The sequence below is a fragment of the Pelodiscus sinensis genome, chromosome 17, assembly GCF_052426305.1.
Source record: "Pelodiscus sinensis isolate ZL-2025 chromosome 17, ASM5242630v1, whole genome shotgun sequence".
NCBI lineage: Eukaryota > Metazoa > Chordata > Testudines > Trionychidae > Pelodiscus > Pelodiscus sinensis.
Genome location: NC_143068.1, coordinates 34,518,110 through 34,656,135, shown reverse-complemented (window position 1 = coordinate 34,656,135; position 138,026 = coordinate 34,518,110). Strand labels below are relative to the sequence as shown.

The 138,026-nt window shown below is 52.8% G+C and overlaps 1 protein-coding gene and 2 long non-coding RNA genes across 8 annotated transcripts; 1 reads left to right on the top strand and 2 right to left on the bottom strand.

Annotated features, from left to right (window-relative positions):
• Positions 1 to 21,519: 21,519 nt before the first annotated feature.
• NOL4L (nucleolar protein 4 like) lies at positions 21,520 to 135,355 on the top strand. 6 transcript variants are annotated; one of them, XM_014570850.3, is made up of 11 exons: positions 21,520 to 22,098; positions 46,790 to 46,945; positions 50,607 to 50,718; positions 61,273 to 61,382; positions 98,600 to 98,741; positions 114,563 to 114,831; positions 118,212 to 118,397; positions 118,489 to 118,680; positions 118,984 to 119,106; positions 119,742 to 119,943; positions 130,473 to 135,355. In XM_014570850.3, exons 1-11 carry the CDS (start codon positions 21,793 to 21,795, stop codon positions 130,670 to 130,672), a joined length of 1,998 nt encoding a protein of 665 aa, XP_014426336.2. In that variant the 5' UTR covers positions 21,520 to 21,792; the 3' UTR covers positions 130,673 to 135,355. The 6 variants fall into 6 exon arrangements, with proteins under 6 accessions (XP_014426336.2, XP_075756942.1, XP_075756946.1 ...); XM_075900827.2 differs by lacking the exons at positions 21,520 to 22,098; positions 46,790 to 46,945; positions 50,607 to 50,718; positions 61,273 to 61,382 and adding an exon at positions 88,539 to 88,696; XM_075900831.2 differs by lacking the exons at positions 21,520 to 22,098; positions 46,790 to 46,945; positions 50,607 to 50,718; positions 61,273 to 61,382 and adding an exon at positions 90,996 to 91,530.
• On the bottom strand, positions 76,645 to 81,972 carry LOC142818812 (uncharacterized). Its single transcript, XR_012896458.2, has 2 exons — positions 78,940 to 81,972; positions 76,645 to 76,826 (listed from the first exon to the last, which is right to left on the bottom strand). It is a non-coding gene; the product is annotated as an uncharacterized LOC142818812 (long non-coding RNA).
• Positions 110,047 to 115,621, bottom strand: LOC142818811 (uncharacterized). The gene is made up of 3 exons (XR_012896456.2): positions 115,496 to 115,621; positions 113,072 to 113,299; positions 110,047 to 110,662 (listed from the first exon to the last, which is right to left on the bottom strand). It is a non-coding gene; the product is annotated as an uncharacterized LOC142818811 (long non-coding RNA).
• Positions 135,356 to 138,026: the final 2,671 nt, after the last annotated feature.

The window sequence follows — 138,026 nt, the reverse complement described above, 5'->3', positions numbered from 1 at the left end:
GCAGCAGCGACGCTGAGCACAAGCAAGAAGGCCACCCCCCCCCACCACCACCACCACCACCTCGCCACGCAGCAAGGAAGGGCTGTGCAGGTTACAGCAAGTCGCCCGGGCCGGGTGTGCTGTTTGCTCCGTTCCTGGTTAGGACGTGGCTTTGTTGCTGGTTAGGACGTGGCTCCGTTCCTGGTTAGGACGTGGCTTTGCCCTGTCTGAGCTGGCCTGGCTTCTGGAGCAGGCTAGTGTGGAAGCCCTGGGATTCCCTGCAGGAGGTGCCGCGGTGCCGGCAAGGCCTCAGTCTTCGCTACACTGGGCTCCATGCGGCGTTAAGGATCCATAGTTGGAAGATAGCCCGGCCCTGCCCTCCGGTGTCCAAACCGCAAGAAATCAGGCCTGTGTTTACACTGAGGCTATGTCTATACTGTACCCGTTTTGTGCAAGAAATATGCAAATGAGGCTAAGCATGGAATATCGCCGAGCCTCATTTGCATAATTAATGAGCACCTGCTTTTTGCGGAAGAGGCTTTTGCACAGAAAGGAGCCATCTACACGGCTCCATTTTGTGCAAAAAACCCCTCTTGTGCAAGAGCCGTTCTTCCGCATGTAAGACTCTTGTGCAGAAAGCAGGCGCTCATTAATTATGCAAGCGAGGCGCAGCGATAGTCCACGCTTAGCCTCATTTGCATATTTCTTGCGCCAAACGGGTGCAGTATAGACCTAGTGCACATGGTTCCTGGGCGTGATCCCCAGCCCAGTGTGGATGGGGAGTGCGAAATGAGCTCGTTATTACACACGCGTGTTTCTCTTGGCCAGAGATGGGTCTTTGGCAGACTCCTGACGTTCCCTGGTCGGCGCTTTCCCATCGCAGGCCCCGGTGTAGGAGGACAGGCAGTTTGCACCCCCCGGATTCCACCCTGGGCGGTTGCTGCATCAGAACTGTCCTTGGTTTGGAGTTGGTGGCTCCTTAGGGACAGGCTAGGAAACGCGCCGCGGGTCACGGCCTCCTCGGGTTGCTGGTGAATGAAAGTCTTAGCAGGTGGCTGATAAGGGCCCGGTACAAAATGGATTTGCTCATCTCAGAAAAGCTCCTGCGAGACACGTGTCCTCCGTGCACCTGGCAGGCTCAGCAGAGAGGCTGGGCAGGGGAGCCCAGCATGGCTCTAGAATACATCCCTGTTTCGTAAAAGGGATGTAAATTCGATGTATCGCAATTGCTAATGAAGCGGGGATTTAAATCTCCCCCGCTTCATTAGCATAAACATGGCTGCCGCTTTTTTTCCACACGGAGCTTTGTTGGGAAAAAGCGCCAGTCTAGACGCTGCTCTTGTGGAAAATAAAACCTTTTCTGAACGATCCCTTATTTCATAGAGGGATAAGGGATCTTTCGGAAAAGGCTTTATTTTCCACAAGAGCAGCATCTAGACTGGCGCTTTTTTCCGACAAAGCTCCGGGCGGAAAAAAAGCGGCAGACATTTTTATGCTAATGAAGCGGGGGAGATTTAAATCCCCGCTTCATTAGCAATTGCGATACGTCGAATTTACATCTCTTTTATGAAAAGGGGATGTAGTCTAGACGCAGCCATGTGTCTGGAAAACACCCACCGCTCTGGCCCCCACTCTGAGGGACGGCTGCCCGGGTTCCCCAGGGCAGAAGGCATGGACGGGTCAGTGCGGCCGACGCAGGGCGGTGTGAATCATGCCTGCAGTCCCGGTGTCGGAGGAGTGTGTCACGGCCGGCTTGCTGCCACGGCTCCCTGCGGCGTGCTGGAGCCGTGACTTACAGATCGTCCCTCAGCCTGGTGGAGCGGCCGTGGCGAGCAGCGTGTGGTGCCGCACAGCAGGACTTTGGCTCTAGCGTCACACCCCTTGTCGGGCCAAAGTTTTCCCTGAAAACATGGCAGTTCACCATGGGCGGCAGGTGAACCTTGGGCGGCAGGAGGCGATACTCCGGCCCTGCCCCTGCCGCCCAGGGCCCCATAGGAGTCAAGCACCTCCTCTGTTGTAGGGGCAGGCCAACCCTGGCCCAGCCTTCCTTCCGCCCAGCCCAGGAGCATGGGGAAGGGCAGGCAGTGGGCATCTCCAGTCTGCCCCGGCCCCAGCTGGAGCACGGGGGAGGGAGAGCAGACAGTGTGTATCTCCAGCCCACCCTGACCTTGGAGCATGAAGTGGGGAGGACCAGGCAGCATGCAGCCCCTGACTTCCCCAGTTCCAGCCAGAGCACAGGGCGGGAGAACAGGCGGCACACGGTGCCACCTCCCAGTCCCTGGAGAGCGCTCGTCAGGCCTCCTGCCTCAGTGGGGCTGGGTCCCAGGCAGCCTGCAGGGAAGCCGCTCTGAAGGGGGTGGCAAGTGGGGGCAGGGCCGGGCTGACCGTGTGGAAAGGCCATTGCCTCCCCCTGCCTCTGAGACCCACCCGCCGCCCACGCGTGTCTGTGGCTGCGCCAAGGGGCTGCCTCCCGCTCGGTCGTGTGCTCTGCCACGGGGCAGGTGCGACAGCCCGTTAGCACCAGAGAACACCAGCGCCCCGGGCTCGGCCCTGGCAGCCGCGCACCCCAAATGGACTTGGGGCTGCCGGGCCCCTCGCAGGGACCATGGCACTACAGCTCTTGTGCCCAGGGGGAAAGGGAGAGGAACCCAAGAGATGGGCAAAGCCCCTTCCTGGGCTAAAGCCAGAGGCTGTGTCTACACTGGCATGAATTTCCGGAAATGCTTAAAACGGAATACTATTCCGTTTTCAGTTTTTCCGGAAAAGGAGCATCTACATTGGCAGGCTGCTTTTCTGGAAAAGCGTCTGTGGCCAATGTAGACGCGCTTTTCCAGAAAAGAGCCCCGATCGTCGTTTTCGTGATCGGGGCTTTTTTCCGGAAAAGACTACTGGGCTGTCTACACTGGCCCTTTTCCAGAACAGTGTTCCGGAATAAGGACTTATGCCCGAGCGGGAGCAGAATAGTTTTTCCGGAATAGCGGCTGATTTTGTACAGTTCAATGTCGTTGCTTTTCCGGAAATTCAAGGGCCAGTGTAGACAGCTCGCAGCTTATTCCGGAAAAGCGGCTGATTTTCCGGAATAAGTGGCCCAGTGTAGACACAGCCAGAGGGTTTCTGCCCTCTCCGTGCTGGCTGGGGCGCCGAGGCCTCCTGCCTCAGGCTGCTTTCACCCCTCTTTGGAGCGGGACAGGGCCGAGCCCAACCAGGCCCAGGTCCACCCTCAGGAAAATGCTTCCCTCAAAGGATTTCCCAGCGCAGGCCAGGCCTGGCAGCCCCAGAGAAAGGGGGAAGTAGCTGGGGGCTGAGGGCACAGGGGAGCAGGGACCGAAATGGAGACGGACGTTTGAGGGAAATAGGGCATGGCCAGCCACGTGGTGCGTGAGCGTTTTCCCAGCGGCCCCAGCTCCTGGCGGGAGGCATGAGCGTCTCCGCTCACTTCTCCGGCCTTTGTGGCTGTGGAGGAAAGCGGGACGCTGTGGCCCCGCGGGCTCAAACCCAGGAGGCAAAGACAGAGCCTGGCTGAATTGTTTGTGTGATCTCGTTCTCTTCAAGACAGCCTGGGGACGTTAGGGGGCCGGACTCACGATTTTAGAGCCCTCGTGGCCTCACACCCTCAACCCCGTCTCCTGAGCCAGCCTTCCTCCTCCCCAGCCCCACAACCCATGGACCCTGCCCTGGGCTTCCCTGGACCAACACACCACCGCTCCCTCCTGTGCTGAGCCCTTTCCTCCCCCCAACCCCACCCCCCTTCTGAGGGGCTGGTCTCCCTTCCCCTCTCCCTGTCCAGCCTCTCTCCTCTTTCAGGCCCCGTTTGGCTCAGCCTCTCCCCCCCTCACATGCCCTCCGCCTCCAGCTACTTCCCCCTTCTTCGGTGGCCGCAGGGCCTGGCAAGGGGGCCTCCTAGAAGGGGCCGGAGGTGAGAAGAGGCAGCAAACACAGCCGCTCAGTCCCTGCCCTCAGCATGCGGGAAACACTAGGCCTGGTCTCCTGCCAGCTGGGTCGTGCTGGCTGGGAGCCCCGTTGGCCCCCTGGGCCATGATGGGGGAACCGAGGAGGCAGGCTGTAAACCCAGGCTGTCACTGTGGGCCGGTGGAGTGTGGGGCCAGGCTATGGGGGAGCTGCTTTGGACAGTGGCTCCTTCTTTCAGCCAGCACCCAGCTGCGTGCACTGCAGCAGCTGGCAGGGAGGGGGTGGGCAGGCCGGAGGATCAGCTGCATGTCGGGGTCTGGGATCAGCTGTGCTCAGTGTGTGGGGCTGGCCCCTCCTGCTCCCCGGTCCCAGTGGACAGTGGCAGGACCTAGGTCCCCATGCAGGGAAAGCTCGGCAGGGCGGGCAGGATCCGCTCCGCGCTGTGCATTGGCTCTGAGCACACGTTTATGGCTCACCTCTCCCTGTCGGCCTTGGGGAATCACCAGTTCCCTGGTCCCAGGCTCCCAAGATCTACCCTCATGGGCTGTCCCCGCTCAGACCAGCCCTTCACCCACCCCTGCTTTCAGGCTCCCATTGTCCTAGGAGAGAAGAGCCGAGCTCCGGCGGCAGCATGCATGGCCCTGTCTAACCTCCTGTGCATAAAATCCACGCTGTGGCTTTCCCGGGGAGGAGAGGGCGTAATTCCCGAGCTGCAAGATGTGGGCAGAGGGGACTGGCGGAGAACCGCCAGGCAGGCACGAGAGAGATGCTGGCGTGTACTATCCGGCCAAACCCTCCCAGCATATTGCAGCCATAGCAACCGCGCTGGGCTGTCCCAGCCGGAGTCTGCAGTGCAAGAGAGGGACGCAGGGAAAGAAAGAGCCGCGCGCCGCACTGGGCAGGCTCCTCAGGGCCTGGCACAAATAAACAGCAACTGGAAGCCATGGGAGCCAATCCCCCGGCTCCCTTTGTAATGCTTCCTGACACAGATTCCGCTCCACGGCTGACTTTGCAAGTTTCCCCTGCCTCTCCCCTCCTGCCACAGCATCTCTGCATGTCACCACGCTATCCCCAAGAGGCGGAGCAGGCTGCAAATTCTCCCCACCACCCACGTCTGCAGGTTTGTACGGCCGGCCAAACCCTTCGCCCCCCACGGGCTACTGGCGGGAGTGGAAAGGAGCAGGGGCCGGCCCACACGGCTACCACAGAAAGCCAAGCTCTAAGAGACCACTCAGCCTGTTCAATCCCGGGGAGCCCAGGGGGATTCTACTCCCCCCGCACAAGCCACAGCTGTGGCCGTGCGTGCAGTGGGCCCTCTGGAAATGCCAGGCTGAGCCTCCCTTTCCCTCGTAGTTTACCCTGTCCCAGCGGTGGAGGCCTCATCCTGAAAGGGAAGCAGAAGCGTTAACTTCCCCTCGATTGTCTGGGCCGGGGGCGGGCAGAAAATCCGCCCCTCTCCCGGGGATAGGCCCTTGTTTTGCATCTTTCATGCAAATGACACCCAAGCCCTTGGCTGAGGTAAATGGCAGAGGGGAGAGAAAGTCAGCGCTGGCGACAGGCAACGGCCCTACCAGATGGCAGGCGTTGCAGACAAAGCTCTCGTGCCCACGGGGGCAAGGCTGGGGGAGCGGATTGTAAACTTGCACGTTTCCCTCCTGGGCCGTGTCAACGCCCTTGGAGCGGAATTCTAGCCTGTGCTGCTGCAGCGCCCTTGTCCTAGGCGCTGTCGCCTCACTGCAGTCTGTAGCCCTGCCGCGGGTGGGACCCTCGGGGGAGGCGAAAGGGACGCTGCTCCGGAGCAGGGAGTAAGGGTGGGACTAGCCGAGGATTTGCGAGGGGCCCGATTCCCTGGTCTGCCCTAGACTCACTGTGTGATCAGAGCAGCTCTCTGCCTCAGTGCCCCATCTGTGCAGTGGGGATCCCAGTGCTGCCCTGCCCGCAGGGGTATTATCAGGGTAAATACACTGGCAGGTCTCGGATCCTACAGGGGCCGCACCAGTGCCTCAGACAGGCAGGCCTGATACAGCGGTAGATGGGCAGGGCCTGCCCTGCTTTTTGCTGATCTGCAGGGAGCGAGAAAAGGCTGCAGCACAGTTCCCATTCCTAGCCCCGGCCCTGCTAGAAACTCCTGGGTTTGGCCGCTGACATGAACTGCCTCCTGGTAAATATCAGGCCTAGCTGGAGCTGCTCCCTTACCCGACAGGCGTCACCTGGCCTGGATCTGACTCCTCCCGTCCACGGTGCATGGCTGGCAACAGACTTCGCTGGACCCTGGCTAATGTGGGCATCTGCCTGCTTTCCGCCCCCTCCCGTGGGCGGCCCTGAGCCCCTGCATTTCACCCGTGGCTTTGTAGCGACTCCTTTGGTCCCTTTCCGGTTACCGTCGCCGAGACCGCGGCTGTCCTTAGTGAGCGTTGTGTTCAACAGGAACGCAGGAGCCGCCAGGCACGAGTTTGTCTCCAGGAGTGGTCAGTACCGGCTGCTTCAGAGGAAGATGCGACGGGCTCTGCTCAGGGCGCTGTGGTTTTTTAAGCTCTTTTGATTTAGGCTCTTTGACGATCTCAAAGTTTTGACTCAGCTGCTCGGCCTCGGCTGCCCCCTTGGGCTTGGGCCCTACCATAGCTGTGGCAGAGGTTGCCAAAAACAAGTCTCCCCAAGAACGTACTGTTGGGGCAACGCCCTAGATGCAAAACCTGCCACCTGCATTTTCTTCTCTCCCTCCCCGGAGACCCTCTCCACAGACCCACCAGGCTCCACAGACCCCCACCCCAGCAGAAGAGATGCAGACGCCTGAGTTTCCAGTGGCTGATTCAGCTCAAACCAGAGTCCAAAGGGCAGACCATTGTTATCCCTTAAAGGAGCCTCCATCCTGTGCCCTTTTCAGAGGCAGTCCCTCGAACACAGCCTGGCCCGACCCCGGTGGCACAGGCAGGAGGCCTGCAATCTGGATTCTGTTCCTGGCTCCACTGCAGACTCGCTCTGCGACCCTGAGGCAAGTCACTTATTTCCAAAGGAAAGTCTGGCGTCTCGCACCATATTTGGGCATCTCCATATCAATGGCCTGGTTTCGAGAGATGCTGAGCACCTGCAGTTCCTGCTGCAGCCAGCTCGGAGAGAGCGGACGCTGGGCCGGTTGGAGGCCGACTGTCTTTCCTGGAGGCCCCTGGCTCAAGGACGGAGCCTCCTGGAGTTCTGCGCACTGGCCCCCGGGGAAGGCCACGGCTGCACACGCCACTGGGGTGAAAACGTTCTCCCAGCTTTCACCTGCACTCCACACACCGGCTTGTCCACCAGGTCCCTGTGTGTCACAACGGCCAAGCGTGCACTGCCACCCGTCTTTGTCCTGTGCTCCTTGGGCAGTGGCCACTGGAAGGGAAGCATTTGGTTCTGCCCTCGCCAATCCAAAAAGGGCTCTCCAGGCACGGGGCCCAACCCTACAAGCCCTAATCCCAAGAGTGGCCCTCTTGCACCCGAGTCGGTCAGTTGCAGTCAGTAAGGCCTGCTGGGCTTGGCTCTTAGTGAGTCGTATATGAGATGCTGTGGATGGATGACCACGCAAATTGAACCTCTCCCGTCCAGCACGCTCTGGTCCGGCAGCATCCGTGGTCTGGCGTGATTTGAGTGAGCTGGATGTCTACTTATCATGGGTGTGGCCACGTTTTCCACAGTCCCATAAAGTTTGTTGTAGCCCCCAGTCCTGGCTTGGTGTTCTGTGCTGTTACTTAGCTCTGATTTACCCCTAAATGTCTTCTAAGAGAGCCCCGCAAGTCGTGGCAGTGTTGGTCATGCTGCTGAAGAACATTGACCTCCCATGGTCCGGCAATTCTCTGGTTCGGCACCGGGCAGGTCCTGAGGGTGCTGGACTAGAGAGGTGCAACCTCTAGTCAAGGAGAACACTTGGATTTTCTCCATACCATTCACTTATTTAAAGAGGCAGCATGACCCGTGGAGTGACTGAGCCAAGTTGTCCCACAACTGCTGCCATTTTTGGGCAGTGACTCAACCTCTCTGTTTCCCGACCCGTCAAATAGGGTGCAGAGAAGAGCCATGGGTGTACGCTTGCAGCTGGAAATCACTCTGTTCCGTGGGCTACGTTCTTACTTATTGCTCTGTTCCAGAGAGCGTGGAGCCGCTTGTGCCCTGTAACCTATCTAAGCGTTTTGGGAGGTAATACTTGTTTTTGGCTGAGGGCCTTTCGCTGAGAAGCTCTGTTTACTGCCTACTGGCTGGGCAAGGTCTGTGCTCATTGTGATTCCAGCTCAGTTCTCTGACTCACCAACCTACCACGTGTGGATAAACAACAGAATTGTACAATGGGTGCATTGACGTGAAGTAGTGAAACCAATGGTGCAACACGCGCACGTAAGAGGGGGAACTCCTGCACCATTCTTTACACTAGTGCACCGCAGATGACTGTGGAAATGGGCCAATAGGGAGCCAAGCTGCAAAGGTGGGGTCTAGGTCTGGATTTCAAACATCCCAGGGACTTGGATCAAGAGTCTTAGTTTAACTTCCACAGAAAAAGAGGGCAGGTGCAAATTCTAGATCAGGAGGTGGGTTTGGTGTGACTCTGCTTGCACAGAAAGAGCTGCTGGGCAGAATAATTGCCCGAAGCACTGGAGATGTGCCCAAGAGGCAATTCCCACAAACCCAGGGTGGCTCAGTCTGCTGAGAGAGGAACACGGTTGCCCCACGCTGGCTAACACATTGGCGGTTGCTCCATGGTGTTTCTACCATGCCTACTTCCCTGTGTCTCAGCAAGCATGAGCTGGCAGAGGTTTGGCATGGACTTTGCTCACGCCCAGAGGCCCAGCAAAGTGCCTCTCACGGGGTCACAACAACCTGCCTTGTGCTGGAAGGACTCCTCGTGCAGGAAATGTATCTGCCTCACCCCTGCCTGGCTGCTACCTTCTAATGGAGCAGCATCTGTGGCCCAGTCAAGCAAAGCACGTAAGCACCTGCTTAACTTTGAGCACACGAGATGAGGCAACTACTGCTGTGCTTCAGGTTCAGCACAGGCTTACGTGTGTCAGGCAGTGTCCCCGGTATGCTGGATGCTTGTGTAGCCACTCAGGGGAGAGTCACATGCCGCCCAGCCAATTAGCAGAGCCCCCACAGCTAGGTTTTTTTCCCCTACTGATGGTGCACATCCGCACATGCTATGGAGCACATAAAATTATTCTGCACATGGAGGGAAAAGATTAGTGGGAACATTGGTCACCGGATCAGGCCAGAGAGCCCTTCACTTGGCAGGGTAGAGCCCGATGCTTGGTAGGAAGCGGTTGCAGGATTAGGCACAGTTCAGATTGGTTATCTCACTAAGTTACTATTAATGGAAATGGGAGGATGTTTCCCCTTTTAGCTCCAGACCGGGGTGCGCCCCAGCGTCTTAGCACCGTGCAGAGCCCCCACCAGCCCACTCAGAGGCTGGAGTCCTCTCTGCCATCTTCTTGTTCCTAGTCCAGGTTATTTCCCAGGAACCCTGCAGCCTCAGCTTCGTTAATCATGCAAATGAAAGGTGTTGCAGACCTGCCATCCTTAGCCAGGACCACGGTGCCAAAAGTTCCATTCTGAGCCGTTTGTCCATCCGCCGCTCGTTTGGGCGCGAGTGGGTCCGGGCATGGCATCCGGCAGGGTGGGTGTTTGCAATAATTATCCAGTCATCCCCTTCAAGTATACTGCAACCATAGCAACAGACAGATGTTCTGTCCCAGCCAGAGCCCGGCAGTGAGCTGGGGAGAGAAGCACAAAAATTAACCTCTTCAGGCCCAAGCCTTTGCGGAATCCATTTTACTCCGGGGCTGGAGAGGACTTTGCCGTATCCTCCCATCTCCTGAGAAAACAGATACCACCAAAAAAGCAGCCAGCCGGCCAGCCAAACCTCCCCACGTTCGCCCACGCGTGATACGTCCTCAGAAGTTGGCGTGGAGGAAGCTCATATCCTGTGGTAACCTCTGGTTACCAGGCGACTAAAGGCTTGAACCTGAGAGCCACGTGAGGTCCCTCGGCTCCCGTGAAAGTCGGCGGGAACGACAGATGCTCAGCATCTCCCAGGGGGACGATTGGCCCCTCGCAGGATCAGGTGTTCGCAGTGTAATTCTAGAGGGTCTGTAGGAAACAAGAGGTGTCCATTTGGGGCTGCACAGTAATAGCACCTGAAGGGTCGGATTCACTAACCACAGTGTGGCCACGAATGCTCTCTTGCAGGGCAGGCCCCACTCGGAGGAGACGAGTTTGGGCTAACCAGAAAGAGGGAAAAGGCCACATGAGTCACCGCCGAGCTATGGTTGTAATGCAGGGGTTGTGCCTGGGTAGTGGGGTGAGGCGTCCGGCTCGGGCAACGTGACACCCGTCGAGCCAGGAGCGGTGGCAGTGAGAGAGCATTTGCTGGGAAGTGGTGTGAGGCTGGTGGCAGCAAGTACCTGAGGAGGGACGAACCAAGAGGCGTCCATTTGGGGGGGGGCCTGTTAATAACATGCGACGGTTTCCAGGCTCGGCAGCGATATGGTCACTACCTACCGAGTGGTCCCACGCGAGGTATTTTATTGTGCTGCCAAACAGGGTGGGGAACTCACCTGAAGTGCCAAAGTGTCTGAGAGACGGGGGCGGGTTCACCTGGATGAAAACGACATTGCACGGCTCGGCACGGGTTTCCAGCCTGCCCTGGCCTGATGCGAGGCCCACCCGCAAATGCCTTTCTGCCCTCCATGGCAATGAAAAGGACACCCACTGTACACTGAGCTTCCACTGAAGGCCCCTTCGAAATAGCCCCCCTTCTTTCGAAATACTCAGTGGAGCATCCACACGACCACGCCCGCTAGCTGGAAGTAACGGGCTGCTTATTTTGAAATCTGCACTCCTGCTCTCCTCGGGGAATAACGCTTATTTTGCAATAGTTTTTTCAGGAGTTACTGCGAATTAATTTCCTCGTGTAGACGTGCCCTTAGTCTTGTAACTTTCCAAACAATGAGAGGTCCCGTGGCACCTGAGAGACCAACAAAAATACATCGACAGCATCATCAGCTTTCGTGGGCAAAACCCACGTCCCCCGACGAGCTGGGGAGCAATAACAGAGACAATTCCGGGTACCTGTTTTTCCTCGATGGTTTTGCCCACGAAGGCTCATGAGACCCTCGGTCTATCTGCTAGTCTCAGTCGGGGGCCGCACGCACGAGAGAAGCAAAAAAACAAACCGAAACAAGAAACCCAAACAAAAACACCGTCCTCACTGACGTGGTCCCCGACTGAGGAGAGAGACTCTCCCCACATTCCCCTCGCACACCGGCGCCGTGGGGCTCGGCCTAGTGATGTGCTGCAACCTCGCGAGGATGGGGGGGGCGCTGGAGCACCAGTGCAGGCTCCCCACTGCTGGGCGGAAGTCCTGAGTGTCAGGGACTGGATCCCAACCCAGGGGCTACATGGGGCCCCAGGGCCTTAGGTTCCCCACCCCTGTTCTAAGGTGCCTCAGGACTACCCACTGGGGGTAGGCAGCCCCCTGTGACCACATGGCCCACGAGTGCTAGGCCAGCCCTCTTAGCCCTCTATGCTCCCCCTACACATTGCATTCAGCAGCAGAGTTTAAACCTGCAGACCTAAGGGCCAGCTGGGGTAGATCAGCAAAGCTCCACTGACTGAGGGCCTGGCCCTTAGGGCGTCTGATCGCTCTCTGCCACGCCAAGCAAAGCTGGGGGCTCTGCAGAGACAGGAGTGCCTCGCATCACGGGGCAGCCATCCCTCTGGACACACCAGGAGCCCCGGCAGGGCTCCAGAGAGAGGCCTGCCCCGATGCCTGCAGCATCAAAGCCTGCTGCAGCGCCGGGCCACGGCGGGGATTTCAAAAGAGGAAGATGGGAAGGAGGCAGGCAAACAGCTGTAACTCCAGGGATTCGAAGCAAAGCGTGTGCCTAGGCCGGGTCAGTGAGACAACCTGCCATCCTGCAAAGCGCAAAAGCAAGAGGACTTGGCAAGAGGGTTTCACTTCCCAAATCGCAGAACTATTTTTGACCCATATTACTTCCTCCTTTTTCACACTGCCATTCAGACTATGAAAGAAATCTACCAAGAGGGCATTCTGAGTGGGGAGATGACAGCTCTTACCCCATCAACAGCCTGTCCCGGGGAGCTCCCAGACGTTGATCCTAAGACTTGTCGGCTTTAAAGAGAAAAGGGGTGAATTTGCTGATCCTGAAAATGGGGGATGGGAGCCACAAGGGCAGTCAGGTCTGATCACAGAATCCGAGAACACTCGAGCTGGAAGGGACCTTGAGAAGCATTGAGGCCAGGCCCCTGCCTTCACGGCAGGACCACGCACAGGAACGGCCCGAGGCCAGGTGCAGCAGCTGGCCGTCGATAACATCATCAGGTGCCCGGGCCAGCGGCGCCCTAGGCAACTGCCTCGTTTGCCTAGGCTCATGGGCCGCCCCAGACCAGCAGGTGCGTGTCTGACCTGCTCTTCAAGATCTCCAGTGATGGGGATTCCACAATGCTGATGTGGACAGGTGCAAGGGATGTTACATTTAGATTAATTGGCTAATCGAATAGTCGGTGCAATTTGCATCAACTGTTTGATTGGTCGATAAGGGCGCCTCTGCCTTTGAAGTGTAGCAATAGTCCAAGGGCTGGTGCTACGCTTGAAAGGCGAAAGCGCTGCGGGGAGCACGGGGCCAGCGGGAGACTCAAGCAGCCCCCTGCTGGACCTGTGCTCCCTGTGGCGTTTCAAAGCGGCAGTGCTGCGTGGAGCCCAGGGTCAGTGGGGGACTCCCAGCTGGCCCCGGGCTCCATACGGCGCTGCTGTTTTGAAGCACCCCCTTTTCTCCCCCCCCGATAAAGGCAGAGTGGGGCGGGGGGGGGGAATTAGTTGTTCACATCCCTAGAAGGTGCTGTCAGGCTCCTCCAGGCAGCTTTGGAAACGTACCTCAGGCCTGACCTATGTCTTGGCTGTTCCGCTTCCAGGTTCCCCACCTCACACACTGCATGAGATTTCAGTCTAGACCAGAGCACCTCAGCTATTCCAGTCCCGAGCACCCTCACAGCTCTTCCCAGACACCTCAAACCACCATTCAAGCTCAAGTCCAGGGCCAAACAGGAGGCAGATCTAGGAATTGTATGAGCAGCTACTTCTGCCATGCGAGCTCCATTTTTCCCTGCAGTACCTCTGCCCACTGTAGTCCCAGGCCTTTTCTGAGGTGAGCCAGCCCAAGTTGGGTTTTGGCGTTGTGATGCGGATAGAAATCCAGTAGAGCCAAGAATAAGACCATCCTCTTGATCCTTCCCCCCAAACTATCTGGACTCATTAGCTGACCTGGGTTTGCATTAGATTTGGGGGACACCCAGGAGTAGTTTTGCTTTTGTAAAAGCCTCGTTGCTTCAACTCACAGCCTGCCAAAATTGGGATGGTCTGACACTGATTTCCTATTTTATCCGAACCCAGCAAAGTTCAGAGCATCCAGGAAGTAGTTCCAGTTTGGGTCCAACCCTGACTATCAACCCAGACATGGAGAAATAAAAACAAAATAATCCCCCGCCACTTTGAGCCCTAGATTTTATTGTGTAAGTCAACTGTTGTCCAGCTGAGATCCAGGAAACACTTGCTGGCGGCCAGTGGAGACTGGACTTCTAGATGATGCTGGTTGTCCCCAAAGCCAGGTGTTTGAAAACAGCTGCAAATACATTAAGTCCTGTCCTCATCTCACCTTTCCGTGTCAGCGTTCGTTGTAGTTGCCACGAGGATGTTACAGGCGCTTGTGTGGGACGGGACGTGTCCACAGGACGATCGTGCCATTAAGATGCAGTCCCTGCTGAGACGTGTTTTCGAGACCAGGACTATTTATTGGCGGAGCATTTCACAAAATACCTTCTCGCTCAAATCAGAAATAGTCACTTTTCTGTCTGAGCAGCAGGGTTCATGGAGCAGCCCCTGACAATCAGCCAGGGGCATGCAGACGGTGGCCACAGCCTGTTTTCCTCAGTGAACTGTCTGCATTCCCCTTTTAGCACAGGAAAGGTTATAGTTGTGCAGGCGTTAGTTCAGAATTGTAACTCATCTCACTGCTTGGAACATTCCCATTCCGTAGGGCCTGACCCAGTTGGGAGCCGAGGGATCGCTATTTCCTCTGAAGTCATTGTCCTGCACTGAGCATGCTGATTCCCTGCATCAACCCTGACGAGGATTAGCAGCTAATCATGGGCAGCAGGTGAAGGCCCAGCTGGGGAAGGCAAACCCCAGCCCCGCCCCTTCTGCCTGAGGCCCCGCCCCTTCTGCCTGAGGCCCCTCCCCTGGAGTCAAGCCCCACCCACCCTCAGCCTGATCCGTCCTAGCCGTCTGAAGAGCTGGGGATGCCATGCTGCAGCCCCGGCACCAGGCTGCCACCCTGCAGCCCCAACCTTCCCCGGCGGCCAGGCATGTTGGCAGTTTTGGGGCAAAACGTTGGCCTGGCCCTGTTGTCATGCTCAGTGGGCCTGGCGAGGCCAGCATGTGGTGTCCGCCATGAGCAAATACCAGAGATGCCGAAGAGAGGTCCAAAAACATCCCAGAGTGGGTGACTGTGGAATGCAATATCCATAAGGAAAATGTCTTGCAAGCCGGAGACAGGAAGCGTTAGGATTGGAGAGCGGGTAAGGCCGGAAGGGAACTCCAGATCAGGTGTATGTAGCACAGGCTGCCACGCCCAACAGCAGAATTAGAACAACGTATAACAGCCCAGCAGCTACTAAACGATTGTGTGCCACAGGCAGAGAACAGGCAGGATCAGCGTGCACCGTGTGAGGCCTAGGCATGGCAGGGAATCAGTGAAGTGAGATTTCCAGGTGATCCTAGCAAGAGACTTGTGCCCCATGCTGCAGAAGGGAAACAGATCCCATCTCGGGGGGAGGGGGAATTCTGTCTCTACCCATGACGCAGGCCCTGAAGCGGGACAGTTTATAGCCCTCTGAGGGTTTTTTAAGTCACGAGAATGCTAAAGCTATTTCTTACCCAAGGTTTGAATCCTATTAAGCTCTTGGTGTCAGTGTTATATCTTGTGGCATTGAATTCTGCAGGTTAACTCCATTGATGGTGCAAAACAATTTTTTTTTGTTTTTGCTTTTATCGGTTTTGCGGCCTTTCAGTTTCCAGAGTGGCACCCAGTTCTTGCATTTTTAAAAGAGGGAAGTTGCTTGATTTACCTTTTCTCTCCCATTGATTGTTTTGTAAACATCTCTCTGGCCCTCTTGTCCCCATCCCCTCTCTAAACTGTTCCACTCTTCATATTTTCATCTCCTATCTCTGATTTTCCTCTGTTTCTGCACCACCCTCTTGATAGAGGCTGACCAGAACTAATCACAGTATCCCAGATGACTTTGTACCATGGATTTGTAGAATACTATTATAAAAAGAGCTGATGTCCAATCTACTTTTTTTTGCTAGACCTTACTAAGAATAATGATTACTGATGGAATGTAAATAATCATGGATCTAGTTTGATAGACTATAGCATCTATATAAATGCAGGCAGCCATGTAAAGAGGTAAAAGATGCCAAAGATCAGTATCGCCATTCCAGCGCTCACAGTTTAAGGCGCAAACTCTTATCCCTGTTCTTAACGTGAAGCATTTGAGGGGTCCCAAAGACAGGAATTATTATGGACTCATCCTAATGACATTACTCACATGCTTAAAGTTAAACCCATGTATGAGTGTGTTCTGATTGCGGCCTGGGATATTGATCTGCATACTGGTCCTGTACGGAAATGGCCTTCAGAAATCTTGGTCTTCCTTTTGTTTAACGTGCTCACGCCTCTGTTTTATCAGAACAATTCAGCCCCAAACTCTCGGGGGAAAGATCCTTTGTATCGTTTCCTGGGTAAAGCCCCAAACCCACTCACTAGAAACAATAGACAGATCAGATCATCATTCGGAAGAGCAGGCAAAAGCAGCTAGTTGGAACTATTAACAAATCAAACCAGATGGAAGAAAGGAGGAAAATAGGGTCAAATGGAAACGCAAACAGGACACGATTCTCAAAATCTGTACGATTGAGAAAACAAGCCCAGGAGCTCCACGTATCGGATCCATGGACATTCACGTGTCAATAGTGCAGTTTTCCAGGCAAGATCCACTCTTTCAGGGTCCATCTTCATCAGGAAGAAGACCATTAAGTTATTTCTTTTCCATCAACTGCTGTCATGGTGTTCCCAGTGCAAAGACTGGGCCGTCTTGCTACATTCCAGGCCTCTCGCCCACCCAAACAAACTGCTGACTGGGAATGGTTTCTAAAGGAGCCTGTGACGTATTGACTAGCAAATCGAACATGTCACTCCCCTCCCTGAAATAATTCATTTGCCAGATTCTGGTATCGTCACCCCGTCAGATTTAAGCTCCTTGCCTTTAAGGCTCTAAATAATCTCAGCCCCCACCCCCATCTCTGCTCTTGATCCTTACACCCTGCTAAGATCATCTATGCATTTAGGCCCCAACCCTGCAAAGACGCATGCAGAGAGATACCTTTGTCCAGGCGACTAGTGTTACGCGGGAATACTCATGGGAGTCGTTACTCGTGGGTGTCAGTGGTTGCTGGACAGAGTCCTTAGAGCTCAACCCTCCAAAGATGTATGCACCACACGTTACTTATTATAACATTACTGAGCTCAATGGAAACTCTCATGAACATGAAGTTACTTGTGAGTGTAAATCCTACAAAGCTTTACGCCGGGGAGTAAATTTACACATGTGGCTACTACTAAATTTACACATGGCTTATTTCCGTGGGCTTACTCACTCAGTCAGTTCTCGTATAACTTTACAGGAATGAGGCCTTCAGCTGTGAATTCCTGGATGGGTGAGGACATAAGAACAGCCAGGCTGGGTCAGACCAAAGGGCCAGCTAGCCCAGTGTCCTGTCTTCTGGCATTCAGGGCCGGCCCACAACATTTTGGCACCTGAGGCGGGGAGTTCAAATGACACCCCCCCATGCCACCTTTTCTCCTGCCTGCCTGTTATGTTTCTTGTGTCCTCCTTCCTCCAGCACAGCACTCAACCATCTCTGTGCATCTAGAGCAGAGAGAATACATCTGCACCAGCAACAGACACAATTTTCTGCAGGTGGCTATTTCTACACTCTGGGTCCTAGTGGCACCCCCCCCCCCCCCCCCACAGTCTGGCACCTGAGGTGGCTGCTTCAGTTCACCTCATGGTAAGGCCAGCCCTGCTGGTATTGGCTAGTGCCAGTGTTTCAGAGGGAATGAACAGAAGAGGGAATCATCAAGCAATCCATCTCGTCACCCATTCCGAGCTTCTGGCAAACACCCCCACCCACCCTGGCTAATATTGATGGACCGATCCTCTATGAATGTATCTAGTGCTTCTTTGAACCTGTTATAGTCTTGGCCTTCACAACATCCTCTGGCAAGGAGTTCCACAGGGCGTGCTCTTTGTGTTGTCTCTGCAGCATCGTGCACACCACTAATGCCGTATGAAAGAACAAACGATAAAACAGAAGTAATAATTACTAGTGCAAATCATATTAATAACAGAATATCATGATTAGTACAATATAATAACGTGTATGTACAGTGTCCCTCAACCCTCTCCTTACTTCACACCTCTATTCAAGTGGCCTGCTACACCTGACCCAGTGCCCCACTTCCGGCCTACTCACTGACCTTTCTTCTTTCAAATCCCCTCTTGACGCCCCCTTCCATGTATGCCTATGCTGTAAGAAGGGTGTCCATTAATAATAAATATTAATAATAATAATGCTTATTAGCCTACTTCCTGGTGATGGAGCCCACGTTTGATGCTTGCTCATGAACTAGCCATCATAAATTACAAATTAGTTCAGTGGATTGGAAAATGACCCGATTCTATGGCCACGTTCGCTCTTCAGAACACTCTGGAGTGGGTGAGCGGGGTGGGAGAAGACTTCTGTGCACTCACGTTCTCCAAAGGGAATTCAGACAAGAGCTTGTAATTCATGGGACTAAAAGGCGTTTTTCCTTGGCAATAGTCCTGCTCCTAAGGCAGAAAACTACGTCATTTATCTCAATCAAAGGGTCTGATCATTGCGAAGAGAACAACACCCCCCTCCTGTATCATTACAATGCAAACACGCCCATTGAATTGTATTAGCAAAAGTAAAGTTTCTCCTTTCTCCCCATCTGACGAAACACCTTCTGCTAAACAGCAGGACTCTGGTGCTCCATTACCTCCTCTACCATCCTGTCCAGTAGTGACCACCCTCCCTGCTCCCATGGCCAATTTATGAAAAGGGTTTTGTTTTTCTTTCTTATCTTTCTCTTTCATGCCTGCCACTCCTTGGCATGGAGCTCAGCTGGTCTGCATTATGGCCTGGTGCATTTGATGTGGGATGCAAGACCTTCTTTGCAGGGAAGTTGGTTGTTGAGTCATGATTTTGCACATACTTTTTTCCATGATGTCTTCCTTCCACTTCCACCAACCCAGCCTGCCCTTGCCACTTTGTTACGGTACTTCTGTGGTTTGTCTGGTTTATTGGTAGTGACCAATCACAATCTTACAGTGTATTGAGGAATTCCCTTCCAGGCTTCCTATCTTGGGCATCTTTGGAAGAACAATAGATAAGGCTTTGCTCTATATATCCATTCCAGATTTTATGCTGAGCCTAGTGGGACAGGGCGAGTCCATGCTGCACAGAGGCCCATACAGTAAGATCAACAGTGTTTGGAATTAGGTATTTCACGACTGACTCTGGTTGCTTTGATTTAAGAAGCGCCCATTAAGCACAGACATAGTTAGCACCTGTAATTACTTTTTGCCTTTTTATTCCATCACACCACATTTGGAATGGACCCACTAGCATCCCCCCGTTCCTACCCATATTTGAGCTTTACCCAAACTCTTCTTTCATCCCGTTTCTACTCCCCTCTTCCTCCATATCTGTCCAACTCCTGATCCCTTCACCTCCAGCTTGATAGAGGTATATAAAATCATGAATGGTGTGGAGAGGGTGAATAAAGAAAAGTTATTCATTAGTTCCCATAATATAAGGACTAGAGGACACCAAATGAAATTAATGGGTAGCAGGTTTAAAACTAATCAGTGAAAGTTCTTCACACAGCGCGTAGTCAACCTGTGGAACTCCTTGCCAGAGGAGGCTGTGAAGACTAAAACTATAACAGAGTTTAAAGAAAATCTAGATAAATTCATGGAGGTTAGGTCCATAAAAGGCTATTAGCCAGGGGGTAGGAATGGTGTCCCTGGCTTCTGTTTGTCAGAAGCTGGAGACAGATGGCACGAGACAAATTGCTTGATCATTGTCTACGGTCCACCCCCTCTGGTGCTGGTGCTGGCCACTGTCGGCAGACAGGCTACTGGCCTAGATGGACCTTTGATCTGACCCAGTACGGCCGTTCTTATGTTGTTATGTTCTTAGCTCAATTTCTGTGTGCCCCAAATGGTTCTCTGGTACTCTACATTCATTTCCCAACTTCCCCACAAGTTCCCACCCCCTCTCTTTGATAACATAATGACTAAGTGAGTGTGCACAGCCAGCCTTTGTGGCCTAGAATTAGAACAATTCAGATGTGTCTGAGAGGTCCAACGAACAGCACCGTCTTTTAGCTCAAGGGATGGAGGCCTGCACTCCTGGAGGAGAGGGGTCTGAATTCTGGGCTCTTTGTGACTCAAAAGTTGCTCCTGCCCCTAATGTGCCCCATACGGGCAACCGTGGCTGCAGATTGTCGTGATACCGTAACGGAGGGACGGGAGAGTCTCTGCGGTCTGTGCTGTGCTTTAGGTGGCTATTTCTACGTCAGAGGTGCCATGGCTCCCTCTCTCCCCAGAATCTATGAAGTTTGCAAACAGCAGGTGGTCGGGCAGGGACAGCCAAATCTGCCAAGGCTCACAGCTGGTTTTCAGCAAAAGCTCCACGAGAGGCCTGTTGAAGATCAGGCAGAAGGAGAAGACTAAAGATCCAAACTTGAATTAATAGTTTGATTCTGTCCTCCATTAGGTCAGGTCTACTTTATAGCAAGTCACCTGTCTTATTAATTACCCAGGCAGTGTTAGCTGTAGGGGCAGGCAATGAGGGATGTAAATGGTTAACTTTAATGGGTGAGGCCTAACTGGTGGGGGCTGGGGCAGCTCTTTGCTGGCTGTGGGCTTCTCCAGTCCAGCAAGCCCCACTCGTCCCCCCTTTAACCAGTTAACCAATTAAATGGGATTTTACACCCCTACAGACAACCGAGGTGACCCCCCCTGGGGGGTTGGGGTTGGGGGGCACCGGGCTCTCAGATGGATACATCCTAGGAGTGTATACGGAGTACAATCGAGCCCTCAAATCATGCATCAACGCTGTGAGACGGGCGACAAGGCAATACAAGTAAGGTACTAAAAAGCTTAACGAATAGGGGGAGGCAGAAGATGTTCCTTGCCTGGAGTGCATTTAGTATAAGGCCTGTTCTGGTTCAATGTATCAAAAAATTGTGGGCAGTCTATTATACTGATAAATAGTAATAAAATATAATCCCCGTCTTCCTTCCAAGTCAAAGGCTTTTTCAGATCTTGAGACTGCTATACTCACCCTCGTTTTACCAATAGAAACTGAGGGAGACAGATTAAGTGACTTTCCCATGGTCACTCATTCTGTCGGTGGCAGAGCTATGATCAGCCAGTAAATCTCACTCTGCCCTGTGGCTTACCCACAAGACTGTTTTTCTCCCCTAGAGCTACAGGGCATGAGGTTGCAGGCTAGGTTTCCGATAGACCTTTGTTTCTTGACCCCTCTGGTTGGCACTGGAAACAGAAATCAGGCCGAATATGGTGCTAATCTTGATTATACTGTCAATTTCATCCATCAATTGATCACAGTATTGAGGAATGGCCCAAAAAGGGCTAATTCCAACCCGGCCATTCCAGTCCCACTTTGCTCTAGGGGTCTATGGTAACTGGGTAGATTGAAGAAGGTTCTTGAATGTGTGTGTGTGTGTGGGGGGCATTTCCTGGAGGGGTGGGTGAAAAGCCAGGGTCTGCAGGGCTAGCTCAGGTCTGTTTAAGGGTCCATGCCCTGGGACGATTTGGAGCAGGACCAGGCAGAGATTAGGGCCTGGATTTTGTCTGAGTCTCTTGGGACAGTTTGGCAGCCCTGGGCTACTGGAAGCGGTTCCCCGTGGTTTCTAGGGGGCCAGGGCCCCGAAGGTTGGGGGAAGCTCCCCCCTGTTTTGAACGATTATCTTACAGGATTGGGGACCCTGCTACTCCCAGGGTCGGCGCCGGCCTGTGGGCGCCGCGTCCCAGCCGGAGAAGCTGGACAGGTGCCTGCTCCGCCCCCCCTCCCCCCCACTGGCACCCCGTCCCGCAGAGACCTCGCTCCGCCCGGGCCCAGCCCGGGCCAGGGACACGTGCGCCGCTGCGAAAGAGGAAGCTGCTCTGCGCCGAAGGTCCCCGGGCCCGCTCCCCGACTTCCCCGGGCGCCCCCTTCCCCCACGTGCCGCCGCGCCCGGCCCCCCGTGGGCCGCCCGGCCCGGCCCCCGCACGCCCCGGCCCCGGGAGGGGGAGGCGGCCCCCGGGGCCCCGGGAGGCGGCCGCGCCGCGGCTCTAACAGGTGGGATCCCGCGGAGAGGAGGAGGCGGCCGGAGGGGGGCGGAGGAGGCAGGGACGGGCGGGGGGAGGGAGGGGGACGAGCCGGAGCCGCCTGTGATCCTGTGACAGGAGCGGCGGCTGCTGCTGGCGCCGCCGGTGCCTCCCTCCGCCCGGCTCGCTGGGTCGCTGTCCGGCTGCCGCGCTCCCCCCCCGCGCCCGCCCCGCCGCGGCCCCTCCCGGGGACTCGCCCCCGCAGCCCGTCCCGGCTCCCGCTCCGCCGGCCGGGCAGGGCAGGGCGCAGCGCCGCGGCCGGCCGGGCTCGCTGCCGTCTCCAGCCCGGGACAGGGGCTCGGGCGCTGCCTGCGGGCCGGGATGCCGAAGCCCCCGCTGCTGCTGCGGGGGAGCCGCCCCGGGGACAGCGAGCTGGGGCGGCAGTTCCGGGACTGGTGCCTCCGCACCTACGGGGACTCGGCCAAAACCAAGACGGTGACCCGGAGCAAGTACCAGCGCATCGCCGAGGTGCTGCAGGGGGGAGTCGGCTCGGGCAGCGGCTCCGGCGGGGGGGAGAAAGGCAAGTTCCAGTTCTGGGTCCGGTCCAAGGGCTTCCGGCTGGGCAGCGGCACCCGGGAGGCGGCGAAGATGGGTCAAGTGGTGTATGTGCCGGTGAAAACGGGAACGGTTAGTGCGCGCCGGGCCCCGGGGGCTCGGTCTGTCTGTCTTGTGTCTGTGTGTCCTCCCCTCCCGCAGCCTGCCCCCCCCCCCCGGGATGGGGCCCAGAGCAGAGACCCGCTGCGGGGCAGCCCCCCCCCCCAGCATCCCAGCCCCCCCCCCCCCAGCCTGCCATCCCGGCCCCTGTCCCATCAGCACTAGCTGGCATATCCCAGACACCCAGCAGGGTGCAAAGGAGCGCGCATGCCCCATGGGGGGCGAGACACCCGCCCCGTGCGCCCCATTAGAAAATAGCCGCCCCACGCCCCTGTCTGGACAGCCCCCTCCCCCCCCCAGCTGCGCTGCTGAGTTGCAGACAGACCCCTCTGCAGGGTGGGGGGCGTGGGGCAGGGCTTCCCGCAGGACCCCGCTCCCTGCGGAGCAAGGGCTGCCCGCCCCTCCCAGCCGCTGGGCAGGGGCTGCATGGGGGGCGGCGGGGCGGGAACAGCTGAAGCAGCCCCCTCCCCACCCCTGTCCGATCACGTCCAACCTGAGCTGCCCATCCGCTACCCACCCATGCGTGGCTTTGGCTAGGGAGGGGTACGCGTTAGGCGCGGGCCAGCCAGCCCCGGCTGGGCAGGGCCAGCCTGTCTCCCAGCCGCTGGTCTGGCCACGGGGGGAGGATGCAGATTAGGTTAGCCATCCAGGCCGGGGGAGGAAACCCCCTCACACGCACCCTCCCCTCCCCCTTCCTGCCCCATCCGGTCCAGCCGGTACCTCCCAGCTGCTAAGCAGCGATGAGGGGCGGTAGCTCCCTCTTTTGGAGGAGGGGGAGGAGAGCCCTTCCCCCCACCCCAGGTCACTGCACCTGCCCCCTCCCCTCCCCGCGGTGGGCGCAGACTAGCAGAGCCCCCGGGGCGGGTGTCAGTCCCTGGCGAGCGCACACGAGGGCCGGCCCCCAGACTCTGCGGCTCCCGTGCAGCCCACGCGGCGTGGAGGGGGGCGGCTCGGGAGCCCCCTTGCGCCCCCTCCCACTCGGATCCTTGCACCTCCTCCCACCCAGTCCCTCCGCAGGTCCTGCCCGGTCACGCCCGCCCTGCATTTCCCACCCGCCCCGCCAGCGCAGGCCGCTTTGCAGCCAAGGGCAGAGCGTGTGTGCGGTGGGGAGGGAGGAGGCGGGCACCACCCCCCCTCCCCCGGCCAGGCCGAGTGCCCCCGCCCCCGCTGACCCGGGCCAGGCTGGAGCCCAGCCCGCCCCTCCCTCTGCGCAGGCTGCTGTCCCGCGGCGCCTGTCGCTGGTGACCCGGCCCCGCTGGGGGAGGGGGGCAGCGCCTGGAGCGGGGCCGTGCCCACCCCGCCTGCCCGCGGGCTGCAGTCCCGGGAAACTCCCCTGCGGGAGCCTCATTGTTCCTGCCCTGCTGGGGCGACGGCGCAGGGCAGAGCCCAGCTGGAGGTTGCATCCCCTCCCCCCGCCTCCCAGCAGGCTGCTGTCCCGGGCAAACGCCAGCCCCGCCGGAGCCATTGTTCCCTGTCCTGCCCGGCCGGGGGGCGCGCCAGCCGCCGCCTGCCCGCGCCCCGGCTGCAGGCACCGTGGCGCTTCCAGCTGGTGGGAGCAGGAGGTGACCCCCCCCCTCGCCGGGGCCCCTCCCGCTCCGGCGGGGAGGGGGCGGGGGACCCAGCGTGGGGCTGCCTCGCTCCCTCCCTCCCCGTCCTTTGCACCATCTGCCCCAGCGCGGAGGCGCCTGGCAGCCCACGGGGGCGTGCGTCCCGCGGCCCCTGCGCGCAGCTTGGAGACGCGGCTGCGGCTGCCGGGCCCGCCCGCGGGGAGCCTCCGGCCCCGCTCCGTGGGCAGAGCAGGGCTCCGGGTGCTGTGGGCTGGGCATGCCCCCCCCTCCTCCGCTGCTGCTGCTGCCGCTGCCGCCGCTGCTGCTGTGAGGGTGCAGTGTTTGCTATGCACACGCTCCCAGGCTCCGGCATGGAGAGGACAGGCGGAGGCTGCCATGGAGGGCAGCCCATCTGTGGCCAAGGCTGCTAAACGCGCTATTTACCTCCCATCTGGCCTGCCTCGCTCCGGGGGGAGGGGGAAGGGTCAGTATTTCGCTTCCCCTCCTCCTCCGACCCCCGCCTCTAGCCCCGCCACAGCAAATGTTTCCTGACATTTTGGGAGGCAGCCCCCCCCCCCCCTCTTTCCTCAAAGCCACCCAACCCTGCTCTGGCTGAGTGCGCGAGAAACGCCCCCTCCCAGACACAGCACATTGCGAGCTCCCCAAGAGCCTCTCAAGCCACTGGCCTGATCTTTCCAGTGCTGCAGAGTCATGGGACCCCAGAGAGGCCAGGCCAGACTCCCTAGACTCTGCTGTTAATTAGCGAGTCCTCCCCTCCTTTTGTGGTGCACAGCCAGGTCCTTACACCTGATGGCTCAGAGAGACCAGTGCAAGCCCCCGGCTCCCCTAAAGCCTCATGTCCCGATGAGCGCTCAACAGGGAGACTGTCTAGATCCCCAACTTCTCTATTCCAGTCCCTACAGGCTACAAATACTAGACACACCTAGACTGCCATACATCAACAAACAAAACACAGGCACGCCCGCAGGAGACTGCTGAATTTTCAATGGGACCATGTAACACATTTGCCAGAGACTAATCCTGTAAGAAGTGAAAACTGAGGGCATTGGATGGAGACACTAGCTTCATTGCTGCTCCCCCTTGAATCTTAGGGTGTCAAATCTGTAGAATTTGTTGTTTGCCTCCTCTCCCCCCTTTTTGGGGGCTCAGTTAACTAAGAGCAACCATTATGTTGCAAATCCAGTGAAAGATTTTGAGCTGATTCATTTGCTATTTTTTGTTTTGTTTGGAATATCCGAACAATTTAAAAATAACTTGACAGGGTTTTTCTTTAGTTGGTGAAAATTCAGTGGTTCTGCATCTTTCCGTCCTCTTCGCTAGTTTTGTATAGATGGGGGCATTTCATTATTCACGTATGTGCAGTCAAATAATTTATGAAGCCGATACTAGCACTCTGCTCCACAATAAAGTGCATGTTCTGGTTTATCTTCATTTTGGTGCACTTTCCAAACACTTCTGGATTGGTGTTTCAACTGAGTTCCCTTCGTCAGGCTACTCATCTATCTGACACCTCTAGTCTTCCTTCTCCAAGTGCATCTGTCAAAGTCTTAATGTGCTCATGACTATCCTGGGACTTGGGACCCAGGGAAGGAGTAAGCATAGTCAAAATGCAACTGGGGGGGGGGGCAGTTGGTGGGGGAGGAGGTTCTGCATGCTGCTCTCCAGTATCTGCAGATTGTCACAGGAAATATGTAGCACGGTGAGTGAAAAGTTGAGAAGAGCAAAAGAATGTGTGGAGGCCACTGGTGGGGTTAAGGCCTCTCCTAATGATGGAGTCAGGGCCACTCTCAAGGGGTGGGGGGTTATTAGTGTTCCTTTTGACCTTGTTTATTCCTAATTGACATAAGTGTTTTCTGTGCATTTGTGGCTAAAACACGGTGAACATGTGGTTCTTTTCTCTCTTGAGTAACTTTCCCTCCTTCATGCCTTTTATCAGAGCAGGCCTAATCAGATTTGGGTGGTTTGAAAAATAAGACTGTACAGTGAGAAGTGGGCATCTGCCTTAGGTGATGGTCACAGCAGATGGTGGTCTTTTTAGTGATAAATGGGTTGGGAATAGAGACAGCAGCGAGGTCTGGCACAGGGAGTTTGGATTTCCCTTTCCCAGATGAGTGTCCGGAAGATTCAGGTCATTTAACACACACAGCAAAAACCAAAGAAATGAGGTCCTAGCCAGGGTAGGAAATTTGGTACCTTGCGGGCAGTCTAGAAGGCAACCTGCAGGCCACATGTGCTCCATCGGGGTTCTGCGTGTGGCCCAGGAAATATTGTTTCCTGTTGCCCACGCCCAAGGTTGCTAGATTCCACTGGATTCCATCTGCATAGTTTTTCCCTACTGGCGTTACTAAAGTGGCACGCACTTTAAAGCAAGGGCACGTGAAGTGAAGTGAATGCTGATTGCACACAACACTGGCTGCGAGAGCCAGGCGCTCCCTCTGCATCCAATCAAAGCGCTGCTACGGTTCAGTCGGCACCCCCGCACATTCTAGGTACGCCAGCGCAGTGAGCAAAACTACCCTGTCCTATCTCGGGAGACCATCTTGTGGCCCAGCGAGAGGGGCTGCTTCTCACTGCTCAACTACTATGAATTGTAATAGGCTGATGTGTTACTGGTCTGTTAGTACTCATGTATCAGTGCTTGAACCCCAGTATCCATTATCCAGCTGGTCTTGCACATCTCTGGTCTTGTCTCAAAACCACGAGAGTTCTGTTCATGACGAGAAGTTAAATGTGGCTTTCGTTATAGTCTCATGTTTCTCGTGCCCTAAGTACTCAGCGTCCTTTGGACAGGGTTTTCCTATAGATGTATGTTGAGATGGAGATATCGTGTAAGGAAAAATACGACATTTCTAGTGACAGCTGGAAGTGTTGATTTGTTTTCATGTAGCACCAGGTGCTAGGGGGAAGGTTAGACCCAGCCTTTGGTTTGGGTATTAGCTGCAGGAGTGGATATACACACGCTGTAAATCAATGCTATTCTTCACCCTGTGTGGTGTGCGCTTGTCACAGCTACGGAACACTGGCCAACCTAGCAGGATATATTCATTCTGGCAGCCTCTGATATGGGTTACAAAGTGAGTCAAATCAGACCACCAGAGCAGACACGGGATTGCTTCATAGTAGACTGGCCCTTTGGGTGTTGCACTGGGCCCTGGAAGGTTCAGGCTCTGTGGTAGCTGCTTTTGCTTCTCTTCACTTCCTCTTACCCCTGCAGAGTTTGCTATAAGGTCCCAGAGTCCATCCCAGACAGTAATAAAAGGCTAAGGGCATTTATGATGGCGGGGTTTTCTCGGCTGCACGCAGAGCCCACCTAGATATTACAAGGCAGGCTCCCCAGAAAGTAGAGGTGTTTTGAAATCATGTCAGAATGACACATTCAGAGATCCCTCAAGAGTGATATTAAACTAAAAGGGAAGCATAATAAATGGAGGAGAAAGACCAAGAGGATGATGGCCTTTCCTCAGCAGGAGAGTAGGCACTTTGGACTCGCTATAAGCAGGCCATTACAATATATGCCTAAAAACATCTTAGTTGCTGCATGAACACTAAAACCCAGCAGATCTCATGTTGGTATAGCATAGTAGGAACAAGCTAGGTTAGGGAAGCCAGACAGATAGAAGGGAAGCAGACCTAGTGGTTAATAAAGGCCACTTTTTCCCTGGTACAAGTATTCCCTAATGTGGTCATTTGGTGCACTCCTAAAACCACCCTGGCATAACCTCTGAGAACTTTACTCTACAGAAGTTTTCACTGTTGTAACTAATGGCTTCTTGTGATCGTCATTTGGTCTGGATTAAAAAACAACAAAGATAACAGAAAATGAAAGATTCAGGAGGTACGAATGGCTGCTAAGTCATGAGCTGAGAAATGGCCTACTATTTAACACAAACTTACTTGCCACACACCCAGTCTATACCCTCTATGAAAAGCTTGATAGCGAGGATCATAGAAGACTAGAACTGGAAAGGACCTCGAAAGGTCATCAAGTCCAGTCCCCTGCCCTCACAGCAAGACCTAGTGTAACTCGCACACCTAGTAGGTGTGGGTCCCTGTACTGTAGAGTGACATAGACCTGTTAGAGCAAGAGATAAGAATGAGTGAGCTCTACAGCCTGATCTGTGAGCCAGCTGGATTTCTAGCTCAAGCTATAGCAGTGCCTACACTGAGCTCTAGAGGTTTCAGATTCAAATCTGCCTATGGGTAGTTATACAGGCACCATCTAGATCTGTGGTGTCCAACTAGTTCTGATACTACTGTGATAACAAACCAGCTACGGATCTAGGTAATCCCTGATAGATGTTTAATCTGCTCTTAAATACCTCCAGAGATGGAGATTCCACAACCTCGCTGGGGAATTTATTCCAGTGTTGAACCACCCAGACAATTAGGAAGTTTTTCCTCATGTCCAACCTAAGGAAAAACAGACCTAAAGATGCACTGTGGGACTGACTCTTCCCATATAATTGATGAGCAGCTTCACATTTAGAAGTGCATTTGATAATCTGGCACGATACTGACAAAATGCATGAGCCTATCACCAGTGTTGTCTTCACGTCGTCATTGTCAAGTCCAAGTCGAGTCTCGAGTCCCTAAAGTCACTTTCGAGTCAAGTCCCAAGTCGAGTCTCAAGTCTTAATTTAAAAAATGTCAAGTCACTTTTGTACAAGCCATCAATATCGGCATTTTCGGACAATTTTTTCACCCAGTCGATTTAACAAAATTAGCAAGTCTCAAGTCTCAAGTAATGAACCCGAGTCGAGTCTCAAGTTGAGTCACCTAGGAGACTTAAGTCGGACTCGAGTTCAAGTCGTGGGACTCGAGTCAACAACTCTGCCTATAACCCAGGTCCAGTGTGATCCCTATATGCCATCCAGAGCCAACTCCCTGTGTCTGCTCAGAATCATTTGCAATTTTTACCCTGAGCAGTTTTCAGGAATAAGGGTCACATTAATGAAGGGCTTATTCATGGTAAACAACAACAGTCTCTGATATTTTTGCTGGCTGAATTTACACAGCCTTGGCGTTCTGTGTGTCTAAAGAGAATTGGTGGCCTTGGAGAATGGAGTTCTCTCCCCACAAAAGAGAGCTAGTGACTGTCCCAACTGGATCTCAGTCCTGACCTGCCATGGCTCATTCAGTCCTTGGCATCTCTGCCAAGATTTCCAACAAGTTACCTGCTGGTAGCAGTTGTGTTGGCTAACTTTACGATATGCATATGGTCCAGTTCCAAAACAGCCACCGGGTGGTAACAGTTTTTGATCACTGCCACCACCTTGGGCTGCAGTTGTTCTTGCAGCCTACAAGTGAAAAGTTTTGTAGCTCACTAAGTCATGCAGTCCTCCCAGGTCTGGCTGCCTGAACAAATAAAAAAAAAAATACAGACCCTTCTCTAAATTTTGCATGCTACACAATTACATTGATTTCACTGGTGTTGCCCAGCGTACGACAGGCAGGATCTTGGACAAGGAGCTCCCTTCCAAAACTAGTCAAGCCATCTGATTCCATCACTTGCAATTAATGCAAAAAAAATGGCTCTCTTCCCTTGATTGGCAATTGATTTCAAGAAGAAGAAAAAAAGCAGCCACACGCAAAACTTTTGTAAAGGCCCGTTACAATAAAATTAAAACGAGAGAAAGAAAGTCCCACTCCAATCAGAAACACCATTGTTGAAATGGTGCTAGTTACAGGCAGTGTTCACCCAGGGAGAAAGAGGCACTGAGCATGCTGGAAGCAAGAGAACCTGTATATTATAAGCATAATTCAGGTCTGTCTCTCCTCTCAATCTTTCCAGACTCCTGACCCAAAGGAGCTTTCCTATATTTTAAGCAGGAAGGTGATCCAATCAGTGGTAAAGGATGGCAACAAAGCCCAGCAGAGGCCACTAAAACTTGTTTCGTGGGGCGCCCTTTCAGGGTCTGTTTGCCCAAACCATTATCAGCACGAGGCTCTCACGGAAAGAAATGAAATTGTTTTGGCTGTTACACTAGAGCAGACCGGGGCAGTGTGTAAATTTGCTTTGTGGACAAACAAATGTCTGGGAAGGTACAAAGATGGATGGAGGGATATTAATGGAGGTTCCGTGTATCCACCTGTGTTGACTTTTTAGCCTCACAGAAACTTGTCTGTGCGGCTGTGACAGAAAAATGTATATTTATTTCGCTTCGCCTTTGGATCCTTGCTCTAGCACGACTTAGCAGTTGCCTTCCCCTGCTCTCATATGAGCTGTGCCCCTCCCTGAGAACTGCATTGAGGATGGGCCAAAGCCACCATGAGTTTCAGTGTCCTGTCAGTCTAATTAGCTGATTGTCGCTATGGGTGGTACAGAGGGGACCTGTTGGCCAGAATCAGCTTCTTTATGGGAACACTGCTGACTTCCACTCTGAGCGGGGTTGCCAACAAAACAGTAGCAATTTATTTGAAAAGAAAATAGCTGCAGTGTGTGTGTGTGTGCGTGTGTGTCGGGAGAAGGGTCGCTAGCTTTAGGGAGGTGGGAGGTACCTTTACTGTGTAGCAGGGTGCACCCGTCCGTCACTCAGAGTTAAAAGGCGGGGGGTTAGGTTTTGCCACCATGGTGCAAGGAGCGAGGATTCAGGACTAGATGCAGTATAATTTGTTTCTTTCACTGGCTGTGCAGTGTTGGCTTGGCAGCCGGGGAGGGACAAGGATCTCTGCCCACACACTAGAAATAGCATGGATAGACGTGGGGCTAGCTTCCTCCAGCCTGGCTTCTTACAGCCCGTAATCCTGACCTGGAGGGACCACTGCGGAGGGGGGAGAGGGCAGTTCAGTGTCCATGGCCCATTCTGTCCTGGGCTCTCTGGAGAGACGGCTCGATGCAGTGGAGTTTTACGGTGTGGCTTTGTGTCCAGTGAAGTGGACAGAGACACGTCAAACCCACGTTTCCCAAGCCACTCTAAAACAAAGCCAAGCCCTAGTCTTGTGGGTGACTAAAGTCTCAGAGGGGGGGCCGTGTTAGTCTGTGACTGGAAAACCGTAAAAAACAACGCATGGTCCTGCAGCACCTTACAGACTAACACACAAACAAGGTAGATGGTGTCATGAGCTTTTGTGTGGTGCCCATGATCCCACCTACATGTGTTGTTAGTCTCTAAGGTGCTACGGGACCATTCGTTGTTTTTCACGGTTTTTCACTAGGGACTAACTACCAGTCTGGCCTGGGATGGATTTGAGTGAGTGACCTAGAAACAAAAGGATCCGTGTCTTAATACCAGCCTCCATCCCCACTCCTAGAATCACCCAGTCACCTGTCTTGCCTGGATCTCCAAAGCCCCCTGGGTTTTGGGGCTGCAGGTATCACCCCTTTGATCCCGGGCTCCAGTAGGCTGCAGAGCAGCGCTGTTTTGAATCTTGCAGCATTAGGAATAAGAAGGCCGCTTTGCTGCAGGGCGATGTGTGTTTCTGCATCCCCCGCCCCTTTCCTTACCAGCGCTTTAAGATTCTTTATTCCCATCATCGGTTTTGATGCCTGTGGAGTGGTTCCCCTAACTGGAACCATGTGATTTTTTTCATGCGAGCTGACTAGCTGTGGAGAGAGGCTGCCTGGCTTTTTCTCACCTGCACAGTGTGTTTTGATCCAGCAAAAGCCCTTGAGCTGGTGACAAAGGTCTGAATGTGGGCTGGAAAGTACAGTCCTGTCTCTTAGCAACTGGTTCCTACCTCGGAGCTCTCGGAGCTTGTGTGGGACAGAGAGCATCAGTCATGCTTGTGCTGTACCAGGAAAGCGCTGAGCAGGGGGTGGTGGAGCAGGCCTGCCTCAGCCACAGCCAGCACAGTTACAGGAGCCCAGGCATTGCTAATGCAAGCCCTTGTCTGCAAGCCCTAATCACAGCTCCAGTTTAATTGCTTTCCTCCTGCCCCGTCTCTTCAAGGTAAACAGATAGCCTACTGGTTGGCCGTGGGAGGCTGCATGCCAGCTACCTGGAGAGAGACTATTCTGCATTATTGATGCCTTTTTGGTCTTATTGGGGGAGGGACGCAGCCAGTATATTTCTAGAAAAATAAGACACAACTGGGTCCTTCCCTGAACTTCCCTGCTCCTTCCTTGGGAATCCCCCGTCCCTTCCTTGGTTCTCAAAGACATCCGTGTTGGCCATTCTCTGTTCTGCTATTCCACCCTCCTGCCTCCTCCCCCAAAGCAGAGGTGATTCCTCTGGAGCAAGTATTTCTGAGTCTTTTGCATCTCAAACCCCGTTTCTTAAACATTTTCATTAATCCCTTGCTTCATCCTAATTAACCTGCCAATTGGCCCCTCTGGAGTCTTCACTTCTCCTGCAAAGCTTCTGTTTGTACAAAGTATAACCTGTCAGCTGCCAATTTATTTTCCACGGGGACGGCAGATTATTGTAATTGTCTGTCTTCTCTGCCCCCTTTGGATTGCCTGCTCCCTTCATACTCTTCCTTCTGCTCTCGATAACCATCATGTTTCAAAGAAAAACCACACAACAAGCTACAGGAAAGTCAGGTTTATGGCTGCCATATTGCCCCTGTGCCTACCCTATTGTGTTTCGTTCTTGCTCTGAATATGGTCCCACAGCAATGGACTATTTCAGATCTGGGGGAAGGAGTCTTTATAGACAGATTACCAGGTTGTAGCAGTCAGCATTGTATAGCATGCTAGAGCTCTGTTTTCCCACATTCTTAGCCTATCATGGAGAGACTCCCAGATTCCAAGGCCAGAAGAGACCATTGTGAGTATCTGCTCTAAGGCCCTATATAGCACAGGCCAGACAATTCCCCCAAAATAATTCCTAGGGCAGAGCATTTAGAAAAACCTCTAGTCTCGACAGACACGTTTCCAGTGGTAAAAAATCCACCAGGGCCCTTGGTAAATTGTTCCAGTGGTCCATGACTGTCACTGTTAAAAATGTTCACCGTCTTTCCAGTCTGAATTTGTTTAGCTTCAGCTTCCAGCCACTGGATCGCCTTATAACTTTGTTCTCCATATAGGTACTTATTGGCTTTAATAAATCACCCCTTACATTTCTCTATGTTAAGCTAAATAGACTCCAAAAGCTCAATTTATCACTGCGTGGCATGTTTTCTAATCCTTTAGTCATCCTTGGGGCTCTTCTCTGAACCCTCTCCAGTTTATCAACATCCTTCCTGGATGTTGGGCGCCACAACCGGTAATATAGGAGTGGTCGAACGAGTGCTAAATACAGAGCTGAGATTCTTCCCTGTTTAGGCATTCTAGGGTTGCGTTCGCATCACACTTAAAGCTCATGTTCATCTGATTATCCACCACCACCTTCAAATCTTTTCAGTGTAACTACTTTCCGGGATAGAGTCCTCCCATCCTGTAACTATGGCCTGCATTCTTTGTTCCCAGATCTGTATATTTACATTTAGACATATTAACATGCATATTATTTGGTTGTGACCAGTTTGCCAGGCAATCAAGACTGCTCTGAATCAGTGTTTCTCAACCTTTTTTTATAAAGTACCCCATAAAAAAAAAAATAAGTATCCCCAGTACCTACACTTTTCAGACACACACATTTTTTTTCGACCGTTGCAACACATTTGTTTAAACAACTTAATCGTAGCTGGGCAGGCGATTGACATTTTTGGGTATAAAAAGTACAAAAATAATAAAGCGCTGTCAAACTTAAAACAAAAATTCAGTTTTCTCCAGATTTCAGTTGTGTGGACGTACCTCCCAGACTTCCCGTACCACGGGTTGAGACTCTGAATCAATGATCTTCCTCTTCAATATTTATAACTCCTCCTATTTTGTGGATCATCTGCAAACTATCTGAGGATTTTATGTTCTCTTCCAGGTCACTGATAAAAACATTAAAAAGCTTAGGGCTACAAACCAATCCCTGTAGGACCCCACTGGTCACACACTATCCAGTGATAATTTTCCATTTACAATTGCATTTTGAGGCCTATCAATCAGCGTGTTTTTAATCCATTTAATGCATGCCACATTAATTTTATCTCATTCTAGTTTTTTAATCAAAATATATGGTACCAAGTCAAAAGCTAAGTGTATTGTGGCTACACTATTACTTTTATCTACCAACTTGTAATCTTATAAAAAAAAGATCACGGTAATTTGATAGGATCTATTTTTCATAAACCCATGTTCATTTGCATTAATTATATTACCCTCCTTTAACTTGAAACACAAACTTGCCCATGTTGACTAGGAATCTGTTCCTGGAGCGTGCCATCAACTTCTGCAGAATCTAAGTTTTTGTTCACACACAATATGACTTTTAAAGTCCATCGCTTATGTTCACAAAGCCTTCCAAAGGTGAATCTAGCAGAACAATACATGTTTTCTGTGTCATCAGAGAGAGAATGCACCCCCCAACCCCTGGGGAAGGGCAACCCAAGTCTAACACCCTTTCCCTCACAGACATCACCATCACCCCATCGGGGAACTGGGTGTGGGGCCAGCAGAGATTAATTTAGTGGGGGACTGATGATTTCAGGCCTAAACAGCTGTGGGTTGCTTGGTCAGCAAGCAGATAACAAGGCTGATGAGAAGGTTTAATCCTTATGCTAGGAGGTGTTGGCTAACATTTTCATAATCTGCTTAATGCAGGTTGATGAAGTCTGCATTTTCCTACATCCTGCCATTCCCAGGGAGACTCCAGGAATGACCCATGTAGGTTACATTGCCTGGGAACTATGGGCTGAGTTAAGGGTGTTGTGTAGTCTTAGTTCCAAGTTTCTTGACTTTGGTCAGTTTGTATTAGTTTTAGCATTGGGGTAACTTACTTTACACAGAGTTTTGCTTGTCGTTGTCCCTGGACTGTTGAACGGCTGTAGCAGTGTTACCTCTGCTCTGTAGTTTCACTTTGACATCACAGTGCTACTACAGATGTTGTGCATATACACAGTGCCCCTTAGCATCAGCTCTTCTCCCTGAATGCAACAGAACTAGGCCTGTGGAAGCAGCTTAGAACTGTCCAAAGCCCAGCCTGAAATTTGATTACCTCCTAAATAGTCCGTTCTACTGTCTTATGGTCCCTCTCCTAACTGGGGACACCAGCTCTGGTGCAGGAGAGGTAGCTCCTCAGTTGATTCAGTTCCCAAATATATAAAAGCATGGTGATTTTGTGAATGTGCCTCGCTTAGCTCTCCTGCAGTGCAAAAATCCTCCATCTCTGGAGCCTACACATACACTAAGCCTGGGGCTGTAGTGGTTTCTGCCCACCACCTCCAGGTAGCAGCAGAACAGAGCTAAAGGGCAGCCCAGTCCCTCTGCTCAGGGACATGCAAAGCCACAGCTATCTACTCCAGCCTCAAAAGTCTGTTGCACCCCGCCCCCAGGCTACTTCCTATCCTGTCTCACCTGCTTGCTCAGCGGCCTGTCAGCCAAGAAGCCTAGCACAGATCTCAGCCCTGAGCCCTGTAAAACGTTCCCCACATTCCTCTCCTGAAATCGCTCTCGCCAGCTTAGAGAAAAGGACAATTTCCTGTTTCCCTCTTCCCAGAAGGCCTTGCTTTCAGCCTGTAGACTGCAGCTCACACTCAGGATCTGGGAGGAAGATAGGCTAAGGTCTGAATTATTCTGAAAGGCCTTGTGACAGTTTAAAAACAGTGGCCATCTCCCAGTAGCTGGGATTTCACCTTGGCACCCCCACAGAAGGAATATATTTCTGCAACTTTACAGTCCAAAAACTGTAGCCATCTCTGCCTCACAAGTATCTACCTTGGGGAACCTAGAAACTCTTGCAAGCTAATCCTGCAGCTCTGACACTCACTGTGTGGCTTTGGGAAAGCTGTCTGTTCTCTCTGCCTCAGTTTCCCCAGGTATACTAATCCTTGCCTGTCTCATTGGGCTGTAATGAAGATTCATTGGTTAACACGGTTGATCTGTTCTCACTGAAGTCAATGAGAATCCAGCTATAACTTCAGGATTGCATAGGAGTTTGAAAATATTATGTGATATACAAGGGCTTATTAGATGTAGTTGGAGAAGGGGAGAAAATTGATGAAAATTTTAGCAACAGGTTTTTTTTATGTTTTCCAGCCAACTCTAGAGATGATCAGAAAATATTCGTAGAAAAAGACTTTCAGGGAAAAACAGAGGAAAAGAGCAAAAATGTCATGAACAATTTTTATTACATTAGTATATGGCTGGTGCCATATGAACTTTCTCTGTCTCTCTTCTTAATGTTGGTCTGTATTACAGCACACACCTTATCCAATGCACTGTAGACTGGAAGAAAGACTGAAGTTCTAGGGCACTATTTCTTCTTTTTCATAGCATCAGTAGAGGGAGCCTGCTTGATTTAACATATTCCCTGCAAAAGTTGCTTTTATCCTACCGCTAAATACCACAAGAAGGGAACTTCCTAGAGCCCTGTAGAAGTCTAAATACAGAAGTCAATCAAGGACCAGCTGCCCATAAATGCACAAGTACCAAGAACACTATCTTGGTCAAAAGTTTCCAGAGTTCATATTGAAAATGGTCTCCCTTTCATTATGAGAGCGGGGTGTGAAGAATGAATCGTTGTCGCACATAATAGATTTTGGGGACCTGAGTTTGAAGTTGGTTGGAGCAGTTTGCATTCAGGCGGGCTCTGCTGAGTGAATTCTTATGTCCTGGTTTGACAGGACTGGATTCTGCACTGTTGGTTGCAGTTCTCTCTCTGGCTGATAGCTTGAGGTGTAAATGTTTTTCACTAAATTCCCAATTCCAGTTGCCGATAGGCAGGTTTTCCCTAAACAACAAGGATTGGAAAATAAAATAAAACGTGTATTAAAAAAAAACAACCCAACTAAGAGAGAAGCAAAACTTCCTGAGATGACATCATGCATGCTTCATAACTCCAAGAGGTGTTTGACAGACTCTCTTGACCTGAGCCTGACAAAGTCACCGGGAGTTTGCAGTAAGGAGTGACAGGCAGTTGTCTAACAGAGAATAGGGATGTTAAATATCAGTTAATTAAATAGTCGATTAACCTCATGAATTCTTATCGGTTACTTGACGGTTCTATAGTTCCCAGGCAGTCCCTTTTTGGAGGGGGTGGGGCCTGAGTTCCCAGACCCAGCACGAGCTAGAACCGAGCTGGGCTGCCTACCCTCCTGGCTCCTAATACACTTTAAATGCAGAGCCTAAATGCAGAGCCGCAGCGGGGGTAGGTCCAGGACCCAGGGCAAGCTGGGACTGAGCCGTGCTGCTGGCCAGCCTGCTAAAAAATTTACTGGCAAAGGGGGGGGGGGGGAATGCGTGTAGTCTATAGCATTAACCTATAAGCCTTTGCTTATCAGTTCATCGGTTAATTGACTATATTATTCCATCCCTAGTAGAGACAGACGCACCCCCGAGTGTGGGATGCGGGGAGAAAGGTGTATGGAAACAGCACTTATCACTGTGGGCTCAGGATTCAACTCAGCAAACGCAATTTCAGGTCAATTCAATAGCACTTAATTGGAAAGTTATACAAGTGTAACAAAAAGGCAGGTCAGAGACCTGACACATGGCACAGGCAGTACCGCACCCCACTACGAGACATTAGGAACTCAAGCAGCGAGAGACACAGAAATGGTCCCCTCCCAATATGGGGCTTAAGGGAGGTGCTTGGAGTGAGAGGGGCAGAGACGGGCCCTTTTGCAGTGTGTGGGGAAGGAACAGAGACAGGAGAGGTGGGAACTAAAGAATATCAGTAGAGGGTCTGCTGTATGGACAGAAAATAGAGCTCTGCCACTATCAGGCAGCGCTTCATTGGCAGGAAGTGGCTTTTTATTGACAGGAAGTTGAATTCAGCTGGTATCAGCCCTCAGTCTGAAGGCCAGGAGAGCATTTATCTTTAGTCAAACAGAGCAGACAGGGATACACTAAGCCCGCCCAGCACCCAGCTAAGCCTCTTGTACATTAGGACTAGCATTGTTCCACCCCAAAAGTTGCTACTTTTCTGTGGGAAAAAAAAGCTGGTTCCTTAGGAAGAGCTGGCTGTTCCATTGTAATAGGCAGGGATTCTTTCTCCTGGCCTATGCGGGTTCACAGCTTCAGGCCTCAGGGCTGCTTCTGTGCCCACACCAGAGGGGAGCCGAGGATCCTCAGGCTATTGACTTGGGACTTGAGAGTACCTGGTATCTTGCAGGACAGTCCTTTGCAAGTCCTTTGCTTGCAACTCAGATTAACCGGAGTCGGAGGTGGATGCTCTTGCTGATGGATAGTTAGTGCTATACAACGCAAAGCCCACCCCTCATAATTTGGTCTCTTTCAGAGATGCTCTGAGCCTGGATTCATTCAGCATGGGAAGGGAGTGTCTGGTTACTTCTCTGGAGAGGGTGGTGACTGGCACTGGGTCAGGGTAGAGGTCACTGGCATGGCAGCATGGAGGAGATCAGATGGCAGCTGGCTGCATTAGACACATCACACAGAGAAAAGACACTAATCTTTCTTTTTCAACACCGCCCCTTCCTCTAAAGCTTATGCTGCACCTCTCTCTGATGACAGTGATCCCCATCACACAGTACCTCACTGATGGACCATTAAGGGTTGCAGAGCAATGTTCTCTCAAGTCTTTTCCATCCATGTGCAGATTTTTTCCATTCATATGTGGAATAAATTTTATGTGCACCAAGGCATGTGCAAATGTGCACCACCAGTAGAAACAAAACCTAGCTGTAGGTGGCATTTGAATCTCTCCTGAACAGCTGCCCGAGCACACAGCCCTCCAGTGACAACCCAAACCATGGTGTGGGAATAGGGATATTAGAAGGCGACATGTAGCAGTCTGCTAAATGAAAAGACAGGATGTAATGAGCTATATAGACAGAGACACTGTAATGGGTGGGAGAGAGTTCTGGACAAGAGGATAAGGGTTTACAGCCATAATGAGAAGTAGAGCTGAGGTTTAATGGTCAACAAGAGACAGCGGATATCTGTAGGACAGAGGACAAGTCAGAGCTGAGTGAGGCAGATGAGAGAGAGGACAGGAAGCAAGCAGGCCGATGTAAGATGGAGGGGGGTGTTTGGAGCTGTAATAAAGGAGGGACGATAGAGGGATTGGTAACAAACAGAAGTCACATCCCTTGCAAGGAGTGGGTGGGTGGCTTATGCATGATGGCTTGTGTGTCTAGGGAGGGAGGAAAGGACAGGTGAGATAAATTTCTGGTTGCAGCTGGTGCACATGGGACGGGAGGGATTTTGAATGTGCAATAGGAGCCGGACGTGAGGCAGGGCAAACAGCCCTGCAGCATCCTCTCGTTCTCATCCCCACCCAGTGTGGCTGCCCCGGTCGAGGGGATCCCTCCCTGTCCCATGAAAAGGACCCCTGTGTCTTTAACACCCTCCTCCCTACCCCCTCGCCGCCAGCCCCTAGTCTCTGAGCCTTTCCCCCTGCACTGACAGCTGGTATCTAATTACTGTGTGAGAATGAAAAGTCAGGCTGTCCCAGCTCGAGGGAGCGCGGATTAACGTCTCCTGCAGAATACACTTCCTCTGCCGGGTTACCATGGTTACCCTCATTACCTGCCTGACGAAGAGGCGCGCGTGGTTCCAGCAGGGCTTTTAAACTCGGGCCTGGGGAGGCCGGTGGGTGGGAGGCCAGGCCGGGGTGGGGAGGGAGGGTCCTTTCCTCGCGGCGCAGCCTTAGTGCGGAGAGGAGTTGGGGTCAGGCCCTGCCGCACGCAGCCAACCGAGCAGATGTCACCGAGGCAGCCTCTGTATTCTGTCAACAGTCATTAACACTCGCCAGGGAAGGCGCCCAGCCTGAGCTGGGCGGTGCAGGCACCAGGCCCTGGCAGCCGGCCACTCTGGCTGCCTGCAGAGGGAGGGCGGGGAGCATGGTGCGGTTATTAAAGAGGAACAAGGGCCCGGGTGGGATGGAGCCTGACTCAGAGGCTCTGCCGTTAGGATGCAGGCCCCGAAGGCAGCGCCACGCGGGGGCGCAGGGTCGTGGCCCGCAGGGGTTTAGCGCCGTGTCCCTCGCCAGTGCCGGCAGATTCCCCCTTCCCCCTCCTCGGTCGCGGCACCAGGCGGGCGGCAGAGTTGGCTGTAGTTCACATGGCGCGCAGAGAAAATCCCTGCCCAGAGGGGCATGGACAGGGGTCCTGCGCCAGGGAGGGGGGGAGGCAGAGAAGCGGGGGGACTCCTGAGTAGAGGAGGGAGCGTGGGCCTCATGAGATGGGGAGAAGGAGAGGAGCACAGGTCCTGTGAGAGAGCAGAGGGGGCACTAGCTCCAGAGGGGGGTTAGCGGGAGAAAGGGGCAGGGCGCAAGACAGGGAAGAGAGGGCGTGGGTGCAAGTCGTGAAGGGAACAGGGAGGAAGAGTACACAGGCCCTGCAAGGGGTACAGACATGGGCCCTGCGAGTGAAGAGAGCGGCAGAGGAGGGACAGGCCTCAGGAGGTGGCTGAGGACAAAGGCACGGCCCTGTGAGGGGGAAAGGGAGCGTAGGTTCTGAGAGAGGGGGCACCGAAAGGGTTGCCAGCTGCTGAGGTTTTCCGAGGCGCGTCCCTTATTTGAGGTAGAAATCTGTAAGGGTGCTCAGGGCACGCTGCCAGCTGCCCAGTCTTATGGGCTCAGGATCGTCCTGAAGGTCCAGTTTTTTGCTATCAGTGGGGGCGATACCCCTAGGCACTGGTCCCAGGAGTGGGAGACGGAGGGAGAAAGGGCGCAGCCCTCAGGAAGGACCGGAGAGGGCTCAGGTGCAAAGGCGCAGGCCTGTGAAGAGCAAGAAGGGGTCTGGGGAAAGGGTTGAGAAAGAGAAGCGCGCAGCCCTGTGACAGGCAGCCTAGGCTAGAGAGGGGCCGCGGGAGTGGCCTTTTTTCATCTCCCTGCGCCGTAAGATTGTCGTAACCAAGACGGGATGGGGCAGTTTTGCCAGCTGCGTTTGTGTACCTAGAATTTTGGGGCTGGGCCGACTGAACCGTGGCAGCGTTTTGATTGGAGGCACAGGGAGCGCATGGCTCTTGCAGTCAGTGTTGTGTGCAATCAGCACACCCCTCCCTTCCCGGGGCCTGGCTTTACCTGCGTGCCACTTCAGGAACGCCAGTAGGAAGAAACCGACCCCGATGGAAACCAGGGGAATCAGGAAACCCCGTGTGTGCAATGTCTCAGAAGCCACACACAGAACCCCTACGGGCTGCAGGTTGCCCACCACGGCTGTCAGGGGCAGTGCTATAAAATAGGAAAAAGGGATGCTGGTCCTATAAGAGGAGAGAGAGGGAGGAAGAGCATGGGCCTCAGGAAGGGAGAGGGCAGGCTTGGGGCCAAAGGCGTGGGCTCTGTGTAGAGGACAGGGAGAAAAAGCGCACACTGGTCTGGAAAGGTGGCAGATGGACCATGGGCCATCAAAGGGGGGAAAGAAAGTGCAGGTGCAAAGACACAGGCCTTGTATGGAGAGTGAGTGAGAAGTGAGCACAGGTCCCAAGAGGAGGTAACAAGGGAATGGGGCCCCACAAATGAGAAGAATAGACCTGGTTGTATGGTGATTATGCTACGGAGAGAGGACGCAGGCCCCGTGGGGAGAGAGGACAGGGATGCGAGGTCATAGACCCTGTGTGAGGGAAGATAAGTGTTGCCAGCTTTCCGGAGTTTATTGCGAGTTTTGCAATATTTGGTATTTTCTCAAATGTCACAGGATCACCTCACTCCTGGCTTAAAACTTGTGAATTCCCCCTGGTTCAAAATGACTGCCACGTCCTGTTACTTTCAAGGGGTGGGGTTGCCAACCCTCCAGGACTGACTTGTATCCAGGAATTAAAAATTCATCTTTAATTAAATATTATGTCATGCAAAGAAACCCAGGAATACGTCCAGCCCAAACTGGCAACCCTCTCAAGGGGGCTGAAGCCAAACTGCCCTCACAGCTCCCACCTACCCCTGCGCTCAATGAGATTTGAAGCCAGACTGCCTTTAGGGGTAAGATGGCTGCTGTGCTCGCATGAGGGGGCTGGAGCAGAAACTGAGGCAACAGAAGACTGTAGGGAGCAGGAATGCGCTGAAGAGGTGCAGGGGGAGGCTCAGGAAGGTGTGGAGGGATACAAAGGGCAGGGCAGACTCAGGAGAGAGCAGGGGGAGACGGTGGCAGTATAAGAAGGTGGGGAGCAGGAGGAGGCCACGGATGTCTGCATGAGGCAGGCTGAGGGGAATGTGGGAGGTGGAGGAGGAAGACTGATGGGGCAGGGTGCCGTGCAAGACAGAGGAGACTGAAGGTTTGCAGGGAAACCTGTGAGTAGGAGAGGAAGGGGAACAAAGGAATGTGGGGAACAGGAGGGAGGAGGAGGAGACTTGGGAATAGGGAGATCAGGGAGGTGCAGGAGGATCGTGAGGCCTGTAGAATAAGGGGTGGCAGAGTGAAAGTGTGAGAAGTGGGATGCTGTAGGTGACGGAGGGAAAATCAGGAGCAGGTGAATGTAGAAGGGGGATGGGACCAGGAGACTTTTGTGGGCAGAGGAGAGTGGATGATGTAGAGAGATCGGACAGCAATGACAGAGAAGGAAATGGCAGTTCCCCATCTTTTGGGGTTAGGAGTTGGCAAGTGGTCCCCCCAAGCAACTAGCAACGAAGTCAGCCTTTCTCAATGTGCACCGCAGGCTGAATTTTGTCCCTGAAGTGGACACAGACACTTGGAGGGTGAATGACTTCCCCCTGAAAGCTCGAAACAAAACAGAACAAAAAGCTAACCAGAAGGCAAATTTAATTATTTTTTGGGGGAAATAAAAAGCCTTGTGATTTTTCAGTCAGTCTCATAATATGGGGGAGAGGGTTGGCACATGGTTTTGAACACCTGTGGTGAGCCATACTGGGGGCGGAGGGAAGGGGGGCGGGTGCGGGCCTCATGATGGGTAGTTTATTGTGGTGTTTGTCAGGCTCACGCTTCCCCTTGAACTTGGAAGTCAAAATATGAGTTGGTTCTAACTCTCCGTAAATTCTACAGGGATAGGCCCAATCCATCTATCTTCCATTTAGTATCCAGTGTTTTTGATACAAACAGTGTCCCATCGGGCCTCACAGAGTTAAATACGCACAGCGGCACGCAGGAAAGGGAGAGGAGCCTAGAAGTAGGGTGGAGAGTCAGCGGGGCTGACAGTGGGAAGGGATGGAGAGGAAGGCCGGTCCTGGCTGAGTGGATAGGTATAACTGGACTCTGAGTTCTGCTAGTCCATGGAGCATTTTAAAAGGCAGGAGGTCAGCTTTGAACTGGACCGTGGCATGCATGCATAGCCCCTGGTGGCACAAGGATGAGGGTTAGGATAGTTGTTTAGGGGTGGGTGTGGATGGATGTGAAGCTCATTACAGCCCCCCTTCGAACAGATTGTTTTTCGGGAAGGAGAGGTCTCCTCCTGTCAGGTCTGTTTGTGGTTTTCACACTGAGCATTTCTCCTTTGTCCCGCTGCTGTAATTATCTTCATTTGAACTTTGCATTGGGGATTGGTGGTCTGCACACCACCTCCGAAGGCCCATTCCTCAGGGAAGGAGGCACCTCTGCCCTGGATTAAAATGAAAGCCCAGAAATAAAGGACCAGAGACTGTAGGCTCTATTCCTCAAAAGCACTGTCTCAGACATGGCTTTCTTTCCTCCAAACTATTAGTGATACCATCCATACTCCTATCCCCTTTCTAAATACCCTCTGTTATGGCTACCTCTGCGTAGACCTCAGAGGGTTCCCATGGGAAGATGAGATTTATGAACTCACTTTGCCATTATGTCTGTGTGTACCTATCTATCTAGAGAGAGCATATTATACGTATAATCCATACACTGAAATCTGCACAAGAGGCCATCTTCAATGGGCAATGCCCTGTCTTACAAGACAGCATTCCCCATATAAGGACAATAAGGAAGAGTTTTAAAGTCTATTAGGAAGAAAATGATACTGGTCTATTACTAGATGGAAAGGGTAGTATTGTCAGTGACAATACAGTTAAGGCAGAAGTTTTCAATTCTGTATTTGGAGAAAAACAAATGATGTAGCTTTATAGAATACCATTCTTTCCATCCCACTAGTATCTCGGGAGGATGTCAAGAGAGTAACTGAAGTGAAGACCTTTTAAAATCAGCAGTCCCTAAACTTGCATCCAAGAGTTTTAAAAGAACTGGCCGAGGAGCCCACTGGACCATTAATGTTGATTTTCAATAAATCTTGAAACCCTGGGAAGTGCCAGAAGACATAAGAAAGATGATGTTGTGCCAATATTTACAAAGGATAAATAGGATGACCTGGGGAATTTTAGGCCTGTCAGCCTGCCATTGATCCTGAGCAAGATAAAGGAGAGGCTGATACAAGACTCGATTAATTATCTTACTGCCCTTTCATTTTTTATTAAGGTCAATCAACATGGGCTTATGGAAAAATAGATCCTGTCAAACTATCTTGATTTTTTTTACAAGATTAAAAGTTTGTTAATTATTTTAATCAGGGAATAGTATGGATCTGATATACTTCTCTTGAACTTTTGTTTAAGGCATTTGACTTGGTACCATGTGGCAATTTGATGAAAAAACTAGCATGATATAAAATTGCAGTGGCACACATTAAATAGATTAAAAGCCAGCTAACTTATAGGTCTCAGAATCAATTGTAAATGGTGAATTGTCACCTCATAGGTATGTTTCTAGAAGGGTCCCATAGAGGCTGGTTCTTGGCCCTATGTTGTTTACCATTTTTATCAACAATCTAGAAGAAAACATAAAGTCATCAACACTGATAAAGTTTGTAGTTGACCCAAAAATTGGGAGGTGGCAAATAATGCAGAGGATAGATGCTGATACTGAAATCCAGATGGCTAGGTAAGCTGAACGCAAGCAAACCATATGCATTTTAATATGGCTAAATGTAAATGTATACATCTAGGCACAAAGAATGATGGCCATGCTTCCAGGATGGGGGCTTTCTCCTGGGAAGCAGTGACTCTGAAAAAGATGTGCGGGTTACAGTGGATAATCAGTTGAACATGAGTTCACCACTGCGCGCTGTGGCCAAAAAGGATAATGTGAGTCTTGGCTGCGTAAACAGGGGAAACTGCAGTAGGAGTAGAGCTATTTTACCTCTTTATTTGGCACTGGTATGACCACTGCTGGGATACTGTGACCAGTTTTGTTCATAGAATCATAGAGCTGACAGAGACCTCAGGAGTCATCAAGTCTAGACCCTTGCCCAAGGCAGGACCAACCCAACTAAATCAACCCAGCCAGGGCTTTGTCAAGCCGAGACTTAAAAACCTCTAGGGATGGAGATTCTACCCCCTCCCTAGGGAACCCATTCCAGTGCTTCCCCACCCTCCTAGGGAAATAGTTTTTCCTAATCTCCAATTTAGACCTCCCCACTGTAACTCTCCCATTGTTGTCTATAACTCAAGAAGTGTTGGAGAGGGTTTAGAGAAGAGCGACACAAAAGATTATTAAATTATTAAAAAATCTGCCTTTATAGTGATAGAGTCAAGGAGCTCAATCTATTTAGGTTCCCAAAGTTAAGGTTAAGGGGTAACTTATTACGGCCTATGAATACCTACACGGGGAACAAATATTTAATAATGGGCTCTTCCCGTTAGCAGAGAATGTTATAACATGGCTGGACAATGAAGCTAGACAAATTCAGACTGAAAACGGGGTATGAAATTTTAACAGAGTAATTAACCATTGGGACAACTTGCCAAGAGTTGAGAAGATTCTCCATCACTGACAATTTTTAAATGAAGATTGGATGCTTTTCTAAAAGATCTACTCTAGGAATTGTTTTGAGAGGGTGTTAGGGCCTGGGTTTGACAGAGGTCAGACTAGAGCAGGGCAGTCTGACTTTTTTTCAAGGTCCAAATATTGTGGTCAAACTGTAGTCAAGGTCCAGACTCCAGAGAAATAATAATGTTGAAAAAAAATGACAATTATCAGTACATAAAAAGATTTTCAGGGTCTGTTCAAAAGCGTTTGGCGGTCTGGATTGAGCCTGTGACCCGCCTATTGACTGCCCCTGAACTAAATGATCACAGTGGTTCCCTCAGGACCTGGAATCTGCAAATCCATGTTCAACACAGCTTTTTATCAGGCTGTCTCCATTGAACTGGAGATTTTTGAAAGTCCCTCAAGTGGTTGCTTAAGAACAGGGTTCATTTTTTTGGAATATAGTAAATGTGCACGCAAGACTCGATACAAAAATAGATGTGCAACAGGATGCATAATTTGCATGTGTAATTACTGTGATTGCACATGCAAATTTGGTATCTAGATGATGAGTGATGGGTGACATCCCCCCACATCCCTCCGACCCCCCCAACCTCCCGCACACCCCTAGAATAACTACTTTTACACTGGAAAAGGAATAGTCCTATAGCAGGGTTACAGACCACAGGGCTACCCCTCTAATAGTTTTACACTAGACTAGCTGTCCCGATCAGCTCCTCCCAATACGCCTGGCTCTGGTTCTGTCTGATAGTGACATTAGCCTCTTGTGTGTTCTGAAGGAGGCCTCCTCTTTTCCTGGCCCACCTTGCCAGCATAAGTTGGCACTGTTCTTGCCAGTCAGATAACAAGTACAGCACTCACCGCATTTCCCACCCACACCGGTCTCTCACCCATGCCGTGTGGCAGGATCACAGCCTCATTCTCCAGCAGCGATGGGGCTTCTAGCACTCTGCTGCTGTGTGGGAGAGTGATCTTGCAAAGGTCAGGGCAGGCTAGGAGGGTGATTGAGTTTTGTTCTTCAGGGACCTCATCCTGGCATCCCAGGGAAAGCGAGCCCTGCTAATTGGTCTGAGTCGGTGGGGGCTGCGTCTTGCCCAAGCCCCCAGCAGGGTTGCTAGAGGGAGCAAGGCCAAAGAGTTCCTTCAGCCTATTCCCAGCCTCGTGAGATTGCTCTAAATTATGAAAATGGACATTTTCAATTGGTTAAAATTCCACTCCAGACCCTTCCCTTGTTTTTGTTCTTGGCCCATTTTCACTGGCAGCTTCGGCAGCACAATAGCAGCCGCCGCCATTGCCCTGGCTCTGAGAGGAACCTCCCCGGGGCACTGTTTAATTTATCCCCCCCCAGCCGGTGTGCTCAAGGCAGCTCAGGGTTGGAACATTGTGCCTGTCCCCCCCTCCAGCCGCATTCGCCCGAGGCCCATCTCATCACCCCTGTCACCCATCACTGATACTAACTCAACTTGCCTGCGCTCTTGTAGGGGGCAGATGGACTGTCGGAGCCTGAGGGCATCTCTCTGAAACGCGTGGCTGTGGTGGAAGATTTCTTTGACATCATCTACTCGATGCATGTGGAGAACTCGGCAGAGCCAGGCAAAGCACCCAAACATGCCGGGCAGAAGAAAACCTATCGAGCGGTGAGACCTCCTCCTGTGTTGCCCTGACAGCCGGGGGAGCGCAGAGCCAAAGGGGAAAGGCCCCCTGCACGAGAAGGAGGAATGGGTCTGAGGTGGGGGAGAGCGCGCCCAAGTGAGAGGGCTGGCAGTGGGTGCCTGTGGTGGGGTGTGAAAGAACGGGATAAAGACACAGCCGCGGTGGCGAGGGGGCAGGAAAGGTGGGTGAGGGTAGGGGGGCAAGTGTGCAGCAGCTGGGAGGGGGACAGCTGAAAAGGAGCACACAAACACAACTCTACACATGCTCAGTGAAAAAAACCTCGGACGGCTTCGACCCTTTCCTCATCCTGAAGCGTTACTCAGGCGAGAGGGGATGTTTACCCACCCATTGTATCCCCTGCCCTACGCCATCTGCCTCTCTTCCCCCCTGCGCGGCGGAGAAACGCACGATTTCCGATCCGCGGCGGAAGGAAAGCACGCAGCCAGAGCCGCGATTGGGAGCCTGCTGTTCTCCTCCCAGCTCTGACTCGCTGGGTGGCCACGGGGCCATCACCCTGAGCGTGGTGCATTTCCACAGGCCCGTCTAGGCATCCTGCAGCCAGGGGCTGAGACCCGGAATGGATTTGTCCAGAAGAGTGTTCAGTGACGGTTACTATTTCTCCTGTCTCTCCATAGTCTTTCAGCGCAAGCGTTGGTGTCCCGTTCCTTTAGACGGGGCGCTGAATTTTACTCTCCATGTTCCTGCTGCTGTATTGAATCCTGACAGCCCGAGCACCTGCCCTCTTGGCAAACCCCCCCCTTACTAGAACTAGCCCTACAACTCATGCTCGAGACTCTCCTGAGCCGGACATGCTGCCCCGGTCCCTGCAATGCGCCCGGCTGCTGCTTGGGCTCATGCAGGTCTCGGCATGCTCCTTGAGTCCCCACAGGGATGCAGGCTGCTGAGTAGGCGCCTGTCCCTGCTCCAGACTGCAGACTCCACAGGGCTCTGCACACCGCTGGCATGCCTGCCGTGGAGCCCAGACCCCTGCAGGCACCAGCGTGCCGCCGGAGCCCCTGCGGGGGAGCGGAGAGCCCTGTGCACATCTCCTGGTCCCACTGCGTGTGTCCCTGCAGCGTGACTGCGGACAGCCATTCTCTCTAGCTGGAGGCAGACGACCTCTCCGTCACTAAGGAGGGCGACTCCACCAGCATGATCGCAATTCAGAAACTTTCCACTCATTTCCACCCTCCCCTGGTTCCTTCAATTCAGTTCTCTGGAGTACTAATCTGTGCACTGCACAGCCTCAGGGGACCAGACTGGATCCGTCTGTTTTCCCAGGCCTGCTAACAGCCCTCAGATAGCTCCAGGCCCCACCCCTCCCATTCCCTCCTGAGTTGAGATCATCACATTAACAGTGCGTATCCCCTCCTGGCCTGGCAGGACTTGACGGTCTGTCCTCCCTCGTGCCCCCTCACGCTGCCCTAGAATTCATTGGCTGGCAGGTTTGGAGTGTGACATCCTTTGCATTAAATACAGCTTCAGCTCCTGGTGGCTTGAGGCACACAGGGGTTCTGTCCGGATGGGCAACTCTAGAAGATTCAGTGTGTCCCCTGCTATTTCTCCCTCTCTCCACCATCCCTAATCAGAGAGTCACTGGAGAGTTTGCCCTTGTCCGTGACCTCCAGAGAGAGGCAATCAGAAAGGGAATTTGGATGGGAGATAACTCATCAAGGGAGCTGTCTGCTCTGCAGAGCATCAAATCAGCTGAGAAATAACAATGGTATCACTAAAATTAGCTGAAATTTGCAGCCGACACCGTGGGGCAGCTGGAGCGAATGAGATGTGGGAACTGGCCATAGTCCTACGGCTATGGCTACGGGGCAGTTCATAGTACAGTCGAGGTTCTCATGTTCACCAGCAGAATCCTTCACATGCCTGGTTTTTCAGTCCTTTTGCGGAGTGTTCCTGATGGCCGAATGTGGACAGACGTCTCACCGACACCTTGAAAAGCAAAGACGCCTTTGGAGCAAGATAGGCCTTTGTCTAGAGAGGCTGAGGGAAAATCCCATGCCATCCAGATTCTGCCTCCCCCATCTGAAGCCTGGGGCAAGATCCCTCTTTGAACTTTCCACCCAACTATTGGCATGCATGTAAAACTGGGGTTATGCTGCCACTTAGTGGAGATAAATGTCCCTTCCCCGTGACAACACTCGCCTCAGAAATCCATTTTAACCATTGCCAGCCAAAAGCTTGCCCCATTGCTCCAGAAAAGACCTCTTTTTCAACGTGTTCACATGGCAACCTTCTCACCTTACTTACGGGATAGACCATAATTGGATTTTTAAGTGGTTGGAAGTGCTGTTGGAGCCATGTTGGTCCCAGAATACAAGAGACAAAGAAGGGGAGGAAATATATTTTATTGGGCCAGTTTCTGTGGGTGAAAGAGACAGGCTTTCGAGCTTACACGGAGCTCTTCCGTTTGGACCTTGTCTCTCGTACCCACAGAAATTGGTCCAGAAAAAGATTTCACCTCACCCATCTTATCTTTCTGGATTTTCCATAGCAAAACAAAATGGAAGGGGTGCTTCTATTGGTTAGCGCATGAGCGTAGAAGCCAGGACTTCCTGGGTTCTCTTCCTGACTCTGCTACTCCCTTGCTAGGCCATCTCACTTCGACTAAACAGGGAAGGTCATTAACCTTTGGAACAGCCTCTCCAAGGAGGTGGTGAATTCTCAATCTCCTGCTACCTTCACATCAAAATTGAATGCCTTTCTGGAAGAGATGCTGTAGTCAAACAGAAGTTAATGGGCTTGATACAAGGGTAACTTGGTGAAACTCTTTGGTCTGTGTGTGATTCAGAACAGCCATGGCTCTGGCCTTAAAATTTAGCAAAATTTCAAACATATTGTCTTGATTTTCAGAGATGCAGAGCCACCTTCTGCATCCCAATCAGAATAGTGAGTGCCCACCAACACAATCAGGCTGCATGTTTGGATGCCTCAATATGCATCTAGGAACTAAACTTTTAAGCACCAATGTTTGCAAAAATTGGCCTTAGCTTTTCTTATTTGTAAAAGAGGGGTAACTCTTACCTTCCTCATAAAGGTGTTGAGAAAATTAATTCATTAATATTTGTAAAAGTGCTTTCCATTCCCTGGATAAAATGGGTCATAGAAATACAACGTGTTATTAATAAAAACTGATTTTCAGCGTGGAAAAGACAGAACTTCTCTCTAAAAGAGTAACGGAGTCTTCCAGTTACCGGTGTACTGGTAATGAACAGTGCAAACAGAACAAGAACCACAGAGACCTCACTCTCTCCCTGAGTTTTTAAGAACATACAGCTACACTGTTCTCAGCCTTTCCTGCGAGGAGCGATTGCAGGAGATGGCGTAGGAGCAGTATGGGAAGTCCAGAGGTCTGATCTTGTCATCTGGGGCCACGATTTGCCTTGTTCTGTGACATGCGGAGCACCCTCTGAGAGGTGCTGTGCTCTGCCAGCTACCATGAGGCTGATCAGGACACGGTGTGCGCTTCACAGGGGCGGGGCCGAAAGGAGTATCTCACCCAGAACAAATACCGTTCTTTCCTATGCCGAGCAAGGCGAAGTGGGACAAACCTGTGCTCACGGGTGTCGGTGGTTCTGCGGGTTAAACAGTCTCTCTTCTCTCGGATACACAGACCTCTCCTTGTTTCCCCAGATTGCAGAGACCTATGCTTTCCTTCCAAGAGAAGCTGTGACCAGGTTCCTGATGAGCTGCACGGAGTGCCAGAAGAGGATGCATTTTAACTCCAATGGCCTGGAGCCCAAAGGTAAACGCAAATGGGTTCTGCCAGCATAGATGACTCTATGCCAGCGGTTCTCAAAGCTTGATCCCCGTCACCCCATGGGGGGAAAGGAGGGCAAAGCCAAAACCTGACCCCCAAGGAATAAGGCGTCAGCCTCCCGAGCCTGGGATTGTGGTTCTAGCTCCACCCCACGTCCCTAGAGCAGGTGGGCAGCCAGGGCTGGAGATGGCATCTGCTGAAGGCAGGGAGTCTAAGGCATCGGCTGACGCCTTGTCACTCAGAGGTGAAGGCCTCAAGTGTTGGTTTCAGCGCCGGGCCTCAGCCACTCTAACGCCAGCCCTGGCGACCCCATTGAAAAGGGGTCCCGGCCCATGGTTTGAGAACGGCTGCTCTAGGCATTTCATGTTGAAATGCAGCCATTGAACGGCTCTTGGGATGCTGCGCATTTAGCAATGGTGTTTCTTTGCCAAATGGATTTAATTACCTATATGAATATATTAATATATTAAAACTGAGCTAACGGTGCAAAAATAACCCCCTGTTCGCGTTTTCTGCTCCTTGGTGTTGCTGTTTGCCTTTTCTCAAATGGGACAAGCACAACAGACTAGTCGGTTCCATGTCGCTTCTGGTCAGTGTCCCTTTCCGATTCTCTGGCATTAGCCCCATGCCCATGTCTGGGTCAGAACGACTGCAGATATTTCTGTTGGTGTGAGATTTTTGCAAAGGTAAAACTTCTATTTCTGAGCAAGTTTGAGCTTAAATTTCCTCCCTACACTCTTCATGCTGTAACGAAAGCTATGGACTAAGTTTGAATAGCTGAAGTTTCCGATAATAAAGTACGTAGTAGACCTGCAGGCTGTGAACCTATCCTGGATAATGGAGAGTTTGGATCATTACAATTATGCTCCATCACTAAGTACACCAAAGTATCTCCACGACTCCGGTGTTTAGTTTCATTATCCTTACTTTGTAAACCTATCTGCAGTAACCGCCCCTACACCTTCACATACACCCCTGCCCGCCTTACACCTTCACATACACCCCTGCCCGTGCAGGAGTGGAGAAGAGTGGCTGCTCTGCAGGGGGAGGGGGAGGGGAGCTGCACTCAAGGGGGGTGGGGGCAGGAGCAGGGATCGGGCCCACCCTGGCACTCACCAGCAGCCGGAAGTCCAACGACCCAGCCTCAACCTGCTCCGCTCCCTTGATTCCCAGCTCCGTTGCTTGAGGGCGGGGCTTAGAGGAAGGCATGGAATTGCCCCCACATCCACCAGCAGCAGGGGGAAGTGCAGGGATGTAGCTGGGATCTGTCGGAGTGGGCTGGGGCCGGTCACTCTACATCCCACAGCTGCCGGAGAGAGAGGGATGGGACCTGCCCCCTGTGACTGGCTCCAGGCCTCCTGTTAATCCCCCAGGCTGCTTTGTTCAGGGGAGGAAGCTCAGAGGAAGGGGGTGGAATGGGGGCAGGGAGTGGGTGGAGCATGGGCAGGAAGAGGCGGGGCAAAGCAGGCATGGGGGACTCTCTCGAGAGATCTTAGAGTCATTGGGTGTGTCTAGATTACACCTCTCTGTCGTCAGTGAGATGTAGATTAGGCATGTCGAAATTGCTAATGAAGCAGGGATTTAAATATCCCGTGCTTCGCTAGCATAAACATGGACGCCACTTTTTTTTCGAAACACAGCTTTTTTGAAAAAAAACGGCAGTCTAGATGCAGATCTGTCGAAAATAAACCCTTTTTCAACAGCTCCCGTAAACCTCATTTTTTGAGGAATACAGGATCTGTCGAAAAAGGGTTTATTTTTGACAGATCCGCGTCCAGACTGCCGTTTTTTTTCCCGAAAAGTCTCTGTTTCGAAAAAAAGCGGTGGCCATGTTTATACTAATGAAGTGCAGGATATTTAAATCCCTGCTTCATTAGCAATTTCGATGTGCCTAATCTACAGCTCTCTGTCGACAAAGAGGTGTAGTCTAGACATAGCTATTGTGGATAGTTCTCTGAAAACATCCACTCAGTGTGCAGCGGCAGTCAAAAAAGCAAACAGAATGTTGGGAAACATTAAAAAAGGGATGGAGAATAAAACAGAGAACCTCTTATTGCCTCTATATAAAACCATGGGACGCTCCCATCTTGAATACTGCGTACAGATGTGGTTGTCTCATCTCAGAAAAGATATATTAGCACTGGAAAAGGTTCAGAAAAGGGCAACAAAAATGATGAGGGGTTTGGAACGGGTCCCATATGAAGAGAGATTAAAAAGACTGGGAATGTTCAGCTTAGAAAAGAGGAGACTAAGGGGGGGTATGATAGAGGTCTATAAAATCATGACTGGTGTGGAGAAAGTGACTAAGGAAAAGTTATTTACTTTTTCCCATAACATAAGAACTAGGAGTCACTCAATGAAATGAATAGGTAGCAGGTTTTAAACAAACAAAAGGAAGTTTTTCTTCACATAGCTCACGGTTGGTCTGTGGAACTCCTCGCCAGTGGAGGTTGTGAAGACCAGGACTTTAACAGGGTTCAAAAAATAACGGGATAAATTCATGGAGGTTCGGTCCATCAATGGTGATTAGCCAGGATGGGTAGGGATGTTGTTCCTAGCCTCTTTCAGAGGCTAGGAATGGATGACGGGAGCGGAATTGCTTGATGATTCCCTGTTCTGTTCAGTCCCTCTGGGGCACCTGGCACTGGCCGCTGTGGGCAGACAGGACACTCGGCTGGACGGTCCTTTGGTCTGACCCAGCCTGGCCGTTCTTCTGTGTCATATTTATTCACAGCTAGTTATTGAAAACCATTATGGTAAGTATATTTCCTTGAAATTGTCCCAGATAAGTATAAGACTTTTATTAGCCTCTGCTTCATTTCTGCAGCATATGCGTATGTTGCTGATTAAGTCTCAGGTCTGGATGCACAAAAGTGCTTGGGTGCCTAGAAAAATCACAGAACGTGCCGCCAATCACAAAGCCAGAGTTAGGCACCTAGGCTGCTTTTCCAGTGAGGGTTTGGACTGCCATTCAGGCTGCAGGCAGCCTAAGCTAGACAAGGAGAGATTCTACCTCTTAGGGGGGACTAAGCACCACCCCACCCTGGGAGATTCAGGGAGGGACTTATCTCTGCTAGCAAGTGAAGCCCTCTTTGGAGTTGGGGCTTTTGCTGGAGGTCAGGGTTTGGAGGGGAGACGGCGCTCCCCCGTCACTTTTAGCCCAGTGATGGGCCATTCACTTAAGATGTGGGAGATCCCAGTTCAAGTTTCCTCTCCGTCCAATAGGAAGCAGGGATTAGAGTGCTCTGATCATTTGGCTCTAGAGTCGTCTGATAAGGGTCCTCGAGACCCAATTCATAGCACTTGGATAACAGCTGACACCAGCCTACCTGTCTGTCCCACCACTGAGATGGACCATGACCCTGTTCTCCCAGGCCCTTAATTGAACAGGACGTGGCTGTTTCAGAGCCTGTCTTCTCCCTAATCTCCTGAAGCAGCTGTGCTTCCCAGAGACCATGGAGCAGCACAGACAGGCTGGGATTCCGGCCACACGGTACTGGGTGCTAAACATCCTCAGTGGCTGAATCCCGGCTCTGGAACTTGTGGTCAGAAGAGACTAGACTGAGCCAAAGCCTGACCGTCTTGATCAAAGTGTAACAGAGACCTTTTCAATAAAGGCTTCCCTCCAAATCAATGCTCTTAACACATAAACGCAGCAGACAAAAAATCTTTCACGCCGCTCCTTAGCTGGGCGGGGGGAGGGAGAAGGAAAGAGATGAATGCCTTTCTGTTCCATGCTCTTCTCTTGAATTGTGTGCAGCGCACAGGGCCTGCCTAGAAACCTACAAAAATGGGTGGATTAGATTAGCGCTTAGCAAGAACACTGGCTAATTCCACTATTTATTTATGTGGGAATGTATTGCAGTGGATCGCACTGGCATTGGATGGAAGATTACACATCCACATATCAAATGGAACTCACAACAGGGTGCAAAACTCTGAACCCTCCTATCCAATCGCCACCTGCATCATTTGTCAGACAAATCTCACCTCGCTGCATTCCCGATCAGAAAAATCCCTACGTCCACGGATCTTGCGCTGAACTCTGCCGGGCACCAACTTGTCTTGCTCCTACCAAACTCGGAACAGCATTGGGCCTCATCATAATCTCAGAAATGCTGGTGTAAATAAGTCAATCCACTGGAGCTACGGAGAGTGGGAGTTAGGATCAGGCCAGTTCCAGTCTAAACAATTCTTCCTGCTTTAGGGCATGGGGGGAGTTATATAAAACACTGTCATAATATTTTAATGAGGAGAAATACACTAATGGCGTAAACCACTCCCGCAGCCCTCTGGTAAGATGCAGCATGCTGGGCTACACAATGTGGATTCCTATGGGGCTTCTTAAAATAAGGTTTCCCTCATCTTTTATTACTCCATACTTTGGCTTGGGAAAACAATCTTTGTTTCAGATTCTTATCTGAGTCACAATCAAGTAAATGTAAATGAAGTTCATGGGATTATTCCAGATTTACCCCAGTGTAACTGATGGGTGAATCTGACGGTCAGAGTTCATCTCTTCCTGCTGCTTATTCACCATTTGATGACATCACCCCCCATGTGTGGGACTGCTTTAATGATTTCTGCACCCAGTTGTGATGTGGAAGATGGAAGCCAGGCTGGAAGTAAGGAACAAGCTAGGAGAAACAGTGGTTGCCAGCTGGCTCTACAGAGACAGGGAGCCTCAGGGGAGGCCACTGTTGGCCCTCAAACAGGGATCCTTGAAGGTCAGCTGATGTCAACTTGATCCTCTTTAACCCCTGAATAGCAGGGGTCTTTGGAAAGAAGGTGCTGTTAGTCCCTTCTCCCGCTCAGATCACAGCGGTTCTTGGGTAAAAGCCACTGCAGACGCACCCTCGTCCTTCTCGATTCATGCCACTGAGATAGTCCAAGGGCACAGAGTGATGTTCCCAAACTGCCAGCCCGCTGGGTCAGACAGAAGAAGTCTTCAAGGTCCAGCTGCTTTCAGGCTGCTTCCTCTCGCCAGCTGCAAAGGCTTCTGGAGGGCAGAGTGTTTGTCATTAGCAGCTCGCTTCCTCTGCGTACATTAGGTTAGCAGAACAGTTAGGGAAGAGAGAGCCCCAGAATACCAAAAAACCTTTTGTGTGTGCAGCCCTTGGGGGAACTCCAGAAACCAGCCCCCTGAGAACGAAGAACAGATGAATCCTAGACTGCAGCTGACCTGCTACACTCACTCCTTATTAACGAAGGGTTATATTCTTGCATTTGGATCCAAGTATCAGGAGTTCGGCTAGTTTTGAGTCCAGTGAAAGAAAGGCAGAAAGACAGACCCTCCATATTTGTAGGTGACTTTTTACAGAAAGTTAGAAGCTGTGTTGTGTTTTAATAGAGACATGGTAGGAGAAGACCAAAGCAAAGCAATGTACTAGAAAAAAACTCACCAGTAGTAGAAGTAGTGCTATGGAGAGTAGGATCATTAGACACTAGACCATGGGTTCCCAAACTGGGGAGCATGCCCCCCTGGGGGGGCGTGAAGAAATTCCTAGGGGAGCGTGAGGCGACCCAGCCCCTCTCTCCACCTAAGTTTTGCTGCTATTTTTTTTTTCGGCCCTGGTCAGTTTCTTCTCTTTTTTTTTTTCTCAACAAGTTTTGTTGCTATTGGGGGGTGGGGCATGCGGGTTTCTCAAAAATCAAAAAGGGGGTGTGGTGCCGAAAAGTTTGGGAACCATTGCACTAGAGGGTGAAAAGACACGCTAGGCTACTTCGTCCATCCCCCTTCCAATGCAGGAATGCTTTGTCCAGACTAGTTTTACACACCCCAGAGTGATGCAGTTTGCACCACATCTCTTAGGGACACTGTGCCGGAGTCTAACAGCCTTTCTGCCTCCCCCCGCTAGCCTCCGGTGTCTGATAGTCAGCATTTCATTCTGTTGTTCTTACTGGAACCCTAGTTACACCGGGATTGTGCCCAAGCACAGGGAATCCACACTCGGGGCGCTACACAGCCCCTCTCCTCCTGCATCTCCACGAGTCGGAGTGGAAGACAGGCGCGGGTCTGTCCAGATCCACTAACCCCTGATCGCTGCAGAGCAGGAATGCCAGGGCAGCAAAGGCTACTCGCTTGGGGGCTCAGCAGCGGCTGTGAAGACCCCTGGAGGGGGAGGTTGTTCTCTTGTCACCTCACACAGGTGGTGAGTTGCACCACAGGGGACAACACTGCTTTTGCCACGGGGTGTGCGTCTCACTGTTGGTTGGCGCTCCCTTCTGGAGATTAGTGTACCCGGTTCAGTGCCCTGTTCCTGTCTCCCACCCTTGCAACTCTCCTCTCGCTGGCCGAGTCGCCGTACGAGTGCAACCTGACTCGGCCCCCCCACCAGCATCCGGCAGTTCTCCTGCTCACTGCCCTGTGTTGCGCCCACAGTGATGCCGGCCATCTTCCTATTCGCTGCCTTTAGCAGCGCCAGCCTGCCGAGGTTGCTAGGGAAACCCAGGCCCACCCTCTGCTCTGGGTTCCAGGCCAGAGTCCTACAGGGAGCAGCTGGTCAGGGACTTCACCAGCCTTCTTGCTCTTGCCCCTGGACGACTGGCCACCATGTTCCTTTAAACTTCTTTTTCATCAGCCTCCCTAGTCACCCCCTCGCTCTCTTAGGCCTACTATGTACCCCGTCCTGATGGGCCCTGGCATGCCTGCCTTCTCCCTTGCCTCAGGGAGAGAGACTGCAGGCCACTAGACACCCCCTGGTCCCTCACAAGTGAACTTCCTTCTCATTAGCAACCTCCCCTCGGCCTGTGTCCCCTGTTTGCAGCTTAATTGGCTGCTTGGGTCTCCCTGGCCTAATTCAGCTCTTCCAGGGTGTGGGTTGGGTTGCCAGGTGTCTGGCATTGTACCGGACAGTCCGGTATTTGTGCGCTCTGTCCAGTAAAATAATCAGACAGTACTGGACATGTGCAATGTCCGGTATTTTCGGATTTTTCCGGCTGTGCACCGGACGGAAGCCTAGCATGGGTGGGGGGAGCGGCTGGGAGTCCCAGCTGGGAGGCGGGGCCGCGATTGCTGCCGGGAGCCCTCAGTCGGTTGAGTGTGAGGAGGGGAAGCCTCCTCCTCACTCGTGTGTTGCCGGGAGCCTGCGCGGGACAGGCAGCGCCCCAGGATCTGCAAGTGCCCAGGTCAGTCCTGCTCCCCGCTGGCCGATTTGCTTACCCTCTGCTCCCTTCCCATTCAGTTCTCCCCCACTTCCCCTCCTGATCTTCCCCGGCCAGCCCCCTGCATTGCCCCCCAGCTCTGCTTCCCGCTGGCCAGTTCCTCTTCCTGATCTCCCCTGGCCAGCGCCGCTGCACCCTCCCCCGCCAGCTCTGCTTCCCGCCCCTCCCCTTCTTCCTGGCCAGCCCCGCGGCCCCTGACACCACCCCTGCTCTGCTTCCCACCCCCCCTTCCTCCTGGCCAGCCCCGCGGCCCCTGACACCACCCCCTGCTCTGCTTTTCTTCCCCCTGCCCCCGGCCAGCCCCGCCCCCCCTCCTGGCCGGTCCCTTCCCCCCTCCCTGCCCATGATCAAGTGTGTCCGTTTTTTTGGGGGCATCTACCTAGTAACCCTAGGTGTGGGGACTGTACTTCATCACCAGTTCTATAGCCACTGTAAGCCCACCATGCTTCATTCGCTCCATGCACCCGTCCTCTTTTCTTAAAACTGGATTCAGTGAGTCCGACAACTGAGGTCCGCTCTTGGGAAGACAAAACCCCCTAGCTAGATGCAGTGGCCACACCCAGAGGCAAGTGCAGGCTTTCTTTCTTCCCCGAAGAAGTCACTGCTCTTCCCCCCTTCCTCTTAGATGCTGTCGTCCCTTCTACAATCGGGTCCGGGCATGACATCGAGAGGCTGCAAGCTCAGCCATCCTGGGTGCTCTTCCTATTTGTCATTTGCCGAGTCCAGCCTGCCTGTCTCAGGTCCAGGAGCTCAGACCCACCCCGTGGACAAGGGCTGTTGCAACCTCACACTGATACCTCTGTATCAGTGTGGGGTGACAAGCAGCCGGTCTGCAAGGGGAGCTGGTTTTTAAACTGGCTTCCTTTGCAGACCAGTTCTCACCTGGCACCCTGTGCTGGTGCCTCTGATGCAGAAGCAGCAGTGCAGAGTGGTAGGGGGCACCTCAGGAGTGGGGCCGGAGCACACTGGCTACTAGCTCCGCCCCCAGAGACTATAGAATAGTTGAGTAACCGATAAGAATTCATGAGGTTAATTGACTATTCAATTAACCAGTATTTAATATTCCTAATATGTTCCCCTGGGAGCATGCTCCCTTGTCCTGCGACCAGTTTGTAGGAGCCCTTCCTGCGCTGGGCTTTTAGCAGGTTTTGTGTCACTAATTTACATCCCACATAGGCTAATGGGTTATTTTGTGTGCTTCTGATGTGCAGTCTCAGAAATGTTAATTAATGTCTGGACCAACACCTGGGAAAGAGAAGGGCATCAGCCAACCATACAAAAAGAACATACAGTATTTCAGGCAAATAGAGCATGGCTGCTCTCCCATCAGTTGGCTGCTGCCCCGAGTGCATTCCTGGATTGTGTCTGTTTCTCACATTGAGGGCTAGTTCCCTAGACACGTAAGTGGCAAGGGCAGGTGGAGTGGCATATGGGAGAGACTGGGGTGGGGCAACATTGTTTAGTCTTGTCCCAGTGCAGCTGGAAGGATAAAACCATCCCGGAAACGCTTTCAAATCTCCGAGGCTGTGTCTACACTGGCGCGATCTCGCGCAAAAGCGGCTGCTCTTGCGCAAAAACTTGCTGCCTGTCTACACTGGCCGTGTGTTTTTGCGCAAGTAAACTGACGTTCTAATGTATAAGATCAGGGCTTCTTGCGCGAGAACTCTGCCGCTGCCGCTCAGGAAGAAGCCCTTTTGTGCAAGAGCTCTTCCAGAAGAGGCCAGTGGAGACAGGCAACATGAATTTCTTGCGCAAGAAAGCCCTATGGTTAAAATGGCCATCAGAGCTTTCTTGCACAAGAGAGAGTCTACACTGGCATGGATGCTCTTGCACAAAAGCACATCTCTTGCGCAAAAGCACAGCTCTTGTGCAAAAGCACATGCCAGTGTAGACACTCTCTTGTGGAAGAGTTTTTGCACAAGAAATCTTCCGTAAAAGAGTTCTTGCGCAAGAAGCTGCCAGTGTAGACGTAGCCAAAGCGTTTCCCCTGCATGTTAGCTGGAACATCTCTGAGATCATGACATTTCGGAGGGGCAGAAAGCTTTTGAAAGTCAAGCCCATGCTTTGGCTTGAGGTTTTTACAAAGTTGGCTATAGAGCATTTTGTGACCAGGAAGGATTTCTATGAGCTGGAGAGGGGGAGCTTTTCAGTTCCTCTTGCAATTTTAGCAAAGTCATCTGCATTATCTGGGATCACTTGCTCCCCCGGGCTCACTGTGCCCCAAAGCCCACATATTACAGTTTAGCTGACAGGGTGTCATGTGGTTGCATAGAAAGTAGGGATGTAAAATCCCGCTTCATTGGTTAACTGGTTAAATAGGGAAGAGCGTGGGTAGGAGGACCAATGCAGCCCGAATGGACACTGTGTTGCAGATGGGCTCTGTGGGGGTGGAGCAGCACCCTTCTTGTGATGGGCAGATGGCTGCTTCAGGCCCCCACTGGTTAACTGTTACCTGGTAAAACTAATTAACGTCCCTAATTAGAAAGCTGTCAACAGGGACAGTTTGAGATAAATGAACAAATAGGTTATTTTAATGATCTCATTGAAACACAGTCTCCATCACAAGAGGGAGATACCTCCAACGCTCCCTTAACACTCACCCCAAAATGAAGGCATCTCCATGAGACGGGGTGCGACTTTGCAGCCCTTCCACGGGTTAAAACAATCCTGGTTGCTGTGGAACGCTCTCTGCGTTCCCTTGGGACAGACGTGGCTTGGAACCCTCTGGTGAGATGTTTCCTCCTGTGTTTAATGTTTAGTCACCCAAATGAAAAATGTTACATGATGGGTAACATTTTCCTCGTGGGGCAGTTCCTTTGCAATGAAAGGGAATTGCCTTCAGGGTGGGGACTTTAAACAATATGTAGCACAGGGGCCTAGATACTGAGTGGGGGCTTTGGAGGGTTACTACAATACTCACGGGCTACGTCTAGACTGGCATGATTTTCCGGAAATGCTTTTAACGGAAAAGTTTTCCATTAAAAGCATTTTCGGAACAGAGCGTCTAGATTGGCCCGGACGCTTTTCCGTAAAAGCACTTGCCATTTTCACGATCGGGGCTTTTTTGCGGAAAACAAATCTGAGCTGTCTACGCTGGCCCTCTTGCGCAAAAGATTTGCGCAAAAGGGACTTTTGCCTGAACGGGAGCAGCATAGTATTTCCGCAAGAAGCACTGATTTCTTACAGCAGGAAGTCAGTGCTTTTGCGGAAATTCAAGTGGCCAGTGTAGACAACTGGCAAGTTTTTCCATAAAAGCGGCTGTTTTTCCAGAAAAACTGGCCAGTCTAGACACAGCCACGGTGGTTATACAGTGTCAGGACTGCGCCTCAGCGCTCCCCCTCTAAAAGGAGCTTCCCTTTTGTTTTTTCACTTCAGAAAATGAGCCACCCTCCTCTTTGGTCTCTGGAATCATTGACTACAACATGCCTCTCACCTCCACCTATCTGAAGCAAATGAAGCTGCGGGTGATGAATTCCCAGGAGCAGGTGAGTGTCTTTCTTCCCGGATGGGAGTCTGTCTGGGCAGCACCGGGTGCAGAGCAGATTTCTGAGTAGGCTGAATGGCTGACACGTGGCACCGCAGAACAGCAAAGGCCAGATTTTCGCAGGGACAGTTTTGCATGTGTCCAGCTTACATGCATGTGCAGGTTGGGAATTGCACAAGTGCAGCGAGTGTTGTGCTGTGTAGGTTGTGTCCACACAGCATTTTGCTAAAAAATCCATGCAAGACTTTTGCAGAAAGGGCAGGGGAGAGGAAGAGAAATGCATTCAGGGCAGTTTTTGTTCATTACAGTTCACATGTTCTTTGGTCATAGGGTGGTTTTGAGTGAAATTAGCGTACAGGTATCCATGATGACGAGGAATGTATTTCTCTGCCACCTTCCAAACTGCTTAAGGACTTTAGCGGATCGGGGCTGATCCCCAGGCATTGCTTCTGTTGCTCGGATGTTTGCTTTTCGGGAGTTCTTCAGCCTCTTGCTGGAGGGTCAGCTCCAGTCACTTCCTTCCTGTCTCCAGCTGGGAAGAGGCTCAGCTGCTTGGTGACAATATTGTGCCTCTGGATTTTGATTTGGGAATGGAGGGGTAGACTGCCACATGATTATTCTCAGGCCATGGAATTTTCCAATGTTCTGCAGCTGCAGAATTTGCCAAGGGATCCTCAAGGCACCATGGAAACAGACTATAAAAAGAATACACTTTACTGACTCCCTACAAAGTTGCACTGCTGGCATTTCAGAAACCAAGTGTCAGATTTTCTTCCTAGCAGATACTGAGGTTGCTCCTCTCCCTACCTTGTGTGTGTGTGTTGCTCCTCTCCCTACCTTTTGTGTGTGTGTGTGTGTGTGTGTGTGTGTGTGTGTGTGTGTGTGTGTGTGTGTGTGTGTGTACACCCGAATGGGGACGTTGAAGTACATGGATGGTTGTTATTTGATGGCAGCCTAAAGGACGTACTCAGTGCCGGGTGTAAAATGTCAAATTGTGATTATTTGTAGGGACTGAGGAGATAGATAATAAATCTTTTCATCGATTCAGTGGAAAAAACACCTTACCCTGGGGATAAATTACATGTTGGAGGGTGCAGTTTGGCATGGCTTTTCCTTACATATGCTGGACACTCAAGTTTAACAACCATCCAGCATAGGGATGTAAAATTCCATTTAATCCGTTAACCCGTTAAATGTTGCGTCTAACCAGTTAACTGCTTAAACAGGATCCCATGGGTGGGGGCCAATCCAATTTGGCTGGGCTTGCCACTCCGTGGGCTGCTCGAGCCAGGCTCAGCCTGCTACACCACGCCACGGGTTGGGGACTGCTTTGGCCGGGCCTATCGTACTGCTCCAGGGCGCCGGTTAACTGCTGATGGGTAAGCATCACGATTAACCAGTGACATCCCTAGTCCAGTGGGCAGTATTAGGGTTTTAGAATTGTGAAAAGCTGGGGATCTAATGGTTTTGCAATCTGTTATGGAGTCTGATGCTGTAGAATTATGGACAGCTCTATGAGTTCACCAGTCTGGAATCTCTTTTCCTCAGAAACGGGCTCTGAACATCACGAGAAAATTGGATTCTAAAAGGGATCCATTCAAGAGCCTGGATAGTTCGGGGGATCAATAGCAAAACACAGAATCCGATTCCTGGTTCTATATCGATCCGCGGACAAGGGTGCCCAAAAGTTAACACTGGCTGACCATGCAGTGGCTCATATGAAATGAGTTTGGTGGGTCTCAGTCCACAAATTTCTCACCGCAATTGGCATTTTCTATTGCAAGGCTACAGAGCCAGTGGGTCATGGAGACTGAACACCAGCCTCAATGCAGGAAAGTGATCCTTTCTTGTCAGGGCTGAGGTATATTAGCAGGGTTGTGTTTGCCTAATTAGTGTGTGTGTGCTTTACCTGCTCTGTGAAAGAGAGGCCTTCAGTCTCCTGATCTGTAAAATGCATTTGATTAAAAATATGTGATGAATCTTAACCAAAAACATGAATCCAAGTCATAGAATCCTAGGGCTGGAAGAGACCTCAGGAGGTCATCAAGTCCAGCCCCCTGTCCAAAGCAGGACCAACCCCGATTCAATCATCCCAGCTAGGGCTTTGTCAAGCTGAGACTTAAAATCCTCTAGGGATGGAGATTCCACCCCCTCCCTAGGGAACCCATCCCAGTGCAGATGGATCTGAACTTCTAGATTGAATTTACAGCTAAAATGAGCCAAACTCTGGAAATCAGCAGAATTTGGTGTAGAACCAGAGTTTTGAACTCTGGGGTTCAGGAATCTCTGTATCTGGATTTTTCTCTCAGTACACGTTAGCCATAGGAAGTGTGTGTCTGTAGTTCTGTTTTTGGACCTACCACTAAAAAAATGTACAGGAAATGTACCACCGCCCAGAAATGCTTTTGCATCTGGCTAATGGATCCCAGAACTCAGTCAGTGTGGGGAGTAAAAAGCTGCAAACAAGATGGCTGTTGCTGGGGCAAATGGATTCTCTGCGCTATTTGATTGGACGAACTGAATGTATTTTCCTTTCTGAAGCTAGCCCTCTCCCTGGCTTGCTAGCTTAGGAGTAGAAGAAAAATGCCAAAGAACAGAAAAAAACCTAAAAAGCTGATATCAGAAAGTTCTCAGATGCTGTATTCCAGTACCCTGGCCCTGAGCATGGACTTGAAAACAGAGGTACCTTGAAACCACAGCACCATAAGCAAGCGTGTAGAATACTTATGTTCATAGACATAAAGAGCAAATACATCAGAGACTGCTCTGGAGAGGAGACAAGGAGTTATCACCATGAGGACACAGGCAGGTGGAGAGGAACCTGATAAGCACTAGCTCATGAGAGAACAGAGGCAGGTTTCTCTCTGCACTGCCCAGGAAACAGGCATAACAAGAACACTGTAATGTATGCTGTGCACTTTGGAAGCAGTTGTTGTCAGAGGATCTACGAGCACTATACAAAGATTACATTAATTCATCTTTACACCACCTCTGTAACACGGGTAAGCATTGTTATCTCTATTTTACAGGTGGGCAAAATGATGCCTAGAGAAGTGCAGGGTCTGAATTTCAGAATTACTGAGTGTCTCCAGGTGAAGGTCACCAGGGAGTTTGCATTTGCCAATTTAATCTTGTGTGGAAGACACTCCAGTAGTGCCTTGGTGGGCAGCCATATGAACTCCTGAGACAAACAGTTGATAGTTGATGTCAGTAGAAGCTGGAGAACATAAGAACAGCCAGGCTGGGTCAGACCAAAGGTCCATCTAGCCCAGTATCCTGTCTGCCGACAGTGGCCAATGGCAGATGCCTCCGAGGGAGGGAACACAACAGGCAATCATCCCGTGATCCCACCCATCATCCATTTCTAGACTCAGCACCTCTGAAAACGGCCCTAAATGATTCGCCCATGGACACCCATCAAGTCAGTGACAGAGCTGGGAATAGATTCCAGGAATCCTGACTCTCCATCGTTGCTAAACCCAGTTCCTGAAATTCCTTTGTAAGGAGAAAGATAGGTGTGAATGATTATCCGGAGTATCTGTCAGGAAAGAGTCTGCAGGCCATTTCCAGGCATGGCTAATGTACTAGGTGGAAACAGTAAGCCACGTTCCCTCTGCATGCCCTCTGGAGTCAGGCCAGGCAATGGCCTACTGTCAATGGGATCTACAGTGCTGGGACATACGGCCTACGCCTCTGAAAGCTTGAGGAGATTGTGACTGTAGCTGCATGGGAGGTGTGGGGCAGAGGGGAGCCTGCTGCAGGTGGTGGTGGGCATAGAGGAGGTGTGGGGCAGAAGGGAGCATGTGGAGGCAGGGCCTGGGAAAAGTGGGGTTGCTAGGAAGGAGAGCTCCATGGGGTAGGGAGGGTGGGGCTTGAACTTGAGTTGTGATGCATCTGGACAGGATGGATCAAGAGCACGTAGCGTAGGTGCCAAATCCATGGGTGCTCTGGGGCTGGAGCCCTCTCGGAAAATGGGGGTGTGTGGCACCTCAGCGCCTCTCCCCTCAGCGCCTCCCGCCGGCAACCCCCAGCTCCTCCCTCTGCCCCCCTCCCCTCAGCACCTCCCGCAGGCAGCCCCCAGCTCCTCCCTCTGTCCCCCTCCCCTTAGCGCCTCCTGCTGGCAACCCCCAGCTCCTCCCTCTGCCCCCCTCCCCTTAGCGCCTCCCGCTGGCAGCCCCCAGCTTCTCCCTCTGCCCCCTCCCCTTAGCGCCTCCCGCTGGCAGCCCCCAGCTCCTCCCTCTGCCCCCCTCCCCTCAGCACCTCCCGCAGGCAGCCCCCAGCTCCTCCCTCTGCCCCCCTCCCCTTAGCGCCTCCTGCTGGCAACCCCCAGCTCCTCCCTCTGCCCCCCTCCCCTTAGCGCCTCCCGCTGGCAGCCCCCAGCTCCTCCCTCTGCCCCCTCCCCATAGCGCCTCCTGCTGGCAACCCCCAGCTCCTCCCTCTGCCCCCCTCCCCTCAGCACCTCCTGCCGGCAGCCCCCAGCTCTTCCCTGTGCCCCCCTGTCCCTCAGCGCCTCCGGCCCACAGCAAAACAGCTATATTGCAGCATTCAGAGGCGCCGGGAGGGAAGGGGGAGGAGCAGTGACTAGGGTTGCCAGGTGTCCGGTTTTGAACTGGACTGTCCAGTATTTCAGCTTTCTGTCCGGGAAACAAAGTGATAAAATACTGGACATAGAAATGCCCACTATTTTCTAATTAAGTGTTTATTATTATCATGAGTATCAGGGCGTAGTTGTGTACTGCCTGGATGGTCGACATGCTCACACTGCTTGAGTCACACTGCATGAGCGTGTCTACCAGCCAGGCATATGCAACTACGCAGTAGAGAGGAGGAGGGGGACGGCTCGTGCGCCCCGCTGGGACCTTGCATGGGACAGGCAGTACCCCGGGATCTGCGTGCACCCAGGCCAGCCCCGCTTCCCACTGGCTGGTTCCCCCCCACTCTCCTCCCGGCCAGCCCCACTCCCCCCAACCCACTCCCAGCCAGTCCCACTCCCCGGTGGCCGGTTCCCCCCGGCCAGCCCCGCTTCCCAGCCGGTTCCCCACAGCCAGCCCTGCTCCCCCGTCCCCTTCCCAGTCAGCCCCGCTCCCATCCTGACCATTCCCCCCCATCTGAGATCAAGTGTGTCCGGTATTTTTTTTTTAAACCGTCTGGTAACCCTAGCAGTGACACAGCACACATAGGGGAGGAAGAAGGTGGGGTGAGACCTGAGGGAAGGGGCAGAGTGGAGGCAAGGCCTGGAGCAGAGGGGGTGGTCGATCATCCACCAGCTACAGCAGAAGTTAGCGCCTATGAAAGGAAACGAACAGGACATCAGACATCAGCACAGTGTAATGTTCTCTGCCGGAGCTGATCCCAGCGGGTCAGAGTAGGAGAAAGGTGTTAACCAGTATTAGTTAAATGTGATGGAACTGAGGCTACACCTCAGTTTCCTACAAAGCCTCACGTTGTTTATTAGAGAGTTTGCATCTGTTTCCAGGTGTGGAATCAGTCCGACAAACATTACAGAGGATCATTTTGCTCAGGGTAGGAAGAGCAGAAAAAGTGACAGAGGAACTGTGTAAAAAGGGGTTCATCTCTCTTGCTAGGGGGCTGAACCAAGCATTTGCATAGTATCCATTCTAACCCTACATTTGTAGCTTCTCCGTGCCATTTGTGCTTTGTGAAATAGTGGGTCCGTTGACTACCGATTGGTGCCCAAGGATGAGGTGGGCTAATTTGAGTTAAACCTTCATGCTTAATGTTACCAGCAAATCTTAATGATTCACATCTTCCTAGCTGGACCTCCCCCTCCCCCCCAAAATGGATGCTCTTTATTTCACTCATACTAAGGCATTTGTTTAAATGACTTGGAGATTTTGATCAACCTATGCAGCCTCAGGTCTACATTCTGAGCAGGGCTGAGTAACTGTAACTCATGATGTAGCTACAGGTTGAACCTCTAAAATATGGGACTTTCTGGTTCGGTAGGACCACGGATATTGCTGGACCAGAGAGCCCTGGCTGGCCAGGCTCAGGGGTTCAGCTGGCACAGTGGGGAGCAGGGCTGGCGGGGAGGAGGGCCAACAGCCGGGAGGAGAGCCTTGACCTTTCCTGGCCCAACAAACTCTATGGTGCAGGACCGCTCAGATCCCGAGGGTGCCAGACCAGGAAGGACCCGCCTGTATTTTGAGGTTCTGCTTTTTGTATCAAGCTTTTCTGTAGTTCTGGGTGTTTATACAATACTTCACAATCACACGTGCTTGATCCTGTTTGGTGCGCCCTCAACACTCACCTCCTTTAGTGGGAACTGAAGGTTATTCAGCACCTTGCAAGTTTGAGGTCGGTATAAACAAAACCTGTTCCCTGCTTAAAGAATCTGCACTTGAAGGCTTTGAACCTGTTTCCACTGAACTCAATGACAAAGCGCACAGTGATGTGGTGGGCGCCAGATTGTGCCATTTTGTTCTTTATAAGGCCTAGGAGCATCACGTATTCCATGTGATTTGAGCCCTTTGACTATGCTGGGAAGTGGTTCCCTCCGTGGATACATTATGCAACTGTGTGGAAGTCAATACAAGATACTTATCAAGGGTGGAAAGCATATTTGCTAAACTGACTCTTGGATACTGTAACACGGTTAATTCTTCCATTTATATTTAACATAAGCTGTGGGCATGTCTATGTCTACTTGGAGTTACTGTGCCCAGAAATGGCCCCACAAAACAAGACAAAAATTCATTAAGTTTGGGCCCAGGACTGCCGCTCTCACTGGTTCGTGGAATAGGAGTTTAGCATGAGTACGTTCTGTAGGCCTGAGCCTCTCATTAGCCACAAAAGACCTGCAGATGTTTCTCTGCACCATGGAAATGACTCTAAACTGTGGAGGAAAAAACAGGCTTTCTGCAAAATACAAAGATCCCAGAATTCTTAAAGACAGATCTATATGGCCTAAGAATTAGGATATTTAGAGGCCCAATCCTGAAATATTTAGAAAAAAACTCCCATGAATGTCTACAGGGGTTTTGCCCTGCAAGGAACTATAGGATTCAGGCACTAAACAATTCCTTGGCTCAAGGGACAATATCACATTGTTTACCTAATTCATGCTGGCCTCTCTTACATCTTCTTATCTTGGAAAAAGAAATCTGAACTGGCACTGGTAGCTTTGGTCACAGTCTGGTTCCTCAGTCTGCAATTTCATGGATTTTCAGTTTGTTTCTTTTTTCTTTTGCTTCACCAAATGTCCATTGACTTAGAAAGCGGATATGCTAGCTTCTGTCTTGAGCTGTTCCCACTCTGAATTACAACTCTACCTTCACCAGTGCATATTACCTGGGTTCAGGATACGCTCCAGAATGCTTACATTTTCTCACCCTCAGTTAATCAGGCATTTCATCCTCTGAACTGTTCGTCTTCCCCTCGGGTTTCTGTAGGTATGTGAGTTCACAGCTCCCTAAGGCCTGGTCTACGCTCCAGGGGAAGGTTGAATTAAGATACGTAACTCCAGCTACGTTTATTATGTAACTGGAGTTGACATTCCTTAATTCAAGTTTCTGCACCATCTTCACAGCAGGAGGCCGACAGGAGCAAATGCTCTCATTGATTTCCCTTATTTCTCAGGAGGAGCAAGTGTACCAGCACCAATGGGGGTGCCCTCTGAGTTCAATTTAGCAGGACTTTACTAGACCCGCTAAATCGAACTCCGGAAGATCGATTGCGGGTGACGGTGTCACTCTTCCCCACAGTGAAGACATGGCCTAAGCCTTTCCAAGATGTAACCATAAAGGGAAGAAATTTTTCAGACTGAATCATTTGCTCTTCACTCTGCTGCTTAAATGCCAGTGATATTCCTGGGAGCAGAAGAAGAGCCCGAGATTACTAAAATGACACTAAGCTAGAGGGAGCAGGAGATAGGTTGGGGGGTAGGGAGAGGGTGCAGAGTGACCTAGACAAATTGGAGAATTGCGCCAAAAGAAATCTGATGAGGTTCAGCAAGGACAAGTGCAGAGTCTTGCCTTTGGGACAGAAGAATCCCAAGCATTGTTACAGGCTGTGGACCAAGTGGCTAAACAGAAGTTCAGCAGAAAAGGACCTGGGGATTACAGTCGATGAGAAGCTGGACACGAGTCAATAGTGCGCCCTTGTAGCCAAGAAGGCTAATGGCATATTAGGGTGTATTAGGAGGAACGTTGCCTACAGATCTAGATAAATGATTTTTCCCCTTTATTTGGCTCTGGTGAGGCCACATCTGGACTACTGCATCCAGTTCTGGGGCCCCCATTATAGAAAGGATGTGGATGCATTGAAGAGGGTCCAGTGGAGGGCAACAAAAATGACCAGGGAACTGGAGCACATGAGCTACGAGGGGAGGCTGAGGGATTTGGATTTGTTTAGTCTGCAGAAAAGAGTGAGGGGGGATTTGATAGCAGCCTTCCTGAAGGGGGGGGTCCAGAGAGGCTGGAGAGAGGCTGTTCTCAGTGGTGGCAGATGGCAGAACAAGGAGCAATGGTCTCAAGTTGCAGTGGAGAAGGCCTAGGTTGGATATTAAGAACAACTATTTTCCTAGAAGGGTGGGGAGGCACCGAGATGGGTTCCTAGAGAGGGGGTGGAATCTCCATCCCTAGAGGTTTCAAGTCCTGGCTTGACAAAGCCCTGGCTGGGATGATTGAGTTGGGGTTGGTCCTGTTTTGGGCAGGGGTCGGACTCAATGACTCCTGAGGTCTCTTCCAGCTCTAGGATTCTATGGTTCTGTGGTTCTCTATGATACTGCTGCTGTTCAAATTTCCACAGGGAATGCACTTTCCATCAGAGTTAGCTGCATGACCTAATCCTGAGGGGATATTTGGGAAAGAGCCGGTGTGTCCTGGGTGCCATAAGTCTGGAGTCGTGAGGGCATTTTCTCACTTTTTCTGGGAGGCCAAGTGCCTAAAACTACTACTAACGTACCTGAGATTGACACTGTTATGAGATTTGTGACGGAAGAATGAAGTGACCACAGGAATTGCACATATGATAAATCAAGATGGCTTGAGTGTTTCACTACAAGACATGTTTCCAGACCTTTAATCCTTCTGGACCCTTTCTAATGTCTCCAGGCCAAGAAAGATGCTGATAAATTGCACAGGGGCCAGAGAAGAACCACAAGAATGCTTCAAGAGTTGAAAAACATGCCGGTGAGCGAACGACTCGGGGAGCTCCAGCTATTTAACAATGAGCAGGTGCAGGAGTAAGGAGCACAGTCTATAGTACGTACCTATATGAGGAACAGAAATGGGATAATAGGAGGCTCCTCAGTTTAGCACAAAAAGATAAGCACTGGCTGGAAGTTGAAGCTGGACAAATTTAGACTAGAAGGAGGCTGCATAACTTTAACTGTGAGAGACATTGACCATCGGAACAATTTGTCAAGAGTCATGGTAGATTCTTTATCAATGGATATTTTAAAATCAACAGTGGATGTTTTTCTAAAAGATCTGCTATCGTTTAAAGGAGGAATTAATTCAGGAAGGTACTATGACCTGCCCTGACCCCTCACCATTCCCAAAAGCACCTGGCATGTATAGCAGTGGCTCCATGCACTACCCTTCATCCACAGGCCCTGACACCACATCTTCCACTGGCCACAGTTCTCAACTGATCAACGGAAGCTGATCAGAATTAAAATAATCAGAAAGGTCTCTTCAGGCATTATAATCTATGAAGGAACCTTAATACCAATTATTATTGGTAAACAGCTACAAAAGGATGCGACACTTCCAGCCCACTTAATTATCCTCATTAGCACTGGTCCTACAATTGACAGGTATTTTTTCCCATTATAAATACCTTGGCTCTGTTATTTCCACTACAGTTCATCTGAGGAAGTGGATTTTGCCCACAAAAGCTCATGATACTCTATATATTATTGTTAGTCTTTAAAGCTACATCTAAACTACACCCCTCTGTTGGCAGAGGGATGTAAATTAGATGTATCGAAAATGCAAATGAAGCAGGGATTTAAATATCCCGCACTTCATTTGCATAATAGTGGCCACCTCTTTTTTTTAAAACGGGGCTTTTCGAAAAAAAACCCGACAGTTTAGATGGGGCATTTTTGACATAAATGCCCTGTTTCGAAAGATCCTGTACTCCTCTTTTGAAATGGGGTCTTTTGAAATGGGGTATTTCTATCAAAAATGTCCCATCTAAACTGCTAGTTTTTTTCGAAAAGCCCCGTTTCGAAAAAAAGCGGCGACCGCCATTATGCAAATGAAGCGCGGGATATTTAAATCCCCACTTCATTTACACTTTCTATATGTCTAATTTACATCCCTCTCCCAACAGAGGGGTGTAGTTTAGATGTAGCCTAAGGTGCCACAGGACTAGTTGTTGTTTTTAAAGCTACAAAAGGAGTAAGAATTATGGTCATGTCTACACTATGACTATGTCTAGACTGGCATGATTTTCCGGAAATGCTTTTAACGGAAAAGTTTTCCGTTAAAAGCATTTTCGGAAAAGAGCATCTAGATTGGCACGGACGCTTTTCCGCAAAAGCACTTGCCATTTTCGCGATCGGGGCTTTTTTGCGGAAAACAAATCTGAGCTGTCTACACTGGCCCTTTTGCGCAAAAGTTTTGTGCAAAAGGGACTTTTGCCTGAACGGGAGCAGCATAGTATTTCGGCAAGAAGCACTGATTTCTTACAGTAGGAAGTCAGTGCTTTTGTGGAAATTCAAGCGGCCAGTGTAGACAGCTAGCAAGTTTTTCCGGAAAAGCGGCTGATTTTCCAGAAAAACTGGCCAGTCTAGACACAGCCTATCACTTTTGTCGGTATAACTTATATTGCTCAAGGGTGTGAAAAAACACCTTCCTGAGTGACATAAGTTACACCAAGAGAAGCGCTGGTATGGCCAGCACTTTGTCAGTACGGGAGCCTCTCCCACGTCCATAGCGACTCCCGCTCTTGGAGGTGGTTGTATCATTATAGCTCTCTATCATCTGCCTAGAGCGGCTACATGAATGGTCGTACAGCGCACAGCTATGCTGGTGTAAGCTGTCTTATGTAGACATGGCCTAAGAGAGTTAATTCACAATGGACCAGATTTTCAAATGTGCTCAGCATGCAGCAGCTCCCATAGCTCACAGCAGGAGCTGTTTGACCCTTGTGAAAGCCGGGCCAGTTTCTTTAAACACTTAAGTGGGAGCTGAACTCTTTTGAAAATCTGCCCCCTCCCCCTCTCCCCAGTGTGGGAATAGAGTCCGGGAACCAACGGACAGATTTTACCTGAAGTGAAATTCTCCAGGGTCCTTTTAGGGTCTCACTGACCATGTGGGGAGCCCTGTTACAATGCAACAATCGCTCAGATGTGCTTTGTGTCCCGGGATGAAGGAGCCCGGCGCACGTTACTGAAGCACGTTGAAGCCCTTTCTAGCCGACATTCAGTTTGTCCTTAGTAAAGTCCTTCAACTGGTCTGTTCATTTATAAGGTTTTCCTTTGGATTTTGGTGCTTTTTACTGGTTTGTCCAGTAGATTTCCTCCACCTGGAGATCCAGATTAGTCACCACCCTCTTCAGAAAGTTCTGATGGGCCTTCATGGGTCAGGGTATCTTCCTTCCCATATTCTCCGCCAAGTCTCATCAGACCAACGAGGAGAGACGTCTCCATGCCCTTGATGTCGGGAGGGCACCTGCGTTCGACCTGGGGAGAACAAAGCCATTCTGTACATCCACGCAGTTTTTTGTGGCTTATGCGGATAGGATGAAGGGTCTTCCAGTACCTTCACAGAAGAGCTCTAGGTAGATCCCCTCGTGCATTCATATGTGTTAGGAGGTGGCCGGCGCTCAGCTGCCCCAATTGGCGAAGGCTCATTCTAGCATAGTCCAAGCTTCTTCGGCCGCTTTCCTAGCCAATGTCCCAATTCAAGACATTTGGTCTTCAGTGCACATGTTCATGTTGCATCACGCCATCACACTACGGGACACCGCCGTGCTGAGTAGAGCAGTGTTGTGAGCTGCATGCTCCTGAGAGTCCTACCCTCCTCTGCAGACACTGCTTGCAGTCACCCATGTGGAATGGACATGAGCAGGCACTTGAAGAAAAAAAGACAGTTCCCTGTTTCTGTAACTGGTGTTCTTCGAGATGTGTTGCTCATGCCCATTCAACTCCCACCCTCCTTCCCCTCTGACGGCGTTTCCAGCAAGAAGGAACTGAGGAGGAAAGAATCCAGAGGGCACCCTATATAGCGTGGCATGTGCGCACCGCTGCAAAGGGCACTGGATCCAGTCCCCTATGGACACTGCGGAGGGAAAATCTTCTGGCACCGGTGCATGTGGCAAGCACACACGCCTATGCTGAATGGACATGAGCAACGCATCTGGAAGAACAGCAGTTACGGAAAGAAGTAACTGTCTTTTATTGCCATGCAATCAGCTAGCATTTGGTGGTACTAATAGAAATAAATTAAATAACTGACTTGTGTTCCTTTTGGCTTCTGTCATAAAAGATTAATTGTGTCCAGCAGCACCACGGGGACTCACTTTACTTGGGGTAAGTGAGCTACAGAAATCATAAAATGAGTGGATGTCAAGGTGGCCTTTTAACTTCATTATCTAGGAAAAATTGCGTGCCGAGTCAATGATTTACTGGGGCTGCTAGACGCACCAGCAGTCTATCCAAAAGGAAGCACAGTCTGGAAGAGCCTAAGAATGTTTTATCTCTGCTGAGGAACATAAAAGTCAGTAATATCAAGAACTTCTACCTGAACCTTCATAAAGGACGAGAAGAGGCTCCCACAGAGCATACAAACCTTCGAAAGCAACATTCCAAAATAGTTCACCATAAGTAATGAGGTGAGACTGAAAACCACAGACCAAATTCTCATTCCTAACAGAATCTGGAATACCTCTGTTGGAGTCAATAGATTTATTCTGGCATAATTGAGAGCAGAATTCTGACTCATACCACTTAGTTTGAGGGATAGGATAGAGGTCTATAAAATCACGACTGGTGCTGAGAAAGTGAATAAGGAAAAGTTATTTACTTGTTCCCATAATGCAAGAATTAGGGGGTCACCAAATGAAATGAATAAGTAGCAGGTTTAAAACCAAGAAAGGAAGTATTTTTTCACACAATGCACAGTCAACCTGTGGAACTCCTTGCCAGAGGATGTTGTGAAGACCAGGACTTTAAAAGGGTTAAAAAAAAAAGCTAGATAAATTCCTGGAGGATAGATCCATGAAAGGCTGTTAGCCAGGATGGGTAGGAATGGTGTCCCTAGCCTCTGTCAGAAGTTGGGAATGAACAACAGGGGAGGGATCACTTGGGGTGCGTCTACACAGCCAGGCTTACCTCAAAATAAGCTATGCAAATTGAGCTGCATCAATTGAGTATCTTATTTCGAAACAGAGCACTCTTCCTCTGACTTCCCTTACTCCTCATAAAATGAGGGTTACAAGAGTCGAAGTAAGAAGTCCTCCAGCTTGACAGTGTTTTGACATTATGTCAAAATAACTGCCAGCTGTGTAGATGAGGCCTATGTTATTTCGAAATAATGTTCCTGTATAGACAGAGCCTCGATTATCTGTACTGTTCATCCCCTCAGGGGCACCTGGCTTTGCCACTGTGGGAAGATGAGATACTGGGCTACGTGGACCTCTGGTCTGACCCAGTCTGGCCGTTCTTGTGTCACTAGAACATGCAGTCTCCTGGGACCTGAGTCTCTCTCACTCTGGTTTTAGATAAATTGACACAGGTGTAAGAAAGAATCGGGTCCCTTACACTCTCCACACTATGCAGAAGTAACTCCTTGTGAGATGCCTGCTGGTGCATTAAAATATCTTCCCAATGCCTGGCCGTTACCAGCTGATAACTAAAAAGAGCAAACAGAGAATGTCTGATGTTTAGCTCTAATGCGTCTACCACCTAATTGTTAAATGATGAATAATTTTGCAAGCGAGGGCAGTCCAAGTTTAAGGCAGTTGTTCTCTGGGCAAGCTATTCCTTCTAGGTTTATTCCAGCTCAGCCCTGAATGTATTTTTCAATGTTCATACTACGCCATTCAGCATGACTTCTATTAAGGCCTCCCATCTTACACAATGGCTGGCAGACGTTAAGGACTGAAAGGAGCAGCTCTTTAAATTGAAATGCCAGATTGACTCCCTCTGATCTGGACGTGCGGCTGTTCGGGCAGATTCAATCCAGTCCAATCTGGGGTTTGGTAACCAGGTATAAATGTTGCAGAAACAGGCCAGGAGGTTATATAATGAGCAAACGGCTGGCGCTGCTTGTTGGGGGGAACTAGCATAAGCTTTCCATTGCCTGCTGTGGCTCTGCCGTGCTACCTTGTGCTGTTTTCAGAGATTGGGAGGAATGCGAGGGCCTGGCCCGGCCCTCCGTGCCTTACCCCTCCTCAGCTCCTACTGATTCTAGGAGAGACAGAGGGAGGCGGACACAGTTGCTGACATCAGAACACGTTTTCAGGAAACCTTTTCTCCACTCAGAGGCAGAATCGTGAGAGGCCATGAGCACCTTTGAGTCCCACTAGTCAGGGTTGCTTGATGCCCTTCAGGATCAAGACCCAGCTTGGGGGTTAAAGGATGAAAGGATCCCTGTGTCCAAAATGGTTTGTATGCAACATTAAGTCCCCCTTTGAACCTCTCCACTCCAGTTTTCTCCACTCTGTAGCCCTTCATTAAGTCCCTCCTCCCAAACATCCTGTCAAACCAGATGATACACTTCCTCCCAAGCCAAATTCATACCCAGCCTGAGCTCTGGGCTTGCACTGAGACAAGTCAGGTTGGAGCCAGAGGGAAGATTGGGGGGAGGGATAGCTCAGTGGTTTGTGCATTGGCCTGCTAAACCTAGGGTTGTGAGTTCAATCTTCCTTGTGGAGACCATTTAGGGATTTGGGGCAAAAGTTTGTCAGGGGTGGTACTTGGTCCTGCTGTGAAGGCAGGGGACTGGACTCAATGACCTTCCAGTACTAGGAGATAGGCAATCTCCATTAATTTAAGACAGTGGTCCCCAACGTGGTGCCCACAGGCACCATGGCACCTGCTGGGGCATTTGTATGCACCCACCAACAACATGGGCTGGCCCCAGGCACATGACATGCACCGGTGCATGGTGCTTGGGCAGCCCCAGCCCTGGCCCTGGGGCACATGCAGGTGCAAGGGCATCCCTGCCCCGGGACATGTGGCCCCACCCCCCAGGGCACCCGCTGCCTGAGTGGCCCTGCCCCTGGGAGCCTCTAAAGGTTGGGGACCACTGATTTAAGATAAAGGTACATAAAACTGGGAAGGAAGGTTATCAGGTGCTAAGCTCTGTATTTGCCTGCTCACCATTCAGAGCAGCCGCAGGTAAAAGGTGTAGGACTCTTGGGATCTGGTGTCTGAAATCGGAGACAGTCTTGGCAAGATGGGGGCTGCTGGTGGGACTGGCTTTCTGTAGCACATCAGGTTTTCCTCTTCATGAGGCTTAGCTCACAACTAAAAAATGAGAAAAGTTGATTCGGGACTTGGTTGGTAAAGAATTAAAGGACAGGAATATAATTAATGCCAGTCGACATCAAGTTTTATGGGAAATAGGTCTTGTCAAACAAAACTGATTTCATTCTTTCAGGAGATTACACACAGTAGTTTATAAAGGTAGCTGCATAGGCGTAACAGACTTTTATAAGGCAGCTTGGCTAAAAATTAGCAATATTCAGTATCAATAAAGCACACCTTAAATGGGTTAAGAACTGGCAAACTCATACCTCCAGCCTGGCTGGGGCAGCCCCCCTCCTGCCTCATTTAATCCGTTAACTGGTTCATCTCAACATTTAACCAGTTAATTAATTCAATGGGATTTTACATCCCAAATTGAGAAACTGGAGAGGGCGAAGAAGAGAACCACAAAAGGGCTGGAGAATGCCTTACTGAGTTCAATCTGACTTAGTATATCCTGGTGTACCTCTACATATGTCCCTCAGGGATGTAAAAATTTCCGGCCCTTGAGGGATGTAGTTAAACTGACCAAAGCCCTAGTGTAGACACTGTGAGGTTAACTGACAAATTCTTCCATCAACCTAGCTACTGCCTGGCAAGAGGGTGGAATTTCTGCATGGATAGAAACCCCCTTTTCGCCATTGTGGCGAGTGTCTACACTAGAGTGCTGAACCGCTGTAGGGTCCGTCATGTAGACACGTATCGAGAGGTAAGTAAGTTTGGGGAGAGAAAATGCCATCCTTAATTTAGCAGAGAAAATGGTAACCAGAACCAATGGCTGGAAGATGAGGCCAGACAATTTCAAATTAGAAACTGGGCACCTTTTTTAACAGCGAGGAAGATTATTCATTGGAACAAAATACCCAGGGAAGTGGTGAGCTCTCCATCTCTTAATGTCTTGAAATTAAGAAGGGAGGCCTTCGTGGCAGATGCTTTAACAGGGGTAGGGAACCTACGGCCTGTGGGCTGAATCCAGCCCCCAGCTTACTTTGATCTGGCCCGTGGCAAGTGTCCGCACTACAGGGAGTCTCTGCACCGCAGAGAGAAACCCGGAGCCTCAGCGCCCGTTACTAGCACCCTAACTTGAGTGTGAGAGAGAGCGTCTTATTTCTTTTTCCACTTCTCAGTTGGGAGACAGATCAGTGAGGGTTTTCTGTTTTGTTTTGTTTTGTTTTGTTTTGTTTTGTTTTGTTTTGTTTTGTTTTGTTTTGTTTTGTTTTGCTTGTTGGGAGCCAGCTCAGTGGCTACGTCTAGACTGGCATGATTTTCCGGAAATACTTTTAACGGAAAAGTTTTCCGCTAAAAGCATTTTCGGAAAAGAGCGTCTAGATTGGCCCGGACACTTTTCTGCAAAAGCACTTTTTGCGGAAAAGCGTCTGTGGCCAATCTAGACGCGCTTTTGCGCAAAAAAGCCCCAATTGCCATTTTCGCGATTGGGGCTTTTTTGCACAAAACAAATCTCAGCTGTCTATACTGGCCCTTTTGCGTAAAAGTTTTGCGCAAAGGGGACTTTTGCCCAAACGGGAGCAGCATAGTATTTCCGCAAGAAGCACTGATTTCTTACAGTAGGAAGTCAGTGCTTTTGCGGAAATTCAAGCGGCCAGTGTAGACAGCTGGCAAGTTTTTCCAGAAAAACGGCTGCTTTTGCAGAAAAACTGGCCAGTCTAGACACAGCCAGTGAGTTTTAGTGGGTTTTTTGATCCTCACGCGTGTGTGGTCCCCGACTAATTTTTCTGTTGGTCAGTGGCCCCTACCCAACCCAAAAAATGGTTCCGCAGCCTGCTTTAGGCAAACACAAGTTACAGGGCTCAATAGAGGGGTAACTGGGTGAAATCAAATGGTCTGTGATCTATCTGAATCTGGGTAGATGGTGTATGCAGGATTGGCTTGCTTTGAATGAGTGTCATTTTTTTATTCTTGTAATTAACGACAACATTGAGGATAGTAAAAACTGGAATAAATCTTAAAAGCTTTTAGATAGTGTAGGTTGTTACAAACATTTTTCCCCAGAGGAGATTTCCCAGGCTTTGTAAGATAGCATTGTGTGCTCAGTGCACTCTCCAAGTACAAACAAAACAATTTGATGCCAAAACTTGGGCTGGGTGAGACAAACCTTGGTGCTGACGCGTCCATGTTCCAGATGAGCTGTGAATTGAGGCCTTGACCCTTTTGTTGTTACTGCAGATCACATGGTATTTTATGTAAGAATGAAGGTATAATCCTGGGGCCTTGCCCAAATTACAGCCTACCTCCTAAACTCCTCCTGTGTTTTCAGCTGAACATAATATTCTTTATTTCCTGTCCCAAACTGTTGTGTAGCGCTATTGTGTGCAGCTAAACAGCTCTGTGTTGCTCGAGAGGCAGCCGTGGTGCCAAGAGAGGCCAGTCCCTAGCTATCTGGTACCCTTCCTCACTGTAATGTTCTGCAGCTTGCTTAATTGTTTTTGGTAAAGTGCTTGGAGAGGTTCAGAAATGCAGACTCCTAGTCTCTGGGGCATATTAACCATTGCCACACCGCTGATATAGAGGGATGTAAGCGACTAGTCAACTAGTCGACGCTCTGATAAGCATTAAGATTATCGGATAGTTGACTAGTGATGGGACTAGTTGCTTCCCCCCCCACTCCTTGCTGCCCCTGTCAGAGAAAGGAAGCAAGGGGGGGGGGGGAAGCAGGAGCCAGTGCTGGTGGGAGCCGGCTTAAAAGCCGTTTCCCCCAAGCACCGTCTCTGCGGGGGGCAGGGGAGGTAGAGGCACAACGGGAAACGGTGCAAGCGGGGACTGAAGCCGTCTCTGCTCGCACTGGTTCTGCTGCAAGTCTGCTTTCGAATCTCTGGGGCTCTTGTACGTTTCAAAAAAGCAGAAGCTTTGTAGGGAGTGCGGGGCCAGAAGGGCACTTGCTACGGTTCAGAGGCAGAAGCTCCCTTATAGACTAATTGAATAGTGGATGGAAATCCCATTGACTATTCAATTAGTTAATTCATCTGAATGTAACGTCCCTACTCATATAGCCCATTTGCTTTAGCCTGAAACTGAGCATACTGAAGGTGTGGGATTCCTCCAAAAGTCATGTGCTTCTATCTTTATTAATTTGCATTTCTTCCTGACTGCTGCCACGCACGTGTTAATCAAAGGACTGAATATGGTCAGTCTTTTCTCATCAAGACACTGGCTCTTCTCAGCAGAATGACAAGCATCATGTAACCTCTCCCCCCAGTAAAATCCTAAACAAGTTTAGATCTCAACCTGTTTAGTGAGCCTATAAAAAGCTTTCTGAAAGAATCAACGAATCCGTAAAAATACAAAATGCTTCATAGCCAGTAAATCTGCGTAGGCTCCGGATCCGGCTCAGCCGTAGACTTACTAGATGATCTTAGCAAAGTCAGATACGTTCTGTATATTTCAGTTCCCCGTCTCTAAAATGCAGAAAACCAAACCTCAGAGACTGTGCGGCCACATTCACACGTTTGTAAAGCTCTTTGGGAGCCTGGCATGGAAGATGGTTTAAAAGTGCAAAGTATTAAAGAAGAGGAGACTCTAAGGTTTTGCTTTTTAGGCTTGATCTTTGATTTTCCACACTCGCTTTTGGTTGTGCGCCTATTACACCCACTATTGTAGGCCTGCACGAGGTTTAGTTGCAATACCATGCCATTTAAGCACATACATGTGCAAAATGACCGGGCAGCCACTCGGGTGTAGTAAGTTGTGTTCACAAATGGGGAGTGTTGAAAACCAAAATATGGCTTGATACAGGCTAACAATTTGACCTTAAATGATTTGCTTCTTTACCTTTTAATAGCTAATGTGTTGAATGAAACAACTTGGTTCTATTTTCTGTGGCCAAGAAACAAGCGGCAGCCTTTAAGAGCCCTTCTGTGTTTGTCAGGCCCTATGGCAGTGTAAACGTACCACCAGATGGAGCGCATTCATACGCAGGGTGAAATTGATAGGAGACAGAGGGACTTGGAATGTCCATATTTGATCAGACCCCTGGTTCCTATAATATAGCGCTGAGACTCTCTTACTTTTAAAGAAAGATGGAATTATAACTAAGGGTGGGCAAGCTAAAGCACATGATGCAACCCACAGCCCACAGAAAAGTTTCACAGATTTTCTCTCTCTATTTACTGACTTCCCTAAGCTATGGCATGCCATAGACACTCAGCTATAAGGATGATGTGAAAATAGATTATCCTGCCAGTTCTCTTTGACTGTGGCTTTCTCTCAGCAACTTGCTTTCCAGCGAGTCTGACCCTTTTTTCTTTACTGGCTTCAGTCATAAAAGGGTTGCATTTTTTAAAGCTAATTCGGTAGGAGGATTCCATAGTGATGTAAGAATCCAGTGCAGGAAGGTCCATCTTTTTATTTAGCATACTTAGCCAGAGGCACAAGGACATCAAGTGACTTGCACAAGACTGCCCAGTGAGTCAGTGACTGCTCTGGGATGAGACTCGAGATCCTCCTAGCGCTCAGCCTTTTGTACTATTCCCTAGCTGTGGGACCTAGAACGAATCCACAAAGACATCTGTGAAATTAAGCTGCTGGCTAAGGGCTCGGTTTGTAGTTTGGATCCTCATTTGAGAGCTGCCCTGATAATTCTTGTGCAACTTTGCCCTGTGAAACTATGGTGTAATCGGCATATCTACATTCACTAATGTGCTAGATGCTGTACAGGCCAAGAGCACAACACAGCGGCTGTTGGGAAGGATTAAAGCACTCATGTACAGTACCCTAGAGCCTGAATGTACAAGTCACAACGGAGTAGGAGAAGGAAGCAATGTAAAATAATATTTTTCATTATTATGATTTTACTTATTTCCTTTAACAAACCCTTTAAAAGCTAACTCCTGGACCTTACTACTTCAGAGATTATTGTTACTGACTCTGTTTCAAACCGGGTGCCCCTTTCCCCTGGATGTTTTGGATCCAAAAAATAGTCACTTAAGAGACGAGATAAAATGTGACAAATGCCTAATTGACTCATGAAAACGTCAACTCCTGAATCATAAACGTGATTTTAAAGTTTTACCCACGTTCAGATAGTTTAGGCCCCCGATCAAGGCTTGGTATGAAAGAGGAGTTCTCATGTGACCAGAGAGACTCCTGAATATTGGTGAAAGGGCCACGTGAGACGCTGCTGAACTCCTTGATTCTCCCGGCCCGCAGCATCCGTGGTCCGGCATGATCACAGATGTTCCTGGATGAGACAGCCCCCGGGCAGGAGGGCCAGAAGCTGGGAGCCCCTTGAGTGTGCTAGCAGTGGGGCTGCAGCAGCCTGGGCAGAGCGCGATCGGGGCTGTCTGCCGCCCCACAGCGGGGCCGGGACCACAGTAACCCAAGAGGGGAAGCCTGGCCAGGCTGCATCAGCCTGGGAGGTGTTGGGGCCTCAGCAGCCCAGACAGGGGAAGCCAGCTGTGGCAGCCCAGCAGAGTCAGTGCAGCTGGGGCCATGTGCCTCCTGCCAGTGGGGTTGGGGCCGTGGAAGCCTGATCGGGCAATGTGCCATTCTGCAGTGGGGCTGGCCGCCAGCAGCAGTGGAGCTGGGGCTAGGGCTGGCCTGCAGACAGCCCAGCGGGGCTGAAGGAGCCGGCAGCGGGGAGGGGCATTGAGCTGAGGGGCTGGTGTCCGGGGACCTTCCGGTGTCCGGCAAATCGCCTCATCCAGGGCTGGTCAGGTCCTGAGGGTGCCGGACAAGAAAGGTCCAACGTGTTCTTGCAGAATGTAGCCATGGGGAACGGCACATGCATCTATTGTTTGTGTGCATGCTCACACCAGCAGTGTGCACAAATGCAGGGCTTTGCACACGCACGGGGTGGATATTCATTTTACCAGCTTCACCCATTTTACCTGCGCTTGGAAAGGGGGGCCAGAATGTCCGTGTAAATGCGGAGACCCTTCTCCTGTCCTGCTAGAAACCAAACCACAGGAGCATGGTGCTTGCGCATGAGACCCAGGAACTGAGACAGGCTATCGTCAGGAAATGAAACTACCCGGTCTCGTTTGAAGCTGAGGGCAGGACAAAGAATGAACAAAGGGCAAAAATGTCCAACTGGCCATTTGGGATGAAACACTGGGGCTGCTGACGTCAGTGGGGAAACGCCCCTGGATGTAAACGGGGTTAGGATTTCACCTGAGGTTTGTAAAAGTTTTAGAAGTTTACTAATGAGAAGAGACGCAGGCAAAGACTAGAGCACACAGGTCTTACGGCCATGCCCATGTAAACGGAAAGTGGCCCCCGGGAGTGGCATTGCTTTACAAAATCAGACCTGGAATAAACTTTTCTTGAGCTGTTTCTGTGCCATAGTCAGCTCGGAGGCTGGGCCTGACGACGTCTCGAGGTCCCTTGCAGCTCTAGGTTTCTGTGGTTCTACCAAGGACAGCCACACAAGGAGTGCCCCTCCCACAGCGCTGTCGCTGAGACGGCCGGGGGCAGACACTGAGGAGGGCACAGCAAGGAGAAAGGTGTAAGAAGCCTTTCCCGCAGCACGCCCTGTCCAGGCCCGGATCCATTTCGGTGCTATCCCAAGCGCAAAGAGGGTCTCTCCTCACACCCTGTGAGGCAAAATGGGAGAGGGGAGAAGTGATACACTGCCACGTCCCACCCACAAGCCATGCACTGCCTGCCTGGGGCACCACAACCAACTCCCACTCGCAGCAGGCTGCGCAGGTGTATGCTCTGGCGGGATGTGTCTGTGTTCCTGGGCAGGGCCAGAAGCTGGCAGAGGTACAACAAACAGCCCCAGCTCCCAGCGACTCAATTATCCTTTTTTAAAAGTCAGTTGTGTCTAGCCCATGTAACTGCGAAGGAGAGCTTGGACATGCGGCCTGGCCTAGGGGATGCAGGGGCAGCCTTTTGAACCGGGAAATGAGCTGACTGGCTCTACACACTCCACCCCAGCAGACCAGGCCTCCATAGTAGGCAGGCTGACTGGGGGGGTAGGGAGGGAAAGGGGTTGTGTCTGGATGCCCACTGGGCTTTGCAGGATCTGCCCCCCTTTGGGGGGGGGGGCTACGTAATCACTTGATCTCTTTTCTTCCCCTCTGGCTTTTTCACTTCCCAAGTCAGATTATGGTGTTTTCTAAGCAACATTCACTTGCATCACCAAAAAGTCATCACTAAGTCGGCAGATCTTTGTACTCGGCTCTCCCCTCTCCATCCTGGCACGCGATGCTCAGCAGTGAAATAGTTAATGTTGGACTATAAAGCCCCATCGCCGGGCACCGGTGGTAACACGCCACTGAGCATAACGGAGCCAGTCCCACCTCCCCCTTTGCTGCGGGCTGTCTGCAGACTCAGCCAGACCTCCCCACACTTGGGTCGAGGTTTTAAGGGTTTCTTCACCTCCCTCACAGCTGAAGATTTCAAAAAGCCAATGCAAAAGGAAAGCTGGGATTCCGCCGCACAAGGCGGCCGTCTCCAAATAAGTAACGAGCCAGTTAGAATCCTGCTGGGGGGCAACGAACATTAGAACTGGCATCAGACCATAGGTCCCTCTAGCCTCATTGCCTGTCTTCTGGTAGCGGCCTGTCCAGTGCTTCAGAGGGAATTAACAGAACGAGCAGTTACTGAGGGATCACAGAATCCCAGGGCTGGCAGGGCCCTCAGGAGTCATCGAATCCAACCCCTGCCCAAAGCAGGACCAACCCAACTAAACTATCCCAGCCAGGGCTTTACCAGGCTGGGACTTAAAAACCTCTCGGGATGGAGATTCCACCCCCTCCCTCGGGAACCCAGCCCAGCGCTTCCCCACCTGCCTAGGGAAATCGTTTTTCCTAATCTCCAACCTAGACTTTCCCCTTCCCCCCCCACTGCAACTTGAGACCATTGCTCCTTGTTCTGCCATCTGTCACCACAGCCTCTCTCCAGCCTCTTTGGAACCCCTCTTCAGGGAGCTGCAGGCTGCCATCAAATCCTCCCTCGCTCCTCCGTAGATTAATAAACCCAAATCCCTCAGCCTCTCCTCGCAGATCATGTACCCCAGCCCCCTTGTCATTTTTGTTGCCCTCCGCTGGACCCTCTCCAGTGCGTCCACATCCTTTCTGTAGAACTGGACACAATACTCCAGATGTGGCCTCACCAGTGCCGAATAAAGGAGAATAATCACTTCCCTAGATCTGCTGGCAATGGCTCCTACTAATGCCCCCTAATATGCCTTTAGCCTTCTTGCCTACAAGGGTGCCCTGTTGACTCATATCCAGCTTCTCATTCACTGGAACCCCCAGGGCCTTTTCTGCTGAACTGCTGCTTAGCCAGTCGGTCCCCAGCCTGTACCAATGCTTGGGATTCTTCCGTCCCAAGGGCAGGACTCTGTACTGGTCCTTATTGAACCCCATCAGATTTTGGCCCAATCCTCCAATTTGTCGATGTCACTCTGGACTCTGTCCTGACCCTCCAACCTAGCTACCTCTCCCCTTAGCTGAGTGTCATCTGTGAACTTGCTGAGGGTGCAACCCATCCCCTCACCCAGGCCATTAATGAAGATGTTGAACAAAACTGGCCCCAAGATCGACCCCTGGAGTATTCCTCTTGATACCAGCTGCCAACTAGACATCCAGGTGCCCAACAAGCTAGCCAGCTTTCTCTCCACCTTAGGGTACGTCTAAACTACATGGCTCCGTCGACGGAGCCATGTAGATTTGTTGCTTTCGCAAAGGCAAATGAAGCCGCGATTTAAATGATCGCGGCTTCATTTACATTTACATGGCTGCCTCGCTGAGCCGACAAACAGCTGATCAGCTGTTTGTCCGCTCAGCGCGCTAGTCTGGACGCTCCCCTGCCGACATCAAAGCCCTTTGTCGGCAGCCCCGGTAAACCTCATCCCACGAGGAATAACGGGGCTGCCGACAAAGGGCTTTGATGTCGGCAGGGGAGCGTCCAGACTAGCGCGCTGAGCGGACAAACAGCTGATCAGCTGTTTGTCGGCTCAGCACGGCAGCCATGTAAATGTAAATGAAGCCGCGATCATTTAAATCGCGGCTTCATTTGCCTTTGCCTATGTGTCTAATCTACATGCCTCTGACGACAGAGGCATGTAGTCTAGACACAGCCTTACAGTCCATTGCTCCAATCCATACTTCCTTAACTTGCTAGCAAGAATACTGTGGGAGACCGTATCAAAAGCTTTGCTGAAGTCAAGATATATCATGACCACCCCTTCCCCATGTCCACAGAGCTCGTCACCTCATCATAGAAGGCAGTCACGCTGGTCAGACATGACTTGCCCTGAGTGATCCATGTTGATTATTCCTGGTCACTTTCCTATCTTTCAAGTGCTTCGAAATGGATTGGTTGAGGATCCCCTCCATGATTTTTCTGAGGATTGAGGTGAGGCTGATGGATCTGTCATGCCCTGGATTGTCCTTCTTTCTTTTTAAAAGATGGGCACTACATCTGCCTTTTTCCAGTCACCTGGGACCTCCCCCGATCTCCATGGTTGTGTCTAGATTGGCATGATTTTCCAGAAATGCTTTTAACAAAAAAGTTTTCCGTTGAAAGCACTTTCGGAACAGAGTGTCTAGATTGGCACGGGCGCTTTTCCGCAAAAGCACTTTTTGCGGAAAAGCGTCCGTACCAATCTAGACGCGCTTTTCCGCAAAAAAGCCCCAATCGCCATTTTCGCAATTGGGGCTTTTTTGCAGAAAACAAATCTGAGCTGTCTACACTGGCCCTTTTGTGCAAAAGTTTTGCGCAAAAGGGACTTTTGCTCGAACGGGGGCAGCATAGTATTTCCGCAAAAAACACTGATTTCTTACAGTAGGAAGTCAGTGCTTTTGCGGAAATTCAAGTGGCCAGTGTAGACAGCTGGCAAGTTTTTCCGGAAAAGCGGCTGATTTTCCGGAAAAACTGGCCAGTCTAGACACAGCCCATGAGTTTTCAGAGAGAATGGTCAATGGCTCTGCAATTGGTCCCAGCTCCTGGCAGCTACAGATTTAGGGACACTTGGTAGATTGGGCTGTGTCCCTGGCTTGGCTATTAGCCATTGGTAGACCTATCCACCAGGAATGTATCTAATTTACTTTTGATCCCAGTTATAACTTTGGGCTTCACAGTCCCTGGTTAGGAGTTCTAGTGGTTGACTGTGTGCTGTGTGAAGAAGTTCTTCCTTTTGCGTTAAATCTTCTGCTTGTCAGTTTAAGTGGGCAATGAGGCCTGGTTCTGGTGTTATGAGGAGTAAGAGGAGACTGTAGGGGTGAGGAAAAGGATACACTTCCTCCTGGTGAGGCATTTGTATTCTCCCTGGCACAACCGCTCCCAGAACTGTGGTGGGGCAGTGTGGCTGCATATGCCCGGTACACAGCCTGTGAAGTACACCTGAGACCTGTAAGCAACAAGCTGCTAATGTTCCCTCTCATTGTTTCCATGCATGAATTGAATAAATTTTGTTATTTGCACAATGGCATGTGCAGATGGGCACCACCAACAGAAACACATTCCACTGGCTGTGGGCACTCTGATAATCAGCTGGGCAGCACCTGAATCTCTCCCTTCCAAGGAACACTGCAGGCTGCTTCAGCATCAAGGCCCTTTCCCTGAGGAAGTGCTACCAGAGAGATTGTACGTTTAGAGTGAGGTGAATAATTCTGTTCCTTGCAAACTAGCCATTTGTTACAACCCCCCCCCCCCCCCCAGCCATCCGGATACTGCTGCACAGTAAGGAAAACAAGTGGCAGTATCCCCACTGCCCTCCACAAAGGGAGGATGGCTTTAAAATCCAGCCGGGGTAGCTTGCCAGGGTGCACCCTTGCTCCTGCCTGATTTGCTCCCGTCGCTTGCAGAACAGAGGCAGTAAATCTCACCCTAGATTTCTCACTTCCCTGACAGGCTCTCAAAGCCCCTGAATGTCATTGGCTCGCTTTGTCAGTGTTTATCAGGCTGGATCCATGGGCTCCAGGAACTGGGGGAACCCTTTCTGGTGGTTAGCCAGGAGAACCCCAAAAGCTGGAGAGTGCAGTGGGGTGAGCAGGGCATGGCTGACTCCCAAGACTATTCTATGTTATTTTCTATAGAGCCACCCTGAGCTGAGCACACCCCTCTGTGTGTAGGATGGCTGTTGGAATGTGTCTCCTTGCTGCTTTGTATTTTCCCATGGTTACAGTCTCTTTCTGTGTAGCACAGCCTTCCTGCCTACCAGCCTGTGTTTTCTCCTGAATAACAATATGGTAACAGGTAGCTGATATTTCAGGGTTTCTGTTTCTCTCTGGCCAGTCGCCTCCCCTCCCCTCTGGCCCCTTCCCAGTGTTATTGTCCAAGTCTGGGCAGCATGTGGCTTCCCCAGGATTTACTGTATCCTCCCTCCGATTCCTGTCTGCCTCTCCCCCTCCCCGGGTGTGCATTAGGCTGCCTGTTGGGGAGGTGTGTGTGTGTCCCCAAACTACAGCCTTCCCCGCTGGACGCTGCCTCTTTCTGCAGGGCTGCTGTACAATGTCCCCTGCCTGTTCAGAAAATGGATGGGCTCTCGCTGCTCCTGCTCACACCCTCTCCCTCTCCAGCTTGTGTCTCTGCGCCCCCCCCCGTGTGCGCGCTGTCCCGCCCCCCATAATGTGCGCCCCCCCCCGCCTCTCCCACTGCCCCCCAAGCACCGCGCGGCTCACCCGCTCCAGTCCGCCCGTGCTTCCTCCCCAGCCGCGTGCGTCATCCCTCCCCCCGTGTCCGTCCGTCCCCCCACTGCCCCCCGCCCGCTCGCTCGCTCCCCCCCCGCCCGGCGCCCCCCTCTCCCGGGGCCGGGAGTGACGCGCTCCGCAGCGCCAGCCCCTCTCCGCGGGCAGCAGCTGGTTGTCAGCCGCTCCGGAGCGCGGCCCGGCCAGGCGCCCCCGCCCGTCCCCGCTCCGAGCCGCCGGGCTGGCGCAGGCCGGCAGGCCCCGGCCCCGCAGCAGGTAGGCGGCGGGCCCGGCCGGGGGGCGGAGGGGGCGCCGGGCCGGGGGAGGGAGTTTGTTGGGGCTGGGCGCAGCGCTCGCCGGCGGCGCTGGGTGTGCGCAGGGGGCGCCGGGGGCGGGCTGGAGAGTTTGTAGGGGGATGCGCAAAGGTCACTGGGAGTAGGAGGGGTTTGGGGCGCTGGAAGGGTTTGGAGAGCACGGGGGTCCCAGGGCGCTGGAGGGGCTGATGGGGCAGTGGAGAGGTTTCAGGGGTTTGAGGTCACAGGGAGTTGGGGTGTGGGGAGCGCAGGGGTTACAGAGCTGGAGGGGTTTGAGGGCAATGGGAGTTGGGGTGTGGGGAGCGCAGGGGTTACAGAGCTGGAGGGATTTGAGGGCAATGGGAGTTGGGGTGTGGGGAGCACAGGGGTTACAGAGCTGGAGGGATTTGAGGGCAATGGGAGTTGGGGTGTGGGGAGCGCAGGGGTTACAGAGCTGGAGGGATTTGGGGGCAATGGGAGTTGGGGTGTGGGGAGCACAGGGGTTACAGAGCTGGAGGGATTTGAGGGCAATGGGAGTTGGGGTGTGGGGAGCACAGGGGTTACAGAGCTGGAGGGGTTTGAGGGCAATGGGAGTTGGGGTGTGGGGAGCGCAGGGGTTACAGAGCTGGAGGGATTTGGGGGCAATGGGAGTTGGGGTGTGGGGAGCGCAGGGGTTACAGAGCTGGAGGGATTTGAGGGCAATGGGAGTTGGGGTGTGGGGAGCACAGGGGTTACAGAGCTGGAGGGATTTGAGGGCAATGGGAGTTGGGGTGTGGGGAGCACAGGGGTTACAGAGCTGGAGGGTTTGAGGGGCAATGGGAGTTGGGGTGTGGGGAGCACAGGGGTTACAGAGCTGGAGGGGTTTGAGGGGCAATGGGAGTTGGGGTGTGGGGAGCACAGGGGTTACAGAGCTGGAGGGGTTTGAGGGGCAATGGGAGTTGGGGTGTGGGGAGCACAGGGGTTACAGAGCTGGAGGGTTTTGGGGGCAATGGGAGTTGGGGTGTGGGGAGCGCAGGGGTTACAGAGCTGGAGGGATTTGAGGGACAATGGGAGTTGGGGTGTGGGGAACACAGGGGTTACAGAGCTGGAGGGATTTGAGGGCAATGGGAGTTGGGGTGTGGGGAGCGCAGGGGTTACAGAGCTGGAGGGATTTGGGGGCAATGGGAGTTGGGGTGTGGGGAGCACGGGTTACAGAGCTGGAGGGATTTGGGGGCAATGGGAGTTGGGGTGTGGGGAGCACAGGGGTTACAGAGCTGGAAGGTTTTGGGGCAATGGGAGTTGGGGTGTGGGGAGCACAGGGGTTACAGAGTGGGAGGGTTTTGAGGGGCAATGGGAGTTGGGGTGTGGGGAGCACAGGGGTTACAGAGCTGGAAGGTTTTGGGGCAATGGGAGTTGGGGTGTGGGGAGCACAGGGGTTACAGAGTGGGAGGGTTTTGAGGGGCAATGGGAGTTGGGGTGTGGGGAGCACAGGGGTGACAGAGCTGGAGGGTTTTGGGGGCAATGGAAGTTGGGGTGTGGGGAGCACGGGTTACAGAGCTGGAGGGTTTTGGGGGCAATGGAAGTTGGGGTGTGGGGAGCACAAGGGTTACAGAGTGGGAGGGATTTGAGGGGCGCACGGGTTACAGAGCTGGAGGGTTTTGGGGGCAATGGGAGTTGGGGTGTGGGGAGCACAGGGGTTACAGAGTGGGAGCGATTTGAGGGGCAGTGGGAGTTGGGGTGTGGGGAGCACAAGGGTTACAGAGTTGGAGCGATTTGAGGGGCAGTGGGAGTTGGGGTGTGGGGAGCACAGGGGCTACAAAGAGTTGGAGGGGTTTGAGGACACAGGGATTTGGCGGGGTTTGGAGAATCCAGGGGTCACAGGGAGTTGGGGGGCTTGTTGGGACACACTCAGGTCACTGGGGTTGGGGTGGGAGGTGCACACGGCCCAGGGGGGTTGGATGGTGTTGGGGTGCGCCCATGCTGGTGCAGGGCTAGATGGGAAGTTTGTTGGGGGGGGTGCGCGCGCCAGGGGAATGGATGCATAGGGCGGGGGGAGGGGGCACGTGCACAGGTGTGGGGGCGGGCGGGGGGAGGGGGCACGTGCACAGGTGCACGTGCACAGGTGTGTGGGGCGGGGGGGGTGCGCCCTGGGCAGGTGGTTGCATGAGCTTGGCAGGAGGGTCGGCTCTTGGGGACGAAGGCGGGTTTCCCTGCGGTGCTGTGTGTGGAGGGGGTGGGGGGTGCACACGGAGGGGCTGGGGGCCGGGGTACAGTCGTGCACTGCGGGGTGGGGGGGGGCTGGCGCCGGGGCTTGCGGCTGCGGGGCGCGCGGGGCCGGTTGCGGGTTCCACCGCGGGGGCGAGCGCCGCCCGCCCAGGGTCCCTGGTCCCGTTCCTGCCTGGGGGCGGGGGAGACTTTGCCGTTTTTTAAACTCCCCCTCTGCGTTCTGATTCCAGCGCCCCCGGTTTCAAACCGAACCCGGCCGGCGGTGGCTGCGCCTCCCTCCCCCCGTGCCCCGCTTTCCCGGGAAGTTCTCATTAGCGCCTCTAATTAGCATTATTCCTGGAGAAAGGTTAAGGTTAGAGCGTCCTTCCCTTATCGGGAGAGCAGCCTCCCCCTTCCCCGGAAGAGCACAAAAGCGCAGAAAGAAAGTGGGAGGAGGCAGATCAATGGGGGAAGCTACAGACCCATTAATTCACAGGGAACCTTTCTCCCTCTCTGAACCATCGATTTTCCCTTTCCCTGGTGCAGAGGGCACAAGAATAATACCGCGCTGCACCTAGAAGGGGCTTTGGGCTCTAACACTTCACTGTCTGCCTGAGTTTCCTCCCATTTCTGGTAAGGGATTGTGCTGGAAATAGCTTTCTCCCTAGGGGTAAAGCCCTACTTATGGGTCAATCCCTGCTTCATGCTGAAACCCTTGCCTGCCGGGGCTGGAGCTATTTACACATGCTCAGACGGATTTGCCTTCCTGATCTATTTATTTGCATATATACAAATGGAGAGAAGGAAACTTCCTTGGTTGGAGAGTGCACATTTCACACTGCATTGCTCTGAGACCCACCTGTGTGGTAGACACTACACTGGAAATAATGTTACAGACAAATCCCTCCCCTGCTTCTCAGTCTTCAGGCAGGTTGGTCGTTTCCTGTATGTTGCTCCTATTCTACAATGGAAACAGGCTCGTCAATTTCACTTGTTCATTGTTTTTAGCCAGTTTCACTTCTCCATTCCCAGGCATTCCTTGTTTTGATGATGCACCCTGGAGGTAGGGTGTGGGGGAGCATTGTTGGAGTCCATTTTTGTACTGTTTGTGACTGAAAATATATTGACCCAAAAGGTGTGCCTACTGATAATGTGTTATGCAAAGATAAGTTTTCACAAAACTTCCAGTTTGAGCTCAGGTTGGACCTGGCAACATCCCTTTATTACTCAAATCCTCAGCTCATCATATTTTTATACAGTTTTACGGTGTCGATGGGAGACTAAAGTACCCTTTAATTTTGAGAGATTTACAGGCTCACTTATGCCCTTTCGTATGAAATCAAATGCTTGTTTGATTTTGACCATGTTGTGTTTCCATGAAGGCTGATTTAAGACTTACACCTTCAGAGTATTCAGAAGTATGTAATGTTAATAGTACCCCGCAGTTGCTGTAGTTACTTAACAAATTCACATTTTCTCCCCTCGGTATCCCATTCTGGGAATTTTTCAATCTTTTTTCGCTTGCAGACCCCTAAACATTTTCTAATAGAGATGCAGACCCCTGTGTAAATCTTAGCCATAGTCTGCGGATCGCCGGGGTCCGCGGACCACAGGTTGAAAAGCACCTCTTGTTCAGCACCTCCCAAATGAACAGCAAGAGCACCTGAACATTTCGCCCAACCCGGAGGGCAGAAATTCAGAATCGGTTTGCAAGAATGCCTACCCCTCCTTGCCTAGGGTAATGGCATAGGAAATATGTATGAGCTGTTTAGTTTACACTGCCTTTTGGGTCTTTTCCCCAGAAGAAAAGAGAGATCTTAGGAGGGAGGGAAAACAAGACAACCGAGCTCATGAATATTCCCTTTTCATGTATAATACTCGGCTAGATCTTGTCTCTCCTGATTTTGGGCACTAGTAAAAACGAATTCTCACTTTATTTCAAGTCCTTGCAAGGGCGAAGCAGCTTCTTTCCCTTACACCCTAGAAGAGAGTGATCCTCGGTGATAGTAAATCCTGTTATTCTCTGTAAATAAGACCTCTAGTCAACCTGGTAGGCAGGGCATACGTAATACAGTGTTGGTTTGTAATGTATAGAAACAGGCACCAGATCTCATGGATTCCTAAATGCCACAACTGAACTGAATCGGCAGCTTTATTGGGCTCTGTGGTGCATTATTTGGCTGCTACAGTATCCAGTGCCTTTGACCTGAGTAGTTTTTTCTGACGTTATTAAGTCTTTCTGTGAACTGAAGTGGTTAAGTTAGGGTCAGATGTGGTTCAGTACCTTCTTGGCATGCTCAGGAGGCTGTGTTTAATGCTTGCTGACATGGAGATGAGGCTACCCTTTTGGTAGAGTGTTCCCCAAGACTGATCCTACCTTCCAGGTTGCCAGCGGGAGGTGCCGTCCTTCAAGAAAATTTTCTGGTTGCATTCTCTCCAAGTCGCTGGTTCTGATGTGGAGAGGTAAAGCAGCTCCAAGGGCAGGCAACCAGGCCACATTTAGTTGATTTCTAAAAAGGTAGCTGACTCTACAATACAATTAATACTGGCATATGGTGACGGCGTTTGTCACCTGTTGAGAAATTGATATTTCCCTTAAAGTAAACAATCACCACCCTAGATTTTGGTTTCTGGAGTCCACAGAACGAACAGGCTTTTTTGTCATGGCAAGTAAGTAGGGCTATACTTCTAAATGAAACCAGATCACCTCAAAAAGAAAATAAGCAACACAGTGTTACAGTTCCCAGTGTCTGGAAAATAAACGGTGCTATAGATGGTGTAACTGACTTTGGAGGCATTTGCAGACCAGTTGCAGAGAAACTGAGCCTGCCTGTAAAAGAAGCAGGTTACTGATATCGCTTGCATATATTTACAAGGCCTGGTTATAAGAAGAGCTTTCCTACGCCGCTCGGGCGCAGCCTGTGGTGTGGAAGGCTGTTCTCTAAGAAGTCCTGAAGAGAAAAGATTATTCATCAAGAGGGAATCACTGTCCGGTGATTAAAGCACAAGATGGAGTCCTGCGATTTAGGTTCTGCCTCCAACTCAATCTGAGGTCTTCCACAAGTCGCTGCAGCTGTTGGTGACTCAGTTTCTTCAGTTCTGAAATAAGGCTACTGTCTCTCTCATTCAGGGAGAAATAATGGGGCTTCATGCTGATTAACATTTATAAAGTGCTTGAAGATTCTTGAATGGAAGATACTAGAGATGTGCAGAGCATTATTAATATTGCACATGTGTTTTCTTTTGATAACTAGAGTACATGTGTAGACCAGATCCGTCTGCCAAGCGGATCTGAATATTGGACCTGAGAGAGAGAATGGTAGGGGTGTTTTTCCAAGTCGCTTGCTGTGCCTGAAGTCCTTGTTCAGCTATTTGGGTGTGGACCTGTGAATGTACCCATGGGCTCTTGCTTCGGAAAAGAAGCTGCACAAATATTTCATGATCCTTAATCATTCAGTCCCATGAATTCTAGAAATGAAGTGATGGAACTTTACTGCAGTGTGAGATCTCTCCTGAGAGCTGGAAAGGGGAGGGATAAGGGGGTGGGAGGGAAGAAGGAAGGTTAGGAAGGAGGGAGAGAGAGAGGGAGAGATTGTGCTAGCTGATTAGGGCAGCTGCTGTGGCTTTCATCTGTGTCATGACTGGCATGGTACGGGTGAAGAAAAGGCAAATCTGGAGCTGGGCTGTGGTAAGGGAGTGTGCTCTTTTTTTAAGGAAAGTTTCATTTGAAGTTTGTTTACAGGAAAGAAGAAATTAGCAGCGAGAATTCTCCAGAGAATCTAGGGAGGAAAAGAACGAGCTGCCTGACTTGCAGGCTGAAAGGGAGTGGAAGGGCAGGTTATATTTACCGTATTGCTCTGAATTGTAGCTAGTGCTGCTGTTCACAGATTTCACTGCATCTGGTGGGGTTTTGATAAACAACTTCATGGCCCACTCACAGGATTGGCATTCAGGGCACAATTAAGGGCACGGGGGATTTCCCATCTGATATTTTGTTTCATTAGTTGGACACCAGACCTTTGTGTGCTGAAAAAAGGATCCCCTTGCATCACGCTGAAATGTAAGCAAGTCTTAGAGCCATAGCTGGAGAGGAGAAGCTGTTAGGCATTGTTTGGATGGGCCTCGCGTCACTGGAATCTTCGCTGGCATAAGGAGGGCACTGCCAGGAGTCACTGCTGGCATTGATAGGGCATTGTGAGGAAGTCACAGAGCTCAGGGTCTTATTTGCTTTGACAAGCTACGCTGATGAGGAAGTTGGCACTGGTGGCTGTTGGAATACTAGCTCGTAGTGACAGGACAGAGCTAAGGGGCATCTTAAATTGCTAAAGCCAGGACGTGTGCTAGCAAGGCAGCAAAGCATGGTTCTGGGCTGTGTTGCCAGGTAGGGAAAGCCTGGAAGAACACAGGGCGGCATTGTTTGAGTGCTGCAGTAAGGAACTTCTTGAGCCGTCGTGTGTGGTTGCAGTAGGACGCTGTTATGAGCTCTACACACTATTGGCTTGAGGTGGTGGATTGATTGGGTGCTACCAAGAGACCGTTCTCGTGGCCGGGTTTACATGTGGCACCGATGGGTTACTGCCATGTAGCAAGACATGCTGCGAGAGCTGCATGCTGCAGAAATGGGGCCCGGCTGCTAGGAAGTTAATATTGCTGGAGTCTTTCAGTGTAAGTGCTCTTGTTCTCCCTGTTGATAAGCATGGAATTAATGGAGGAGGGTACATGCTGCTGCAGGTTCCACCTCAGTAGCCTGCTCTTTTTTGCTGCTCGTTTATATCAGAGACTGCTAATCACGCACTGAGTCTTGCTGGACTTCACTCGCTCACAGTTAGATCCGTTGGTAGCTTGACAGTCAAAGCATTAGTCTACCCAAGAGATAGCAGACCAATATAATACTGAGGGGGTTTTATATGTAATACAGCTTTACATGATAGGCTGCTAGAAAGATGCTCTCTGTGCATGTGTGCCTAAGTGTATAGCTGAGCATACCTCCTAGAACCCAACACCCCATGGGTAAGCTTGTGGGTACTGAGACAGGGCTGTGTCTTCTGGAATTTGCACCTTAAAGATGTTTTCTTAAGCATGGGCCTGGCCATTTTCATTCGGTACTGCAAGATACACTCTGAGCCCAGGCCTTGTTCAGGCCGGACACATGGGGAGCTATGAGCAGCAGGAGACCTTGGCAGATAACCTTGGACAGTGATCTTACTTGGACAGACTAAGCTTTGTAAGGATGCCCAGATACCAGGTGATGGGCACCCTACATGCTTACAATTATATATACGCATATAGTTAGCAGCGGACAATTCCCCTCCAGCTCAGTCCCTGTGTAAGACGAGACTATAGAGGATGTCTGTACTGGGGGGGGGGGGGGGCGGGACAGCTTATGGCAATGAGTCTGAGAACCAGACTCTAAAGAGAATCAGCCTTGATGGTAGCAGTGTAGATGATCCTGCTCTGGCAGGAGTGTGGATTCTGAAACCCAGGAAGTGGAGTGAGTCTCAGAGCAGAAGCCGGTACATGGACATGGCTACGTTTAACACTGTCGTGTGAGTGCTGCCTGTCTAGGTCTAGAGACCCAAGCTTTGACGTTCACTGTCACAGGCTTTGTTTGCTTGGTCGGTTTGGTTTGTGCAGTGTAAACGTACACTGCCAGTCAGGAAACGAAAGGTATCGGAATACAACTTTTCAGAGAGAATATTGACCGTTACAGAACGCAGACGTTGTTGAAGCCACGTTACAAATCCCCATCCATTTACCCTGTGTGTCTTGTGGAGCCCACGCTGCCAGAGGTGCGTAAGCGTGTGCATGCTTGGTTGAAAGCTGCATGCTGTAGCACGGTCACGTGAGCATGAGCATGCCTGTGGACTGATAGTGCGAGAGTGCCCGCGTGGGTAGTAGAAGCCTCCTGGTGTGGCTCTGCCCTGTGTGTGATTTTACAAGTGTTCAAGAGGAGGCTGTGCAGAAGCTGTAAATTCCAGGAAACTCCCTCTGAGGCCCAACTCTGTGAAGTGGGGTGGGAGGAGGGAGCCAGCTGAACCCAGCAATTCCTGCCCTGAATGAGCTGATGTCTCTGCAGGGGCAGGGAAGGCAGAAAGCTCAGACCCGTTCTTACACAGTTAAAAAGAGCAAAGGCTGCTGGAAGCAGAACGGCTCTGCACGGAGCGGGGGTGGCTGGAGGGGCAGTCATTGGGGCAGGGAAGAGGAATGGGGTTTGGTATTTTTTCTAGTGCCCAAATGCTGGCGGGAGATGAAGAGGTTACGAGCCTCGGAAAGGTTGTTTTAAATACAAGGCAATAGTTGCGAACGCAGAAAGTGGCTCGGCGTAGGGTGTAGTCACTCTAGCCCCCAGCTTTGGATGGAGTCTGTCTTATTTTGGGAGGGAAGTGGAGGAAAGGCACGCAGAGGGACGAGAGAGCGAATGGGTTACACATCCCGGTGTGGTCGGTGCTCCCTTCGTGTTGCTGGGGTTCCTTCGCTCTTCCCTTCATCCAGAATCTCACTGCTGCCATTATGGGGATGATTTTGAAATTCAGCGGCTGACCCGTTTGGCTCTGGAAGCGATCCCAGGGCTGTGTCGTGAAGCACAGGACAGGTTCCGAAGGAGGACGAGAGAATGTCCTTTCAGCTGAGGGAGTGGGAGAGAGGAATTTCATCTATGCCATAGGGAAGTCTGTGGCATCCATGGCTTCTGGAAGGGTGCGTTCCCGTCTCAGCGCTGGCTGTTTTCAGAGCAGCAGAACTAGCGCGCCAAGCATTATTTGTCCTAAAACCCACAGGCCTCGCTCCTGCTGCACATCGCAAGGCGCGTTTCCCCCTTGGTTCATACATGCCCGTCCCGGAGAATAGAAGAGCCCCTAGGTCACCTCTTGGCTTACCCACCTCCGTGGGCGTTTCTCTGCTGTTAGACATCTCTCCCTGCGGAGGCCCCCCGAAAACAGGGGGTTCTGCAGATGTTTCTGGCTCGTGCACGGGCTCACTATTCTCCTCTGTTCCCGTTTGTATCTCGTTTGTGGTGTTAATGGGACTTTTTGGCGTCTCTGGACCAAGCCTGCCAAAAAGTTCTGGGAATCTGCTGGCAGATCCAAGGGCCCGTGAAGCAGAGGGTAAAGCAGGCTGCAGGTCCCTAGGATCAGTCCATACTGCAGGCAAATCCCCTGCTGCAGTATAGGGCCTATCTACATGGAAGTCAGAGCTGCTCTGCAGATTTTCTCTAGTGGCTGATCTAGCCTAACCCTTTCCTGCCGCATCCCAGCGGTGGGGCTGGTGGTGTTTGGGTGTGTGTTTTGTTTTGAAATACAACGTTCAGCCTACTCCTTTTCAAAGCTCTTTTAACAAAGTCACACCCTGCCTGCGCTGCTTGCACAACCATTTATCTGCCACGGACACGCCGCCGTGTCGATGGAGATTAAAGGGTAAACTCCAGGGCTCAGCCATCCGCTCCTACAGGATGCAAGCTCTTTTAATTGTCCTCAGTTACAGGCTGTGCCATTCCTCAGGCACGTCTTCAAACAGGAAGCAGAAGACTGGGTCTCTCCGCAGGGGAAATGCTACCTAGCCCAGAGCACGCTGGGAAGGGCTATTTGCAGAGTCAAGGAGGTGAACGCGTTTCTTTGGGGGAGCGGGAACTGCCGTACCCCCAAAGGGCTGTGGTCGGGAGCTTCAAAGCCGAAGCAGATTTGACCTTGTCCCTGTTGGCTTTTAGGATGAGACGTCGGTGAGCAGCGAGGATTTTGATATGAACGACTCCACATGGATTGCAGCTGACCAGCATCTGAACTCCAGTTTGAGCCCCAGTCAGGACGAGAGCATGCGGAGCCCTCAGAACCTGCACAGCCAGGAGGATGGTGAGTGCTCCGGGGAGGGGCGGGCTCCCTGGCCTTGGCATCGGCTGTTTTTAAATCTCTCATTAAACTTTACCTGCTGCGTTTCGATCAGGTGTCCCGCCTGGGGGGGTGGATGCCATAGTAGTGTGCACACAGGGGGTGGCTCTGAAGTCAGACCTCCTCCTGTGGGCAGCATGTGGAGCTAGCGCTGCTGGTACCTGTCCGGCCGTGCTCCGGGGCAGGTGCTGGCTGTGAGAAGGGCTCTGTGGTTTGGGACATCGCCATGTGGCTCTGAGAGACTTCCTGTGACAAGATACAACAGAGTCGCGTGACATGCCACGGACATGTGTGTGACATGCCACGGACATGTGTGTGACATGCCACGGACATGTGTGTTCCCGGAGCAGAGCACATTGACGGCTAGCAACAGCAGTTGCATCGCATTCGAGAGCTGAGCCCGGCGCTTTAATCTGCCCCTGTGGGATCGCTCTAAGATGCAAGTGGCGCCGAGGCCCGGACAAGGGAGCATGCGAGGCCCTGGCATGTGGCTTCTCAATCAGAGCTCTGTGCCTGGGGGAGGCGTGGGGGGATCTGCCTGGGGAGGGCAGCTCATTAAGAGGGGTGGAAGCCGAGCAGCCTGGAATGTGGGGGGAGGCTGGGGAGGAGGGGTGTCCTGCCAGCTCCGTGGAACAGGTTCTCTTGAAAAAAGTAAACACGGGGTGAAGTCTGAGTGCAGGTCAAAGTTCATCTCCATGGCGCTAGAACGAGACGGGCTGGGCCCTGCGCGCTAGCGGTTGCCTCCCTGCGAGGCCGCGTGAGAGCCGACAGCAAGCGGACGCATCTTGGGGCGACTCCGAGCAAGTTGGTGTTGCTTTAAGAGGAGGGACTGGAAACCCACCCCGCCGCGCGGGCAAAGAAAGGGCTTTTGTGCTGGCCTATCTGCCTGGCCCGGGTTCCAGCCGCTCCTGGCTGCAGGCGGAGGAGCCCTGGTGCCTTCCCCGCTCACATGCACCGGGGCAAGTTTGATTGATGTTGCAAAGCTGCAGTTTTGGGAAACGGCTGTTTTTAAAAATAGCAGCGCCCGCCCGGGAGGCTGCCTGCGGGAGGATGTGAAACCTGCCTTCTCGGCAGGGCGCCCTGGTGTCCGTGGAAGCAGACAGTCTAGCACGTCTCCTCGCCTTGCGAATACGCCGCGAAGCCCTGGGCAGGCCGCTTGCAGCCCAGGAGGAGGAAGGCGCCACGGAGGTCAATGCCACGTGTGGTCCCCCCGCTTCCGAAGCGACGCAGAGAAGGGTTTGGCTGTTGGGTGCCATCGTCCGTCGCCCTCCGCACCTGCGCTCCAGGCTGGCGTCTCTCGACAGCCACTGTGCCGTGCAGCTCGGGTGACAGCGAATGTTTTCTGTGCGGCGTTGCAGTCTGGTGCCTGTCATTCATGAATGCACAAGGCCAGCGGTTTCAGACTAGGGGTCGCGGCCCAGCACTGGGGTGGGGTGTCGGGCGCTGGGGCTCGTGGCTGCAGGGGGATCAGGTGAGCAGGGGGGGGCTAAGGCAGCTCCCTGCCTGGCCTGGCCCCGCAGACTGTGCTGTGCCCCAGAAGCGGCCGCCAGCAGGCCTGGCTCCTAGGTGCGGGGAGGGGTGGGGGCACACAGGGCTCCCCACACTGCCTCTGCCCCGAGCACTAGCCCCGCACTCCCATTGGCTGGGAACCTGCTGCTGGTGGCGTCTGGGGGCAGCCTGGTCTGCGGGGCTGGAAGAGGCAGGAAGCTGCCTTAGCCCCCCGCTGACTGGGGGCCGCTGGAGATAAGCCCCTCCTGCCCCAGCCCTGTTACCGCAAAGCTGAAGACGCCTCCTGCACCCTAAAGCTCCATCCCCAGCCCCACCCTGGAGCCCGCACTCCAGTCACATGACGTCAGGTCGCGGCATCGACGATTTCCTTCAACTGGGTCATGAGGAAAAAAGTTGGAAGCCAGCTGCTGCGGAATGACTGGCTTGGGGTCCCTTCCCCCAGCACTGCACTAGGCAGAAGGACCATGGCTTAGGCAGGAGCTTAAGGTTCAGTCACTGAGGCCAAAGTTCTGGCTTTCCAGCTACTTTGGAAATGACAGCGTGAGAATCCCGGGAGTAACGCTTCCCTCTCCCAGGCCAGGTCTCCCCTCTCGAGGAGGCACAGTCCAGTCACGCTCCCACCTTGGAGGCTGAGGCGCGCTTCTTGGGCTGTCCGGGTGCAGGACTCAGTAAAGGGCCCGGGGAGGAAGACTGCAGATGTGTGGCACAGACGGTCAGTAAATGGTAGCGGTTCTCTTTCAGTCAGGCTCCTCACCTGAGGTTTCTGCCTTCTCTTGGCTTCTGTAGCAGCTTTCATTCGGCGCAGAGGCCAGGCAGAGTTTAAAACGCCCATGTGACTGCTTCTCCCCTACTGAGGCTGTGCGTGTGCCCCTGGGCGCGCTCGTGAGAGTCAGGGGGAGGAGGAGACGGGAGAACGCCAGCGTTGCCGAGCAGAGGCGATAGCACGAGAATAAACCCGCTGGCTCTGGCGTTACTGACGGCAGGGCCCTGTCATTGAAGCCAGATTATTGGGGTCTCCATTTGACTGGCAGACCACGTGGACCATCCTGGGTCTAAGCAGGAATGGGGATGATGTGGTGGTTCCCATGACGACCAGTGGCACATCTCCTGCGGGAGCGAGTCGAGGGCAGGGGCTTGTGCCGCTGTGAAGGAAAAGCTTCGCCCGGCCTGCCGCCAGCAGCAAGGACTGAGGCAGCCGGAAGGGAAAGGTGGAAGGGGAGGGAATGAAAGTGTCTCCATGCACAGGAGATGGAAGCGAGGAAGACGCGGTGGTGGGAAGGGCAGTCCAGGAGAGCAGCTGAGGAAAATGAAGAGGCAAGTGGGGCTTAAAGGGAGAGAATTAAAAGAATCCACATTTTTACAGCCATGCCCATTTCCTGGGAGTCCTCTGGGCCACGGGGTTTCTCCTTATGTCTGTAGAGCGGGAATCCCCTTCCCCAGGCTGGGTGGGTGTCTGGTCCCAGGCTCAGCAGAGAGGCCAAAAACCTGAATGGGACCAGTTAGTCCCCATTTTGGTAAAGGGGGCTTGGGGACGGACATGTGTCCTCTAGGAAGTAGGAGGCCGGCGGGTGAAGGGGGAAACTCCCCGACCGAACGGTCCACTGGAGCAGGAATTGCAACTGGCCAGCGCCAGCCCTCGTTTGAATTTGAGTTCGAGGACTCGTGGGAGCCAGAGCGGGTGCTCTGGGCTGTGCACCAAAGAATAATGGCTCTAAAACGGTGGCCATGCCGCAGAGGGAGAGACAAGCCCAGACTGCGCAGTGGGCAGCTGGGGGTGGGTGTCAGAGATATTTCGTGTGACGACAGGAAGCGCGGTCTCAGCACTGTCCTCAAGTATCTCCGCGTGTGGAGCACAGCCCGGTTTCCCTCCTTGGACTTGCCTCGTGGGCTTGGCCGGGGTCAGTTTTCTCTGTTGTCCGGTCCCAATGCCAGTGGTTTGCGAGCACCTTCTCCTCTGCAGTCCCTGCCCGCTGGAGCGGGCACGTTCCGTCTTTTCACTCCATCTCGCTAGAAGATATTCCTCTCCTTCCTCCTCTGGGTGGGACAGTCGCTTTCCCCTGCTGGTGTGCAGCCGGCCAGGCGCTTGGCGCACACGGTCTGTGAAAGGCTTTGTGCAAAAGACAAGTGTACGGCTCAGTTTCCATCTAACAGAAGACCCAGTGCTGAGATCATGAACTCTAGGTGCATATTTCAGACTTTGTTTTAAGGACCCGTCTCAGGACCTGAAGCTGCTATCCTGGCCCTCCCGGTCGGTTGAAATAGGGATGTTAAATTTCCATGAATCAACTAATTGAGTAGTCGATGGAATTTCCATCAGCTACTCGATTAGGAGGGCGCTTGCTATCCTGCTGCACCTCCGCCTTTGAAATGTACAAGAGCTGTCTGTGGCTCTTGTACGTTTCAAAGAGAGAAGCGCAGCAGTAAGGAGCCCACGCAAGTGGGGACGGCTTCGGTCCCCGTTCACGGTTTCCCCTGCCGCGCCTCTGGCTTCCCTGCCCATCCCATGGAGACGGTGAGTGGGGGGAACGGCTTTTAAGCCAGCTCCCCCACTGCACTGGCTCCTGCTCCCCTCCCCCTTTGCTGCCCCTGATACAGAGGCAGCAAGGAGGAGGAGCAAGTAATCCAGTAGTGACTTGGCTTATTGTGTAGTTGACTAGTCACATACATCCCTAGTTTCAAGACCTGTTCTGGGTGGGTTAGTGGCCATGTGTGGGAGGGTGCACAAGAGGCAAGTGTATCTTGCCTTGAGGTGTTGGTGTCTGCTAGACCTTAGGGGGCAATAAGAGACTCCGACAAAAAACACCTAATTCTCAGGGCCCAGAAACTTTGGCCTGCTGTTATCCTGTTGCAAACTGTGTGTCGACTTTTGAAACAGCAAAGAGCCGTTTGGTACGTGATGCCAACAGGGAGAGCAAAAGACGCTGTCGGGGAGAACTTCAGAAGCGCGATAGCAGCAGTGGCGATGGGGGCTAATGTGGGATTGGCACTGCTAACTGCAGAAGAGGGCACGGATTGAGCCGAGGGGTCCCCAGTCCACAGAATCGCTCCCTGGCTCAGGAATGGAGCATGAACAGCAGCAGGAACCAGCTCCTTCCATTTTCCTCTCGTGGGTTACTCTGCTGCTCCCACGGTGGGAAACGTGAGGGTCGCCCCTCTGCCCTGCTAGGATGTTACTCACGTCTGACACTGCCCAGAAGGGAGCGAATGGGTGTCCAAAACCTGAGCAGGGATGAATGGGAACTTTTCACCACCAACTGCTAGAGCCATTTTCCAGTTCCCCCCGGAGGGATCACTTTGCTGGGGTCAAAGGTGTTCTTGAGGAACAAGAAAAGGTCATCCCTGTATCCTACCGCAGTGCACCACTTGCCTTTCCTTACACGCGCCAGACGAACACACGTTACAGGAACCTGCTAGGCAGACGGGCCGGGCCTCCTGGATCCCTGCTGCCCCAGGGTGTGGCAGAGTTTTAACTCACCGCACGGGGTGAACCGTTTTCTTGCTCGTTTTGGTTTTGGCCTCTATCTGGCAGAACTAGTCAGTGTCAGCCTGAGAGCTGGGCGGTGAAATCTCTCCGCTGCGCACACACTGGAGGTCCGTCCCCATCTCTCCGCATGACAGGTAGGGCAGGCTGCTCAACACGCGGCCTGCGGGTGGGAGCCAAAACAAAGGAGGAGTCAATAGAATGGTCGTCTGCTGAGCTGCGTTTTAGTGGTTAACTTCCGGGCCTGTCATTGCTCATTAAAAGTGCTGCCCTAGGGGTGGAAATCGGGTAACGACTGGATTGCATCTTATTAATATCGCAGAACTGACTTCAGTGGCCTGCATGTTGTGTAGTCGGGCCTTAAACTTTGTATTCGTGCCCGTCAGTGCGAAAGAAGCTATTTGCATCTATATTTGCACGTACATGCAACCACACTTCAGTCGCGGCCCTCGGCATGTGCTGGGAGTATCGCTGTGGCCCCCGGAGCTTCCCAAGCTGAGTGGCCCTGCTGCAGGGAGTCGTGGCACTAGGACGCTGCATTTCTACGTGTTGGATTATGTTGCATTTACTGCAGGTTGCACCTCTGAAAACCTGCGCTCTCTGGTCCGGCAGGATCCGCGGTCCGGCAGGGTCACCGCTGCTCCTGGACCAGAGAGCCGGGGCACCTAAGAGCTGGAGGGCCAGCTAGGGCCAGGGGCAACAAGGTTGGCAGCCTGGGAGTAGTGTGAGACCAGGGCTAGGGTCCCACAACAGTGTGGGGCCAGAGCCCTGCGGTGCAGCCCCATGGAGTGTGGGGCCAGAGCCCTGCGGTGCAGCCCCATGGAGTGTGGGGCCAGAGCCCTGCGGTGCAGCCCCATGGAGTGTGGGGCCAGAGCCCTGCGGTGCAGCCCCATGGAGTGTGGGGCCAGAGCCCTGCGGTGCAGCCCCATGGAGTGTGGGGCTGGGTTCCCACTGCAGGAGCCAGAGCCTGGACTGTCCTGCGGCAGCTGGGCAAGCAGCCCAGCCAGGTTAGGGGGGTGAGGGGCAAGGCAGGGTGCCTGCTGGGCTTGGGGGCCAGTGGCAGGGGACCTCTCGTTGGGGACCAGTCAGGTCCTGATAGTGCTGGACCAGGGAGGTCCAATCTGGAGCCAATTACAGATTAGGGATAATTCAGTCTCACTGGGGCTGGTGTGAACAGCAAAGCCCCCTTGGTTTTTGGGTGTTCTCCCCAACAACGGAGACTACTTTGCAATCCGGCACTGGCCACATACCGAGCTGCCACCGCTCGGCTGCCTGGCTCAGGGATCAGCCTGGAGGTGCTCTCAGCACCAGCTGTGGGGGCGGGAGAAGGCCACTGAACCTCTGGCCCCACGTCCCTTTTTTAAAATAAGCCCAGCAGTCTGCAAGGAAAACCAGCCTTGAGCCCAGACCCCGTCCCGGCAGCAGGGGGTGGGCAGACCCCCTCTCAGCCAGGGCCAGCCTGGGGCTGATCCAGGGTTTGAGTGGCAGGGCCGTGCAGAGTCTGCTCTGCCTTGGGGACCGGTCGCTAATCCCCGCCCTGAGAGGAGGGGCCGAGTGCGGCAGGCCAGTGGGCCGTGCCCAGGAGATGCACCTTTCCCCTGAGAGAGCTTTCAGGAGCAGCTGGGGGCAGATGCTGGGGGCATTCCTTGGACATGCTCCTCCTGTGGGGCCGGGAGGTGTGTCTGAGATCGCTTGGGGGGCCACTGTGGGTAGGCAGAGGGGTGACAGCAGTCCCGAGGGTGTCCTGAACGCTCCCCGCCTGCCGGGTGCCCTTCGGGAGCTGTGCTGCATGGTTACCGTGGCGCAGGGCTCGGGGTACCGCTGGGTCTTCTGCGTGGCAAGGAGCCTCCCGAGCGAGCTCGGCTCCAGCTCGGGCGCTGGGGTTTCCATTCGTGCCGCGCGTTCAGCATTGTTCCGCCCGCCACGTGCCGGCTCCATGCTGCCGTGTGGGGCTCGAAATTCCCCTCAGGCACCGCGTCCTCAGAGCTGCCGCACACTTTTCTGCTTACACGAGTAGGGCCGCTTCTCACATCCAGCGACACGGCATCCCTCCATTTCCCTGCCAGGCCGTGGTGGCCATGGTGGCGCTTTGGGGCCCTCCAGTCACAGCAAGAGCCCCCCCCCCCCTTGCATGGCAAGGAATGCAAATGCACCTTGGCTACCCACAGTCCTCATCTCCATGGAGACCGGGCCCCAGGCAGCCTGCTCCTTTCTGGGCTCCACCATCCCTCACCCTCCCCAGGGTCTGCCATGCTCTCCCTGGGGTCGGTAGGGGGTGGGAGAGGTGAGGGCACCTCACGTCCTCTCCAGAGACCCCAAAACAAGGTCCTGTACCCACACCAGCCCTTGCCTCAGACCGGCTCCTCCCCTGGATTTACACCCCCCCCTCCCCAGCTTTTATCCTGCCTTCCCGCAGCCTTGCCTGCAGCTCCCCTCGGGCCGAGTGCTTCCCAAGCCGGCTCGGTGACCAGCCCCTGGTACCCCCTGCACTGCCCAGCGAGGCTGCCCTTCCTAGCTCCCAGGCCAGGCACCGGTGTGGAGATGGGGCTGAGGTCCCCCGAAGGCCCCGCTCACCTCTAGACACGGGGCCCTCCTGGTCTGTCACCCACATGCCACCCCGGGACTGTGTGAGGCTGCGGGCCGGGCTGCATCTGGGGCCTGAATTGGACCCACAGAACATCGAGAGCCCAAGTGGCATGTCCATGGCTCTCCAGGCACACGTCTGACATGGCTTCCTCTCAAGTGCTGGGAGCGCTGCCTTGGCCCATGGGCCGGCTTCCTGCGGATCGCACGCACGGCCCATCCCCCTGCTAGAGGTCTCTCAGGGCAGCTGTTCTCTCCCCTCCGCCCTTCTCTAGGCCCTCTCCCGGCTGCAGTCTCGTGCTCGTCACGGATCTCTTCAGTCAGCTTCTTCGGAAGCCTTTTCTCCTGCGGCCGCTGCCGGCTGGGAAATGCAGAGCTGCTCCCCAGCACCCGGCTGCCTGGCTTTCCTTCCTGCCTGGCTTGCACCTGCCTTGGCTCCCGACTCCAGAACATCTGCCAGACGGTGACTTTCTGTGTGGCGATGGAGCAGCACAGTCCCTGAACTGCCCTGCCGGTGCCTAAGCAGGGATGCAGGTTAAGCTAGTTGATGGCAAGAGTTGCCCCTTTCCCTGCTTCTGTTTAGGTTAGTTATTTTGGCTTTTACTGACTCAGTTCCCCATGTCCAGCAGCCCCCGGCTTAACCGCGACACAGGCAGCAGCCTGGCGAGTTTTCCCCATGCCGCCCGGCCTGTGGGTCTCCCCCGCGCCCAGGAGCGCAGCCCATTCAGCCCCTGTCCTCTTGGAGGAGGCAGCCGGTGTCATTGTGCTGAAGCACATCTGCCCACTTAGGCCCACCACGCACACTTGGCACGGCTGGCCAGCTGCCTCACATCTCCGCTGGCTGGGCTTGCCAGCAACGGCGAGATGAAAGGCCGGGTCTCCGTTCCTAACCCCTGACCCAGCCTGCAGGCAGGCCCGCGTCTCCCAGAGACAGAAGTAGCCTCTTGTTTAGAATAAACCAAGCCCAGCCCTGTCAGAGAAGGAAAGAGAAATCGGGTTTAATAAGAGATGCTGCCGTTCTGCTGGGTTGACTCTTGGGCTTTGGCTTCTGTAGGCAAACAGGGAAACTTCCGTCCCTCACAGACCCAGCGCAAAGCTGGCCTCCTGCTGTAGCGCAGAGGGGTGGGGAGGGGGGGGTGAGGGAGAAGATGGGGTGGGAGATGGCGCGAGGAGACCCCTTTCCTGCACAGTGCAGGAAAGAGCAAACAGCACTCCCGTGTCAGTAGACACACTTGGTGTCTGGCTCAGTGAAGACCCTGGCAGAACAGTCTTGGGGTGGAGGGTGGACTCTCAGTCTGGGGTGTAACGAGGTTTGCATTAACGAGGGAGGATGGGAAATAGAACGCCTTCGCTGGCCGTTGGCCGTCTCTTCTCTGCTACTATGAAAAAAAACGTGTAAGCATCTCAAAGGACATCAGCCTGGCAGGCGCTAGCGAGGACGGGTTTCCTGGTAATGGGTGGCTGTCCCTGCCTGTTAATGGGAGCTGGGGCTGGAACGAAGCCGACTAACGCTGGCTGGACCCTCCTCTGGAGTTCACAGACTCCTGGTCTTTGGTTGAGGAGGTGTCCTTCAGGGCTGCTCCGTGATCTTTGATGAATGGTGGTCTTCTTCCCAGCAGTGGTCCCTCAGAAGGTCCCCCGTTCTCACTGCGTGGCTCTAATTTGTATTGAGTCTCTCTCCTTCGCAGCCTCTCCTCTTTCCCCTCCTCCCCCCTCTCATCTCTTTTGTGAGTGAATAATTTATGGCACTTTTCATCTTCCTGGCTGTTGTTACAGTGAGACGTCGGTGGGTTGCTTTGAACAGTTCTGACAGTCGTTTTCAAGCTAGATGTAAAGTTCTCAAGTGTGCTGGTGACATTTCAATGTGGAAACGGCGCATTTCCCTTTCGAGGGAGACTGTGTCGGCGGCGATGGCTGTGACATGGAAACTCCGGAGGGGCGGTTGGCTTATTATAGGACAGGACTGTGTGTGGTCCAGTGAGAACAGGAGCTGGTGGTGCTGACCCAAACTGCTTCTAGGTCTGGCAGAGAATCATCAAAGTCATCAAAAAGCCTGGCTGTCGACTGGTGGAGGGTGGCAGAGCCCTCGAAAGCCCCGCACAGCCATTGGTGGGTTATTCTAGCCCTAGAAAGTCCTGGGTGGCTATTGACGGCCTGTCGCAGAACTGTGACTGAGTGGTGCTGTTGTATTGCTGGGAGGTTCCCGGGGCTGCTGCCTCTTACATAAGCTCACTGTTTTCTGAGTCAAAAGAGGGTTTTGTCTCCATTCTGGAGATGTGACAGGCGGAGAAACAATTTGTCCCATTCATCTGCAATTCCCTCTTTGGATGGCAGCACATTGCCCTACGTTAAAATAGACGTTAAACCCACCATTTCCCGGCCGGCCATAAAACCGCTCAGGGAGCAGGTGTTGGAAATCTCCCCTTCCCTTCCTGATCTCTGCAAATCCAGCGCCACAGAAAGCAAGGATAATCCGGGCGCCTCCTCCAATTGAAATTTCTGAGCCCTGATTAATTTATTTAGTAAATGACTGATCTCCCACTCGAGGCTTCCTGAGGAGCCAAGAGCCTGTCCCTCGACGTTTCCCCAGGATTGGTGAAGCTAACGAGAGGCCAGAGATGCTGCTGCCAGATTCGTCGTTCCGAAAGGCACACAGTGCTCCGTGGATGCTCAGAACGACGGCGTAGGGGTTTTCACTTTGCAGCCACGCATGTGTGCAGCCAGCCCCGTGCCAGAGAACAATGCCCCTGACGAGAGCACGTTCAATCAAGGCCTGTGCGGCCGATGGGGAGGCCGGTGCTCTGCACAAGCCCTGATTTTCAGTCGTGCTTCAGGCCTGCCTTGCCAACCTGGACCCGCTAAATTCCAGTTCACGGGTTCCAGTGTCTCCCAGCATCAGAACTCCCCAGCAGAATCCCAGCTGCCAAAGATGACCTGTGACGTGAAATTTCAATGATTTTGTTTCTGAACGAAAGAACAGTTAAAAGTTGCATTGCTTTTGCCCTTCCATCTGCATGGGGGCTTCTGATTGTCCTCTTTAGAGGGGCTTCTCGCTTAGCCAAACTCCAGCCGAGGGCAGAGAACTCACGAGGCTCATGCTGCCGGGATAATTAATATATTAATAGCAGCCTAGCCTGGCTTTGCTCCCCAGCTGTTCACAGAATCGCACTGTTTGGTGGTGGTGGGTTTGGGCACTTGCCAGCTGTTTATGGAAATGTGCATAAATCCCCAAAGTTTGACGCTTTTTAACACCAACAATTATTTGCCTCAGAATTCAGCCTGGCAAGCTGTTAAAAGCCACTGCTCATCCGGTCAAAGAGCAGCAAAAGGACCATTTGAAGAGGATGACCAAGGCCGCACAAAAGAGTCTGGTTGAAACAAAGAGCTCGTACCCCCCCCCTCCCCCGGGCTGGAATTTTTCCAGCCAAACTATCTGGCAAAGGGCTACACGTAACAGAATTGGGATTGGGGTATGAGCAGGGAAATTCTCGACCCCCCCTTGCCATGGGGCAGCTCAGTCCGAGTGTGTCTAGACTACAGAGTTTTGTCGACAAAAGTTTTGTCGACAAAACTATACCTGCGTCCACACTACCACTGAGTTCTGTCGACATCACGTCGACAGAACTCAGCAGTTTTGTCGACGCTGGTAAACCTCATTTTACGAGGCATAACACCTTCTGTCGACAGAAGGTGTTATTGCATGGAAACTGTCCTTTGCGTCCACACTACCATGTCGACAAAGCAGCTTGCTTTGTCGACAGAACTCAATGTAGTCTAGACGCTCTTTGTCGACAGAAGTTTTGTCGACAGTATCTGTCAACAAAACTTCTGTCGACAGAAGCCTGTAGTCTAGACGTACCCTCCTTGTCCAGCTACTTGGAGCTCACCGAGGCTCTGCCCTGCTCTGAGCACAGTTGCAGCAAGAACTGGTGAAATGTGTTCGCTTTGCTCTGCCCCAGGGAGTCATGCAGCTGAATTCCAGTGCTCTGGGAATCAGCCCTGCTCAGGTTCGACAGCCTGGGCAGGAGACCTCGGCCCTGCATGCATGCTGCTTCGTAAGAGCCCCGCATTCATTGCTCAGGCTTTAGGGACTCTTTGCCCGGTGTTTTGTCCAGCACGTCGGTTTTGCTGACCCCTCTGTCGCTGAGAAGTATTGAGAGGCTCGTGTGTGGGTCCTGCAGAGAAGGAAGCCAGGAAATGTAGTGAAGTTCTGCATTCATAAGTTTGCTAACGCTGCTCTTAGCCTGAGCCGAAGACGTCGAGATCTGTGTCTGAACCTGCTTCTCCGTAACTTCCGTAGAGTATCTTGTTCCTGGCGGGATGAATTGGACACTTTGTTAATACAGAGAGGTGGTGTGAGCCACGTAGCCCATAAAAACGTGCAAGCGGGGCTAATTTGTTTGCAGATTTCTTTAGTATGTACTTTTATTCATCGTAGATTGAAATCAAATATGCTCTCCCTGCAGTAGCCGCTGGGCAGTTGCTTCAGCCTGCCCTGGCCTTGGATTACACCCCTTACTGGTTGCTAACCCGTTTTCGGAAACGCCCTTCGTATTGTGTGTGCGTAACAAACCCAAGATTGTTATGCTGGCGTTGGATGTGAATTGAATCTTCAGCTTGTGTCTCCTGTGTGTCCTTGAGCTGGTGCGTGAAAGCAAGTGCCTGGCCCTGGGGAGGGAGGACCCAAAACGTTATCCTGTAGGGGGGTTCTTGGCACGGACAGCTGCCCTGCCGACGGCCTTTTAGACCTCCTCCTTTGGCTGTAGGACAGCGGGGAGGAGGAAGGGCGTTTCGCGGAGGGCTGGCGTGGCACGCAGGAGGAGGGCTGCCATGCATCTGCCTCTGTCAGAGTTTTGACACTTTGGTAATAATACGCCCTCAATTGATTCCTTGGCCAGAATCATGCTAATTCCTGCCCCAAGTGCCACGGGGCTTGCAGGGCTTGGAGGCAGCGGAGATCCGGAGCCCAGGCCGCCCCGGTGCAGGGAGCAAGCGTGGGGCTGTGCCTTTGGGTGCTGTGGTGCAGGGCGCAGGCGGGCGCAGCGAGGCCAGGTAGACTGTGCACAGGCCGCCTGCCTGCTACACGCCACCCCAGCTGCAGCCTCGGCGCTCAGGAGAGAGCGATCAGCCAGGAGAGGTCCCAAAGCGGCCGAGACATTCTCCCATTGGCCTAGAGGGAGGTCGGTGATTGGCCACCCTGCGAGGAGCAGTTCGGTTGCTGTGGCGATGCCCGGGCTTACAGCGGGTCCTGTGGTGCAGCTTGTGCCTCTGTGCACAGGAATAATTCTCCCTAATCCTGCGGAGAGAGGCAGCGCCGAGTAAGGCCACGGCCCCCCCGGAGGAGCCCTGTCTAGCGCCGAGGGAGCAGCGCGGGGACAGAGCCAGGCAGAGGGGGAGCGAGCCCCGGCTCTCCGAGAGCAGCCTGCCTGCTGTCTGTGTCCTGCCTATGGCCACGGCTGAGCAAGCAAGGGGCCGCAGGCGCCAGGCAGGTCGGCAGTGCAAACCAACGTGAAGCACAGGCCCTCCTCCCCCCGCAGTGTGCACGAGCAAGGCGTACACAGGACTGAGCTCATGCAGGCGCACAGGGCGTACAAGCACGGATAGGCCCGCCAGAGGACGCGCGCCACAGCAAAATGCACATCTAAGCGTAGCTAGAGTCCCAGGCAAGGGGCCCCCAGACCCGGACGGAGGATGCTGCGGGGAAGCACCCTCTTCCCCATTGTCCCAGTGGTCTACCCACTTCTCCCGCCTTGGACCTACTCCTCAGGTCACATACATAATGCAGAATCCCACCCACTAGCTCTGAGTCCTGTCCGGGCACAGCCTGGCAAGCTGCAGCTGCCAGCCACGGGGCACAGGCCAGGCAGGATGGAGCCATGCAGGGGCACTGAACAGCCACACCGAGGGTTAGCTCGGCTCCAGCCCTGGCTGTGTAACAGGGAGGCGGGGGCCAGGCTCTGGTGGCTGGTTGGGGGGCGTGCGGGAAGAAGAAAGGCCCCTCGTAAGAGTTGGCGCACGAGTAGAAGGGTTTCGTGGAAGAGCTTGTACCAGCAGCAGGCAGGCTGGGGTGCACGCCTGTCGGGGACGGTCTAGGTCAGTGGTTCCCACCCGGGATGCGCGGATCCCTGGGGTACCAGAGGTCTCCGGGGGATATGCTCTCTAGTCTAGACATTGGCCTCATTTTACAGCCGCCTACAGAAGAAGCAAACTGAAATGCCGTGACGTGCTTATACTGGGCGCTGCCGGTGTGTATGTCCCGGTGGGTTTGTGTTGCCGTGACGTGGTAACGGCCGCTGCTCCGGACGCGTTTGTGTTTTCATGTCTAGTCTGTAAGCCGTTTGTGTTTAATGGGAGTGAGGGGAGGCCTGGGGGTCCCCGCGACAAGGCAGACCCTGAAAGGGGCGCTGCAGCCTGGCGAGGCGGAGAGCCGTGGGTCTGGACTGGCGTGGTCCTGTCTCAGCTCGGGGCTGGAGGAGTTGCGTTCTCCAGGTCCCTTTCTAGCCTCACCGTCCTGCCTGGCCCCTTTTCGGAGGCCTAATTGTACTTGAGACTGTTTATTTTAAGGGATACAAAGTCCTCGCTGCTGCTACCGCCTCCACAGGGGTCACAGGAAAGTTCACCCATTAAAGTTTCCCTGTGGAGTCGGGAGGGGGCAGGGAGAGGAGGGAGACTGATAGCAGCAGCTATGGCACCTTCTTTCCCCCTCCTCTGCCGCACACACCTTTGGCCTCCTGCACATGCGCCAGAGTCCCATGTGTCCCGTGTTCTCCGGCAGCCTGACCCCTATTGTCCTGCCGCAGGAGCGCGGAGGCAGGGAACAGGAAGCCAGGGACCGCCATCTGCTTGTCAGTTGGTGCAGCTTCTTTGTTTGAACCACAGCTCACAATTGCACAGGAAGCGGCTCCCGGTCCCCCTCCAAGCGGCACCTAATGCAATAAAGGATTTACGGCTGCAGGGAGGGGGCGGGAAGGGGAAATAGATGGAGCAGAGTTTAAAAAATGTGACATCTGACCCAGGAGACTGGCTCCTGAGCACGCGAAAGCCAGGCGAGGTCCCTGCGCCCTGCCGGGAGGAAAGCGATTTCTGCCCATGGCCACACTGTTCCCTAGTGCCCCGCAGCTCCGGCCTGGGTGTGTAAAGGAGGAGGAAAGGCGCTTGTGCGTAAGAGCAGGAGGCAGTTGGGGTCCAGGTACATGGCAGGGAGGGAGGATGGGATGGGGGCAGCTGGGTGCCAAGCGATGCAGAGGCAGGAGCGCCGGGAGCCGGGGCTGGGAGCAGAGGCATGCAGGAGAGAGCCTGCGGGGCAGCCGGGGGGGACGTATAGACGCACGGGGTGTCTGTGCCCCTGACATGGGGGGCTGGCTGGTGTGGATACGGAAGACGCGGGCAAAGACAGGTAGGTGTCAGGGAGTCCCCTGGTGAGAGCCGTGTCCTTGGGCACTGGAGGGAGCTCGGAGAGAAGCGGGCGGGAGCTGCAGCAGGAGCCTGGAGGACGAGCGGATGGTGTTTCTATGCAACGCACAGGCCCCGGCTCTGCATTTCGCTGCCCAGATAGCTCAGTGCCAGGCTGCTGGAAGAGGGGCGAGGCAGGGGGCAGTCGGTCTGTGCCCATGCGTCCGTGTGGCTCCCGGAGAGGAACAGGGAGGGATTCTGCCCGCAGCTGCAACAGGACGTATGTGAGGAGTCCCTGGGATGGGAACCTAGCACCAGGGCCCCTGAGGCGTCTCCCGTTCTGCACTGAGGTGCATTTCTGCCAGAATGCCCAGCGGTGTCTGCCCTGGAGTCTCTGCCCTGGGAAGCCAAACCCCCATTGACGTCAGTGGGGCGGACAAGGCCAGGATACCCCTTCCCACGGGTCTGCCGTGCTGGGGCGGTTCAGTGGGGGGCAGGGGGCAAACGTCGGCCTCCCAGGAGGAGGGCTGCTCAGATCCATCGCACTGCAGGGCGATGACGCCCCTGTGTGGCCTAGGCCGTGACTGGCGTGCGAGCTGGGCACACGGGATTCTGGGGAGCCCTACAAAACTCGTTTCTCTCCCCCTATGCCCACTGGCAGTCTGGCAAAAGCCGTGGCCCATGCAGGCTCTGGGCAGGATGCTACCATGTCCCTATTGGCGGGGGGGCAGCAGCTGCTCTCCTGGCTCCGGGTAGGGCGGACGGGCGCGTTCAGGGAGGGGGCTGTGGGATTTGAGCGGACGCCTCGCTCTCGTTGCAGATGATTCCTCGTCCGAGAGCTGCAGTGGGAACGGCTCCTCCACCCTGAACCCTTCCACCTCCAGCAGCACGCAGGGAGACAGCGCCTTCCCGGAAATGAACGGGAACGGGACTGCGGCTCCCATGGACTTCACCGCCTCAGCCGAGGACCAGCCCATCAACCTCTGTGACAAGCTCCCGTCTGCCCACGTCGCTCCCTCCTACCAGTCGGACAGCTGTGCCGACGGGCTGCGGAGCCGGGTCAAGTACACAGCCAAGACGACAGCGGAGGTTGGTCTGGCCAGCACGCCTGGGCGGGGGAAGGGGATACACAGAGAGCCACCTGCGCGGTAAAACGCCCAGACTCCTTTACAGCCCTCCCCAGGCCGCGAGGAAAATGGAGGAACGTGCACACGAGATGTCCGAGGGCAGCAGAGGACTTTGCTCCTCTCCGTGGAGATGAGGGAATGGGGCTCCGCACGGGGCCGGTTCGGAGAGGGGTGGAGCCTGCCCGGGGAGCTGGATGCATTCCCTTCTAGGGAGGGACGGGGAAAGCCGTGGCGCTGTACTCGGCCAGCGCTGAGGAACTGCTAGCGAGCAGCTGGCTCTGGCTTTGCTCCAGACTTGGGACTCTGGCTGTGCAGTGAAAACAAGGCCCAACTGGAGGCAGCGTGGTTAGCAGAGGTAGGGGGAGAGGAAACCTTATACCAGGAGCCCTGGCCCATAGCCCTGCCCCCAGGCAGCTCCACAAAGAGCCTGCTGCTGAGCATGTGGATTTGCTCAGGGCCTGCAAAGACATTACTGCGTAGTGACCCTTTCCCACGCCTCGGTTGAGACAGCAGCATTCCCCCCCCCCCCCCGCCTCGACTGCCGCTCTGGCAAGGCTGTCCCGTGGGCGAAACGCCCCGAGCCTTCCCCTGGGAAAGCCGTTCCCCAGTCCCCTCGCCCCACAAACCAGCCACGACAGATGCAACGGCAGCCGGCAGCATCTCCCCGGGAGGTGTCAGCAGGCAGGTCTCTGCTGCGGCACATCGCCCCTCTGCACAGCCGCTGGTGATGCCTCAGCAGGCCCCTGCGGGGCTCCCACTAAGCGGTGCGGCCGCACGGCCACGCACCGGAAATGTTAGGCCCACCCCCTCCTTCGCCAAGCCTGCAGCTGCACTCGCCTTCCTGCTGGAATGCAAGGCGGGCGACGGCGGCCTGGTGGGTTCTGGCCGGTCGGCGTGGCGGCGGGCAGCTTCCCCCCTGAGGGTATGTCTGCACTGCAGTGTTATTTCGAAATAGCTAATTCAAAATAACACGTCTACACACAAAATGCATTTCGAAATAGCGTGTCCACACTGAGTGGATGTGGAATCGCATTTAAGGCTGGTTGGAACCAGTTCCGGCAGGGCATCAGGTCAGAAGTTACCTTGTGACCAGGGCGGCCAGCAAGGCACCCTGGAAGGGCTGGAGGCCCCCTATTTCAAAATAAGCGTCTACACAGCCCGTATTTCGAAATAGCAATTTTGAAATTGGCGCTATTCCTCATGGAATGAGGCTTACCAATTTCGAAATAAGCCCTCCGCTATTTCAAATTAATTTCGAAATCACGGAATGGCTGTGTAGACGCTAGGAAAGTTATTTTGAAATAACTTTGCTGTGTAGACATGCCCTGAGGGTTTAGTTGCAGGGCACCACCAGGCTCCCTCCCACCTCAGACACCTGTGGAGTCTCTTTCCTTCCCACCTCATCCACCCCATATTGCCCAGGACTCCTGTGAGGGAGGAGGTGTGTGTAGAAAACCCCGACCAATGACTGGCTGCAAACAGTCAGGTAAGGAGCTTAAGTTTCCTGCCCAGTGGTCAGCTAAGAGGTCTGGAGTAGGGATGTGAAGGACTAGTCGACCATCCAATATGCAAATGCTTATCGGACAGTCGACACACTAGTCAACTAGTCGCTCCCCTCCCCCGCCCCACTGCCTCTATCAGAAAGAGGCAGCAAGAGGGAGAGAAAGAGGAGGGGGGGTTTCAAAGCGGCAGTGCTGTGTGGAGTCTGGGGCCAGACCCCGGGCTCCACGTGGTGCTGCTGCTTTGAAACACCACGTGCAGCCCGGGGCCAGCCGGGGTGTCTCCAGGCTGCACGCGACGTTTCAAAGCGGCAGCGCCGCACGGAGCCCAGGGTCAGCGGGGGAGTCCACACGGCCCTAGAGCTGTGGCTACACTTCAGTGGCGGAGGTGCCCTTATCGACTAATTGAATAGTCGATGCAAAGTGCACTGGTGATGTGGTTAGTCAGTGAGTCGCTATTTAACATCCCTAGCCAGGAGCAGCGCCATTCAGTGCGTGTGGAAATGAGTGAATTATACATAGCAATAAACGCTGCTAGGAGCCGGCAAGGTGCACCCATCCGACCAGCGCGCATGGTGCCAATACTAGCGCCCAAGACGCAACTCCCTCCGCTCACGCGTGGAAACCCTTCCAGGGAGCCAGGTCCTCTCTCACAGAAAGCAGCTTCTCTAGAGGACAGAGGCGAGGTGTGCCCCACACCTGGCGGAGCAAGCGGCTCTCTGCTGTAGCAGGAACAGGTTCACAAGGGACAGGCACTGGCCGAGTGTCATTGTGTGTGTGCACTCCCGCGATGCAGGATGAATCAGACACACACACAAGGCAGCACCTGTGCGCACACGCCTTGCTCCCGGCAGCTCCTTGGCCCAGGGCGCGCCCCAATTGTAGAGGAGCCGAGGGGTCGGAAAGGCCGCTTTGTGTTACGGACGGCGGCCTGCTCGGTCTGCACTAGGTGGCAGAGGGCCTGTCCGTTATCCCCACGTAGAGATGGACAGCTAGCTGGGAGACAGGATCAGACGGACAGAGAATTTAGGGGCTTAAAGATGCAGACGGAGGCTCTAGGGGTTTTCGAAAGGCCCGAAGGCTGGGTAGGTGCTATGGCTGCTTCAGCCCTTTCAGGAGTGAGGTGCCCACCCCACCTTCGGCCATTTTGAAAACTGCACCACGTCCCACCTTCCTCTGAAGGTGCCCTGGGGACCCGAGCTCCAGGGGACCCGGCCAGACTCTCTCAGGGAGCCGCTGACCCCTGGCCCAGGGCTTCAGCCATAGGGTAACCGCCTGCCAGGCCTCTCCCTGTCCGAGCACGGCAAGAGGCCCACGGCACATGTCACCCGTTTCCCCAGAGAAGAGATCCCTGCGCTGTGTATGGCCCCTTGGCCCCACTGCAGTTCCTCCCAGGTTGTCAGAGGGACCCCACACCCACCCTTTAAACAAACGCCATGGAAGAGGGAGTGGCTGCCGGGGACTTTGCCTCTTTGCTGCTTCCATTTTCGGCTGCTCTGATTTGCTGTTTGCCCGAGTGGCTCTTCTGCTCCCCTGGCCCCTCTGCTCCTGTTCGATCCCGCAGTGCTGCGTTTGGGACAGCGCCATGGATTTCACGCTGATGTTATAATAAAAGGGGTGGGACTTCCTGGTGGGATCAGGCAGCGGGAAGGGCTGTGTGGTGCTGGCTGACAGACAGACAGACAAGAGGAGCACAGGAGCCAGAGCAAACCGGGAAAAGACAAAGGGCTTCTGCATCTCCCTGTTCCTTGTCCTGTTTGAGATCGGACCCCGGGCTTCAGCAGCGGCCCGAGGGTGAGCGAAGGTCTGGGGCCTCCTGACGTCTTCCTCTCTTCTCTCTCAGTCCCCTCCATACAGTTCGGGCAGTTACGACTCCATCAAGACCGAGGTCAGTGGCTGTCCAGAGGACCTGACCGTGGGCAGAGCGCCCACCGCAGACGAAGACGACGACGACCACGATGACCACGAGGATAACGATAAGATAAATGACTCCGAAGGGATGGATCCGGAGCGACTAAAGGCCTTCAATGTAAGAATTGCAGGCGAGAGCCGAGTGGGGGCAGCTCCCCCGGGTGTCTGCTGCCTCCCGTCCCCCCAACCGCTCTCCATTCTCTTTGCAGATGTTTGTGCGCCTTTTTGTGGATGAGAATCTGGACCGTATGGTTCCCATCTCCAAGCAGCCCAAAGAGAAGATCCAGGCGATTATAGAGTCCTGCAGCCGACAGTTCCCTGAGTTCCAGGAGAGAGCTCGCAAACGCATTCGCACTTACCTCAAATCCTGCCGGCGCATGAAGAAGAACGGCATGGAAATGGTGAGCGGCTTTTCCCACCTTCCATGCCCTGCTTGTCCTACCACCCGGTCAGAAGGCCACCCTAGGGCCCGCTGGCCTGTCCTCCTTGCAGGGGTGTGGAGAAAGGGGCCAGATCACAAGCCCTTCTGGATATTTTCTGTGCCCCTGCTTCCAATGTTCATCTCTTGGAAGTGTCGCTGCACGTTCTCCGCCACCCTCTGGGCATGCATGGCCGGGGGACAGGGACACTGGAGATGAAACGATTGTTTCCATCAGTGTCTGTGCTTCTCAAACGATGACCTGCCTGGTTGTGTGTCTCCCCAGACCAGACCCACTCCACCGCACCTCACCTCAGCCATGGCAGAAAATATCCTCGCAGCTGCATGCGAGAGCGAAACACGGAAAGCAGCCAAGAGAATGCGACTGGAGATCTATCAGACATCTCAGGTAGGCCCCCTGTAACCCGCTGCGTGCCTGGCCCCATTTCACCCCAGCCTGGGGCAGATGAGCCCGAATGGACAGGCTAGGTCCGCAGAAATCTTACGCTCTCCCTGGATCGCTGATGACGGGCGTAATACCTGTGCCAGGCTGGACACGCTTGGTCTGCGTACAGGGCGACGGAAAAGGGAGACCAGGCTGTGCTTGTATGTTGCACCAGGGGAAAAGTCTGGAGAACAAGAAGAAACCATGTACATGGGGGTGGGTGCCAGACCAAGGCAGGGCGGGGGGGGAGGCGCAGGGTCAAACAAAGCAGCCGCAAAGGGGCAGGGATTGTTGTGTGGGGGGCGGGCGATTGACTGGGACCCGGGAGCTGAGACTCGCCTGCTCTGCCAAAGGTCCAGGGACGTTTTGGCTGCGTGTATGTAAACACCTTCCTCACAGTTTCCTGGGGAAGCGTGCAAGCCGGCAGCTTGACCCGTCTGTAACTGGGGGGAAGCCGCCCTCGGCCGCTCCGTGCTCCGATGGGCTGGCACGCACGGGCACTGGCGGGGGCTGGCCCAGTAGGCTGTTCCTGGCCACCGGGGTAGACACGCTGCGTGTGCCGGGCGCAGCCCTTCCATCTGTCGCTTTCCGCGCTGCAGGACGAGCCGATCGCTTTGGATAAGCAGCACTCCAGAGACTCCACAGCCATCACACACTCCTCCTATTCGCTGCCAGCGTCCTCCTACTCCCAGGATCCGGTCTACATCAACGGCAGCTTGAACTACAGTTACCGTGGCTACGGGACCCTCAGCGGCAACCTGCAGCCTCCCACGTCGCTCCAGACAGGAAACCACAGTAACGGTAAGACGGAAACGGGCCGGGCCCTCGGGCTGGCCACTCGCGCCCCCTCGGAATGCCGGAGCGCACCGTCGACCCGCAGGGGCCCGGGGCTCCTCCCCGCCCCGCCCTGGGAAAGAGGAGGCTCTGCTAGGAGGCAGGTGGTTCACGCCAGCCCCTGTCCTTTCGTCCCTCTCCCCGCTGCTCAGCTCTCCCTTCCCTTCTTCCACAGCAAACCAGCTGCCGAAGGCTGGAAGGCAGCGTGCGCGAAAGAGTGGGGGAAGGGAATTTAGTTTAACTTGCCCCCCTCCCCTGTTAATAATTAACCCAGGCAGGCACCTGTCACCTCCCTGATTGCCTTGCTGGTATGAGACACCCCATCCCCCAGCCTTCATGTGTCTTTGCCTAGGACGCTGGATGGGACAGGGCTTGCGGCTGTCTGAGAGTTGGGGTCCGATGGAGCATCACTGCTCCCTCTCGTTTTTTCCATCCATGTGCGGAAAAAACAGTTACTCGCCTTCTTCACGATGTGCTGCTCGTCTCTGTTCCGATCAGGTGTGCGCCCCGCGTGCATGGCTGATGGAAAGTTTTTCCCCCAGCTGCTACCTGTCGGGCTGGCTGTGGGGCCCCGAGTGACGCCCTAGATATGACCCGGCCACCCCTCCGCTCCTTGCGGCTATTCCGACAGCGGGGAAGGAGGGTGGGTGTGGAGTAGATATGAGCAGCACCTCTCGCACAACAGTTACAAAGGTGAGTAACTGTTTTCTCCTCTCCGAGGGCTTGCTCGGGTCTGTTCCGGTCAGGTGAGTCACAAGCCTTAGCCGGGAGGAGAGTCAGAGTGTCGCTGACCCAAGAACTGTGGTACCTTCCCGGGTGCTGCTTAATGGACAACGGTTAAAAAAAAAAAAAGCAGACACCAACCATCACCAACCTGGGGTCTAGCTACCATCTGAGGGCGTAGATCATGGGACAGGGAACCATGACCACCACAGCGATGCAGTTGTGCCCCAGACGATATGTCGACATGAGCCAGCACTAGAGAGGTCGCAGGGAGCCTGGCAAACGAGGCTACGTATGTAGCCGTGAGCCTGAGGCACGTCCTGGCCAGGGTGACGGGAAAGTCGACGAGCGACCACAACAGCTGAGCTAGCCCTGAGAATCGTTGCTCCGGCAGAAGAGCCTGGTGGTCCAGCCCCGCCCGATGAATTCGATCCTTTCCGTGGGCACGAGGGTCAATGTTCCCCGCTTGAGGAGCAGGCCTGGCCTTTGCAGAGTGGCCCCGTTGAAGGCAACGCGCATCTCCGCCTGTTGGAAGGAGCAGCCCCGCAAGAGCCAGTCAGTCAGGTGGGGCTAGACCTGGACTCCATGGCGCCAGAGGGCTCCGTGGCTGCCATACGCTTGGTGAACGTGCCATGGAAAGCCCGAAAGAGAGAGCCGTGAGCTGAGAACGGGCGCACCCGCCAGAAAGCAGAGGTACCGCCTGCGCGAGGGTATGGAAGTGGGCCTCCTGGAAGCCAAAGGCAGTTACCAGTGCCCTGGATCCAGGGAAGGGATGCTGGACCCCAAGGAAAGGATCCCTCGAGAGGCACTGGTAGGAGGGAGCGGAATGGGAGAGACTGGCCCATCTGAAGGACACAGCCGTCCGAGGTAACGCCAGCCCCAGCTCGGGGAAGCGGGATAGTCCGTGGAGGAGGATCCGGCAATGTCGGTTCTCGACTGTCCCTGCCCGTTACAAGACCGGGGCCGGGATGCCTTGCGACGGGAATACCGAAGGCGATGTGAGAAATCCGTCCTGGTGCAAGGAGGGAAAGGCCCCTGAAAGGCGGCGTGAAGGCCTGGCGTTGCATGGACCAGGTATGCATGCCCAAGGACTTCCTGGCGTTGCCAGAGTCCTGGATGCTGCGAGGCCATGAACCGGTTCCGCGAAGAGCCAGGCAGCTTGGCATGGCTGGTTCCCTCTCCAGAGTAGCGGCTGCCGTAGAATAAACCGTTCGGTCGAATAAGTCGAGGCGCTTCGTGTCTTGGCCAGGGCAAGGCTGGACGTGATCACTGGCAGGCCCTTCGGGGGCCAGGACGTTGACCATTGGGTCATGCTGCTCGGTTACCTCCTCCGCGTGCAGGTTAAGACCGAGGGCTGGCCTTTTGGAGCGAGTCCTGCAAAGCCCTGTATCCGGGGGGAGGGCCCGTGATGGAAGTGCCCCCCACCGGCTTGTCTGGGGAAGATGACAAAGAGGCCACTGTGGGATTTGTGTCCTGCCCACCCCCTAGTTGGCCCTGGGTTTAGGCCAAGGGGCTTTGCTGGGCCTAAGGGGTGCTGTAGTGGGGGCTCCAGATCTGGTGGGAGGGGGCGGCTAACTGTTGCCTCTGGGGCAGACAGAGGACCAGTGGGCAGCGTGCCCTGGGCCTGGTGGAATGCCCACGGTGTCCAGAATTGCCACTGGGGTGGCCATAGGGGTTCGCAACGTCAACTGGCCAAAGAGCATGGATCTGTCCCTCGGGTAATGAGGGAAAACCCGAAGGAGAGGCCGAGGCAGGGCCAAACCTCGGGGTGTGGGATGACGAGGCCTGGCCTGCTCATGGGACCATGGCTGGCGTGGAGATCGTGGGTGTTGCCCAGTGGACAAGCAGTGCTGGGATGGAGACCAGCTCCGGGGTCAAGACTGGGACCGGTGTTGAGAGCAGGGCCGGGGGCGGTGCCGGGAGCCCCGCGGCACAGAATGGTGCAACAGGGAAGCTCCATGCTCTGAAGAGTGGCGCCAAGTCGAGGCTGCGTTCCGCGAAGGGTGGCTCCGAGAGGGATGGTGCCAAGGAGCGCTCCGGGCACGCTGCTGGTGCTCACAGGAGCCAGAATCCGAGTGGCGCCGGGGGCGCCATGGCTGCGAGGTCCCTCAGTGCCGCTCGTGGAGGGAACGGTCGGAGTCCTGTGGCAGGACCTGCTCGCCCGCTCCGGGAGGACCGAGTGCCGTGCTACGTGTCAGACGAGGGGCGCTCGGTTGAGTGGCACAAGGACTCCCAGCGGGGAGATGTTTGGCCCGGAACAAGTGGGCCCAGCATAGCCGGCTTCCCCCATGAAGGCTGGTGGGGCCTGGAGGGCTTCTTCCTCGGAGGTGACTGGACCATCTCGATGAGACCCCGAGCAGCCGCAGACGTGTCTGGCGGGGAAGAGGGGCCGTCTGGCTTCGCTTCCGCCCGTGGAGATTCCGAGATGATCGGGCTCGGGACGTGAGAGGAGCTCGACCCCTCCATGCCTCAGGGCCGAAGACCATCGAGGCCTGCACACGTGGAGGCTGGAGGTGCTGCCTGTGCTGACGAGGACTCGGGCGCTCTGGGCGACAGTGCCGAGTGAGACCGATGCCGGGTGGAGATCTTTGGGAGCATAGATTTAAGGCAAGAACGGCAGGGTTTAGAGCCTGGGGCTTTGGCATGCCCCATGTCCTGGCGAGGACACTGGGGAGAAGGGAAAACCCTCCTCTCTCACACACACACTAATTGTGAACTATTAACTCTTGTCAAACAACGCTAGGGACATGTGGCGTTTGCAGTGCAAGAGCCCCAGTGCCAACAGCTGTCACTGGCAGTAAGAGGGAACAGAGGGCGGCAGGGTCTTATAGGGCATCTCACCGGCACCATGCTGGGGGCTCCACAGCCAACCTGATGGGAAGCAGCTAGGGAAGAATTTTCCAGCAGCCGTGTGTGTGGCGTGCGCACACCTGATTGGAATAGACGTGATGAAGAATAAATTTTGTTCTGTGCAGCGAGGCATGTGCGAATGTGCACCACCAAGAGAAACAGCCGTGGGCGCTCTGCTAATCCACTGGGGGCATTGGAATCTCTCTAAGTGGCCACACAAGTGCCCAGTCTACAGGGCACCCTGCTGAGCAGGCTGTGGGTGCTGCCGCAGTCTAAAAGCTGGTAAATAAGGCAGGAGCGTCAGTGTGGAGGAGGCCAGGAAAGGAGCAGCAGTGAGTGAGCGCTGGCTGTGAGGTCCAGGAGGCAGTGGAGTGGGTCTGAGTCGCACGGCAAGCCAGCTGGTGGGGAAAGGAAGAACCTGAGGAGAGGGAGAAAAGCAGCCTGATCAGTTAGATCTAATAACAGGACAGCAGGACAGCGACGGCACAAAACGAGCTCAGTCTAGCTACAGGCATAACGGGCAACAAGACGACTTTCTATAAATACATTAGGAGCAAGAGGAAGACCAAGGGCAGGGTAGGCCCATTGCTCAGTGAGGAGGGAGAAACAATAACAGGAAACTTGAAACGGCAGAGGTGCTTCATGACGTCTTTGTTTCAGTTTTTGTTAAGAAGATGGATGGTGTCAGGATGTCTCCCATAGTGAATGCTAGTAGGAAGGGGGGAGGTTTAGAAGATAAAATAAAAAAAGAACAAGTTAAAAATCACTTAGAAAAGTGAGATGTCTGCAAGTCACCAGGGCCTGAGGAAATGCATCCTAGAACAGTTGAGGAGCTGAGAGAGGAGGTATCTGAGCCTACAGCCCTCATCTTTGAAAGTCAGGGAAGTCGAGAGATTCCAGAAGACTAGAAAAGGGCAAATCTAGTGCCCGTCTATAAACAGGGAAATAAGAACAACCCAGGAAACTACAGACCAGTCAGTTTGTGCCAGGGAAGAGAATGGAGCAGGTAATTAAGGAATTCATGTGCAAACATCTGGAAGAAAGTAAAGTGATAGGTCACAGCCAGTATGGATTTGTAAAGAACAGATCATGTCAAACCAACCTGATCGCTTTCTTTGATAGGATAACAAGTCTTGTGGATAAGGGAGGAGCGGTGGATGTGGTATACCTAGACTTTAGTAAGGCATTTGATACGGTCTCGCGTGACCTTCTTATCTATAAAATAGGGAATACAGCCTAGATGGGGCTACTATAAGGTGGGTGCATAACTGGCTGGATAACCGTTCTCAGAGAGCAGTTATTAACGATTCACTGTCATGCTGGAAGGGCATAACAAGTGGGGTTCTGCAGGGGTCTGTTTTGGGACCGGTTCTGTTCAATATCTAATGATTTAGTTGATGGCATAGAGAGTACAGTTACTAAGTTTGCAGGTGGTACTAAGCTGGGAGGGGCTGCAAGTGTTTTGGGGGATGGGTCAGAATTCAGAATGATCTGCACAAACTGGAGAAATGGTCTGAGGTCAGTAGGATGCAGTTTAATAAGGACAAATGCAAAGTGCTCCGCTTAGGAAGGAACAATCCATTTCATGCATACAGAATGGGAAGCGACTGTCTAGGAGGGATACTGCAGAAAGGGATCTAGGGGTTATAGTGGACCACAAACTAAAATGAGTCAACAGTGTGATGCTGTTGCAAAAAAAGCAAAGACGATTCTGGGAGGCATTAACAGGTGTGTTGTGAGCAAGACCCAAGAAGTCGTTCTTCCGCTCTGCTCTGCGCTAACCTCAACTGGAGTATCGTGGCCAGTTCTGGGCACCACATTTCAAGAAAGATGTGGAGAAATTCCAGAGAAGAGCAACAAAAATGGTTAAAGGCCTAGAAAACATGAGCTATGAGGCAAGGCTGAAGGAACTGGGCTTGTTTAGTTTGGAGAAGAGAAGGCTGAGAGGGGACACGAGAGCAGTTTTCAGGTATCTAAAGGGTGTCACAAGGAAGAGGGGAGATAATTGTTCTCCTTGGCCTCTGAGGACAGGACAAGCAGCAATGGGCTTAAACTGCAGCAAGGGAAGTTTAGGTTGGACATTAGGAAAAACGTCCTGCCTGTCAGGGGGGTTAAACACTGGAATAAATTGCCCAGGGAGGTCGTGGAATCTCCATCCCTGGAGATATTGAAGAGCAGGTTGGACAGACGCCTGGCAGGGAGGGTCTAGACAGCACTTGGTCCTGCCGTGAGGGCCGGGGACTGGACTCGATGCCTCTCGAGGGCCCTTCCAGTCCTAGCGTTTGTGATTCTATGAATGATACAGGAAACAAAATGAGTCCAACCTGGAGAGGGCACTGGGCATGGGCGGCGGGTATGCTAAGCGGGGGAAGGCACTGCCCTTACCAGCAGCTAGCCTGGCCCCGCCCATGCGCTGCCCCCAGAACGCCTGCTGTAGATCTGGGGGGGGGGAAGAGTTGCTGTCCCCCAGTGCCCACCCTCCCTGTGCTCTGGGGCTGAGGAGGCTGGGGCCATGCACTCCACCCTCCCAGTGATGCTGGGGAGAAGGGGGGGCGGCTTGGCTCCTGAGCAGGGCAGGGAACCTGCCTTCACCCACTGCCCCTGGCATCAGGCCATCGGACCACACGGAGGGCCAACCCTGCCTGGCCCGAACAGCCTGAGCAGACGCCTCCGCAAAGCATGGAATCCAGCGTCTCCTCGAGGGTTAGTGCTGGAGCGGCCATGGCTGGGCCTGTTGGGCTACCTGGGAGCTGCTCAGGGGGTGCATGCAGGGTCGGCGGAGTCGGAGAGGAACAGAGATTTTGCTGCTGGCTCAGGGTTCTTGTGAGCAGAGCCGGTCTTGGGCGGGCGAGCTGGGCAGTGGCCCGGGGCTGCCGCCAGAGCCCGGCAGAAGCCCGTGGCAATTAAAGGGGCTGCGCCCGCATTTCGGCCCTACTTTTTTTTTCCTTGACAAATTTTCCCCAGCTGGGGCCGCCGAGTGGTTAGGACCGGCCCTGCTTGTGAGTGCAAGTAACCCTGCCAGTCTTCACACACACACACACGTAGTGTGAGACTCCCGTCCTCCCCGAGACGTTCCCCTCCGCAGCCCTCGCCCGTGGGCCCCTCGCTCCGTGGCCTGGGTCCCCAGCCCTCCCTCGGTAGTGGAGTGAGGATTTGAAAGGATGTGATTTCCGGCGTCCTGACCGATGCCTGTCTGGGATTAACTGTTATCATCCCTGTCTAATGCCTCTTAGCCCAGAGCAAAGATCCCACCCGAGACTCCAGCTGCCGAGCCCTAATCCTCGCGGCTCCCGTAGAGGACGCTGTGCCTGCCTTCCAGACTAGTGCCGGCTCTCCTGGGCCCCACGGCTTCCACGGCCTTCCTCTCCGGGGGCAGTTTCCCCTGCGGTTTTCCTTGGGGCGCTGCCCAGCCACACCGCTGATCAGCGTCGATAGTGGGCACGCGCCAGCAGCCCAACAGTGAAATCCCCCTTCTCTCTCCTCCCCATTCGGGCCTCTGCCCAGGCTCCTGCTGACGCCTTTAAAGCCAAGAGGGAGCCCCCGCCTGATCCTCTCCCCCTCCCCGTCTGTGTGTCCCTTTTCACCCCTGCTCGAATGACGCCTCCACAATTCCACCCCCGAGCCCCTGGGTTTGGCTGCAGCTCTGGCCGTCTCTTAGCATCGCTCTGCCACCCGTTTCCCCAGTCCCCTGGTTCCTCTCCCACGGCAGCTCCCTTCTCCGTTGCCCGTCGTCTTCCCCTCGCCGCTGAGCCATTTCCCTGAAGGGCCACCACTTGCTCTGCTCCTACTGTGCAGGCGACGGCTGTAGGCCCAGCCTGCCCTGCCGCGGCCAGTCCAGCAACGCCGATCCCGGAGCGAAGACGCCGTCCTTAGGTCTGGTACCGCGGTGACTCAGCCGCAGAGGCTCCCGCTGACCCCCCTCCCCAAATGCTGCGCCTGCGCTGCTCATCGTGGGGCGTACCCGAGTTCCCGGGCGTGCCGCTCACCGCGCCCCCACTAGATGCGATAAATCGGCCCCTGCTGGCGCCGCTGCCGCCCATCGATTCAGCAGAGAGACGTGCGCTTCGCGTTGCCTCTGAGAGCCCCTTTCCCCTCCTGTCCCGTCCCACCCACTGGTTTGTTCTCTCCCTTCTCCCTGCCACTTCCCCCGGGCGACCTCGCCTCCCTGGCCCTTAGTTCCACTGTGCTGCTGGCGCCCAAGTGCCCCTGCCTGGACTCGCAGCTGCCCAACTCTGCTCTCTCTTCCTGCCTGTCCCAACCCGTCCTCAGCAAACCCAGCGTCTCCCAGCCCCCCTCCTCCATCGCTGCGGGCTTCACCCCTCCCCGCCACTCCCACTACTGCTCTGCCCTCGCCATCTCCTCCCCTCCATCCTCCTTGCCCCGCCACCAGCCTGGTGCCTTGCACTAGGCTCTCTGGCCTCGGCCGGCCTCCCTGCCCTGCACGCCAACACCTGCCCTTCTTTTCCTCCCGCACCGTCCCTCCCCAGGGACCTTCACCCGCGCGCCTGCCCAAGTCCTTGTCCCTGCTATTAAAGCGCTGCCCCGCGCTCAGGTCCTCGCTCCCCCTTGCACCCGGCCTGCAGCTCCTGCTTTGCTGCTCCCCGGCTCGCCTCCCCCCGCCAGCCGTTCGGTACCTTCTTTCATTGCCCGAGCACCGCCTGTTATACCCACTCCCGTGCCTCATGCCCATCCCGACCTCCTCGCGGAGGCCGTCTGCTCCTCTGCCACCCACACGACACCGGCAGCGGCAGAGAGCAGCCAGGATTAATCCTGGTCTAAAATGAGGCTCCTCATTTCTTAAGCAGCCTCAGATTCCTGAGGTAAAGCAGAGCTAGCGGCTCCCTCGCTGAGCTCAAGGGCGCTTGCCGGGAGGGTGAGGGGGGGGCGCAGTGGGCAGGGCATTGGCCTGGGCCTCAGGAGACGCGGGCTTAGCTTGCTGCTGTACTGCCAGCACGCTGGGGGCCTCGCATAGATGAGCTGGTTTCTCTGTGCCTCGTCCCCATCTGCAAAGGAAGATGCTATCTGCCCCGCCAGGATGCTGCGAGCGCACTAGAGGTGGCGCGGTGCGGGGAGACCGTAGGGACGGGAACCACAGATGGCGCAGGCAAGAGAGAGTCACTCGCCGCAGGCTGCGTTTGCGGGGTTGGCACTAGCGCTCCTGCGCTGGGGATTGGCTCCCACGTGTCAAGTTTTTCATGCAAATGGGTGAAGGGTTTTTTTGAGCGGGCTAAAGAGCAACATCCCTGGACATGCTGGTGGCTACCGCGCTCCCTGTTTGTCTCCTTGGTGTGCTGCTGCCATTGGGAAACATCCCTAGCAGAGCAGCTTCGGAGCCCCCCAACCTCCTCATGCTGGACCAGGGCTGCAGTGGGAGACGTCTAGATTGAATATTAGAAAAAACTACGTCCCTAAGGCTGTGTCTACACTGGCGGGTTATTGCAGACCGGCCGTTCTTCTGCAGAGCAGCCACACTGCCCGCCTGCACTTTGCAAGAAGATTTACCGTAAAGTGTGGTAAGAGGGGGCTTCGTGTGCAAGAGCCATGTGCTTTTCTAACAGGCGTAAGCTCTCTTGTGCAAGAGGGCACTGTGGACGCAGGGCAGGGGTTTCTTGCACAAGAAAACCCTATGGCTAAAATGGCCTTTCTTGTGCAAGAGAGTGTCCACGCTGCCATGGATGCTCTTGTGCAAAAGCACATGGCAGTGTGGACGGGTTCCTGCGCCAGAGTTCTTGCGCAATAACCTGCCAGTGTAGACATAGCCTAAGAGGGCAGTGACCAGCTGGAATCTCCATTCTTGGAGGTTTTTAAGATCTTGCTTGATCAAACCCTGGCTGGGATGATTGAGTTGGGGTTGGGCCTGCTTTGGGCATCAGCTGGGACTTGATGATCTCCTGAGGTTTCTTCCAAATCTAATTTTCTATGAAGCCCTGTTTATTTGTTGGAAACCACTTCAAGACAGAGGAGAGCTGGACCAACCCCCGGTTCCAATGCCTTTGCCTGGAGCATGAAAATTATGCAACTGTCCCTCAATCCAACCAATGAAAGCACTTCATGCAGCATGCTGACAAATGAGAAAAAAACAGAACCTGAGAACATTGTCTCTCCTAACCCTTCTGTGCCAGTAGGCGGAGGAGTCCGGGGACCAACGGTAGAGCCACTATTTGCCCAGTGGACTGATCATTTAAGGGTTATGCCAATTTAGCCCCGCTCGCGAGTGCTTCGTTGCAATTCTAGCCATGCACCCAGCTGGGCTGAATATATTTTTGTACTATAGATGCAAAATACGCTCCTGCCTTTCCTGTTCTATTGCAGCATTAAAGCAGATGTGTCTGAGCTGGGTTTGAGCCAACTCCTAGCAGAGCAACAGGTTGACAGGTCATACAGGCCAGATCTACACCAGGGGATAAGTTCAAATTAAGATGTGCAACTCCAGCTGTGTCAATGATGTAGCTCGAGTTGATGCACCTTGATTTGAACTGTGGCACCATCCCCACAGCGGGAGGTTGACTGCCTTCCCTTACTCTGCATGAGTAGGCGGTGTGTGCTCAGCGTTGGATTTAGCAGGGCTTTACTAGACCCGCTAAATCAAACGCTAGATGATTGACCTCCGGAGCGTCAATCTGCCGTTAAGTACAGACACGGTCAATGTTAGGTTTACAAACGGCACGTACGCAAACACACTCTGAGAAGGGGAGCACAGCGACGTGGCAGGACAGCAGTTGGGAAGTGCCCACAGCGTGGGGGTCTGGTCCGTGGGGCTCATGACTGCCTCTTGCCCTCGGTATGTAGCGAGCTGGATAAAGGGCCGTGAATCCAAACAGCAGGTGCTGTTGGGAGTTTTTGCCTCAAATTGACGGGCCACTTTGGGGCAGCAGCTGTGCCAGTGTCTTTTCCTGAACCTCTCTCTCACTCTGCATTTGCAGGTCCTACTGATCTCAGCATGAAAGGCGGGGCATCTAGTACAGCCCCTTCTAATAGCACCAGCAGGGCGATGCCAGCTGCCCAGCTCAGCCCCACAGAGATCAGCGCAGTGCGACAACTGATTGCCGGCTACCGAGAGTCAGCAGCTTTCCTCCTTCGGTCTGCAGACGAACTGGAAAACCTCATTTTACAGCAGAACTGACGCCTGGCGGCGGCGTAGCTCCTGTCTCAGAAGACAATTTACATCCTTTGGAAACAGGCTCCTCCGGGTATCCTGCTCAGGACTAGTCATCGTCCTCCCACCACGTAGCTGGTACATTTTGCTTTTAAAAGCTGGAACCCAAGAACTATTTTCTTTCCCACGCGGAGCACCTGGGACTTGGGGCACAAGGACACATTTTTGACTCTCAACACAGGTGCGCCTAGCTGAGCAGAAGCCAAACCTCCAGCTTGGATGGGTGTGGGATTTTTTTGGGGTGGAAAGGAGCCTGGGGAGGTTTGGGGCTGCAGCTGTATTTAGAATAACCTTTGTGGACCCCAGCGTTAGAATCCCATCCCCAGATAATTACCTTTCAAGGTCTTAGGTGAGCAGAATTGCATATTTATTGAGAAATGGACCTTCCTCTTCCCTTAGTAATTTATTTTTCTGAAAATGGATTCTTTTGAGTTTGTACAGATTGCCAGTTTTGTGTCCGTCTGAGCGGAAGGAATTTGTTTCCTGTGAAGTAACACATTCCATATCACTACACTACTAACGGCTGGGCCGCGCCCCCAGCCTCTCCCAGGAGAGACCCTGCTCTGCAGGGTACAAGTTTTCCATCTAGCCCAGCACTTCTAGGCTGCTCTGCTGCCAGCAAGCTTAGGCAAAAGCTGAACAATGTGGCAAGTGTCTTGTCAGACCTTCATGCCACCGGTCCTGCAGCAGCAATGGGTCCGAGATCTCCTGCCAAACTGAGCTCCGTAGGCCAACTGGAAGGACCTCTCATGCTCATTTAACTCAGTGCAAAACGGGAAATACCCGAGAACCACTCCCACCCCTCTTCTACCTCTCACTGCGTTGGGGGCTTTTTTCAGGATCATGGGTATTCTGAACGGTTCACACCATCCTTGCATCCAAGACCGGGGCGCAGGCCGCTAGATAACACTGATGGACAGCTGGCCAAAGCTGGCTCCCTTTTCGTTCCGAAGAGGAGGAAGGAGCCGCATTGCTGAGGGACAGCAGCTCCCTGGTACCAGGGATGAGGCCTGACCCCTCCCCACTGAGGACACCCAGGCTGTCTCCCCAAGCCGATGTGGAAACAGCAGCCAGCTGGTTAGATAAACACAATTGAATACTCATGCAGCCCTTCTGGGAGAAGAGATGACTGCAGGTCAACAAGCAGCTCCTTCCTACTCAGAAGGAAGGCATTAAGAGACACTCAACAGCAGAAAGGGTGAAAATTTTCCCCGGGGTCTTGTTCCATCCTCACCCTCCTGTACTAGTCCTGGGAAAAGCTCTCAAGTGTGAAAAAAATCGGTCTGATTTCCATTGCTGTTTCTCCCCTACTCCCACCTGCCCCAGCATAAAACCATGCACTTCCCTTTGCTCGGTGCAATACCTACTCCCAGTGCTGCTACAACCAGGGACTTGGCTCAGGCATCAGGGGACTGAGCAGGGCCAAGCGATGCAACATAGTCTGTAGCCATAGAAAGCAGCAGAAAATTGCTGCCTAAGAGTCTGTGAGAATTTCTCTCACCCTTGTCCATGCGAGCAGAATTCTTCTCCGGCCCTTTCTTAAAGGCAAGGACCATAACCAGCAGCACCAGAGACACTTGAAGCCCATTAAAATAGTTTTGATCCTTTAAGTGCAGGTGGTTCCTTCTCTGAAGTTAGCTCCTTTTACACCAGTTTATTGAGCGCTCACTCCTGTTTTGAAGGTTTGTGCTCTGCAGTCCACACTGCCCCCCACCCCTACTGCAGCAGTAACCATGCTAGCAGCTGGGTTTCACACTGTTTCAGGGAGCACAGGCTGGGCTCCAGCAAGGACGGAGCCGCCGATGGTTTGTCAACAGTTTTAACCAAATTACTTTCCTGTCATACTAGGGGGAACTGGCTAAAGAACAAGGCCCTGTCCCTTTTCTTAGCTGAAACACACCAGGCTTCTGGCTCGCTAGACCAGGACTGCTGAGCCTGGCCCTCAAAGGGATTAGTGCATTGGCCACTTTCCCCAAACTCTGAACTCTTCCCCAGCTGCTGGAGAAAAGGGATTTAATTCCTGGTCATTTCCTACAGTCAGTCAGAGTCCTTGCAGGGAGAAAGTGGCAGTTTGATGTAAATCAGAGTTGATTCCCCTCCTCTCAGCACGAGCCAACGAGGTGGGTTCTGGGGGAACATGTTCCCATTTTGGTTATTTGCATATATGGACAATAGACAAAAGTCAGGCCAACCTCCAGGGAGCGTGGGCTTGTATCAGCACCAAGGTATCTGGGAACAGAATGACCACACAGAGACCCAAATTTCAGGCCCATACTTTTCCTGGCACTTCATGAGCCTGCTTGATTTGTCCACTGCATCCTCCCATACTTTGAATTTATGTAAATATTTATTTTTAGGTGAACAATACCATGAAGTAGCAAACCTTTTACAAAACATTAACCACAGTCTTTGTGAAAGTCTTAATGTTAAAAGAGAGGCAGAGACAATCGCTGTCCCAGAATGCTCTATATAAATTACTTAATTGTTGCCTCTGTTCCTTTTAAGAGGCCATCAAGAACACGTTAGCCATAAATTTGCCAGCCAACTAACCGACAAAGACACTGCCTAGGGGCCTCTTGTAAACAGATCAACAGCAGTTTGTTTAAAATTGCATTTATTCAAGCTGTAGCTGTCTTTACTAGATAACCATCCAACTTTGTGTTTAGCAGCCCTTAATATTTATACCACTGGTAGAGCTGTTGAGACTTACAAGTGCATAGGATGAATTGCCCAACTAATGTTCATAACTTGCAGCTGGATGAGACAAACTCAGATTTCCGAAGGTCTGGTGGCAGTGGTACCTGTGACAAGGTGTGGAACAAATGAGATCCACCATATGCATGTGGCAGGGAAAGTTTTATGTAAATCGCATCTTTTACTCTTTGGAGCTATCTCCACAGAACATCTCTGTGCTCTCACTGATCCTTACTCCGTCGTGGTCCTTCTCTACTCAAAGGCTGTTTTGCAGCCCTCTTCATAAGTTTTAAAAGGTTTGAAATCTCAATTTATGATTCTCAATGAGAAGGAATGAGCAGGAGCAAAATACCCCGGCTCTCCAGCCTTTGTGAGGAGTAAAAGGGGAGTGCTGAGTTAGCAAGTGGTCTGGAAAAAGCAGTGACAGAGAAGATAAACTCTCCTCCTAACCACCACCACCACCACCATTTGTACGCGGGGAATGGTTAGTTCCCAAGCACAGTGTTTCAGTAAGGGGAAGTGTTCACAGGATTCCCAGCAGACGTGACCTGTACCTCCCCCCTCCACAGGGCCATCTTCCTCCCACAGGTGGTCATAGGATTTAGTATCAGTCATTTACAAAATGCTGCTTTGAACTCAGAGGGTTAATATACTTTTGATTTGTAATTTTTTGTAAAACTTTTTACAAGGTAGCATAGTATTTCACCAGAATACCAACTACAATCCGTCCATGGTCTGATTTTTATATAATTTAGTGGTGCTTTAGAAACTTTTGTTTGGTTGTTTCGGAGCTGTAAAGCTCAGTTCTTCGCCTGTATCTACCTAAGACCAATGTGAACCTTTGTATTTTTGCTCCTAATTTTGGACTCAGTGAAAGTGTACTGTTTACATGTACAGAATTCCCAGCCCCTGTGTGTTCTGCAAGACCTGCTGCTGAAGAGGAAGCTGCACCTCACCCAGTTCATCTGCTTAGCAAAGCCACAGACAACGCTGACACACAAACCACCTTAAACCCCACAAAACTGGGATGTACTGCAAAGAGATTTCGGCTTTTGCACAGCCCTATCACACTTTAAGTGATCAATTAAACAGTAGTTGTAGCTTAAACATTGACAGCTGATCTGAGAGGGTGAGGTGAAGGTAAACAGCCAGGACCCCAACCAGAAATAGAACCATATGATGGTGCTATTTCACCACTTTTCCTCCCTGACACCCCAGGCATGAAGGTGAAAGCTACCTAGCTGACCTGAGGGTTCTAGTGGAGTGGAGGCCAGGGAAAAGGGGAAAAGCCCTCTTTCCTTCAGCACAATTGAACACATTTTTACTGATTCTCAGTTCAATCATCTAAGATGAGCATTTCAGATGAAAACGACAGGAGAGGATTCTGTCTCTAGACACAGGAGCTCCAAAATGGAGGAGGAGGCAGCTCCTTCAGAAAGTTCGTACATTCGGGGGCGGGGGGATGGGGGCTCAGATACTGAGCATATGGCACTTAAATCACCATGGAAAGAGAATCCAGCTTCTAAGGTGACACTTTACTGCTTAATCGACTGATTCATTTCTAAATATTTTTGCAGCTAGGCACCTATGCAACTTAACGTGGCTCTTTTAAGCAGACGAGCACTTCCTCCTCAATACGCTCTATAAAAATTATTTGTGTTCTATACTGTGGATTTTTCCAGTAAGTGTGGCTTACTATTTTAATTCTTAGACTGTGTGTCTGTTATATGTGATGCAACTTAATTCTGTTCTGTTTGTGGAATGATTAGCACAGGCCAACTCCCTCTCCCCCCTCACTTAACAAAGACCAATGAGCTGTTAATCAAGCTGTTATTTCCATGGTATTACTTGCTAAATGCACTGATTTCATAAGTATGTGGAATCCTCTTTTTCTTTTGACTCTGTATATCATATATAAGACTGAATCTACTTAATAAACACTGTATAACAAACAGGTCTCAGACCTCCCGTATCACACTCAGATGGGGTCACTTCTACGGCTTCTTCCACCCACTGAGACATATGCCACCATCTGTCTCCCAAGTTCCCATTAGAAATCTCGGATTTGCAACCCCATGTCAGCTGTGACCTAACACATGGAAGGTCAGTTGGATTGCTACTGCCACCAAGGACTGCTTTCAAATTTGGGTGTTTTTTTTTTTAAATAAACAAATACCTTCGTCACTCAAGAACCTTAAAACAAGCGGGGCTCTCTTCCTCAACAGTCAGCTGCTGCTATTCTGATATTGTACACAGCTACATTAAGTACCAGGGCTATCCATGTTTTTTGACAAAATGAAATTTGTGCTAGAAGTGTTTGCTTTTACTAATTAAAATAAAAAAAAATCGATTTTGCCCATAAAATAGTTTCCTGACCAAAACCATTCGTTACATATAATCAAGACTTACACTTACATGGTTCCTCTGTACTAAAGGATCTCAAAGCACAACAAGATTAAACCTCACTAACTCATGCCAACTGTTTGGTGACAGAGACAGAAGGCCTAAGACAGGTCTGACAAGATTTAAAGAGCCAGACTGGATGCTAAAACAATTTCCATTGCCATACACCCTTGATTCCAAAATGGGCTGGGCTTCCCCAACAACAGACAGAAATTGGCCTTTGGATATTTGCAAGGGAGTGACCAGGAGGTCCATAGTGAATGGCTGAATATTGTACATTAGTAAGTCTATAAGAAATAGTAAGGAAAGGGCATCCTAAAATGTACTTAAGTTTGATATTAGTTTGAACTATTCATATTTAATATATAAGTTTATAGAAAATCTTAATAGCGTACATGTATGCTATTGTGTTTTGAAAGCATAATGAAGTCTTCATAATACTGGGCTTCTACAACATTCTCCGCTTAAAACTACATTGAGGAGTGATGAATCATTCTAAATCTGGGATGCGGGGATTAGTCGGGTACTACTGTGTGTGCCTACAATGAGGTTTGAGACCATTTAGAAATACCTGTCACTGGCTCAGTATCTCCACAACTGCAAATGGTTCTGTTGACTCAAGGAAGTGATGGATTTTTCTGTTACTTCCCAGCTGTTCAGTCATTCCATTAGGACAAGTTACACTCTGAGCCTGGCTCAGCTGAATGCAAATGGCAAGCAGGAGCTCAGTTTTTTCTTTTTTTAAAAGTAAATTCTATTACTTACTAGAAAAACATGGAGAAAATACTTAAGCATTCTTCATATTAGACCAATGTGAGATTCAAGCAAAAAATACGAGGGCTTACCTTAATAATCAGCGGAGAGATCTACCAGGCCCCTGCTATTCTAGAAACAGCTAACTCTGCTACTATAGTACACCATCATCAGAAAGACATGCTATTGGACTTTGAATCTTCAGCCATTTAAAATTCTATTTAACATTTCTAAACAGTGACTTTATGTATTTTTCACAAATAAATCAAGTTTTCTTTTCATGGACTGCCCCATCTATCCACACTTACACTTCCAGGTCTACGCAGCTACAGCCAGAGAGCTTCAGCTGATGGCAAAAAACAAAAACAAAACTTGTTCCTAAATGTCAATTGGTTGCTTATGACAAATACATCGCCAAAGCATCAGAGCTTAGAGGATGATTAAGGCCTGCACGTTCCTGCGTTCTGTTCGTATTACTGGAGAGACTGCTTTGTTGTTAGAACTGGTGTTTACATATGCAATCTCCAAGGTCACAGTGAGACATCTATAATTTTAAAACATGAGCCTTATTCCACACTTAGAACATAATGAATATTAGACAGTAGCAGCAGATCTTAGTTATATCACTCTTCCCTCCTACCCTAGCAGATTTAGTTTTGGTAACAAGCAAACTAAAGAAGTTACAGGCAAGAATGAATCCACCATTTCTAAACTAACAGTTATCCTAAGTCTGAATTGGGTGTAAGAGCCACTAGAAGACAATAGCAGTGGGTGCTACTGTAAGGGCAACACAGCAGAACATAAATCATATAGTTAGCTTCCATACTGTAGGATATAGTCCAAATGTATCATTAAACAAGGTATCAGAGCATCATTTGCCTTGCTGAAATTTCACTACAGTGAAAGCTAGATCTACTGAACAGAGCTGACAGATGCAGTAGCTGACCGCAGCATAAAAGCTCTTACTAACCTTCCCCCTACCCCTCTCACTGCCTAGAAGAGAAATCAATGTATTGATAAACTGAGATTACAGCTAGTTTCAAAACTGTTGCAATTGGTACCAAACTAGTGCACCGCTTTGAAATCAGCACTGAAAATCCCAATCCAACATCTTCAGAGGGTAGCTGAGTTAGTCTGTAACAGGAAAAACTTAAACAACAAATGGTCTGGTAGCACTTTATAGACTAACAAAACATGTAGATGGTATCATGAGCTTTTGTGGGCATAGCCCACTTCTTCAGATGACCAGCAATTTAACAAGACATTAGAAGACAATGCCATATAACAGCAGAGACCAAATACCTCCTTAGAAACACTTAAGGAATTCCTTAAGGAGCTGCTACTGTGTGTTGTGCATTATACAACATCAGAGAGTAACACCATTGCGGAAGGGATTGTACAGCAGTGAACTTTGCTTTGGCAGGGAGTTTAACAACCTAAATTACTTGTTTTGTGCCGCGATAATTTTAAC

Coding starts and splice junctions, on each gene's coding strand:
- NOL4L (XM_014570850.3), top strand. CDS start 21,793: ATGCCGAAGCCCCCGCTGCTGCTGCGGGGGAGCCGCCCCGGGGACAGC. Junction 50,719..61,272: donor CAATGGCCTGGAGCCCAAAG/GTAAACGCAAAT, acceptor TTTTCACTTCAG/AAAATGAGCCACCCTCCTCT. Junction 119,107..119,741: donor AGATCTATCAGACATCTCAG/GTAGGCCCCCTG, acceptor TCCGCGCTGCAG/GACGAGCCGATCGCTTTGGA.